At 40.5% G+C, this 125,156-nt stretch overlaps 1 protein-coding gene across 11 annotated transcripts; it reads left to right on the top strand.

Moving 5' to 3' along the window:
- Nucleotides 1-3,494: 3,494 nt before the first annotated feature.
- On the top strand, nt 3,495-58,823 carry gab1 (GRB2-associated binding protein 1). 11 transcript variants are annotated; one of them, XM_085162158.1, is made up of 14 exons: nt 3,522-4,031; nt 4,163-4,318; nt 39,783-39,911; nt 40,338-40,503; nt 44,646-44,847; nt 45,026-45,118; nt 45,562-46,244; nt 47,457-47,551; nt 47,642-47,942; nt 50,119-50,202; nt 54,324-54,417; nt 54,956-55,082; nt 56,723-56,851; nt 56,947-58,823. In XM_085162158.1, exons 2-14 carry the CDS (start codon nt 4,247-4,249, stop codon nt 57,103-57,105), a joined length of 2,334 nt encoding a protein of 777 aa, XP_085018284.1. In that variant the 5' UTR covers nt 3,522-4,031; nt 4,163-4,246; the 3' UTR covers nt 57,106-58,823. The 11 variants fall into 11 exon arrangements, 10 of the variants coding, with proteins under 10 accessions (XP_085018276.1, XP_085018284.1, XP_085018277.1 ...); XM_085162150.1 differs by lacking the exon at nt 45,026-45,118 and having other exon boundaries at nt 3,495-3,605; XM_085162151.1 differs by lacking the exons at nt 45,026-45,118; nt 54,956-55,082 and adding an exon at nt 55,908-55,983 and having other exon boundaries at nt 3,523-4,031.
- The last annotated feature ends 66,333 nt before the right edge of the window (nt 58,824-125,156 follow it).

Below are 125,156 nucleotides of genomic sequence, written 5' to 3'. Positions count from 1 at the left end.
AAAAAACAAAACAAACACATACAGTGGGGCAAAAAAGTATTTAGTCAGCCACCGATTGTGCAAGTTCCCCCACTTAAAATGATGACAGAGGTCAGTAATTTGCACCAGAGGTACACTTCAACTGTGAGAGACAGAATGTGAAAAAAAAAAAAAAATCCATGAATTCACATGGTAGGATTTGTAAAGAATTTATTCGTAAATCAGGGTGGAAAATAAGTATTTGGTCAATAACAAAAATACAACTCAATACTTTGTAACATAACCTTTGTTGGCAATAACAGAGGTCAAACGTTTACTATAGGTCTTTAACAGGTTTGCACACACAGTAGCTGGTATTTTGGCCCATTCCTCCATGCAGATCTTCTCAAGAGCAGTGATGTTTTGGGGCTGTCGCCGAACAACACGGACTTTCAACTCCCGCCACAGATTTTCTATGGGGTTGAGGTCTGGAGACTGGCTAGGCCACTCCAGGACTTTTAAATGCTTCTTACGGAGCCACTCCTTTGTTGCCCGGGCGGTGTGTTTTGGATCATTGTCATGTTGGAAGACCCAGCCTCGTTTCATCTTCAAAGTTCTCACTGATGGAAGGAGGTTTTGGCTCAAAATCTCACGATACTTGGCCCCATTCATTCTGTCCTTAACACGGATCAGTCGTCCTGTCCCCTTGGCAGAAAAACAGCCCCATAGCATGATGTTTCCACCCCAATGCTTCACAGTAGGTATGGTGTTCTTGGGATGCAACTCAGTATTCTTCTTCCTCCAAACACGACGAGTTGAGTTTATACCAAAAAGTTCTACTTTGGTTTCATCTGACCACATGACATTCTCCCAATCCTCTGCTGTATCATCCATGTGCTCTCTGGCAAACTTCAGACGGGCCTGGACATGCACTGGCTTCAGCAGCGGAACACGTCTGGCACTGCGGGATTTGATTCCCTGCCGTTGTAGTGTGTTACTGATGGTGACCTTTGTTACTTTGGTCCCAGCTCTCTGCAGGTCATTCACCAGGTCCCCCCGTGTGGTTCTGGGATCTTTGCTCACCGTTCTCATGATCATTTTGACCCCGCGGGATGAGATCTTGCGTGGAGCCCCAGATCGAGGGAGATTATCAGTGGTCTTGTATGTCTTCCATTTTCTGATGATTGCTCCCACAGTTGATTTTTTCACACCAAGCTGCTTGCCTATTGTAGATTCACTCTTCCCAGTCTGGTGCAGGTCTACAATTCTTTTCCTGGTGTCCTTCGAAAGCTCTTTGGTCTTGGCCATGGCGGAGTTCGGAGTCTGACTGGTTGAGGCTGTGGACAGGTGTCTTTTATACAGATGATGAGGTCAAACAGGTGCCATTCATACAGGTAACGAGTGGGGGACAGAAACGCTTCTTACAGAAGACGTTACAGGTCTGTGAGAGCCAGGGATTTTCCTTGTTTGAGGTGACCAAATACTTATTTTCCACCCTGATTTACAAATAAATTCTTTACAAATCCTACCATGTGAATTCATGGATTTTTTTTTCACATTTTGTCTCTCACAGTTGAAGTGTACCTCTGGTGCAAATTACTGACCTCTGTCATCATTTTAAGTGGGGGAACTTGCACAATCGGTGGCTGACTAAATACTTTTTTGCCCCACTGTATGTGTGTGTGTTCGGTTTTATTTTTTTAAGTTGAATAAACTAATCAAAGAGCTCTATGTTGTTGCATAATTGGTCAAAAGATGTGATGATTCCTCTTTTTCGTGCTTCGATTGCAAAATCACTTTGTCAAATGGAGTCTACTCAAACCAGTATTGGAAAAGGGAACTTCAGAGTCACATGCCATCACATACTGTTCCCACAGGCAAATTATAGTTGTCTTTTTTTATGCAGAAACACAAAATCATTAGCAAATGTTTACTTTTTTACACATTTTTAATTGATGTGGTAAATACACAGTGGCATGTGAGGCTTCAAAGGACATTTGGAAAAGAAAAAATCTCAAGACTCCTTTTTTAAGCAAGCAAACCATAGCATTTTCTCCTCCTGTTTGGTGGAATTTTTGCTTTTTGTGGATGTATTTTCAATATTCTGTATCCATTCAGTAGCCTGTTACTATGTTAGATAATCTGCAGACAATCTAGAGCTCATCTGGAATATACTGACACCATATCTTAGGTCTGTCTTTCTAGGTAATACTGAAAAGCTGGAAACAGGTAACATAATACCCACACAAACCTTTAAATCTTAACTCTGGAGACTCTGGGCCTTTGCTGTTTGATGATGTGCACATATGGCTCTCAAAGAGAATTAATTGAGGTTGCTGTGTTGTGTCTACAGCCTTTAATTGCTCCCTGTTTCTTCATCAGGACTAATGCTGTGGAAACAGGGCATGTGTCAATAGAATGGCAAAGTCATTAATCACAGAATAACAGGGAAACATCCTTTCGGAGAAGCATAACCATACCAATAGGATTCCTCAAATTCCACTTGGATTCCATAGGAAACACGCCTTTGCCAGTATAGAGGACCAGTTATAGATGGTCTTTTTGGTCCCCTGGGATATTGACATATTTCTAGTGAACCACATCCAGGCTTACAGGAAAAAACATTTTCTAACAGCTTTGGTGCTGGACTGTAGCCTGTGAGGAGATTGCTGGTAGCTTTAGGCTCTGTGGATTTTTAGATTCAAATAAATGGTATAGGAAGTAGATTTAAATTTAGCAGTGACAGCGTTGATATAGCTTTGTAAATAAATAGAGACACGGATTCATAGATAAAAACGTTAAAAAAAACTATCATGTAAATAGACTACTGAGTCTATTTTAACATGATTGTATACAGATTCCTCTCTGGGGACTCCAGCAGCATTGTGGATAGTGTAGTCTAGACATGCAGTGATTTGTTGGGACCCTAGGGGTTGAGGCGGGTCTTTTCATTGTCGCTTTTTTTAAGCTCATTGTCTTCACCAAGAGGTGCATGCTTCTGTATTAACGTTATGCGTCATCTACAAAAAAGCTAAACAACACTTCACTCGTGTTGTTATTTTTTTAGGAACGGGACACAGAGAACTGTTTGAACTACATGTCCCATGGTGGAAGCTCTACAGCTTTCCCTGCACGCCGCCGCCTCTCCAGTTTGTCCTCTGAAGAACCGCATCAAGCAGTCGGAACAAACATCAACTTCCGACTTTGAATTTCAAAATAACATTCTAGAAATTAAACCACGTTGAGTCGTGCCTCGTATGTGCGAATATTACCATGAAGAAATATTCTGGAGTGTAAGAATGAAAATATATTCTATGTTCTTTATAACAATGTAGCCTTTATCAATTTACAGAACTAGCCATAGTACTACAGTATTGCTTAGATGAGAAAAGGTAGATGTCAATGTCAACCTGTCAATCGAGACTAAAAATAGCGACTTACACTTACTTTAAAACTACTACGTTTCTAAACTAAAGGCAGCTTCTATATTGGCGTGCTAATATTATTTTGAAAACAAACCAATAACTTCCGGTCCTCTCGCCTCTGCGGCTGTTAACTCCATTCTGTAGTGTTCCAAAGGAGGGTGAGTTTAGGGAAAGACGGAGCCACCCTGTCAATCACAATTAAGGAACCATGGGAGTAAACTGGTAGGAAAGCTAGGCGAAACCACCATGTTTACGGTCGAGCTTGTTTTAATTTGCGTTCAGACGACAACTATGCACCGGTACAGTGTGGGACATACACACCCGACCTCTCCAGATGGGAATCGCTTCACTTTGACGGGAATTAGCATGAGACGTTAAATATAACAACAACAAAAAAACTTGCCGACTTTCATTTGTCTGCGCCTGTTTTTTCTTTTCTTTTTTTCTCTTTTTTTTTGACCCCACAGCCTTCCAGTTTGAACAAAATACAAAAGTCACCGTTGATATTTGTTCGAAAGGCGGTGCCGCCGGGGTTTATGTTTACTCCAAGCTAAGGAGACACGTTTATTTGAGTACAACTCGTGGAAATCTGGTCTGTGCATTTCACAGAACTGCCGTGTCGGCGAGTCCACTTTCGGAGGAGTGACGGTTGGTTATTGCGCTTTTAAAAACACACATACGCGCACAGCATTTTTGAAACAAACTTTATATTCGAAGTATGTTTTGACTTCACCGTCTTAGCCTCATATTAACTGTTTTATTGTTATTTTTCCCCCCAGGTACAAGAAGATACTCCCGAAAACAACCAGCGCCAAGCGTCAATCCGGGCTCAAACTCCAGAGAGAGCAAGAAAAGGAGCAGAAATGAGCGGGGGAGAGGTGGTGTGCTCGGGGTGGCTGAGAAAGTCTCCTCCTGAAAAAAAGTTGAGACGTTACGTAAGTGCGCTTTATATCCTCTTTGTTATGTTGTAATAAAGTAACCTGTTAGACCAAAGGGAGGAAAAAAACGTGCATGCTTTTCCCTGGAGGCTCTCCCCGGGTGCAGACGCAGACGATGTGTAGGCCTCATCTTGTGTGCATTGCAACAATCAGCTTTTGTCTCCCCCCCTTTTTTACCCTTTTTGTTGGTGAACCTGAAAGTGTGCGTTACTTATATAAAGTAAAGTTACTTAAGCGTGACTTAACAGGCTTTGCTCAAGGGCACGTCAGCGGGGCGCATGGCCGTTGTTTGGGAAGCAAACATGAGACTCTGGCAAGCATTATCTCGGGAGAATTTGATTGTCTTTGACCAGTAACGCAGTGCTTTGATTACCTTTTGAAGTCATGCAGTCAAGAGTATCAAAGGTGGTCGCTGAGGGTTAAATGATTTACAAATCAACTGCAAAATCAGAGCTAGTTGTGGCTGTCATTACATCTACTATATCTGCCATTGTTTACATCCCTGTGTTGTCTTATCTGCAGCTCTGTCAGTCTCTACTCACACCTGCTATTCAGTCTTACATACTTTTAAAACGATATGCAATCAGTTATGACATGCCATTGATTTTTTTCCCCCCACACTTGAAGTGTAACTGACACAGTTTTATGTTCCTGTTCTCTCTGTTTAATTAGTGTGCTATTGGAAGAACCTCTCATATGCCGCTAAAGCAAATAACGTGATTAGCTGCTTTGTTAGCTGTCAAGCCCATTTGATTTCCTTGTGCATGGCATCTTTATTGATACAAGAGCTGTAAGATCAGAGAAGGGATGTTTTTGCAGAAACGAGAAGTTCAAGAGAGCATAAAATATACACTTAGAAGCAGGGTTCATTGAGTGCCTGTATCACATCTATTACAGAATAGTGTTTTATTTGATGACAGAGGTCACCTTGTTGTACAGTACTTTGTGAGAACAGTTTCCAGCTGATTTTTTTAAAACCAGGACCTTGTTCATATCTGGAGTTGGCCAGGATTTGATCAGGAATGGACAATCCTTCTCCAAGTGAGATCAGGTGCCTTTACTGACCACTCATAATTAAGTGTCACCCACTCATTGCATATGCATGCTCTGACGCAGCATGAGAAAACATGGGGATAGATGCAGAGAAGACAAGAATCCTGTTCGTGCACAAAAAACAGCTAAAGAATGAGGCAATCAAGAAAAACTGGACTTTCCAATGCTTCCAGTGTTTGTTATCTTAACTGTCTGCGGATATCTCGCAAAACTGTGTGAAAAATGTAGTTTATTGACCAGATTCTGGTGCGTAAACTGCAAATAAGCAAGGCAGACATGGAAACTATTTTGCCATGGGTACTCATCCAGGAAACCTCTCAGCTGCGAGGGGGAAAAACCCCTGGTCGTTGCAGCTACTCGTGCCGAATAGTCATTGACGAATGCTTTCTTGTAAAACTAGCATAGATTTAATCAGAAGTTGAATCATTTATGAATGCGCTCGAAGCGAATATTTAACCATTTCCTTTTTTTTTTTTTTTCTCAACTAAACCACAGAAATTCAAAGAATGCATACAGTTTGACATCATCAAGTTAAAAATTCATAGGAAAAACCAAAGATTGATGAATGAAATCTGTGTTTTGCTTATTAATGTAGAAGTTTAGAAATTTTGATTGCAAAGTTTGCATTAAATGGAAGGGTCCAGTTCTGTAAACCTGCATCTTGCCTGTAGCGGCAGGCTTCGGTATCACTGTTGTGTTACCTGCAGTCAGCATCTCATAGTTGCAGGACCTACTCAAAGTTGAGTTGCACTATTTCCCAACAGCCTTGTGCACAACTAATGGCTAATAAATGAATCATGAAGCAACAGCAATATAACTCCTCATATTGATTCCTGACTTACTTTAATCAAACAGAGTCATGGTGTGAGGGAATAATACAATATGGGACGCTTAAAAATATCAATGACTAAAACATGCTATTTCTTTCTTATTTTGAAATGATTTGAAATAAGAATAATGTTTGCATCCACAATACAAAAGTTAATATGACCCAAAATGTTAGTTTCTCAGGAGAAAAAAAGAAGTAGGCTACCGGAGGACCTAGTTATTTTCAAATGGTTATGACAACTTGTTGCTCAAGTTGTGTAACTGTTTTAGTGTTTTAAGAACTCTGGGGAAACTCGTGATTTTGTGAGGTAGAAGTTAAGCTGTTTAAAGCTGCGAAATTATAGTTGTTGTTTTTTTATATCTGCATAAACTGCATCTTTGTTTCCCTGTTTAATGTTAAGAAAACATTTTTGAGTTAAATGTTGGCCATTGCTTTTATACAAACAAGGAACAAACTGCAAGCTGGTTTCCTTCGTTTTGGGGGTTATATCAACGAAAATGCCACGTTTTAGTCTTTCTGTCACAGGTAGCGACATAATCCTGTTTAAAAATATATTTCTACACTTTAGATTTCTGTTTGACTTATTGAGGCCATAAGAGTGTAACAGCAGAGTTCAGCTAAATCTTTAGAGAATACAGCTTCAGATTGTGGGTCGTGATTCTTCCTCTTCATTGCTCGCTCTTATTAGATTTTCTACGGCTGCTACAGACTGAACTCCTGTGGATAAACTGTTCATATCAGAGTTGTTTTTCAGTGACTAATACTCTGATCTAACTTTCAACAATGCCCTCTATAGTAGTGCAGCAATCTAAAATCTAAAAATACTGGGAAACACAGCAGGGTGGTTTGAGCCAGCTTGGTCACATGAAGCTGTGTAATTAGTGGAAGTACTTACAAGTTGTTCAGATTATACTAACTCAAATAAATAGAGAAGTTGATTCTCTCTTGTTTTTCTTTTTTAAATTGAAACAATTCAGCTGGTTATGAAGCATGAGAGCTTTTGTGGGATTAGATGAGACATTCTTGAATTTTTTTACTTCCTTGCTGCTTCTTCTTCCTTTTCTTCTTCTCCTTCTCGGTTACTGCCTTAATGGGTCATCGCAGCGAATCATCACCTTCCCTCTAACCCTATTCGGAGCGTCCTTTGATGTCACACTAGACTTCTGCATGTCCTCCTTCGGGACATCCACAAATCGTCTCTGTGCCTTTCCTCTTTTCCTCCTGCCTGGCAGCTCCATCTTCAACATCCTTTATCTAATATATCCACTATCCTTACTCCTCAGCAAACATCCAAACCATCTCATCCTATCTCTCTTTAACTTTGTCTCCAAACCACCCAGATTTAGCTGTCCCTCTGATGTACTCCTATCTAATCCTGTTCAGCCCCAACAAAAACTTTAGTGTCTTTTAACATTGCTGCTTGCAGCTACACCAGCTCTTTTTCTTTCAGTGCCACCGTCTCCATATCATCACATCCTGTAAAAGTTCCCTTTTAACACTAGCTGCTATCCTTCTGACACAGCATTTAATGTAATCGACACAAAGGTCAGCGTATGTTTCGAGCTGCAATGGTGCAGGCGAACCTGCAGCTCTCCCCGGGGCTTTTGTAGTTTTTTTTTTTTCCGAAGGTGGACGAGTTTGCTGACTCTATCTGCAGTCCCCCAAGCCACTTTTGTTTTTGTTTTTTTTAGGTAATTATCTGGTTTTCAGCTGGACTAGGGCTGTTTGATATAACAATATATATCGGATGACGATATAAAAACGTCTATTGTTTCATTTTACGCGGTCCTTTGTTTCATGGTGTCGCAAAATAAACAGTTTACAGCAGTATTTTTTCACTGTTTTGATGGTCAATGTAGTGGCTATATTAATTTCTTAAAGTTCTCTCTTTCTCTTATATTTAATATAACCACACTATGGACGGACAAGCGCCTGTTTTTATGCGTTGTCGTTAGCAACAACTACGCTAACACCATCGCGTGTCCGCTTGTTTATGTTCCACATAAACCTTTCACAATAAAGCTCAAGATCCTGTTGAGACTTTTCAAAATAAACTGAATCACGTGAAAGAGCAGATTATTTACAGATGAGAAGTAAAAAAAAGCCGGCAGCTGCTAAAAAATAAACCTTAGACTCAAACGCTAGAACAGGCTTTTCCCCGCAGCACGCCGTGTAATAAATACAAAGAAAACGGCGGCCATTACAACTTATGTCTAAAAATGTATCGTTTCATGCATCTGTTAAAACACTCGACTCCAGCTACATGACGCGCAGCTGGAAACACTTCCCGCAAGACGAGCTGCCCGAGATTCACAGAATTTACAGAAAATGTTACATCTTTGTGATTTATATCGTTATCAGGACGATAGAATTCTTATATCGGGATATGAGATTTTGGTCATATCGCACAGCTGGACTGATGTTGGTCTCACTATTTGGCACAATTGAGCAGTCCTAGATTAAATGTGAGTTTGGTGGCACATGCTACATGAGGTTTGCTGGCAAAGTAAGCTAGTGATTACTGACTTTGTTTTTTTGTGGTAAAATCACATTACAGCTACATTGGTGCAAGCATTTTAGTTTGTCAATGTCCTTTGAGAACAGGGACCAGAATAAACTGCTGTCTGTACGCTATTTAGTACCAAACCGATGTGGGCATTTTGTTTTTTGTATCTAAAACTACTCACCTCAGCTTTAAAAAATACAAAATATACCATAGGGTCAGTGCAGCCTTGCTCCCTGGGGTTTTCCATTTCATTGGCACTGCATTTTTCCATCCACTTCTCCTTTTTCTCTTTCATTTCTCTTAACTAATGTGCATATTTGTCTCAGTGTCCACTAGTGTAAGCATCCTTAAAGGAACAGCTTTCGAGATTGATGTCTTCAGAACATCTGTTGTGTTGTCACATGGACCCAAGGAGATGCAGAGATCGAGTTACAAGGTTGCTGTCGTCACTGCTCGGTTAAATGGTGTATCTCAGTTAATTCTGCCACCACATCATGGAGGTGTAGGTGAAAACGGATAAAGGAAATGAATAAGGATAGTTACTGGTAACATTTTATTGATACCGATGCCATTATTTATTCTAGGTCTGTTTTTATGGATTCTCTCATTGATCGGTGATCAATATTTTGCATTGGGGAAACATGTAGGTCTACAAAGGTTTTCAGCATCAATGCTGCTGGTTATCATCAGGGTCTGATGTAGGATGTAGAAACCAGATTTAAACAAACAAAAAAACCCCTCAACAGGTATGTATTTCAGGTGTGGAAAAAAGTCCACTGCCGGGGGTTTGACGTCATGCTTTGTTATGCGAAACTGCAAGAAACAAGATGCCAGCACTGATGAAAGTAATTGATAAGCTCGGAGACAGACAATTAATATAAACTAGACAGTTTGGAACCGGTTCTCTGTGGAGAATCTTTAGTTCTCAATCAGCCTCTCTATCTAATCTAGAGTTGATAGAGAGATATGTATATAACTGCTTCAAACGGCTGTTTATGCGTGCCATTTTGAAGCCGCCATGTTTCAATTAAACGTCATTGTTCGGCTTGTTCATATTGCAGTAATACTGGCTGTGTAGGTCACGTATTGAAAGGAATCCTTAATTTTAGTTCAAAACATTAAACAGCAGCAGTTTTGAAAATGTATAAAATAACTCTCTCCTTGATTTTTAATAATTTTGCTTAGCTCTTAGTTTCTCAGTTCTTGCCTTCCATTGCACATAGCTTCATAGACCATTGTAGTCCCTGTAGTTTATTGGCATGCACTTTCTGAAAACAGATTAGGATTTTGCTGAACACTTTGTGCAGCCCTTACAAGGGCCTCAGAGCAAGAGCACAGGGCGGCAGGGTAGACCGGATGAAGGAAAATATTGAACCCTGAAGGTCCTCCTCTGGCTCTAAAGGGAGACTGAGGACCTACTCCGTGCTGGTCTTATGGCCTTTTAGCTGGAAAACAAAAAAGCATTTATAGTGTACATCAAAGTGGCTGTTAGCTTTGTCTGTGGCTGACTGTAAAAAGTTGTCATTTACACACAGTTAAAGAAAACTGTATGCCACCAGTGTGACAACGTGGTCGAACGAAAACAAAGGCATAGCTCTTTGATTAAGTAGAGGATTCATTAAATCTGCTTAGCAAGTGGAACAGAGAACAAACGCGCACTTTCTGTTAACCCTCCCCCCCCCCCGCCCCTCCCTACGTGCTTGAAGAAACAAACAAACAAGCTACCCAAACGGGATGCAACAGAGGGGTACTTGTGCAGCATTAGCCTCTTAGGCTAACAAAGAAAAATTACTGGACTGTGTCCTCATCGCAGCAGCACCAGCAGCACAGCTCTCCATTTGGAGCAAGCAGACTACTGTTGTGTGATCTGCCACAGCTTGGAAATGGGTTGAATATGCCATTAATTATTCAATGCCCATTACGAACAAATAAGCATTAATTATTAATATATGTGCTACTACAGTAGTTGTCTCTTTTATCCCTGACACAGACTATCGTCACTGTGTTATACATAGGCGGTGTCATTTTCATCGTAGCCTAACTGTTGGTACAGCAGTTTAAAGGACAAAAAAAAAAACAGCTGTGGGAATGAGGGTGGGGGGAAATGTGTAGAATCTGTAATATTCACAACCATTTCCCCCCCAAATAACTGAAAGCTGTTCTGAGTCCTGTACTGGTGTTTTGGTCTTTTGTTTTAAAACACAATCGAAGTAAACATGAGTGTGGTTGTTCTGCATTTTCTTCTGGGTATTTATAGTCTTAAGCATGAAATCAAGTCATTGCCTCACAAAGAGAAACACAGCCATAAAAACAAAACATTCAGTTGGAGCCAGCCCTCGGGGAAGTTGGCAGCACAGAGCAATTTTTTTTTTTTTTTGGGGGGGGCATAGTAAATCACTATCAAACCTGTCACAGCATTACTCAAGTGGTAATGTATACAAAAATATGACACTTTTTATTTTCTTCATTTTTTTTCATCGGTGCTTCATGTGACATTAGTTTTGAGAGTGATGATAACACACATGGCGCATGTCAGTCACCTAATACCTAGTCTGTGTTTTTGATCGTCTCAGTGGGATCTTAAAAGCAGCGTTTGGTGCTGTCGATCTTTGTGAGCGCATGCTTCATTGTCGATACAGAAGGTCTCTCATCTCTTATGCAGGCGTTTGTAAGCAGCGTCTGATATTGTGTGCATGATGTTGAAAAAAAATGGGTTTAACGCAACAAACGTGAACTTGAGCTAACCTCGAAATCACGTTCTCATATGTATACTATTATGTCCTGTTATGTAAACTAGACACTTGCATGCATAACCTTTCATGCAAATTCTTGAGCGATGCAGCTGCTTTTCAGAGCACAGTAAACCTTTGTTTATACCAGCACGCCACTGCTTCAAAAGAAAGCTGAAGTTTAAGATGATTGTGTACGCGTTACAGACTAAACTTTAGTGTGTGCGCTTCAAAAACGGTGAGAGGTTACAGTGAGTATGTTGCTTGTAAATTTATTTTTAGCTGACAGTAGATGGAGGATGTAATCGCTTAGGAGTCATTAAGAAAAAGATTTAAGAAGTTCTGCTTTTGAGTGCACGTCAGTGCATAGTTGCTTAGATTTCAGAAAAAAATGTCATTTCTGTACAAGAACAAAGGAAATGGAGCAGCGTCATTGTGATCATGTCTGTGTTGGGCTTGTTTTTGATTCATAGGTGGCGCTGTGTGCTGATAATACTTGCAGTTACCTCCCAAAGTCTTAACTTTCACTTGTATTATCATTTGTGTATGCCCCTTTAAACTTAATTTGTTACCTTAGTGCAGAAATGACACCATTGATTTAATTGGTAGGTCAAGGCTAACATGGAGCATTTTGTAAACAGATGTCTCTTTTTGCCTGGCGCAGCTGTTTACTGTGTCGTGTGCCAAGTCCGCAAAGCAACTTGTGGAGTGGCTGCAGAAAAGCGGTTCTCATGCAGGCTTGGATTTGCTGTGCGAAACCTGGGAACAGATTCTGAGTTTTGTTTTCTGCTGTAAAATTATCCTTTTATTCCTTTTTTTTGTCACTGCGCCAAGTCGAAGAGTTTCAAGAGAAGCTATTATTAAATGCAGATGACAGAACCCTCAGAGCTTTGCTGCTGGGCTAATTGCACACGTCATCATGCGTCTTATTTTCTGATGACTGACAGTTGTCTCATATGCAAGGAAGTGACACAGGCCGAGGTTAAAGAAAGCTGAACGTTTTTTAGATCACAATTCTCATTCCTGGTTTTCATGTTGCGACTTGCCAGCTAATGACACGAGGCGGTAAAAATAGGACGTGTCATAAGGCTGCTTCTATTTCCAGGGTGTAGTTGTAGTCTTGTGTGGAAATAAAACAGTGCTAGTAGGGAGAACACAGAAGGCCCATAGATGGTTTACAGTAAACCAAACACAAAGGCCGAAGGGGTCCCTCTTCCCACCAGATTGGCGCACGTCATTTGAGAGAACGAAAGCTATCACGAGTTGGGCCGAATGTCTGATTATTTGCAAAGCGAGCGAACATTCTCCAAGATTAAAGGTGAAGGACCATAAATACGTGTGCAGGAAACGACAGGCGGGCAGGCAATAATTTTATTGTCAATGCGGAGGAGAGCAAAGCTTAAAAAAATAAAAGCAATCAAGATGAAAAAGACTGGAGTGCTTCTCAAAGCCCCACCATTAGGCAGCCTCGAGTGAGAGCAGCTCTCTGTTCTCTCCCTCTTTCTTTCCGTTCCCAGTGCTTCTTGGCAGGCTCAGAGAGCAGGAATGCGAGGTTGCTCTGTGCTCCTCTTTGCTGGTCTGCAGGGGTGTGAGCGCCTTGTCCCTTGCTGCTGCTGGTGGTGGTGGTGCTGCTGGCTCCTCAGCTGAGGATTGAATGGGCTGGACTACACTACAGTGCACTGCACTGCTCTGCAATGCAATGCGCTGGCTGATTGTTGTTTCTCCAGCACCATGAGGGAAGAGGAGCCGCTCCCTGGCGCCCCAGCAAGGCATGGCCGCTACTTCCTGTGTGTGGTGTGATGGCTACCAGATGGCGAGTGAAGACAGAGGAGGGGTCCCCTGCTCTCTTCTTTTTCTTTCCTTGGCTATTATATTGTTAATTCCTGCATATGTCCTCTGCTGCTCTCTAATATGTTTTATATATATATATATATAATATAGCTGCAAATGTTTTTGTTAATAACAGATAATGAGATGATGAATTTGGAACCTAATGTTACTGGCTATACCGGGCTGTTTATGTACCTCCGAATTATACTCACGAAAGACTTCACTGTGACTCACTAGTGATCTGTGACTCACTGAAGAGTTGTATACTTTGAAAAGCCATTCTTGACACACTCTCTCTTTTAAAAGTCACTGCAGTGTTTTTTTTGTTTTATTTTCTTGCACCGTAGAAGCACTCACTGCTGGTGTCTTTGGACACACCGGGAGTACGACAGCACATATTTTCATGGTGGTACATTGAATAGGTAAAACAGTGAAAGCGGGGTGCTTTTTTAAAATGTCAGTAATATCCTAATTAATTGGCTGCCAAATGCTAAATTATTTTGGCATAATGTTACCTTCAGATATGTCCTTTTTGCAAGCAACAACTAGTTGTAGTTCTGGTGTTTTGAGGTTGTTTTTGGTACTACTACTACTACTTCATACGGAACAGATTATTATTGAATTTGACTGAATTTTAAATCAGCAGTTGACCCATATATGCAGCCTGAGGCCTGTAAATACCATACAGGAAACAGTATCTGCTAATGTGATGTTTATCGTCACGTTAGCTCGACAAAGAGAAGCTTTTGCTGCCACGTCTTGTGATCTAAGCCTTAAAGAAAAAAAAGGCAACTTCCTCTTCTGTTTTTTTTTCTTTTCCTTTCACAAATGCCAAAGATAAACAAGAAATTTTCCATTGTGTCAAAACTTGTGGTTGCACATCAGATATTCAAACGACTTACACAAGTGTATCAAATAAGTCCCAGAGGTTCCCGTAGATAATTGGACATGTGCTGTGTGTTTGCAGAATCTCCGAGCTTGTTCCTAAGACTTTTGTTTTATTCCAGAGTTTGCACTAGATAAGATGCTCTGTACTGCAGCTGTGGTTGGTCTGTAGGCTACAGCAGTGAGAGTGAGAGCACAAAAATCATGGTTAACCTTGTTCACATTCAACAATGAATGATTTAGTCTACCGCAGCCTGTGTAAATAGGAGGATGGAGAAGAAGATAAAACGGTCATAACAAGTCATAACAACCAATTTTGAGCTGTTTTATTTGTATAATAATTGTATTTAGCTTAAAAAATATGCCCAATACAAAGTCCCCCTGGATGGTGAACTTAGGCACCGCTGGGCTTGCAGTATACTCTGTATTGCTCTTCCTGAATTGAGCCCATGGATGAATTTAATACTTGAATATGTTGGATGGTTTGAGGGTTGCTTTGGAAGGTAGAAGTATGTGTGACTGTATCTGTTCCCATTTAACGCTTCACCTGTTGCACACACATACACAGCTGGCACTCGAGTTATGCGGTGCTGTGTGATCTGACCCTAGCCGCTGTGTCTGCAGCCCCTTAATATAGCCCGCTGCTGTCATGGTACTTTTTTTTTTTTCCTTTGCCCCTCTTCCCTCGCTCTGCGCTGCGAGCACCAATTTTTGTGCATGTTTGTCCCACTCTTTAGACAGGCTGAGTTAGACATGTGGGTGTTGACAAGTCAGCTTTGAGACCAGATGCGAAATATTCCTACTGACCTGTGTAATTTCCTAACTTACTGTGACTCACAGGACGCTCTTACAGTGAATCTTATCAACTAATAGTCTCGTTCTTCATTTGGTCTTAAACATCTTATTTAATAAGAAACCAAAACACCAATAAAAGGATCTCTTTGGTATTTACTACTGCTGCTGTTTCTTCTACTGTCCATAATTGCGTTAGTTATGATGGTACTACCTAGTATCTTTGCCCTGGCCTCCAGCCAAAGGACGTTGTTAAACCTGTAGTCATGTACACACACCCACCTACACACACACAAATGCCTACACACACATGCGCGTTTAGAGAGACAGAAAAACTCCTGCTCTCGTAGACGATTCACTCGTAGCCTGATTGGAAGCTGAGAGTCTGGAAGTCCTACCTTTCTTGTTTAGCTGTGTGTAAAGTTTCCTGGGCACTCTTCTCTTCCTTTTACTTTTTTTTTTTTTTTTTTTTAAAACAAACTTGTGGAATACCTTGACTTTTTTGCCTCCACTCTAAAACGATGGCATTTGGATAACCCAGTCACATTTGATATTCAAGGTTGGTGTATAAGATAAGTTGTTTTCCTTTGAATATAAGCAACTAATGCTTGTAAGCGTTTGAGGCGAGCGAAAATGAAAGTGTTTAAATCCATAAAACTTGATTTGGTGTTGCATTTCTATTTTAAACAGTGTATTTGAAGTTTAATTTTGAGCTTTTAAGTCCCGTGTGAAACAAGCACAGTTTTAGTTTCTATTAGTTTTAAATGATGATAAAAAGAAACATCTGTGTTCCTTATTTTGCTGTTACTGTCAGATTCCCGTTTGCTTGCACTGCGTTGTTTATTTTCGGTCCAGCGAGGGCTGAAAGCTGAATTGTTTGAGCCCGTCTCGTCAGCGGTTAAGGAACGGTATGCTCATGTGAACAGTCTGCTATGCCAAAAGAATGTGTTGAATTCTAACCATGCGGCTTTGACAAGTGCATGTGACTCTGAAGGAGAGATCGGATTGGTCAGATTTGGAGACACAAAGGCAGATGGGGTGAAATGGGACACAGAATGTGCAGGTAATCAAAAATAATGAATGTAATGGGTAACCATCTTAAAGTGTCAAGGTTGTGGAGTGGCAAAGTGTGCATACTTTTGACTTTCTGCTTATCTGGGAGGAAAAAGTGAAAAACTGAAAGCCAACATGCCAAGGAGATATGGCAGGAATATGATAAACTTCTGTTTTAGGGAGTAATGTGTCCTGAAGTGAGAAGCAAACATTATCTGTGCTACAGCTTTAGTTCTCATGGCCGAGAATGCTGCCTGCATTCACAAACCACCCTCCCTGTATGAGCAAGGTTATTTCAACACTGAGTCTGGGAATAATTTTCAGCTACCATTCTGATTGGTTATATTTCAGTTGTATTTGGTATCTGTTAGTGACTCAGCAACCATAACCTTTATTAGAGGAACAATTCATCAATTTATTTGGCAATCATGAAAATGATTGGAAGTTATTTTGTCATTTTCAGGCATGATTGTGAAGAACATTTCTGTGATGTGTCGGCGTGCAGAGTGGGAAAGAAATTAGTTTGAAAAGCTCTGATAATGTTTAAAATAATAACAAAAACCTGGCCTAAAGTGCAATAGATGCACAGTCTGTCTTTCTCATGTCATTAGCTGTTTTCCTGCTCAGTCAGTAATAGGCATTGATTGCTAACCTGAATTTTGCCCTTTCTACCACAAGCCAATGTTGATGCTCGTTTACCATGGCAGAGAAGCAATAGTATGAATTACAAGAAAGTGAGAAGGATATTAAAGTAATAGTGAAGATGTATTTTAATGATTTGGTGAATGCATTTCAAATGCGCCTCCATTTTCATTTTGAATTTCACGATGGCATATGTAGGTGATACATGTATCTTGAATTTTTGACTTTGCATTGTTTGTATACAGGCTTTATTTTTTATGTTACAATTAGTTTATAAAAATGCATTAGGGACAACTATGGGTTTAGCCTTTCCCAATGATACTTCTGCATGTGGACTGGAGGAGTCGGGGATCAATCCACCAACCTTACACTTATCAAAGGACCCCACTCTACCACCTGAGCCACAGTTGCCCTGTTGGACTATTTAAGAAAGACTATAATTTTGCATTAAGAACTTTTTTTCTTTTCTAAGAAGTAATTAGTATTTCCCCAGTGGTTGTGAGTGGTTGCTGGAGATTGAAATAAACTACCAAAACCATGAGTCACACAGTCCTAGAGACTAGTCAGTGACATCCCCCTGTGTATTCCCCAAATAGCTGGCAAGTGACTGCTTGAGGTTGCTTGCTGTCAATGAGTGCAATTGTTTGAGATTTAGGGCGCTGCACTGAAAACCTCCGTGCAATTACTTTAATCGGTAATAACCGGTTCTTAGTTGAATTCCTTGGAATTGTTTGTCTGCTTGCCTGTCTATCCCGCTTATCAGTTCTTGTACTTGCGCTACAATCAGCTGATTTCAGTTGTTGGAGGAGGAAATTAGTAGGCACGTTTACAGCGTGGATATGGACATAATTTTTATTTGCATTGCACAAAAGGACAAGAGTGTGATGGTAGAGTGCAAACTGCATCCAGGACAGAAATGGCTGCATCATGCTGGTAACACAACTTCAGCTCTTTGCAAGTACCTGCACAGACAGCATGCTAACGCTAAGCTAGCCACTGAACCTTATCAGGTAACAAACAGATAAGAAGTAAGGCTGAAGCCTGTTTCTACCTGTGTTTTTTTGTTGTTGTTGTTTAAAAAAAAAAAAAAATTGTGTCCAGTTTCACCTAGTGACAGAAAGCAGCCTTGAGTGATTGCCAACTGGTCAGGGAATACATGTTTTTTCCCCCAACAACTGGTCGTTACCAGGTGGTCAGCACCCTGTCTCTAGGTTTGTGTGACTGAAGCTTTAGCTCATTCAGCTGGATGAGCTGATGAGCTTATGCAATGTAGAGGCATCTGTCCGTCTGACCACAAGTCACAAAATCACTACTCCTCTTAGAGCATTGGAGATTTTAATAAAACAAGATTATTTTGTCCTGACTATTAGGGATCGTTTTTACAAGGGCGATTTATTTGTTTATTTGCTCATGAGTACGCTTGCTAATAATGATGGAGCTAATAGAAGCAGTCAACATAAAAAAATAATAGCGCTGTTTTAACAGCAGCCTCTTTTATCTGTGATCAAATGCACAAATGCTCATGCAAGTTAGTTGTGTTTGAGCCCTTTGCTCGCACTATAGGTCTGCACAGGCACCACACCGCTTTGGTTACATCCTTAGGTTTACCTCTTTCATCCAGTTTAAAGCCAAAGAAATCCAGAATTGGCGACTCTTTTTTTGGCAATTATTTCGTCCATGTTTGGACTCGTTCTGTGTTGTAAACGCGTGAGCCTCCTTCAATTTAATTCTCATTACTTTGTACAATAGAGCCAACCAGTTCTGACAACTTAATTTTCTTTATGTACTTCACACAATTCAGTAACCTGTGAATGGTGATGAATCAGATGGATCACTGTGTCATTAAAATTCAGGTTTTAAAACTCCCCCCCCCCCCACCCCCCCAAAATGTTTGAGATCACTGGTCTAAATTAGAATTATCTTTACATGAATAAATATTTTACAACGTGGAATATTTGGAATTTCTGTGAAATCTTAGCTATATTGTGGGAGTGGGAACGTCTCAGGATACTTCATAAGTTAGTCTTACTAATCAGAAACTGTTGACAGCTGTCGGCAAACAGTTGAGATAAATAAATGGAAATTAATGGCACTTCAGTCACTTTACTCAGCCAGACATCCTTATATCCGCTCTCAGACACAGGTTTCCCTCGATCTATGACCATGTTCTTGTCAGTCTCATGAATCTTGATCTCATAGAGTCAGGCCTTGTTGGAGAATCTTCACCATAAGCTGTAAACAGTCACGTTCTCTGAGGATCAAAATATGCAGCATCGTTGTTCTGATTTTTATAGCCTAGTCGGTCAGATTTGTGACCTTGCCAGATCTGGAGTCAATCTTTTCATGCACTTTTAAGTACACTTCGGAGATGTGTTCATAATTGTTAGGATGACTGCATTTTTCTATTATTATTATTATTATTCTCCTCGTCCCTGAAGTGAAGGTTGTGGAGCTGGTAATAGGCAGCTATCAGTTCTGCTTATGCATCCAATCCACTCCCCTGATTATTCTTCCTTCACACGAAGATGCGACCATAATTGTCACTAGTATATCTTAAAGTGTAGGTTACTCTGATTGTACTTTTTAAATACCGTGTAATCTTGCAGAGTTGCATTAAACATATGAATTTGTAGGAGGGTCATTCTGTCGCCTCACAGCAAAAAAGTGTGTTTCTGCGTGGAACTTCCACGTTCTGTCTGTGCTTTGGATTCCCACAGTCCAAAGACATGTTTGTTAGGTTAACTGCTGATTCTAAGTTGTTGTCTACCCGTTTGCGTTTAACACAGGACTAACAGGGTAGATCCTGCCTCTTGTCTGAGTGACAGCTAGGATAGCCTCCTGATAAATTGGGCATCTTTTTGTAACCATCATCAGAAGCAGCAAAAATGTTATAGTTTATGAATAATCCTCATTGTCCTGCAATTTTTATATTTTTTCATATAAAAAGAGAGACAGTCTGTGGTCAGGACTATTGAGGTGAATGGTAAATTGTTTATTAAAGGGTATGGGACACCACTTTGTTTTTAATGGAGACAGCTCTTACAAAGGAGTTAATGCATAATTGCGGTTTAAGTGGTGGATCAAACTCTGGCTTTCTCGCTACAGCATGCATTAGATGGCCATAAAACCTTGAAATGCACAAATGCATGGATTTTTTTTTTTCCGTTCCACATTACAGAGCAAGATCTTTATATATAGACTATACGTTTTAGGAAGTTAAACCTTTTGTATAAAAGGTTTAATTTGTAGGTAAGTGTCCCATAAGTGAGAATAAGTCAGCAAACATGTAAACGCTTAAAAAAAAGCCAAATTGTTTTGTGTAATAATTTAGTTGGAAAAATCGTTGGCATTGTTGTCTTTGCCGCTTGTAGTGTGTACAAGAAATTCCACACATTCTTTGGTAAAGGCGAACCAGTGTGTGGGAAGCACACAGCCACTGATGCAGCACACAACCTCTCAGGTATGTGTTTACAACATACAAATTTGCTTTCAGCTGAAAGTAAAGTAGTATCATCTGAATGTGACAACAGAGAGCAGAGGTGTGTACCAGTTTCAGGGGACTGGTGAATAAAGGAGGTGTGTCTTTACCGTGGCTGAGAAACAAGCCCAGGCATGCTCATCAGCTCTAAGAACAGGACACCAAACACGTTAATGAAAATAAGAATCAACAAGGTGCGCTTCAGATCTGTGAAAGGCAGCTTAGTGAATTATCTTTTGCAGCAGAGTCATAAACTCGTAACTCTGATCTTTATAACACCGAGCTTTTTTAAAAAAAAAAAGGTTTTTCCTTCTTCTGTAACCAGGCACCACTTTTTTGAAAGCAACACCACTAGCCACACAGAATTACATATCAGACTCCATTTCCTTATCTCTGCGTTCGGCATCTCAAGCCATTTCCTAGTGGACAGACTCTTCCAAGGGAGCGACTAATTAGATCACGTCTAAGGCAACCTCTCACTGGCCACTAAATCTGATTTGGAATAATTTTCATTGGACTGATTGGATTAGACTGCTACATGGATAAGAACTGGGTTAGATGCACACATGCAGTGGAGTAACACAGTGTCTGTTACCCAGCTTTTCTTTTTTTATACCATTTTTTAAATAGTAATATAAATATCTTTATTTTTATAGATATCTTGCCGGGGGTTCATTGGTGTATACTTCATTTGAGGGCAAGGATTATTAACATAACAAATAAGCCTAACATTTACACACATACACCCACACAGACACTCGCAGATGCTTTTTAGTCCTCACTGTGGAGAGGTCATTCATCTCACTGTGCAGTGGGGGTGCAGTGGGATCATCATGAGTCTGCAGCACAACCTGCTGTAGTGTGAAACTGAAGACTTGATGTATAAATATACCAGAATATCCACGATATTAATATATAATATCATTGATGGCTCTCTTTGTACTGCAGGAGTGAATTTAAAAAAAGGGAAAAAAAAGAAGTCATGCTTGGAATGCAAAGTGGGACGGTGCACTTTGTGGCGTGTGGGCACAGCTTGTTGAGTAGTGGCTGATATTTTTGGTTCTACCCACCTATCTTGAGCCAGCCTGTTGTAGGTGTTCTGCAGTGTAGAAATGGTGTGCAGTGGGGGGTTTGCGGTGGGCAGTTGTTGCCAGGGGAGGTGGTGTGTTATTTTCAGTCCATTGTGTCTACTTCCTGTGGGTCAGGGGTTATTGGAGCAGGGTGTTGGAGACTTGACGGAGTGAGAGGAGGGGAGGGAAGTCAGTAGGGTAGGCAGGAAAGTGACCAGACTCACTCGACAACAGTGGCTGGTCAGCGGCTTGGTTACCTTGCTTCTCTTGCACCGTTTTTTCTTTTTTATCTGAGCTAAGCTTGGACTCGTCAGAACCAGGTAAAGATATATTAATTGCTCTTTAGTAACCAGCCAGCTTCTCATTCAGGATTCTGTTTTGTGTCATTGTAGATTTGCTGATTTGCTTATTTAACAAACAGCGGTAGCTTTGTAACCCTCTGCAGTAGGTCAGAAATAGAGTCAAGTATTTATCAGACATTCAAATTGAAATTTGTACTTGGGGCAAAGTACGCAGGAAATATAGAAGACAGGAAGTGGGTGGACGTTTTGACGACTCTTAGGTAGCCTAAATCCCACTTTATGGTTGTGTATTTGGACCATATGGTTGTGACTATCACTGATGGCTACACTTTTTAAAAAATGTGTTGTTACAGCACAATTAATCTTTAAATAAACCATATGTAAACAACTGAGTGTAAATGAACAACCTCAAATGCCTTGTTGAAAGGTTATGAATGAGTATCACAAAAAAAGTGCTCCCAAATGAACACAAGCCATTTTCTTTTTTTGTTTTGTTTATCACAGACAGGGCCAGGTGTTCAAAATGTCCACAGTTGTGTTGGAAATTCTTTAAACATAAGCGTGAGCTTTGCCTATGCAAAAGGAAATGGCCATCATTGACTGCAGCAACTTCCAGCGAGTGCTGTGACAGCTCTTGTGTGAGAAGAAACTGTCTTTAAGAGCAGTATTGAATGCATTAGAGACACTTTAAAGCCACCTGAAATGGCAAGCACCGTTTATTGGGAAGTAAAAATCCATGACCATGCTGCCATACAATTCACCTGCCATGTCTTTAACTCTAAAATGGTTATTAAACAATTATTTTTTTCCTTGCTTGTGCTTTGGTTCTGGCTGCACACAAGGACATTTTGGTTGTTTTGATTAACAACTAGAGTAATACTATATGTATACTAAATACAATCTCTCACCCACACATTGGTATCAGGTAACACTGGCTGTGCAACGTGAGCAAATCCTTGAATTCTCTTATAAAGTTTTCACAGTGCAGATGTGTTACCGTCTCTGCTTCCTCTACCCGCTGGATAGACGTTAATAGCATTTATAGCACACCGTGCACAGGAATCCCCTCAGTGAGTCATTAGCTTCCAAAGAAGACAGTCATCACTGTCAAATTGCATCATTTGGGCCATGTAGTTTTAATAGAGAAGCCGACACATTACCTGTTGCGGTAACAGGTAAATTTTTAGCCGAGGTTCTAAAGTTAGCACCCGACAAAACACCCCCCAAACACAGCCACGGTGACAAAAGAAGGCAAAACAGGAAATCTTTTTGCCCGGCTTGTGTGTTGGGAACAGATGACCAGGAAGATAAAAAGCGCTTACAAAGTGGAAACTTCCACAAAGGGATGTTATTTTGCTTTGTGTGTGTTTTTTCTCTCCTTTTTGCTGTTTCACAAAGACTTGTGCTTCCTGGAAAACCTAGCAAGAGGTATTTGGTTTAGGTATGATGAAAAAAAATGTATATCTATGTATATGTAGTTTCCTACATTATAGGAAACTACTGACACTTCTGTGTTCCTTGAGTCATACGGGATGTGAGACTGTGTTAATATTTAAACCCGCTCCACTGGAGTTAATGCTTTACCTCGTGAGTACGGTTTAAGTCTGAGCCTGTCTGAAAGTGAGGCCGGGGTGACCCACCATTCTCTCAGCTACTCTTCAGAGCTGCTTATCGGTTCTTCTCCTCCTCGTGCTCTCATCTGTTTCATCTCCCCACCTTCTCCCTCTCACTTTCTCTCTCTCTCGGTCTTTCCCTCCTGCTGTCGGAGCACACTCTAATGAATGATATGGGATGATTGCTTGGCTGAGAGTTCCTGTCTCCGCCCTGCGAGGAAGAGTTAGTGCAGAAACGACAGCAAATGCACAGCTGCCTGTCCAAGCCAAAGAAGTAACAGGGATACTGTGGTCCTGGGCTGTATGGACACGAGACGAAGGCCATGCAGTTGGTTTAGGGCACATCCTCAACAAAGCTTCAGAGAACAAACTGCCTGCTGTTGCAAACCTGGGTAAGCTGTACCGTTTCATTTGTAGATCTTTTTTTTTCCTTCACCCTCGAAGTTCAAGGTCACGCCACACTTTAAAAAATTACCACTTTTTAGTTGTTTCAGATTGTCCTACTGTGTATTTGAAGTTATGGCTAGGTGGTTGTGGTCTTTGCTTTAAGTTGTAGTAGTTTTTGAGGTAATAGAGTTTGAAGAATCATGATGTTATCCTGCTATTAGGTCACCTGTGAAAGCCCATAAATGAAGAACACCTGTTTGCCCTTCAGATGGTCTTTCATCTTTGTGTGCGCTATTTGCAAAGATAGCAGTATGACTACCGGGGTCTGTGTTCTTTGGACCGCTACCGTAGATTGTTGGGGCTGGGGTCAGATGGCGCCTGGCTGGGTGAGAATTTCACAGCTGCACATGAAAGCAAAGTGACCGAAGGATGGTGGATCGAGGGAGGGAATGACTGATTGTGTTGATGGGGAAGGAAGCGAACTGGCATGTTTTGATCCTGCAGTAGATGTTCCTAATGGGTCAGCGCACTGCTGAAGAGCGCACGTTCTGTTTTTACTGTACACAGCAGATGTCTGTTCACCGGTTTATTTCTGGCAAAGCTGGAATGCACAAGTGGTAGCTCCATCATATATGCCCAGTTGCATAAAGCAACTGCCATGTCGCCATGTTTGTTTGGTCTTAACAGCCTCTACCCAGGCTGGCTCTAGCTGCTGCACAAGTTTCTACACAGATCCCCATTGACTTGATATTTGGTTGTGCAATAATGAGATATTATCATTTGTAATTAAGCATTTTAAAACTGTTTCTTAAGGACATTCTTATATTAAAATATTGAGCTTCAGAATAATTACATGTCTCCAGCCTGTTCTAGTGTGAAATCTCAACTTATAAAGCTTTATAAATCTCAAAAAGCCATGAAAATTAGTCAACCATTAGTCTTACCATGTGAAATATATAGCATGATAACATCTTTAATAATCTCCATATTGATATTTGAATATTGCAGATCATTCATTCATTGTTGTTTACATTTAGAAAAACTAAAATATACCAGCTATGCAAGACCTGCACAGTTAAAAGAAAATAATTAATCTACATTGTTTAATATAGGCCCCACATCTTTTGACTTTAATAGATATGCTACTTAGATAGGTTATTGTTTTATGTTTCGGGCCTATCCCCACCAAATGAAGAAATAACAGGAAATTTTGAATGGGCTTTGTTGAGTAATGTTGAATTTTTTGGCACGACATTCGTGACTCGGATGACGTTTCTGATTCTCTGCATTTCAGGCAACATTTTGCCTGAAATGGCACACACAGAATGAGCAAGCACAAAATTCATCAATATTACTGCTTTATACCCATCCAGTTTTGTGTCTGCTGTTCGTCAGAAAACGTTGCTGAAATATATTAAAAAATGTCTGAAAATGAACACAGGATTTAAAATAAATAAATAACACAGAGAACTTTAATGCAAGGTTAGTCATTTGCAGTCAATTAAAAGTGAAATGTCTGTTTTCTTGTGAATTGTTGGTCTTGAACTTTGGCTCTTCTGAAAGAATTGAGACTTGGGATTTTCACTGTTGTGTTTTTTGACCTGTGTGGGAAGATGGGGTAGTTGCATACAAAGGAACGATGTGATGGTTCTTGTTTTCTCTTGGAGAAGAGAGAAATGAAGAGGTTGACTCTGAGATGGGAGCATGGCTATGCTGTGGTAACGGTTCATAATTGAGAAGTTAAGAACCAGTTGGGATTTTTTTTTGTTTTTTTGTGGGTGTTTCTAAGATGAACATTTAAAGGTTCAGTAGGACACACACATAAGCTGGTATTGTAGTTACTTCGGTTTGTTTGCCTGGGTGGTCCTATCTTTAGCTCTGTTTTCTATTTCTCTTTGTTAATTTTCTCTCCCATCTTTGGCCTCTCAGCACTGCAGGTCATTGAATTGTGCATTTCTTATGATATAATTTATTTGGACAATTGAATCTCTCCTGATTGTAATACCTAAAATGACTAGTTAAATACATGATAACTTCAATCACTAGTTAATCATTTTTCCAGTGAAAATGCTAAACACTCTCCAGCGTCTTCCTTCTCCGTCATGGCAGCTTGCTTCTTGGGAGTACATTATATATCAACCTGTTTCGGGCTGTTGGCTGAACTGAATGCACTTAAATGAAAATATATAAAATATGGTAACGCTAAAACAACTTTTGTCAGTTAAAGAAAAACATAAACTCAACTCTTCTCATGTATTTTCAGTTCACACCGGATTAAAATTGGGTCAGACTAGCATGCTTTACAACCAGCTTTTACGCTCGCAGACATTAGCTCCATATGACTACGAAAGCAGGAGAATCAGCAGCACACGGCTAATTAACATTACATATCCACTTTACCAAAGAGCGATCAGTCAATCAAATAAAGAAAAACTGGCTAAACAGATGCTCAGATAAATTTTACCAAAAATCTCAGCCGACTCTCGTCCCTGCTCATCCCATCTCAAAATATATTAATTGTTATTATTTTAACAAAATAGTGTTTCTGGTGCAGTCTAATGAGAGTGACAGCTTTTATCCATCTAGTGTACTGCTCGCATACTAATGCCTAATGCACTGTGCCGTTGCACTTCGTGTAACCTGCGTAACTTGGCTGTAACCCTTTGGATCAGTCACAGTTGTTTAACAGGTGACTCTTAATCTGTTAAGCTACTCATGTACACTCTCACTGTTGCACTGCTTAGAGCTATGTTATTGTAAAGCACAAAAACCACAGCTAAGCATGAGCAAACCTCTCTCACCGTCTGATATCTACAGTAAGGTAATGCTTTTCCTACTGTTGCCTAGCTACCAAGGATGCTTTTACTATTTTTTTTTAAAGTTGCTTTAATTATCATTCATCTTAATATAATTACACTCAGCCTGTTCCACATAGAAAACACATTGAAGTGAGACATCACCCCTTGTTGTCTCTTGACCTCCAGTCACCGACAAGGTATGTTGGCAGCACTGGGAGAAGCATTTGGGGTCTGCCTTCTACTGTGGTAGTGGTTTTGTCAAGGAGGCGAGTACAGAAAGCTATGCACACTGTGGCATCTCTGACCTCTTTTTATTGAGAGTGCAGATGGGAAACCAAATCATAAAATCTCCACAGGAAGCAGGGGGGAGGCTCAGATCCAGGGAAGAGGACGCAGTCTTCAGATTCTGCCGCAGAAAAAGAAATGCAAAGACTGCAATGCCCGTAGAATTGTGAGTTACGGATAGACATTTGATTAGGAATGGAAATTAAGAAATTAATATTTCACTGCTGTAACCTGGGGGAAGAGCTTTATGTGTGAAATCTATCCCAAAAAACAACATGAATCATTGGCAAACATATTTTCATAAATTTATTTAAGCAAGATCCTGGTTAGGAAAAAATTATCCTGAATATCCATCATCACACAGGCGGATAGTCTGGGTAAATGTGCCGTTAAAACTGGCTATAAATCACGTTTTGAAACGTAAAAATATATATATAAATAAACATTTAAATACAGCATTATACTTTGACTTTAAGGCACACAGTGTGGTGATTGCAGGTAGATGGAACTCTCACTGTGTCGAACAACTTTTCAGGAGGAAATCGTGCTTTGTGTGTTGCTCAGAAGAGCTGCAGCTACTACAATATTTTTTCATAACTGTCACCATCAAGTGTCTTTATTTTTTAATTAAATATTCAAGTAGATCTAAAAGATATCCTTCGAGTGCTCCCTTTTTTCCCAACGGGTTGCGACAACGGGTTGATTGGGCACAGATTTTACACAGGATGCTCTTCCTGACGGCAATCTTTCTATTTATCCCGGTTTGCAATAGGCACTACGACTGCGCTGCCGTGTGACCACAGAGGCGGGGCTTGTGTGTCCTCCCAGTCTTGGGCTGGGAATCTTCCACATGGAGGGTGAACGCGTTAAACACCGAACCATGGAGTCACTTTACATATTTCTTTCTTAATATTTGTGTATATAATCAACTTTACGATGTTGATATTGACATCCCTGTTAGATAATTATTGACAGTTTGTCTTAATTATCACTTAACGGGTTTCATGCAGACACTGAACATATGCAGTGTGTTGCAGCTGAATAACAATAAACTGTAAAAGTAAAAATAGTTACACTGAGATTTATTTATTTATTTGAATATCAAGTGGAATACGTTGTAGTACTTCCATATTTCTGTACGCGTAGCGCATACTGCAGCTCTCCTGGTCCCACCCCCACTGATTTAGAAGTGGCAACTATGAAGGTCTGGGACAACCTGATTACACTGAAAAGGAAGTCGGAGGAGGGAGAGGTTACAAACTGCAGACCCTCAAACACACTGCACCACATGATAAAGGCAAAAGGCGCAAACAACAACAAAAACAGCGCCACACACACTTCACCATCAAGTGCCAATTCACCATCAAGAAATACTGCTGAATACTGCTAAGAAACTTTTGTACTACAGATGTGCAGCTTCCAAGGTAGGGGCACTGTTTTTAGCCAGTCATGGACAATCTGTACTTCAAGCTCTGTAATTCTGTATTTTTTTTAATCTTTTTTTTTTTCCAGTCTTGATGATGATATTTGGGCTAGAAGGTTTGCCATACAGCGTAACTGGAATACCTGAAAATCATCTTTTTCCTTCATATAGCAGTGCTACAGGAAAATGAGTTTTCATTAGTTCATCAAAGCTTATTTGTAATGCGCAATAACAATCCCTGCTCATTTTATGGATCCATGTATGAAATTGAAGTCACGAAGGAAAAAGAGCTTTCTTTGTGCCGCCTTTTATGCACGCAGTCTGTATAAATTAGAATGAAATACAAAGAAAGAGCTGGTTTTAAAACATTAATGACATCCTTCTTTGGGCTGTCTTTAAAAACAATTTCTCAAGAAGACATTTAGAGAAAATCTCATCATCTGTAATTCACCAAGATCCAACTTGAATGCTGATTTAATCAGAATTTCAGTCCAAACTTAATGTCCTGTCATTCGGTGCTTGTGCTCTGTCAGGTTTAACTGAAATGGCAGCAGATTTTTCATCAAATAAGATTAAATATTAAGACCGAGGCAAAGATGTATTGGTAGATCCTTTGTTAGAAGCTCAACATTAAAGCTAAGAATGTTTTTTAAAATCTTAGTGAAGCAGCTGTGAAACACAAAGAAAGTCTTCTTTAGAATCCAAACTTTTCCTAATCCTAACTTTTCTACTCTCCACTGTCTCTTTGCTATCTGCTAACAGGTGTCATGTTTGAGTGAAGTGAATGTTAAAGAAAAATCTTGATAAAGTTGGCAATGCTACTTATTTGATGCTTGAAAAGAATTAAAGAGGCTCCTTTGCGTGTCAGTAATAATTAGAAGAAAACACCTATGTACTCGATCTTTCTGCTCTTTGTGTAGGAAATTGTCTTTTTTTGTATGGTTTTTATGCTTATGGAGGACTCGCTGTTGCACTGGCCATCTGCTGTGCCAGCTGTTCACTTTGGGTCATTGCATTAGATTGGTCTAACAATACTCCAGCTTGCATGACCATGATTCACCAGCGTAATCACGAGTGTTTACAGTGGAAGTCCGACACTGGTCATAACGTTAGCTGGCTATTAGCAACCGCTCACTGACTGTGGACCTCGGTCATGCACAGCTTTCCAGGAGGTCCCCTCTCTTTCCAGCAGGCGGAGGGGCAGATGACGTTGGCTGAACGGCCTCACTTAGCCAAAGGCCATGCACTCTTACTGGTACGTTAGCTGCCCTCTGCAGTGCTCAGGGATGTAAAAATAGCTGTTTAGCAAGAATCTCAGTCATGTCTCACTAACAAAGACTGATTTATACAAGTTGCAGCACCAAGCATAGAGAAGCTTTTGTCCCTCCCCTCCTACTCCTTTTGCAGACCTCGTCACCAAGGCCGTGAGTGCCAAAATCTCTGACGCTCTTGACACTCTTCTCTTAAAACAGCCTTTGTTCAGCAAAGTATAAAGGACGTGATAGCGAGACTCAGGGAAGCAGTGTGGTCTCTAAAAATTTGCGCATTTGTTTACCGCATTTCAGTAAGATCGCAGTGTCATGGAGATTTTTGTAGTAGTTTGTTTGCCTTTCTGCGTCAGCGAATAATCAGGCATTTAACCCAAATAGCTGAAAATGTCACAGGGACTCTGTGAAATTCGCTCCTTCAGTTTTTGTTTTACCCCCAAACTTGATTTGAAAATTGATAACTATTAAAATAAAACTGGCCAGCATTTGGCAGCACAAATGAAACAGTGTTACTGTTTTGGGGTTGCTGTAGTGTGACCTTTCTCTGACTCCACTTAATCACAAGAATTTCCATATTAGTTATGCATATCAACAGTGGAAGAAATACTCGTTCAGATACGCGACATGCTTAAGTGTTTACACAGGAGCGGCTTTAATTGTTTGGATTGAAGCTAGAATTTGATTAGATCGACGTATCCTCTTTTACAGCACTAAGGATTGAATTTCATGTATAATTTTCCTCATGAACACCAAGTAAGATTAGAGCATCTAATACATCTTATTTTTTTTCCTCACCTCCCTCCAGGCACCCTTATAATGAGACAACTCTGAAAAGTACACAAATCAATACAGACACACTGGTTACGGCAGTACATTTAATTTCCTGCTGTGGAAAGATTTATCGTGTGAGTGTGAGGCTAATACAAGGATTTTTTTTATATTATATGAAATAACCAATAAGAGATGTGTTTTCTATGAGGTCATAAAAATTGAGTCTGGTGGTGATTTTTGGCAGATAAACGAGCATCATTTACTTTTTTTGGGGTTTTTTTGTTTTGTTTTTTTCATATTATCACTAAAATCTTGACCTTCTCTCTTTCTCCCTCAGCTTCACCTCGTGCGTATCCCGTGCCCCGTCTCTCCTTCAGCTCTAAACCTCACACTGTGGTTTTTTTTCTCCTTCTTCTTTTTTCTGAACAAACAGAGAAGCTGTCCTAGACAAGTTGAGTCAGTGCAGCTGGGGTGCAGGTCATTTACCCGCAGCCCACTCAGATGGGACAGATGGCTCAGCCAGTCGCATGCTGCTTGGTGTTAACTGTGCACCCAGAGCTAAGCTAAAGCTAACACTGAGTGCAAAGAGTTCAGCTAATCACAGATCTATAGGTAAAAGTGAAAAATGCACAGGTGATGACTCAATAGCTCAAGACAGGAGTTCGGTATAATGATAGAAACTACGTTTACTTGTTTACTTGACTGTAGGTTAGTGAGGTACTGAGTTTTCTTTTTACAGCAAAGGTCATGTGTGAAATCTTGACACAGCACGGCTCAGCTATGGTTACATGTTTGAGGCTGAGGCTTAAAATTGACAGAGGGCCAAAAAAAGACCAGGATATAGCTGAATACAAATGTGGCACGGTTTGTGCACAGAACAACCAGGAAGCTGACTTTCAGATTGCATGTGCCACTTTTTTTTCTTGTTTATTTTACCGTGTCCCTTGTTCTCCAATGTGGTTTGGATCATGACGATGACAAAACAGACACACGCCAGGACTGAAAGGTTCGGCTTTGCATTGTGATATTAAGGTTAAAGGATATTTCTGGTGTTTCCTGTAAATGTCGCCGCTGTGACTCTGAGTCTTGACTTGACATTCTCTGCCTGCGATTCAGAGATTTTGGGGGGGGGGGGTCAAGAATTTCTGCAAAACACATGATTTTTAACATCACCTTTTTTCCTGCCACTTGTCTAATGAGTCTGACCTAAAGTAAACACAGTAAGTAGCCACCCTGGAAGACGCGTTACTGTGAACTGTGTTAGAGATTCAATTTAAAGGCAGCGTCTTATAATAACTGTTCTTAGGATGACATATTAATACTTACTAACATTTGTGCTGTTTTTCAGCACAGCACAAATACATTTCCTGGATTCTCACAGTCATAATTTATTTAAAACTAGAGTATTCTCCAGCAGCCCCCCTTTTCCTTCAAAACAGGAAAGTGAATGGGATTTGTTTGCATGCTGTCTGTGCAGATGTTTTGATTGTGTGCATATGCAGCACTTTTTATTTTTTCTTCTTCTTTTGACTAGTTGGCAGTTCAACTTTAATGTTACTGGTTGGAGAGCTGCTAATGCTCTGACCCAAAGTTTCTGATGTTTGGGGTCGACGTTTTTCAATTTGTAGTTTTAGGAGTTTGTTTAATTCACAGCAAGTTAATGAAATGTTAACTGTTCTTTCCCTGTGTTCTGTCTTTGGCTGTTTCACTGAGTCTTTGCAACACTGTTTTTTTTTTTTTTTTTTAAATAAATCAGCAGTTTGAGGCTTAGGTATGTTATGAGTCAGTTGGACTGAAACTTGTCGTTGGTCTGTTGCTCGACTTTAGTAATGTTGCCAATCCTGAGGATTAACATTACCTTTACTTGGATTGCTTTTTGCGCTGGTACTTTCAGTTTCTGGTATTTTATTTGTCTTTTGACACCACATACATTCAAGTTTATTTTTCTGCTGGCACTCCAGATTTACATGCCCTCAGGTTCACAACTTTGGAACCATTAAGCAGTAGCAGTAGTAGCAGTAGTAGTAGTAAGGTGTGTTTTGGTCTTTTTTTTCTCTGATTTGAGCGTTTGGCTGCTCTCACTAAAGTAGTGGTAATAAAAGCACTGCTTATTTGTTTCAGTCAGAGGGTGCAGCCCTTCAGCATAGTGTTGTAATCAGTTATTGTAAGTGTCCTGTTGGCCTCCTGACAATTGACTTTGGTACACTGCATTTAATATGCATAGTCACGACTTGTGCTTGCATTACCACTGATCGGCACACATTAAACACTGACAAACTCTCCCTGAAGCAGAAATAACTCTTCACATGTTGTCCAACAGATTTATTAGTGAGACGGCACACCTGACTGTGTCCTGAACAAACGACGTTATGTAATATCCCGACTGCCTATGTGCAACTGTAGATTCACATAGGCCTTCCTCTCTGTCATTTACCATTAGACATATGGAGGAGTTTAAGTATGCAGCTTAACAGCCTGTGATGAGAGTACATTTGCATTAGCAATTAGGGCACTTAAAGGCCTTTAAAGCTACATTAAGCTATCTAAACCATGAAGCGCAATTAGCCTTTTAAGCGTAGTAAAGCTGGAGTTGCTGGAGCTTGAGTGTCGTTGGCAGGGTGCTTCTCTAGCAGCCAGTTTCACAAATTCAGAGTAATAAATTACATCAAATTCGAGTACTATTTCAGCATTTAGTCAAGTTTGGCAGCAGCAGCATGGAAAAGCACATAGCTCAGAAGTGTGTATTTATTTAAATCATACTGCATTTGGGAGCTTAGTCTTTAATCAACACACTGTGGTATCATTTTGGTTCAGTCATTTCTTCCTCTGTTATGGACTTTGGCATAACTTGGTAACTAGCAATACTTTCCCCAACTAGCTTATTTCATGTGTTGGCATAGAAGTAAGATACTGAAATATTACACAAGCAAATGCCAACAAGCTGGAACAGGGGATAATCAATGCCTAAAAGGCATAGTTTGTCTAATTGACTTCCAGTGCAGTGGGAATGTTTCCAGACTCCTTCAAGTTGTTTCACTTTCCACATCAACAAGCTCAAACTGCCTGTGTTGGGTTAGAATACTAAAAAATAAGAGACTGACATTTCTGAAAAAACAAAAAACGGATGAATAAAGCAAAGCTACAGTTTGTCGTAGGCTGCAGCCTCCACCATCAGAGGTCTGCAGGTGCAGGCTGGTTTCATATATGCTCTCAAAAGACCAGCATGGAGATACAGGTTGAGAGGAAGAATCCTGGTCCCTCCACAGACCCATCTAACGAATTCCGATTATAGCTTCCTCTAGGTAAATCATGTAGCTCTCTTTCTTGATTAAAATTACGTGTTTAGCTAGGCGCTGCACAATAAATAAAATCTAGGGTAGGCCTACCCTCTGTTGTGATTGATGCTAGAAGATACAGCTAATTTGTCTTTCACCATTTCTCTCTTTGTGGAATTAAATAGGACTGTAACATTTGCAGATTTCCCCCACTTTATGCCCTTTCCTCACTTCTCTCCCCCACCCTTGCCTCCGTCATTCTCAGTGATGTTGGGTCAGGAGGGCTCTGATGGCAGCGTGACTCAACTCAGTTGGCATCTCTTTTCAAACTTCCCACCCTCCCTTCCTGTGTCATCATCTTAGTGAGCCCCTCAATGCCCCCTCTGTCTGCTCCTAGTAGGCTCCAGGCCCTGGGTGGGCAAATAGAGGGTCTCTTCCTGTGTCCCATCCCATCCTATCAGAAGGCTTACTTGGAGAAAACAGGCTGAGGGATGAACCACGGCTGGCAGGCACAGCTGCCATACCAAGGGAGCCCTCCCCATCCGGATCCAGCATCGTCCCATGCTGTCCCATTCCCAGCCCTGGAGCCACGAACACTAGACTTCTACAGGCTGAAGCGGGCTCTGTGGGTGAACTTAACAGTTCAGACTAGGACAGTGATTTAGAGAATGCTGGAATAGACATGCGTAGACCATGTAGTCATTAGGCACTGCAAGCAGTCTTAGATCAACTTGGATTTAGCCATGAATTGAACACAGCAGCAGCTACAATGGACTATACAAACCACAAAGCAGGACTAAAGACCCCATCATAGTCTTCATCAGCATCCACAGGAGGTGGGTAATAGTAAGCAATCAATTGGCCTTGCACTCTTGTGTTGTTGTGCTTGTGTTGACAATTTTGTCTGTGTACTGTACATGCACTAACGACAAGGATGTGCAGATTTTTATATATTTTGTTTTCTTTTTCATCTCATATTTTATTGGAGGTAACATAACCCATCCTTTCTCAATTACTTTGGGGCTTAAAAGATTTTTAATTGATCAAAAAGAGGCCCAGTTAAATCTCTGCATCACCAAAAGTTAAAAAAAACAAACAAAAAATGGACCATGCCTTTGAAAGGATGAAAGGCAAGATGATTACTTGTAGCATTGTTCTATTCAATTTATATAAAGGTAAATCCAAAGGAAACTCACGGCTAGTGCCTGACTACACTGTTGCTCCCCATGCACTTTTAAAAAAGGAACACTTAATGTTTTTAACACACTTAAATCTTAAATCGTTTCAGTCTGGTAGGAGGTAAATGAGAAATGTGATTACGGACCACTGCATGGTTTTTAACTTCTTTGTTGCAGTTCCTGCCAATATATTCCACAGTTCATTGCACTGATTTGATTTCTACTTCTTTCATGTTGTCTTGTGTGCATAAACATGATTATGCATCCATGCCAGTGACATGAGGTGCGATTTAGGAGCTGTGTGAGGAGCTGGCCATCAGGGATGCTAAGACCCTGGGTGGCGTTTTCATTTGTGTGTTATTAACTATGTAGGTGTTAATTTTTATTCATATGCCTAGGGCTGGCTGGGCAATGCAGATCTTTGGTAAAAAACAGTGCGAGTGTGTATAATTGTGCATAAGAAAAACTGTGTGAAATCCCACAGATGGGAGGAGAGATGCTCTAGTTACCACACAGCTTGTCCTCCTAGAACCACTTCAGTCTGTGACCATGCTAATGTGGCAGTGCAGAAACACTGCGCACGGATTCATGGCAACACTAACTACTGCTTTTAACTGTGGCTGGCCCATAACACAGTATTGCATGTAGGTTTAAAACTGGCTTTTGTGTTTTCATCTGTTGTTATACTGTAAATACATAGTTTGAAATGATTATATTTTAACAATCTGTCCCAGGACTGAATCATAAATATTTTAACTGATATAATAACTCATTATTACATTTTCAGTACTTTTCTCTGGACAGGTGCTTTAACATATTTATTATCATTTATTATAATGAATGACTTCAAGTGTGTTTTTCAAACAGAAGGCACATTTTTGTTAAGATTGGTTATCAGTGACATCTCATGCTGTTGTTGTGTATTCAGTTTCAGTCGTCATTGTGCAGGAATTGCAGATTTTGTCTGCTTGTGTGACCTATTAGTCTCTTGTTATTATTATATATTTTTTTCATGACGTAAATTATCAGTCCTGTGTATATCTTCACCGGGAGGAGGCCCCAGGGCAGACCCAAGACACGCTGGAGAAATGATATCTCTCAGCTGGCCTGGGAACGCCCTGGTGTTCCCCTGGACAAGCTGGAGGAGGTGGCTGGGGAGAGGGAGGTCTGGGCTTCTCTGCTTAGGCTGCTGCCCCCACGACCCGGTCCCGGATACACGGAAGAAGATGGATGGATGGATGGATGGATGGTGTATATTTTTAAAAAGAACTTTGCTCTGTGGCTGTGAAGCAGTTTTGTGGAGCAGGTTTCACTTGCCCGTGTCTTGAGTGTATATGACTTACTCAGTTGTCAACACTCTCTCCCTAGGCGGGCCTGACCTCGCTGTAACCCAAGCTCTTGGTCCTTCTGTTCCCTGCAGGGTAACCTGACCCAGGATTGCTTTGTCATATGGAAGAGAGAGAGAGGTTCCTTTTCCACACCCACCATCTCGGTCAAACCAGCACGGGCACATGAGCCTTGTGTTTTTTGTTTGTGTTTTTTTTCCCTTTCTTTTTTTCCACCACCCAAGCTTTTGTACTTTGATATTTGAAATTTGATATTTGGGTGGGCCTACCTCAAAGGATGTAGGTTTAATAGGTTTAAGCCTCAGTTCGGATTGTGTGGGTGTGTTTGTGATTATATAATGCAGGCCTTTTGAACTAGAGTGTGTGAAACATGGGCTGCATGCATGAGTGCACTATGCAAGTGTGTGATGTGAACGTTCTTTGTTAAACGTTTCAGTCTGATTCTTGTATATCTGTGTGCTTGTAATTGAAAATCCAAGAGCTCTGCAGGTCTGCTTGTTTGCTCATCCTGTTGGTGGAGGGAAAGGTCTGATGCTCTTCATGCCGTCTCAGTGTGGCGCTTGGCCCACTAACAAAGGACACCCTGTGGATGGAAAAACAACAGAGGGATGAAAAAACAAGGCCAGAGCATTGTTAATAGGGTCAAAATCTTTAGTTTAGTTTGCATTCCGCACACTCTGCTGGTATGCTTCCTTATCTGTTTGATCTTAGTGGTGGTTGTTTGTCTACTAGATCTCCATCCATCCATCCATTCGCTTCCGTTTATCCTTTTCAGGGTCGCGGGGGGCACTGGAGCCTATCTCAGCTGTCATAGGGCGAGAGGCGGGGTACATCCTGGACAGGTCGCCAGTCTGTCGCAGGGTCAACAAACAGGGACAGACAAGCATTCGCACTCTCATTCACTCGCACATTCACACCTAGTGGCAATTTGGATTATCCAATTAACCTATCCCCACAAGCTGCATGTCTTTGGACGGTGGGAGGAAGCCGGAGTACCCGGAGGGAACCCACGCAAACACGGGGAGAACATGCAAACTCCACACAGAAAGACCCCGGCCTGATGGTGGAATTGAACTCAGGACCTTCTTGCTGTGCGGCAACAGTGCTAACCACCATGCCACCGTGCTGCCATAGATCTCGTGTGCCATTTTAAACTCACATTTCAAATATTGCTCAGAGGGGTTCTGTTGTTGGGTTGGCCGTTTCCATTTGGTGTTACAGCACATTTGATAAATCTTTGAAAAAAGAAAAGAAAATCCCTTTTTCCTTGGCCCCTGGCTTCAGCAGTAAAAGGAAGTGAAACATTTTTTGGACAAATCCTCTGTCCTCTACAAAATCGCCTTTTCTGTCTTAGGCAATTCTCACTAATAATTTCACAGAGAGCTTATTTTGAGCTCTAAAACAAACATTAATTTCAGCTGCCATGACTCAACAAAAGCAAGAGAGCTTGACTTCTTTGACTCAGCATTTATGTGTGTCTGTGTGTTTATTTTAGTAAAACTAAATAGAGTTGAATGCAGTGACAAAGCAATCCTTCCTTTGGCTTTGTACACCCAAGTGGGCCCCTGACTCTTAGGCTACGTTCACACTGCAGGCGAAAGCGCATCAAATCTGACTTTTTTTTAACCTTTGCGACCCATATCCGATCATGGTGTGACAGTATGAACAGCACAAATTCAATATTTTCACATCCGGTCTGGGTCACTTTCATATGTGGTACTGAATCCGATACATATGTCGCATTAAATCCGTCTTTTACGTCACTGACACAAGACAGTTATCAGCGCCCGGGAAGACATCACGAAAGCTTCCTGGCGATCCAGTAAAACTGTTGGGAAGACAACATTGGAGAAACTTAAACATTTTATTTGTACTGTATAATCTGCAGATTCTGACAGAAATCTGCAACTATCCTTTGAAGCGCCGCTCCTCTCTAAAACAGCAATAAGAATAATTATTAGGCCATTTGTAAATAACAAAATAACTTTATAACTTAAAGCAAAATTGGGAAACGTTAAGTCAGAAACAAGTCTTTATATTAAGGGCCATCAGTCAAACAATACTGTTTGGTCTGGGTCTAAGCTGAGCGCGTTGTGTGTGACGTCTTCTTTTGCGCATGTGGGCCGCTTTGAGGGTTCACACTAGAGCGCGTTTGCTGTCACATTTTATTTGTAGTGTGAACATGTGAACAAGTTCAGAATCTGCAGTAAGAAGAAATATAAAGAAGTAAAACAAAAAGTTTAAAAAACGGCCCTGCTCCTGCAGCTCTCACCTCTCTGCACTGAAAGGATTCAGCCTCAGATGAGAGCCTTTAACCCGTGTTCTGATTATTATTATGGAACTTTTTTTGTCCAGTTACCCCAAATACTGTTGCTTATCCACCTGAACTTACTATTGGCTTTTCCCATAAGGTGCTCTTATGCATCTAAACCTGTTGTCTTGTTGTCTTGATAAGGGATCCTCTGATACTGGTATCTGCTGATACTGATCCAAACATAGTTTTAAGTTAATAAGCTGAAATCCAAATTTGCTAATTCCTCATGTTTGATGTAAACTGCTTACCCACTTAAAAATAAAATGTAAATAAATAAAATATTTTTATTTTACATTTTTTTCTCTTCACAAACACAAGTCATGTGTGGAGCTGCCAAAGAGCCGGAGTGAAATATTATTTAACTGAGTTTAGGACAACATGTTGGGAGTGAAAGTGGGCGAGAGAGAAAGAAAGCATAGTCGTATTCTGATCTTTTCAGTCATGCCGCTTCACTTTGACGACACTTTGAAAATGTTGTTTTTAATTAACTGCAGACATACAAATAAGAGCTGTCGGTGTACCAGGTGTGGAATACCTCCTAACTGCTGCTGCTATGCTTACCTTAGGTAATCTGATCCGGGCTTTTGGGGTCAGTTTCAGAGCAACACCCTGTCCAAATATCCGTCCTAGTCTTAGTGATTCTGGTGTGAATGAGCACCCTTGGAGTTTGAATGCATGTTGTCACACTAAAGCAGGGGTTAAACTTCCTGTGCCTGATAATGCTGTACTTTGCTCCACTTGGGTATGAATGGCACTGAGTTTTGTCATCAATGAGTGAACGTGAGGCTCCGAGTGGACAGGCGCACACACACACAAACAGAGAAAGTCCAGGATGAATGACCCAATCAAAATGTTTGCTGCCACAAGTGTAACAACTCTTGCACGTATTCCAAATATTACAGATATACTATGGCTCGAAGAATAATGTTATAAAAGGCAACCTAGCAGTGAATCACAGTAACTGTCACTTTAACATAGTGATGAAGCTGGCAGTCTTACATATCCTATATCTGAAGAGCTAATCATGATTACAGATGAACTGTACGTGGAATTAGTGGCACAAAGGAATGTTTTCATCACAATTTATTACTGATGCATTAAATTATGGTAGATAGCCTCCCATGGTCCCATTCCATTGTTTCATTAATGTCCTTTATATATTCAAGGATTATATTACTAGATTGCTTGCTCAACCCTTTATTTACAGTGCTGAGCTCTCGTCTGCTTATGTCCCCCCCCCGTGTCTGAGTTTGAATTCTTTTGTCTGCTATGTGATGTCTTTTTCTCACAGACAATAAATTGGATTTGAAAGAGAGGACCCAATTGCTCGTTTCTTATTATAGATTTGGTTGTTCACTGCAGCCAGGGTGCTAGACCAAACTATGTGGCTTTTGTTCTGGTTATCCCAGACATATTTCTGGTTGCGGGCCTCTTCCCTCTGGCTCTCACTGTTCTTTTAGCAAGGGCAGTGCAGCTGGTGGAGAATGCACACAAAGACACAAGCTATGATAGGACACAGTGGCTAAACTGAAAAAAGTACAGCATTTGGCCAGCCTGTGGTCATCTGGGAACGGAGAAGTCATTGTGAGAACACACATGTAACCTTTGGCCTCATTTCTGTGCTCACCCTGCAGGCATGGAAGAAGCGGTGGTTTGTTCTTCGCAGCGGCCGTCTGACAGGCGACCCAGACGTGTTGGAGTACTACAAGAATGACCATGCCAAGAAGCCCATTCGTGTGATTGACCTCAACTTATGTGAACAGGTATGCTCCCCTTTTACTTCTGCCCTGTAGTTTTATTGAACAAGTTATATAAATGATTACCATCTTGAATAGATCCAGGTTTGCATGATGCCACTTGGATGTATTTGGCGTATTTGCATGAATATCCAAGATGAATTTAATTGTCCTTAAAAATCTGTGTAAAATAATGAAAATGGCCTTTATGTGACTGCGGTGTACAAATGTTTTAGCATAATGGTTTAAGTGCTGGGTTCTAGCGCTCCAAATTTCATTTGTTGCTTAAAGAGCAGTTACCTTTTAGATTATTTTTGCAAATTCTCTTAATTAAGAATTATCATTTTAATACATTTTCCCTTTTTTTCGTTTCTTTGGTTAGCTCTATTAGTGATCAGTCTTTCCTTGGCTGATGCCACATTAAGCTAAGCCGTGTCGGTTGCTCTCCCTCAGGTGGACGCCGGTCTGACCTTCAGCAAAAAAGATTTGGAGAACAGCTACATATTCGACATCAAAACCTTTGACCGCATCTTTTATCTGGTGGCTGACACCGAAGACGAGATGAATAAGTGGGTCCGCCACATCTGCGACATTTGTGGTTTTAACCCCACCGATGACGGTAATTACAATTAGCCACACATCACTCTGTTTGGGCACTATTGACACTGATGTTTTGCTTCACTGGCGAGGTTACATGGTGATATTTATGTTTATATGTACTTATATTCTGTATCTTTCGAGTAGAAAGTTTACTTTGAACTGTTGATATTTGAAATAGGGTGATTTTGTTACATTTGTGGCACAGGCTGTGATTTATTTAAGAACATCAGTAGATCAGAAATAATAACCTGGTTATATGTTTCACCATAATACACAAAATCTCGGTTTGCATGTTTGTGTGTTTCTTTTCCCCCAAACTTCCCCTAGACCATCAGGAATTGAGCCACCAAAAGTGGTACACAGGCACATGTTAGGCTGTCTTATCTGCAGCGGATATTTTCACATCATCATGTTGGTTTGCAGCCGCCTAGTATTGGGCTAAAGCAACCCATTTTTAGCGTTAATGCACCTGCAACACCTTAGAAAAGCATCCTAATCTCATTATAACCACAGAATGCACAATGTAACTAGAAGTAGTAACTAGTAACTAGAAGCGTAGTAGCAGTGGACTGCAATGAATAATTTTTAGTGTATGAACAACATCTGCCATCTCTCCGTTTTTTTTTTCTTTTCTTTAAGTGAGATTCAGTATATCATGGCAACAGCATGAACAGGCAAAACGATCCTATAGCATGGCCATGTAAGTTTCTCCAGGTAAGAACCGCAGCTTTAAGCGATCCAAGGATTCCCCTGTTAGAAGATGACTACAGGAAATCACTATTTGTCCACGCTGGTGTCTCTCAACAAAGCGCCTGGACATGGTGAAGATGCCATGGAGCATCAGGGGATTCTTTTTAGCCATGACACCAGTTTATCACCACAGCTGAGCAATACAGGATAAAAGTAGAGGATAAATGATATACATTTGATGGGTCTCTTTTGGATATCACTGTTGTACCTCACAGATGTCGGGATCTTTCTTTCTGAAGGAACTAAGGGAACCAGTTAAATGTGTCAAGAGGTCTCTATTCAGCATAGTTCTCAGCCAAGGTCTAATGATCCATGTGTTGAACTTTGTGCAGTATTGAGGCTCACGTTACTCTTTTTTTCCCCAGTACTGGATAATAAAAGCATTGTACGCCTGTCACTCTCACTGGCCTTCTTTCGTTCGTTTCCTCTTATCTGGTTTTAATTTCCTCTCCCTTGAACACTCCTCTTTCCCTCTCTTGTCGCTGTCTTTGAGACTAATTGTCTAAATGTCTTCTATAGTTTCTTGACATCATCAGCGAAGCACTGAGCATTTTTAGTGTGGTGAGAACTGGCACAGACGTTGCACATGGTTACTGTTTCACTGTCAGGGCTGGGCTATATCATCCCGTTCACGGTAATACCGGTGTAATTTTGGGCAACAATAGGAAAATGAAATATCGCGATAGAATATGGGTAAAATGCGCATGCGCAGTGCCTATGTTTACTCACACACATGGCGGTGACGCAGAATGAGTAGAGCGAAAGTGGATCGTTGAATGAAACAGATGAACCAGAATTGGTTTGTAAAAATGCTACAACTTCAGTGGTGTGGAACTGGTTTAGCTTTCGTCCGTCAAATACACAACAAAGCACTATTTTTGGTAGAGCATGGTAGCGGTCCGTCGTTATTACCGTGTTGTTTGGAAAATACGGCACACTTAAAATCAATCCTTTGATTTTTCTGAAAATCGACAATGCCCCTTATAATCTCGTGTGCCTTATGTATGAATTCTGGTTGTGTTTACTGACCTCGAAACGATTTTATGTCGTACACGGCGCTAGAAAATCGGTCAAATGTTTTAGTACGACTTTACTAAGCTACGAAGCCGCACCGCTTGATGGATTGTCGGAGCATTACGGCTATCGCAGGCAGGAGCCTCGCGGACTGATACGTACTAAGCTTCAACATAATATTACCGTATTGTGTGTGTTTAACCTCTTTTTAGGTTTTGTTGATATTATACATGGTTATGCTCAGGATATGTCGGACAGTTTCCACTGGAAATGCCTTTTGGTTAAACTGTCAGCAAGGAATTTGCACTGTTACATTTTTATATAACTTTAATGCACATAAAAAATATACCCATCAATGTATTTTCACTTGTTTAAGTGAAAATACATTGATGGGTTTTTTTTTTTTTTGCACTAACAAAGTTGTGGAGTTGTGAAGCATTTTGTCTAGTGTCAATTATATCGTCAGTTATATCGTTATCGCAAATTTTCAAATGTATATCGTGATAGATCTTTTTGGTCATATCGCCCTGCTCTATGCTACACAACTCTGATTCTTGTTGGAGACAAAGGTGCTTTTCAAACCTGGCAACTGAGTCACTGATACTCCTCCAAGGTCATTCTCTCCAAAGTGTGACTATGCCTCCAGCTCTGTTAAATAGCTAGTATTGCAGGGTAACCATGATAACAACACTGATGGCACCTTTTCTGTAGATGTCGGAGCTGGCTTTTAAAACCCCGATGTACGAACTCATAGTAAGACAGTTAAAGGAGATCCTGGGTGTAAAAACGGATATCTTTGCAGATACCCTTCACTGCTCAGTACAAAAGAATGTCCCTGGCTCTCTGTTTTGTGCTTGCTTGCACTTCTCTGCATGTGAGACAGAACTCTCACTCCTCTGTCGCGTGTGGGTGTGGCCACAGTAGAGTGCTTCATAGCTGGGCAGGGAACATTAGTAGGGCTAGGGGAATGAAGGCTCTCAGAGCGAGTGTAGGAGGTATAGATTAGTACACGCAGAGGGGATTTTCCCTTTTCCTGTATGAATCAGCACTTAAAGCTTCAACAAACAAATGTCAAAAAAAAAGACAAGGACATAGCGGAGGAGATGAGAGGAGCAAATGACCACGTAAAAGAGAGACACTGACTTTTAAAAGAAGAGAACTCGGGGACCTTGCATGAGATAAAACCACATCAGTTATAGAAGAGTGTGGGAGGAGAGCTGTGAAAAAGGAGAAAAAAGTAGAGAAATGTGGAATGAAAACACATATACGCATCAGCTATCTTGGCTCTGAGTGCAGTAGAACAATCAGCTTGAGCAGCAGGTTTGTTTAGTAGCTCATCATGTGGGAAAGCAGAGAGACCTTTAAAAATGATGTCTGAGGAGTAGCTTATTGGAAGGCAAAAAACAGAAAGTAACTGTCGACACAAAGCTTTTATTCGGGTGACATGTGTTGTACATGAAATGATGTGGGCTAACGCAGAGTCGCGATATCGGTGACATCCGTCTGCTTTAATTTGACATGAGTTGTTTGTGCCAGTGTTCCTGGCCTCATGCTGGGCAGTGTGCTGCATTTGTATTTATTTCCTGTGGGATTTCTGCCCAAGAAGGAAGTGAGGTTATCGTAATTGTAGTAGGTTGTTGTGGCTTGTTGGGTCAGTCAGTAACAGTGTTTTAGCTGCAGGCTAACGACCTTAATTTGAGGTTTGGTTTGATATACAGAGTAGAGGGACGCACATCTGTTCGTCAGAATGTGCGTATATACATCAGCTGCTCAAGTTCACACATACAGGCGCAAAGTTGACGTAGTGTCAGCGTGAATGGAAACAATTGAGCGTTACATTGGAATTGAGTTGCTAGGAAACAGCTTGGGTCCAAGTTTACTTTGCTAGAGTTGACATTGGCACATACAGTTTACTTTTTACTTTGTGCTTAATACCATCTCTGGCCCCTTTCATTTTCAGTGGGTTTCACAGGGCCACAATAGGTGCAGCTCCTTGCTCTTCGTCAGTGACTGCCAATGCATGTGGAGTCAAAGTTGAATAAACAGCTGGAAATGTAGCAGAAATGCTAATGTGCTCTGCTGGTGTTGCACTTAAAACTGTGAAGCAGGCATTTACTGACATCTGCTGAGCCACATGTGACAGGTCTTATTGGCATTATTTGTGGCTATTTTTTAGTTGTGTGATCAGTGTAAGAAATTAATCTTATTCATTCATTAAATTGTCCCTTTTTTAAAAAATGTTTTGCTGCTTAGACATTAATTCACTGGCAGTGGCCTGAAACCTCTGTGGTCAGTTATGGAGACACTTTTACTGTATTTCATTCTTTAGTTCTACTCACTAAATAACATTAAGTTTTGACAGGAGTTATCCTCAGCTTTCACTTCTTTGTCCTCCAGATGCAGCAAAAGCTGCTCACCAGTCTGCCATGGGACTGGTGGTGGAAAATGCTCCACACCCAGGTCCAGGAGTGTTTACCAATGTGCCGGCCCCTTACCAGCCAGTCAGCGTGCGACACCTGGACTCACAGTCCAGTTCAGAGGAGCCCCAGGATTACCTGTGGCTTGCTAACTGTGAGAGCAAAAAGCCTGAACCCAGCAGGTGAGACCATGTCCGAATATGCTTCTTTTATAGGTTCAAGTCTCCACATTCTCTGTGTTTGAGTGTTGCATGGTGAGCTAAGCATTTTTCAGCGTGGTTTCCAAGCCATTTATTCTTTTTGTATACTTTCATCTGTACTGCCACTCCTGTCCTTGTCTCTGCCGTATGCTGTGTGTAGCTCAGTGGAGCATCACTCTCTCTTGGAGGGGGACCAGGAGTATTTGCTCCTGGAGGAGTGTGAGAGCAAGACTGTTCCTCCACAGGCTAGCCTGTGAGTGGCCAGCCAATCCAGCTGGAACTGCCTGCTTGTGTGGAGTGTTGCACACACATAAAAGACAGATCTCCAAACACTTGTAAATGTTGTAAATGTAAATAGCAGTTATTAAATCTAGGTTGCATTTGTTTAGCAAAAGGCCTTCCTTCTAAACAGAAAAAGACGTGGGTGTTTTGCCCAACAGTGTAATAATTGTGTTATTTCCTGCATGGTTACAAACAGTTACCAAGAACCTCAGTCTTCCACTTTATCCACAAAAGCATGCTGACATGGCAAGAGTTGGAAAAGTTTAATGATAAAAGCTGTCTGGATATGACTTAGTTACTAACATAGCCTTTGTATACTAGTGTTTTTGGCTTGGTGTGACTGTGTGATCTGCAAATCAACGTATTTTACTTTTTGTATTAATTATCTGGTGTTTATGTGTATTGTGTTATCAGAGCTCATGCTGAGTGCTCCAAGTCTACCTCTTCAGAGACAGACCTGAATGACAACCTTCCATCTCACCGCACGCCTACATCCTCCACTTCCTCGGCTAAACACACCTCACACAATGGCTTCTTCCCACCGCACCAGACTCCTGTGTCCGCCCCTTCCATCTATGACTCGCCTCCATCACGCGGTGCCTCACTCTCAACTGACAGCGGCTTTTATCATCTTCCTCGCAGCTACTCCCAGGACACTGTGCTGCTCCCCAAGTCAGCCTCCTCCCCTCCGGCTCATCCAGACGGCGCGGATGCCTCTGACCTTTATGTCTTCAACACGCCGACACGGAAGCCCTCAGTAGAGACACAGATGCGCAACGTTTCTATCAGTTACGACATCCCGCCCACACCCGGTGCAAACAGCACCTACCAAGTGCCCCGCACAGTATCGAACACAGGGGTAGGAGGCTCAGAAAGCGGGGGAGATGTAGTGCCCCCTCCCAGACCACCCAAGCCTTCCCTCAGTTCCAGCTCAGGACTCCCGCCGCCTCCTGCTGAGCGCTCACCTACAGACACCTATAGTGTGCCTCGATCAGCCTCAGAGACAGATGGAAACTACTGTGTGCCCACAAGCGCTGGGAGTAAGGCTTTACGCAGCAACACTATTGGCACTGTGGACTGTTCACGCCTCCGCAAAGGTTTGTATTGTAGAGGTTTATTTGTTTGTGGTGCCCTTTTCACTTTATTTTCATTTCAAAACCTATTCTCACCTTTACCTTTTGGACAATACGGCACATATATGTGGTGGGCAGGATATTCTATTATTTAATCTTATGAAGATTTGTTGGACCAAAATCTAACAAAAACAGATAAAAATGTTCTGAGTTTCCTTTTTAATAACAGTTCTTTAATCCATGGCCAACATCCTTTTTACAGAGCCTTAAAATAGTCTGGCAAGAGAAGAGAAACTCATGGTGTAGATTCTTCTTGCTTCTCCCTCTTGTGGTGACAATCGGAATTGCAAAATAGGTCTTGCTTTATTGTTTTAGATGAGCAGTGGTTATTCCCCCAATAAATTTGGGGCATTTGTGAATTTTTTCCCTTTTATGCATTGTGTCTTGGTGACAGAGCAGATTATTGTGCCTAGGGCAGGGCTGCACTGTTATGGAAAAAAACACTTTTTTAAAAATTTGAGCAAATATTATAATTTTTTTATAATTTATTTACTTAAGAAACCTCATAAAAGAGTTTTTTTTTTTTTACACAGGATGTCCTTATTTAGAAAGAACTCCATGGAAAAACAAATAACTGAGTAACAAAAACAAGGTGAACGTGCTGTTCACCTACCACACCACGCCAGTCTCTGGAGCACCGGTCTCTGCTGGCCTGCAGCCTCTGCTGTGAGATGGCTTCGGCACAGATTGAGCGAGTTGCAGCAAACTCGAGCAACTTGGGAGACTTGCATGGTAGCCACAGGGGGAGTGATGGAGAGCCAAAACAGTCTCATGTCTCCTTGTAATGTTCCCCCCCTCCCTCTTACTCTTCCCCAGAAGAGACTCTCATTTGTCTTCAAAGCTTTTTCTCGCACTGTTGTGGTTCTTGTGGTCATAAGTGGAATGCATTAGCAACTACATGAGTACCTGATGACAATAAAATAAAAAAATACAGTAATTACATGCTGCAAAGTAGAGTGCTTACATGGTGCCTTTGAGCTTTGTCTCACAGACTAAATCTGCAAAGTCATGAAAACACTTAACACACAATAGAGGACAACTGTTATGTGGGAATTGTCCTGTAGCATAAATGGGCCTGAAAGAAGGCTAATAATGTACAGTGCACATCATTTGCTGCTCTCTGTGTAGAGGGGCTGTTTATAAACTGCATTGTAATCATGGTTTTGCTTTTTGTAGACTTTGGATCCCAGGACTGCTATGACATTCCTAGATCATTCCCTTCTGACAAAAGCTGCTCGTTTGACTTCAATGAAAGCTTCAACACCTATTTTGTGAGTATTTCAAGTGTAACTGCTGGATAATTGTTCTGTGGCTTTAGGGGGAAATGTGTATGTTAATCAGTTTTCCCTTGTCACCCTCAGAAAAGCAAAGGAATGATGCCAGTGGGTAGCCATTCTACAGAAGAGGTTGACCAAAACTACGTGCCCATGAGTGCCAACTCACCGTCACATCATCACTCGGGCAGTTTGCCAGAGCCAATGCACGAAACCAACTACGTCCCCATGACCCCAGGTACTATGGAGTTCTCATCCCTGGGTAAACAGGTTCCTCCACCCGCCCACATGGGATTTCGCTCAAGCCCGAAGACCCCTCCCCGCAGGCCGTTGCTTAGTGAGTGCCAGCCCCCACCTGTGGACCGAAATCTCAAACCCGATCGCAAAGGTGAGCGGACAGTAGGTGTGCTTGCATGCATAGCTGTGACTTCATAAAGTGATGTGTGTGAGTGTGTGTGTGGAGTTCTTGCTTCAGGGGGGTTTGTGTGTGAGTTTGTTGCTGCTGTGAGCTTAGTTTAGTATGCTCAGCGTTCACTAATGCACCAACTGTACGTGCTTTGTCTCACACTCTGCTGCTATTCCCACAGTGGATGGCTCATGGTCATAAAGCCATCTGTACAAAATTTCATTCTCAGAGCGGTGTAATTTTTCATCCTGCTTTAGTTGTTGTCATAATTAATGTGGAAAAATGTTTCTCTCATTTTGTCTTCTTCGGTCTGTCTGGTGTATTAAATACCGCCGTCTTCCTCTGCGCCCGTCCTTGACCAGCTTATGTCACCTCTTGATGAATTAGTTTACTTCCCTACATCTGATTACATCCAACACAGTTAGTTCCTTGTCAAAACCGCGTCTGCCTCGAGCTCCCATGAGGCTCTGCTAGCCATTTCGGAGGGGTCTGCTGTCTGTGCCACGGAGTCATTGAGGCCTTAATTGGTCACCTCCATCCCGTTTGTTCCCAGCATCTGAATGGAGCCTTTTGATTGGGGACCTCATAGACTGAAAGAGAGTTGAAGAATGATGGGAAATGATCACAGAGGCACACCAAAAGCCGGTACTGTTACTGTCACTGTCGAAAACAGAGCAGTTTTCTGGAGTTTTACGTTTCCCGATTGGGAATTCTCCCTTTCACATGGCCCTTGAGTCAGTCAGCTCCAAGTTTGGCTTTGGTCATTGCTGAACTGCTGTGTCTAAATAAAAAAAAATCAAATCAAGTAGCTGCTTTTCAAGCAACCGCTTTGAAGTGATTATTATTTCTCTCTCTCACACACACACACACACTCTCTCTCACACACTCTCTCTCACACACACACACACACACACACACACACACACACACACACACACACACACACACACACACACACACACACACACAAAAGTCCTAATCCTCACTGCTAATAAAACTTGGTTTTACACTTTTGAATATCTTTGGCAGCAGACGAATAAAAATGCTAATTGTAAATGTTTGTAGTCTAGTTTGAGTTTTGTATTATTGTTTAAGCCCAAATCTTTTTGATTTTTTTTTTTTTTTTTTAAAATATCGCTTTATCTCATACACTTTTTTTTAATATTAAAATTATCATTAAAATATATTTATCCAGTGTTCAATCCCATTGCTCCTGGCATAAATTTACTCTACTTGGATCACAGGTTTTAGATATTTGGATCTGTGCACACCTGCTTTTTGTGTTAGAAAATGTCACATAGACATGAATAAGAATATAAACTCGTATCTTTTAACTGATATCCTTAAATGGTATTATATTGATGTTAGTGATGTTGCTTTTTAGTAGCATCATTATGTGCTGATTGTCTTTTGGACCTTAGCTTTTTAAAGTAGAGACCATTGGTGTATTCATTGTTATGCATTGGTAGGGTGTCTCATCACCTTTAAACAGCCCTATATTTAAAATGAGCCATCCACTTCTTCCATTTTCTAGACTAATCTGAATCTCTGCAACCTCTTTTCATCTTCCGTGCACTTTCCTCTCCGCTTTGGATGTCTGAGCCGTATGTTGCAAACGCTTTGACAAGTGTATTCAAAGCAAACGGCATCTTATTTCCGCTATACGTGGATCCATTAAAATTAATTATCTTCGTCTGCAATTGCAGCGCATTTCTGACAGCACTGCAGAAAAATGTTGTGATCAGTGTGCAAAGGAGCAGTGCGTGTCGTCCTCAAGTTGCTCTGTTCTGCAGATTGGTCCGAGCTCTCGTCAACATGACATGATTTCTCAGTGTTCTCTCAGCGCTTATACACAGCTCGTCGTGCATGCACAGCTGTGATGTCAGTCTTTGTGTGGGAAGCCGTGGTGCATGGAGTGAGGTGCATGTTGGGCAGTATGGGTCTGCTGTTGTCATGACAATCATCCTCTTGAAGTGTGCTGTGCAAAAAAAAAAAAAAAAAAAGGTAAATTGGTGTACGTGAGGTTGCAGTTTTGCTCTTCTTCATCAAAGTCTCGTCTCTTTCGCTTTGCATGGCAGAGCAGTTGTTACAGTAGGGCTGAACTGTTGTGATCACCAAAAAGATGTTGTAATCAGCAAAGTCTTCTTTCACCAATCAGGTCACAGTCCTAAAATAATAAGAGCGGGTTTAGAGCGAACTGACTCTCAAACCGTAGGTGAATTCCCAAGTCGACGACGCAAGGGTAGGTACACCACACTGAACTGCTGTGCATCTGAATACTTTTCATTCTGTGACCTTTTCACACTCTACTTCATCTTGATTCTCTGCATGCTGTAAGTAAGTGTACTGTGGGGATTTTTAAAAGTTTTGTTCTTCAGGGATGTGTGTGTGTGTGTGTGTTCTAAAAATATGAAATGTCAGAGGTGTTGCATTAATCCAGTCTAATCATTTTAAATCCCAGCAGGGGATGGATGAGTGTGTACCTCACGCATGGTGGATTACACTTGTTACATCTTTGAAGCTCGTTAAGAGTCATAACACGCCTTTCAAAATAAACCATTTCTACCATCTTAACCTAAATATTTCCTCACTTTCAATGTGATGTTTTTTTTCTTCCGTGGAGCCAAATGACTCACTAACGTTTCTCTTCTCAAACATTTGTGTCTGTGTTTTTGTTTGCAGTTCAACACATTTTACTTTCATAGCACATTGGGATGTAACAGCCAGAACACACTTATTGTCAGTGAAGCATTCGCACAGGGCTTTGGAAAAGAGTAGACTTCTCTTCAGGAGGAAATTGAACAACGATATTATCTAATAAAAGCGATATCGCTTGCTTCCGTACATACAGATGATGTTTGGGGAAAATCCCAAAGCTCTTGACCATCTGCAGTGAAGGGATCATGCAACTCTTTTGTACTGTGCAGGGCATTATGCATAGGTTTAGTGCACGTGTAACTTTGACTCTTCTTGCACAGTTTCTGTCCTGAAGTGTTATCTTATAGGAGGACAGCATCTTACCCTTAGGGCATGAGGGGACTGATACAATCACCAAGTAATTCCAGAGTCCATTTTAATGTCTATGGGAGGCTCAGGCTGGCTTCTTAGACAGCACTCCCTGTAAACACCATCAAGACACCAGATGAGAAAAAAAAATAAGTTCATCTCATCAGAAGACTTCCAGAAACTGAGAACCAGTGCTATAGTGCAAGGTTGCCCACTACCATCATAAGACACTTTATATAGTTTTTTCCTCACGTTTCTCACCCACTGCCTGCTTAAAGCCTTTAGTCCAGTCCCTTTATAAGAAGCTTTGGGAAATCATCCATCCCTAGCTAACATCTAAACAGAGTTGCACATTGGGCACTTATCACAATGCAAGCAGCACATGGCTCATCCTTCTCAGGTTTACATCTGAAATATTCCAACACCGTTTCATAAAAGCAAAAAATAGGTTCTGGTTTGGTTAAGGATAGTTTCGAGTGCAATCACATGAAGAAATATGAATGAGATGTTAAATAACACTAACTTATGTTTGTGTTATTGATCATTTTACAATCCAAACTTTTAATTTTTTAACGTTTTTAGTTCTAATGTTGGTTTGATTAGATTTGAATATGGTTGTGTCATTTAAAAGTAGGGATGGGTATCGTTTAGGTTTTATCCAATACCAGTATCAAACCGGTACTTTTGAAACGGTGCCGGTGCTTAAACGGTGCTCGAACCGGTGCTCGAACCGGTGCTTAAAGAATGAAGAACACAAACTTTGTCCAAAAACCTCTCATGTTTAGCTGTTTTTTTTTTGTAAAAAGATAACAATGTTAGCCTTTTCTGCAGCTAGAGGGCATATATGGTATCATTCTTGGCTGGAAGCAGTGCTTAAGCAATGGAAAAAAACACAAACTTTGTTCAAAAACCTCTCATGTTTAACTTTTTTCCACCTTTTCTTTGGTCATTTTAACTTTTTTGGCCAGGGTGAAGGGAGTATCTGCCATCAAACAAGAAGACAGCCGCATGTAACTACGACGGTGTTTGCTAGTTCACCTTACATGTATTAATTTAATAACGTGGTTAGCTTACTCAACGTAAATTACACACGAGCAATATTAAGCGACTCACCCAGAGAAGAACGGCTGCTGCTGCCATCATCATCCGTCATCATTTTTGCTACACTGGCAGGGCTAGGGGCCAGGACTCTACACTTCGGGTTTTTGGGGGATGTTGCTAACTCCGGGTCAGATAACAGGCACCACACCCACAGTAGATGTGCACGGTGTGAAGTCTCGCAGCAAGCTATCAAATACGGTGCATTTCTCGGCTTTTAAAAAAAACGCTATGCGTCGCCAGGTGTTTCATCAGATTTGAGGTGTTACCTCCTTTGCACAGTATCAGCTTAAAGCACTTGTTGCAGGCTGCTGAGTTTGCATCTTTTGCTGTGAAGTACAGCCAGACTTTTGACCGCGTCGCCTTGGGCGTTTTTAATCTGTACCTACGTACCTGGGCCCGCCTACTACGCTTGCAAAGGTAAAATGATTGGCTGGAATCCAAAGTGTATGACATCTCAGGGAAAAAAAAGCACCGAAATAAAGCACCGAAATGTGCGCTGCTTTTTGATCTGGTTACTACCGTTTATGTCAGAACCGGATACCGGTACCCATCCCTATTTAAAAGTGCAGTTTAATACACACACAGATCTCCAAAATATAAACATTTATGCTGCTCTTGACCTCTGTCAGTCTTTATGTACAGGGTGGGCCATTTATATGGATACACCGTAATAAAATGGGAATGGTTGGTGATATTAAAAAGTCCTGTTTGTTGCACATTAGTATATGTGAGGGGACACACTCCTCAAGATGGGTGGTGACCATGGTGGCCATTTAGAAGTCGGCCATCTTGGATACAACTTTTGTTTTTTCAATAGGAAGAGGGCCATGTGACACATCAAACATATTGTTATTGCCACAAGAAAAACAATGGTGTGCTTGGTTTCAACGTAACTTTATTCTTTCATGAGTTATTTACAAGTTACTGACCACTTATAAAATGTGTTCAATGTGCTGCCCATTGTGTTGGATTGTCAATGCAACCCTCTTCTCCCACTCTTCACACACTGATAGAAACACGGCAGGAGAAATTCCAGCACAGGCATCCAGGTGCTGCACATCTCGTATCTTCACACCATAGACAATTGCATTCAGATGACTCCAAAGATAAAAGTCTAAGGGGGTCAGATCGGGAGACCTTGGGGGCCATTCAACTGGCCCACGACGACCAATCCACTTTCCAGGAAACTGTTCATCTAGGAATGCTCGGACCTGGCACCCATAATGTGGTGGTGCACCATCTTGCTGGAAAAACTCAGGGAACGTGCCAGCTTCAGTGCATAAAGAGGGAAACACATCATAGCAATTTCAAATATCCAGTGGCCTTGAGGTTTCCATTGATGAAGAATGGACCCACTATCGTTGTACCCCATATACCACACCAAACCATCACTTTTGTTGTTCCAACAGTCTTGGAGGGATCCATCCAATGTGGGTTAGTGTCAGACCAATAGTGGTGGTTTTGTTTGTTAACTTCACCATTCACATAAAAGTTTGCCTCATCACTGAAAAAAATCTTCTGCGTGAACTGAGGGTCCTGTTCCAGTTTTTGTTTTGCCCATTCTGCAATTTCTGTGCGCCGATCTGGGTCATCCTCGTTGAGATACTGCAGTAGCTGGAGTTTGTAAGGGTGCCATTTGTGAGTAGCTAATGTCCACCGAAGGGATGTTCGACTAATGCCACTCTCCAGTGACATGCGGCGAGTGCTACGCTGTGGGCTCTTGCTGAATGAAGCTAGAACAGCCACTGATGTTTCTTCATCAGTGAAAGTTTTCTTGCATCCACATTTTGGCAAATCCAACACTGAACCAGTTTCACGAAACGTAGCAAGCAGTTTGCTAACTGTAGCATGGGAGATGGGTGGTCTCGTAGGGTGTCTTGCATTGAAATCTGCTGCAATGACCCGATTACTGCGTTTACGTGTTAACCTCTTCGACATGTCAATGGCTGTGAACAAAGAGAAACTTGTAAATAACTCATGAAAGAATAAAGTTACGTTGAAACCAAGCACACCATTGTTTTTCTTGTGACATTACCAATAAGTTTGATGTGTCACATGGCACTCTTCATATTGAAAAAACAAAAGTTGTATCCAAGATGGCCGACTTCTAAATGGCCACCATGGTCACCACCCATCTTGAGGAGTTTGCCCCCTCACACAGGACTTTAATATCACCATCCATATAAATGGCCCACCCTGTACAGTTTAAGGATGCTTCTCGAGCAGTGGGTGACTGCTGTGTGTTCCTTCCTGCAGTAAAACCTGCTCCACTAGAGATCAAACCAGTGCCAGAATGGGATGAGCCAAGCACACCTGTCCGCTCACCTGTGACACGGTCGTTCGCTCGAGAGTAAGTACCTAAGACGTTTCTCAGCTTTTCTATAGTTCAGTGTTTGGCTAACAAATAAGGGCATGTTCACACAGCTCTTTGCAGCAAGATCATTGTCCCAGAAGACACACCGTCCTCACTCCCTGTTCAGAACCTTAAACATACTGCATGTGTATAGCAGCTAATGTTAAGTCTGGATTGTCCTGTTTTTTTTTTTTTACTCTCTGCCACAACATGCAGTGAAAGTTTATTTTTCTTTTGGTGTGAACGTGCCCTTTTGTAGTAGATCCAGTTAACTAAAGATGTAGGCACTAATACTTCATGCTTTACTATAGTCACTCTGTGACCAAAGTAGCACTGCTCATAAAACAGGATTCTGTATTATACTGAAGGAAGTTTGTTGGCTTATCTGAGATGAGGTTTATTTGTGTGCTTTCGTGCTGTAGGGACTCTTCTGGCTGCAGTGGGTTTGGGCTGTTATGTCTGTATTATATTTTGTGCTCACCAGAGACTGTAATTTCTGGGAAGTCAGTGTGTAAACATTGTGAATGCTGCTTAGTCCTTCTAGGTTTCCAATGCCAACGAGACCCCCGTCAGTGCATAGCACGGCCTCCAGCACTGACTCCGAGGACTCTACTGAACCGAATTACGTAGCCATGAACCCTAATATGTCCACAGATGAAGCAGTATGTAACACACAACTATACTCTGATACAGAGATTACTTTTCTCCTTCCTTTTTCTATTCACAGATAATCAAAGCTGATAATCTGATAAATGTCTTTTTTTTGTGGTGTCTGCAATCAGTTTCATCTCGTTTAAATTAAATCTGCAAACACACAAATAAACACAGCAGAAGCTTTAGTTTGAGGCAGACAGTTTGGAGGATCATACACCATGCAACTTGCAATTTTGAGCTGTAATTGCTTACTGAAACTATTAAGAAATCCCATTTCCAGTGCTCTTCTCCCTAAGCCACACATTAGTGCGGACAAATTACTGGCTGCTGCAGATGGACTCCTCGCCACTTCAACCCGTTTCTTTGCAGTTCTGCTTTCGTCCTGCTGCTCTGCTTTCTTTATGCTCCTTCTTTCTCTTCATTTACTTTTCAGGTGTTGTCTTAAATCGGAATATTGGCTATTAAGAAATGAAGTTAATGGGTCTCATTTAAAATTGACTGCTCTCTCTGAAGAATGATACTATTATATGAGCTGACTTTTCTACCTACGGGGATACTTTCTCTTACACTTTGGGTAATCGGTTCACAGTTTTCCTTTTTTTTTCCTTTCTTTTTTTTGCTGTTAATTTTTTTTTACTTTCTTCCAACGTTTGCTTTACTATCGTCTGCTGACCTCCTGACCTTTTATCAGTCTTGTTAATTTCTTGCTTTCTCCCTAGTTTCTCATTTCTCTACCATCGCCATCCTTATTCCTGCATTTTGTTCTTAACCACCTGCTGTTTTCTCCTCCTTTTTTCTTTCATCCTTTGCAACTTTCTTCTTACTCTGTGTAGAGAGGAGTCCTTCTACTGCACAGTCCCCATCACCCCTGTAAAGAGGGAGGTGGAGGAACTTGACACCATAGAGGAGGTGAGCAGGGTTGCCAGGTTAGATGTGCATAGCCCGCCCTGTCATTTTTGGGTGCTATTGAGAAAGTACGAAGACTTTGCTGTGCAAAAACCACCTACAAGCTGTGGCTTGAATATAAAGGTTGCAGTGAATTTTCAGACGTTATCTACCATCACTTTCCTTACAGTTAGAATTTCTTAGTTTTGTGTCACCATCCTAATTTGAATTAATCTCTCCATCGTACCTGTATTTCATAATTAACACTAATTACAGGCCCAAGTTGTTGTCACTATGCCTAAAGTAGAAATTTTCTTTGTTTTAAAGATTTGAAACTATTATTAGTAATGGGACAAATTACGTGAAAAGATGGTCACTGATTGAATATGTTCATTCCTCTACAATTGCAGTCTTTTTAAAAAATGCATATATTTTGGGGGCTTTTTTTTGCCTCTATTTTGACAGCCTTGCAGGAAAGAGTAAATAGTAAATTGAGGGAGAGTAAGCGGCCGCAAGGCATATGAGCACCTGCTCACCCAGTGAGGTAAACTGGTGCCCAACAGTTGCACTTTTTATGACGAGTTTTTGTAACCCTACATGCACAAACACCCTCTAACGATAGATTAGGGCTCTCAGACCTGAACCCATTTGCATAAATATTTTAGACATTGTGACAACACATTGGTGCATTTGAGTATGAGCTGTGTTTCTCGGTGACTCTGCTATCAATTAAAAAAAAAAATCCCTTTTCTGACTTACGCAGATCACGAAGCTCGCTCCGCCCATGAATGCTGACGGTGGGAGTAGCCCTGTGGTAAAACCAAAGGGAGACAAGCAGGTAGAATACCTGGACTTGGATCTCGATTCCGGCAAGTCTACCCCACCTAGGAAGGTAGGAATTTACCAGCGCCCATACTCCAAACCACACGTTCTAAATCAGCGGTAATTTATGGCCAAACTTTTAAGACTGACCTCATCTCTCCTCAGATGAAAAGCAACGGAACTGGCATCACAGCGTCAGACGAGCGTGTCGACTATGTAGTTGTGGACCAGCAACGAACACAGGCCCTTAAGAGCACCCGGGAGGCCTGGAGCGATGGCCGCCAATTGACAGAGACAGACACCCCCTCCAAAGGACCCAAGTGACCCTGTTGTCCCAACAACACAACCCCACCACCCAACCCACTCTAAACTACCAAAACACCACAGCTTCCACACTAATGCTGGTTCTGGTTTTCGCTTTGGGACGATCCAGCTGTCTCATTCCAACCTAACAAGATCCCTAGTGTGTAAGAGCCGGTGGAGCGTCATAGCCACTCAACGTTGTTTAGTTTACACTGCTGTCGGGCTTAAAGGAGCACTGTGTGTACAGCTGTAGAAAGGGGCGTGGTCCAGGAATAAGCTGTATGCAGTTTGAGAGCATGAGGAAAGACTGGACTTGTTTGCAGGATTTGACCTGAGCAGACTCACCAACTTTGAACATTCACTGCCTTCTTTCCGGATTAGTTATGTCGTCGTTCACCTTTCAGCAGCCTGTGGGCTGATCCAGAGTTAACATTTCCTAAAAATTGTAATGCTGTTTGATGTCGTTTTGGAGTGCAAGTGAGAACACTTTATAACATGATCACAGCTCTGTCAGCGCAACACTAAACGTTAGCATAGCACGTTAACGGTGTTGTGTTTTGGTTTTTTTGTTTTCCTGCTGTTTGAGCAGGGTGAAGTTACCATGGACACTGTTAGCAGCTCAGGAAACTGACCCCGAACTGTGTCTAAGGCGAACTTCAAACCGGAAAGCCAGTACGACAAAATTTCAGAGAAGCATTACTTTAGATTTTTCTTCCACTTGCGTAGGCACCTGTACTAAAATTCAAGCTTCGGATTCACTTGAGGTTTTTAATCCACTGAACATGATTCGATTTCCATTTATTCAGTAAGTGGAGATGCTTCGATCTGTTGTAATGGAAGTGCAAAGACTGTACAATAGTGTTATGTATATAAACAGGAAAAGTGTCCTTTATTTGTATGGAATATCCAGCATGTTTGACTCTAAGGTATATGGATTCTGCAGGGTAGAATCCCGTACCTGACTCGATGGTATCAGCACTTGTGATAAATGAATGAATTACTGTGAGTTTTTAAAAGAACGTGACAGGTTTTCTCTAAGTTATGCAAAGGTATCAAAGCGAGAGAGAAAGAGAGAGAAAAATCAGGTACTCTTTATGAATGCATATTAATGCAACTTTCCATTTCTAATTTATTTCTCGAGTTAATGTATCAGGTGGATGTCTTGTCCATTTTTTTCCCTTTTTTTTTTTTTAGCTCAGTATTGATTGATATGGAGGAACATTTGCTAAAGTCTGCTAAAATGCTTCGTTTGACAAGCGGTCAATTAGTTTCACAGGTTCATTTCTCCTTTCTCTTCCTCATTTCTCTCTCCACTTAGGTTTAATTTATTTTAAATTGAACTGGCATACAGTTTTGGGAAATTGACTGCCTCGTGCAGTCAACTTGATGCATATTTTAGAGACGGAAAGTCCTTGCCTACATACATCCCTGCTTTACTTGACTTGACTATCGGCTCTCCCGCAGAAATCCCAAGCATGTGCTACCACGTGATTTTAAAAAAACAAAAAAAACAACTCATAGCTGTACATATTTTGCCATCAATTAGATTTAACATGTATCGTTTGAAAGATGTGCCTACTAAGTCATCTTCCTCCTACTTCACTCTTTCCTTTATTGCAGTCTTTTCGTGAAATGGACTGCAAAGCTGATAATGCTTTATCTTTTTTAATGAATCTCAAGAGAAATGTACATTTTAAAAGTGGACTAAATAAAATCCAGCCTCAAACCCATCTACAAGTCACCCGCTTGTTTTCTGGAGTTTCTTTTTATGTTCTTTGCACTTCTTTCTGTAATTTTTCCAGTCGTAGAACAATTAAAGAAATCATTTCTCTTACACTTAACCCGTGACCTACATATATTCTCTCCAGTTATGCCCTCCAAGTATGTTAAATCATCGGGATTTTTGATAAGGAAACAACACCATCGAGGCAGTCCTCGGTCATCTGAAACAGACACATCTCAAAACTGTCAAAACAATTTCTATCCAGTTGTGACAGTTGAAGACTTTTGAACTACTTTGAAACATAAGTAAAGCTAATCGTACATGGCAGCTGTAAAACATTTGGACTAATAAAAATTACATTCAAAGCAGAGCACTACAACTTCCTTAATTCTTTGTGGCATAAATCCAACAAAGTGCTAGAATCACTCCTCAGTGATTTTTGTGACATCGTCGTGATGTCAATCTCCCGTTCCACCACGAGGTGCTCTACTGGATTGACATCTGATGACTGTGGAGGCCGTTTGAGTACAGAGAGCTCGCTGTCGTCTTCAAGAACCAGTTGTAACGCTTCTTGTGACCAACAAGGCGTTTCCGAGAACTGCAGCTCACTGGGTATTGTCTCCTTTTCAGACCATTCTCTTTAAACCAAAAAAATGGCTGTGTGGGGAAAATCTGTCTGACACCAACATCTGTGGCATCCTTAAATGACCTAAACTATATATAGATATAATAATTGTATGACAGAGTCAAGTTTCATATCACTTGTGCATCTTTGATTTGTGGACTGCTAAAACATTTAAACCACAACTGAGAGACTTAGTGACAGTAACTGAGAGATTCTGTTTATTCATGGCAAACCTTGGTTTAAAACTCATAAAGATGTTTAACTAAGACAGGGAACCGGCATCCTAATTGTAATCCAGGTTTTATAATCTGCTTTAAAGGATAATTAAGTCCATTTGCACTCTCGTTCTTACTATTCTCACTATTCACTGCAGTGTTTTTAAGCCACAGAGCTTTGACAGTATTATAAGATATAGCCTCAAATCAAGTTCTTACACAAGCTCCTACAAAGGGAGCGGGACGTAATTAAGAGCAAGAGTCACCGCTAAACCAAAATTTAAGGAATACTCCTGTTTTTATTTTATCTGTGCTGACCACTAGATGGAGCTGTTGTTTGAAAGACTGCATGGCGGCTCTTCTTTGCCTTCATGCTTTCCCTCAGTCCACACCCCTCCAGTGCAGTCTCTTCCCCTGATCTCCTGTTTGAGGCTCTGCAGTGCTGTGGCAGCCAAAATTACATAAACAGCTGCTTCACCGTGAGCTTCACAGGCTGTGCTGCTGCTCCCCTGTGCTCCTACAGAGGCCCCCAACAGACCCCATGTAATAACAATGATCATTTTAAATATACACTACAGTGTATATACAAAGCAAATTCACTGTTGTTTACCCAAAACGTTCTGCCTACTGAGGTGCATCTTTAGCAGGATTTCAAAAACATAAAAATAAACCTTTTACCTTGTCATTTGTTGTACTAACCAAGATTTGAAGCACTACATTTCTGCTAAACTGTGTGCAGCAACTACAATCCTTAAAATGAATAAAAAGAGGGTGATTAGGCTTTGAAATGTAGGCTCTCATAAAAAGGTCCAGAGACGACCACAGATTCCTGTTGATTTCAGGTATTGTTCCCTCCTTCTTTTATTTGGGGAATAAATGTGGGTAGCAACAGCGCCTTGAATTAAGGCAGCTTACTAAATCAACAAGAGCGATGTGATCATAAATTACAAAAAAAGCAAACAGCTCGTTTGCATCAGAGCAGGTGTGCGTGAGCGTCCATGCATTTGGAGTTTAAAGTGTTATCCGTGCGAGATCAGCCCCCATGTTAGCTTTGATACTGATATATGTACCTGTTTTCTCTCTCTACTTAATAAGACATGTACCAGCTCTGACAACTACTTCTGTTGGCTAATTATTTAGATTTATAGATTCAGTGCAGGGCTCCAGTTTATTAAAATCCAGCATATGGGCTGATTGGCATCACGGTCACGCCTAATCCCATAAATCTGTAGTAGACATTGTGAAATATAATTCACCATATAGAAATCTGTCCTTCATGATCCATTTTAATCACTGTGCAAATAACCCAATTAAAGCAAATGTCACTGTCACGTTGGCATATATTATAAATGTTTGTAAGACGTGCAGCAGATTGTCTAATGTTGCCATCAGGTAGCGTCACACACTGTGGATTTTTTTTCTTCCCATCCTGAATTTCCACGTCACGCTGTCAGATGCGGCTCGTGGGATGACGGGTTAGCGTATAACATTTGACAGGTTTCTGGCTCATTTTCTCTTTAATGATTGCTACTTTTTCAGTGCTCGTGTGAGTGGTTGGCTCGCATCCTTGATGAGTGAGAACTAGATTACCGATAATGTCATCATCTAGGCTCAAGTTTATTTTCACCTTATGCTCGGTCGCAGGAACCTGAGAAAACGCCACACCCTCCGAGATTCCCCACAAGCACACAAATTACCTATTTAAAAGCTGTAATTTGTTGCTTTGTCACTTCTCCTTCTGAACCAACCATTGCACACGTGCAAGTAATACGGCTGCTCTCCCGGTCTGTGGTAATGAATGAAATCCCAGGCAGCAAAGTGGCATGTCTAAACCCAAAAGCCATATCAGCATCCCCCTCCCAAAAAAACAACTTAGATCTCGTTACACAAACACAGGAGTGATTGAATCTGAGAGCACATCGAGGATTTTTATCCTTTATCCAGCTAAAAGCTTCAAGCTGTTTCTCTGTGAGAAAAGCATCTTAATCACTTTGTGTGGGTGATAGTGACGGAATGTTTAACATTAAAATACAACTTGAGCCCGAGCGTTTGTTTGCACATACGCCTCTACCTACCTACACCGCTGTGGCTGTGTGATAGTGCAGCCTGGGGAGCCTCTATGCAGCATCTTTGGCTCTCTGTGTGAGTAATGGGGCAAGGAAAGAGTCTCTGGCTTCTTAACGGGGCCCAAAGAATAATTATGAGGCGAGCTGAGCGGCTGCTCCCAGGCAGCGGGGAGCTCTGTGAGCTTTATTGGGTCGGGCCTGTTGACTTGGACCTCTGCCTGAACTGATGTGAGCAGTCTCTGAGGTGGCCTGAGGTGCCGCCTCGTGGGGCTTGTTACAGAGGTACGCAGGGACAGCTGCGGTGTGCTTTTGGTCTAAACGTGGGTGAGAGCGATGGCAGAGTAACACGATCATTCCCAGACCAATCCGGGGAACTGTGTAGTTGCTTGTGAACATGCCGTAAGGGTGGAGATTTTAATGAGAAAGTGCGGTGATGCTCTTGTCAACAAAAACCAAAGAACTCGCGTGGCTAATTAACACCATTAGTATGAGTGAAAAGTCAGCACTCCAGACTTCAGTAGATTATGCAGATGCAGGTCATATTAATGGGGAACACACTACAAGCCTTGAAAATAAACATTCCTCTAGAGACATGTTTAACCTAGTAGCTGTTATTGGGCTGCAGTGCAATTAACTGATGGCACAGTGGCAGCTGCACATGTCCTCTGCTGGTTAATCATAGAGCTAGAGAGCAGCCATTACCAGAACTGTGCAAGCAATGCAGGACAGACACAGATGCTATAGATCACGAGGTATTGTGCAAAAGTCTTGAGCCACTATTTATTTCTTTATATGTTGCTTGGAAAATGGGAAATTGGTATGACCAACTTTATTCTTCAACACAGCCTGAACTCTTTTAGGCTTACTTTCTTCTTAATTCTTTAAGTAGTCTTCAGGAATAGTTCTCAAAGCTCTTCTTTGGATGTTGGCTGTCTTTCGTTCTGTTTTCTCAAGATGATCCCACACCCCTTCCATTATGTTGAAGTCCCTGGGGACGCTGATCCATGACTGATGGTGTTCCATTGTATGTTTTTCTATCCAGGTATGCTTTTACTGCATTGTCTTGCTGAAAAATGAAGCGACTGCCAATCACATGCTTAGCAGATAGTATGTGATGGTGGATCAAAATCTGATGGTACTTTTCCATGTTCATAACTCCATCCTGAAGTTTGGATTAATCACTTTACAAGACCTGCTGCTGCCACTGATTTTCAGTGAGGTTCTTGTTATTTTGGCAAAACTCAGCCTTTTCTCTCTGTTTCCAGTCCTTAAGAGTGGCTTCTTGACAGCCACCCTTCCACTGAGAACAATTCTGATGAGGCTTCAGTGAACAGTAGATCAATTGAAGGGCTATGTCTCAGCTCCTGTGTCAGATCTTTGCTGTTTTTCTATTTCTTAAGATCATGACTTTCAAATACTGTTCATCTGCTGCAGATTTTTAGGCCTGCCACATTTGTCCTCCACTTGTCCAGTTTCCCACTGTACACTATGCTGACATGTGCCAAGATTTCAGCTAATAGCTCCTTGGGAATCACATTGTTGGTAAAAAAAAAAAAAAAAAAAAAAAAGAGAGAGAGAGAGAAAGACAGAAAGAAAGAAATACAATGCTATGCTTGTCGAACTGTGTTATCTTTAATATTTTTCATAGACTCAACTAAAGAAATTTGAACACATGATGTGTTTTAGTGAAAGGATGCTAGTAACAAAGTGCTGGGAGACAATTTAAAATAGGTTCTTTCCTAAGTTGCCTGTTATGCATATACTAGACAGCACAGGTTCATCCCTTGAGTAAGGAGCCTTTTTTATGTTAGAATGATTCAGAGGTCACTCTGAAAATGATGATGCAGGACATGGGGGTATCAGACACACTGCACCGACTACACATGCATCCTTCTTGCAGACAATAAGTGGAGCTAAAAAACAGAATAACTGGGACAACTGCTCATACATGGCATCCACAGCTGTTTGTGCCCACAAGCTGATAAAGTCATGGCCTGCAACTTACAATTACACAAATGTCGTAAGCTATTATACTGCATTAGATTGAACCAGTCTGTAATTTACTAGTCTGTATTCCATGACCAGTAATTGTATTGGCCTTATACTGGCTCACACAGCTGGATCAGGTCTGTGTTACAATGTGTCAATCTTCTCAATTCTCAAATATGTAACTGAATTGCAGCTGCAATTCAATAAATAAGGCAAATAACATGGTGTTACCCTGACACCCCAGTACAACTTTCATGTTATAGTGAGTGTAGCTTACTTGACTAATCAACAAGATCAATTTACTGAATGGATGAGGCTAAGGAGATTCATCCACCTGCTAACTGTCTTCTCCCCAAAGCATCCCCTGCTACCTTTTCATAAGCACCCCTACTGGCCCACCCCAGGAATACCTATGAAAACGCTTTGGTTCACAGCAGCTTCCTTATTATTGTAACAGCTCTTTGTTGCTGGATAGTTTTTAAGTATGCTTTTATACTGAGGAAATTTTAATGCCTCCATTTACAGGTTAAAGACTTCGATTAAGGATCTGATGTAGGTGCTCATTATCTGAGGTTTTAAATCGCTGAGAAGAGGCTACTGCCATTTTAAGGATTTTAAGGCTTTACTCAACAGGATATATGCTTTCTTTAATGCCTGCAGAAGCAATAAGAAGTAAAAATTCAATCAAAACACCACTTATAAATGCAATCTGAAAAGACTGAATCAACCATTAATTTTATCTCAACCTAATCATGACACCCAGGGGTTTTGTGAAGCACGGCTGGATAAAAAACGAGCTCAAAGGCAGTTGCCCTCTGCTTCAGCTGGTCTACTGTGGAGGAGGAAAAAGGATTTTGTCGCAGGTTGTGGCTCTGTGGGGGCCCCGCAGATCAGCGAGCAGAAGCCTCCAAGCCTACCCTACCTCTGCGGCTACAGGAACAAAGCCTTTGCTGCAGGCAGGGGGAGTCTTTCGTCGTCCTTGTTTACATTTCTTGGAACCAGCGATGAGGTGTCCTCGTGCCTTTGAAGGAGCTCCGAAAATCCAGGACTCGTGCACCACCCTCACCATCCCCAACTGCACATCTTTCCAGTCCGTCATTTGCGGTGAGAAGCATGACAATTCATGATTTGGTTTGAAATGCATGCCTAAGTATTATGACCAGATGATAGTCTGTCGGTCTGTCCCACATATTGAGACAATGTCCCACATTTTGACTGGCTCTGCAGGATGTGTGCTTTTCTAAAGTCAACCTCATGTGAAGAAAACAGGGACGGCTTTTTGCTATATTCAAGTGGAGGTTATTTTGGTGAACATGATGGAAACTACCGCAAAGAAAACAAAGTCGCACTTCATCCTGAGAAATGCAGGTTTCGTCTCCTTGCATAGAATTATTCACACGAATGAAAATATAGGGTGAATTTGAAGGGATGATAAAATTGCTAGATATTACTATGGCCTATGGATGCATCTCTGCTGAACTCCAAACAGACAGCTAAAATAACAGTGACATAAAAGAGAACACAGGAGCGTATGAAGATGATCACATGAGACCATAAGAACAAACTTCAGCTTCCCCCTCATCCTTATTGTATTTACTTAGCCACAGTGCAGGAAAAGTTGCTTTCAAAGATCATTCATTTGACCTTAACGTGCTAAATGTAAATCTGGTAACCTGCACAGTTTATTATATTTTATTTTTAAGTTGGATATGAAAATATCTTCTACTTAAAAATACTTATACTTCTCATACTACCTCCCAGCATTGCTAACATGTCTAAGAGAACATAGTAACTGCCCACAGTTATAGTGCATTATAAATCAAACCTTCAATATGTGATTCGAATGCAGTATAACGATTTTTATGCACGTTCCTCATTTTCAGATTAATGGGACAGCTGACTCACATCCAGTTTTAATTTCAGGTGAGGCCTGCTCGCTTTGTTATCAAACGTATCGTGTTAAATTTGTATTTTATACCTTTTCCACTGTCATTTTAAAGTAGTTTTGAATATGAGATGTTAGTGCAAGTGAGGGAGGTGATTATAAAGCTCAGAGAGACAACAAAAGCTTTAGAAGTGGCCAAAACAACAACCTGCTAAATAATGAATGCACTGACCAGCTCAGCAACACCAAACAGTTAGAAAGACCACAGAAGACAACTGAAGTTCACGATGACACAATTATTTCCACAGTTCACGACGTCTGACCAAGTCAAGGACACTCTCAAGGACACTCTGTATCACTGTCAAAGTCAGCAATTAAGTCTTGGGTAGACGTCATAATAAAGACAGTTCTGCAAATAAAACTTTCCACTTAATAGAGTCAAACAATTCATTATTATTCATTATTCACCATTGATAAGCATTTTTTTTGTGTGTCTACATTTTGTTAGATTTTTTTGCTTTACAAAGTTAGGAAATTAATGCTGAGCTCAAACCTGATGTTGCAAATAAATGACTGATTCCCAGTCTCTGGTATCAGATTGTGGTGGCTCTGTATTGGCCGTTACCCAAAGCCATCATATCTGTGCTGGTATTGTGAACAAAAGCAAAAAACCCAAACAAAACAAAACCAAATGTTGGATCAGCGCATCCCTCTTAGTAACAGTAGGCATGTTCTCAACATGGTTTTCATTTCTTTTGGCAAATTTTACACTGTTGGCAGTTTGTTTACTTCACTTTCTACTCTGCCAGTATTTCTGTGTGACTGTTGGGTGAACTCAACTCCAGCTTACCTGTCTCCCAGAATGAAAATCCCGAATCTTGGATGTACTTTTAATTAAATGCATCTCATTACAGTGCTTCCTGGCAGGCCTGTATTTAGCCATCTATAGCCCTGCTTATCACACGTGTCATACTCCCTCATCTTCCAGTCCTGGCAGCCGATCCGTCTTTCCCCTTACCCTCAGCCCGCTCCCTCCACATCTATGTGTCCACTTTTCTTTGTCTCAGTGTCTCCCCAGCTTTTCCTCTTTTGTCTCCGATTCAAACCTCTAATCACATTATGGCTCGAGCCAATGCTGGAGTGAATCTAAAACAAGCCACAACATACCATCAGTGCTCGCCGAGCCCAGCTACACTACTCTTTTGTGTTATGCCCAGACAAAATCAATTTCTTCTCCTTGTCCAACTCTTAAGTCAGCCATCCAGCAATATCCTCTTGACACTTCCTTTCCAAAAGCACCATTGTAGAATTTATAGAGGCGGATAGGTGCTATAAAAAAAAATACCAGCAGTTTAACAAAATAAAGAACAAGACAGACAATCTGAAACCTACAAAAAAAAAAAAGAAAGTTTAGTAGAGGTTATTTTTTTTGTACATCTGCCTTCAGCTTGGTGCTGCAGCCTCGTTAGTGCGTATAAAGATTGCACTGCACATGTAGAAGGAAGCATGTTTTCTATTTATGTCCTCTTTATTTCTCCAGATCAAAGCAGCCCTCTCCTCCCCTGTCGAGTTCCAATCACTCAGCAACAACTTGGCCTCACCTGCCTACCCGTGCCCCGTCTTTGGCATTATACTCTGGATCCTACTTCCTGGCCAGAGGCCAGAAGATTTAAAAAAAAGAAAAATTGAGTGATTTTCTTCCCTTTTGTTTTTTCTAACGCTCGCTTCTTTTCTCCTTGCTCTCGCACTCTCGCCAAAGCTGGCTCTTATCAGATTTAGCAAAGGCTTGAGGATTGGAGTTTTTGTGTTTGTCTGCAATGTCATGAGCACAGATGTGGAGCGGTAAGACTATTACAGTATTGGAAAGAGTGATAATTGTATTTAGGGAGCAGTATTCGATGGGGAGTCATAGTTTCACGTGTGATTTGTGTTTCACTTCATTTATTGCACATTGGCAGTGCTCCATTAACTAAGCTGATGATTATTATATTAGCAAGGATATAACTGCACATTTCTATTTTCCACATACTAACTTTGCGCTGCATAATGAGGTACTATTAATTTTTAATAGCTTAAGGAGTTTGCCTGAAGACGATGCTAAATTTATCCCTTCTGATAATGTACTGTTGTGCTGAGGCTAACAACCCTCCCTCCAGCACCACAGGACTGACTGTTGCCCAACAGTTGAGTGATTTATGAAAAAGATTTTGTTACCCTTCCCCTCCAACTCCCGTAAAAGGGTATTCAGCTCTGCATACCAAAATATCAATCTTTGATTACACAGATGACTGATGATGGCATTTTTTATTTATTTATTTTTGCCTGCAGAGGACTTGCTGTTGGAGTTGCATTGACTCAAATATAGATCGGCTCCCTGAGTCTGGTCTTGGAAATATCTGGTCATGTTTCTGTCTCTGTCTTCACTTTTTGTTTTGTGGTGTGTCAGCTGTTCATCTGCGGGGTGGTTGTCTTACACAGCATCTTGGAGCTCGCCAGTTTGACAGGGTGTCAGCGGGGTTTGTTTCCCACAATTGTCAGGAAATATCTAAGTCGGGGGGAAATATTAAGTGCAAAGCCATTTCCGAAATATATTTTAACTCAAAGTATCGTAAGACCTTGTTGTGAATGACACTCCAACCTTGATGTGCCCTAACTCTTTTTATTTTTTGGGAAACATAATGCGATTCATCATCGCTGAGGACACTGTTATGTCTTAATACCTTTTATCCTACTTATGCAGGTAATATCAGTTATTGTGAGAAGGCTGTAAGAAGCTTAGCTCCTTGAAAGATGTGATCTGTAATGGGCTGGATGCTATGCTGTGTGGCAGCATCCCACCATTTTTTTATTTCATACATTGAACCATCAGTGCTGTGATTAGGTAACAGCATTTTGTATCATAGCAGGTCCTGTTGAAAAGCGGGCGCCTTATCAGATATGTGCCGCCCAGAGTATTTTTAACATGGCTGTGCTGGTGAGGGACACTGAGACAGGAAACACAGCTCAGTGCGCCTGGCCTCTGTTTTCCTGCTGAAAACAGCTATCCATCTGTGTAATAGGCCTTGTCAAAAGTTTACCGAGAATCAGCAATTCACTTTGAGACCATCCTGCATTTGCCATGGAAGGCGACTCTGATAAGCTGTGAAAGCCCATTGAAGCAGTGAGCAGGCTTTGATGCCGTGTGATATCTTGGCAGTTGCTGTCCTCTTCTCATTCACCTTCCATTGTAAAGCCTTTAAATCCTTCACTGTGCACCGTTTGTGTGGTATCAGTGCACATTCTTCTTTGTAAGCGCCTTATTTGATATTTACAAGTCAGAGATGCAGTAATAGCTTAATTATTAGCTCACCTCTGCTCACAGTCGAAATAAGTTGCTACCTCATTGAGCAGCATCACGTATCCAGTTTCAGTCATTATTTTGCCCCCCATAAGAGTATTATTATCCGCCTTTTTGAATTCAGATATTGATCTTGTTCACAGCTGAGTTGCCAAGATATTCACAGAATTTCAGCTTTCTCTTGCTTTTATACTAGCACCAACACAATCCACTGTTTTATTAAGAGTAACACTTAAGATCAATTTTGGAGTAGATTCGATTTCCTCCTGTAGATCCAGACCCTTTGTCTATAAAACAAACACTACTTTATACACCTGAACATCACCTTAGCTAACGTATTAGTTAGATAGTAGATACACTACTATCCTACTGTACAGTCAAGAGGACATCCTGGGCTTTATAGCTTTCATCTGCTTTCTTTTCTTTTCATGGTCATTGCAATGTCCACAAGGAAGCTGAAAATCAAATTATTTCTTTAATGTGACATTCTTAAATTAATCTTATTAGAATTTCACAGTTTTAACCCTTTTAAAAACAAAAGTTTCATTCAGTGTCCTTCGTAGTGGATGGCAGGACTTACTAACTCCCTTTTTCAACCAGTGGCTCCACTCTAAAGCAGAGGGCCGAGTGAGGCAAAAAGGATTTTACTCCAAATTGTAGAAGGGGAGTCAGACTTTATCTGTCAGGGAATGAGGTGGAGGAAGGACAGATGCGAGAGCTCAGAGGAGGACATACCAGCTTTCGACTGTCCATTATGGGTAAAAAAAAAAAAAGGTGTAACCTAGGGTTAGGCATTACAATGTGCAGAGGGAGAAATAAGGGCCTTAATTGCAATTAAAAATAATTGCAATTTGGTTGAAAGAGTTTTTGACATGAAACACGAAAGCAGGCAACATTAAAACATTAATCAGGCAACCGTGTTTTTGAAAATGTCAAAGCATACGGACTGCAGGGAGGTGCTCGTCTCTGAAGACATGCTTAAAACTGAAATGTTTTTCAGTACATTTGTGTACACGGCATGACTCGGATACACGAGGATCCACATTTACTGGGTGCTTAATTCAATAAGCTGAGAGAGATACTTCAATACTAGGCAGTCTATCAAAGAAACAAATGATCTTGATCTTGTCTCTGGTAAGGGGAGAAGGATAATGCCCTCTGGAATATGCAGAATTGTCCAAGGTGGTGTCAGACTTATTGCTATCAGGGGATTATGTGGAGGGCGGCCAGACATTAGAGGAGCAGGAGGGTGAAAGCTCAGAGGATGCTAGACCAGCTTTTGATGAGCCTGAGCTGGGACAAAATGACAGCACCCACCGTCCATTATGGATAAGAAGAAATGTGTAGTGTGGCACTCTGAGGGTTTTTCATTACATCGTGTAAGGTAGGCCTCTTTAGTACACAGCAGAAAGTTCGATAACTATTTACTCAGTTGATTTATTTAGTTAATATTTGCTAAAAGTGCATTAAGCTGGATCTCTTCTTTCTTCTTTTATTCACTTTCAACCCCACTGAAACAAGGCTAAAAGAGTTTTTAACATGAAACACAAAACAGGACCTTGCTGATCACAAACACCAAGACTGGTTACATTAAATTTCAACCAGGTTGAAGTCTGGACTGACTGTTGCAGCAGGCTATTGCAGCACCTTGATTATTTTAGTTTTTCAGGCTTTCTGTTGCAGATTTACTGTTTGAGATCATGGTGCTGTTGCATGACACACTTTTGGCCAAGCTTTAGCTGTAGGACAGATGGCCTCTTGAGTCGCTGTATGAGATCCATGTGTTGATATGCTGTGTTTGGTTTTCTCCTAATTGGTACTGTACATTATGGGCAAGCATGTAAACTTTGGTCTTGTCTGTCCAAAGGACATTGTTCCAGACGTCTCGTGGTTTGGTCAAATGCTGCTTTGCAAGGCTAGGCTGTGCTGACATGTTTATTTTAGAGAGATAAGACTTTCTTCTACTAACCCTTCTAAACAAGCCAGTCTTTTTCTAATTTTACTGTTATGAATTTTAACATTTAATCTTAACATTAGCATGCTAACTGAGAGCTGTAGAGTCTGAGATGTACCACTTGGGTTTCTAGTAGTTTCTCTGAACATTGCACGCTCTGACCTTGGGGTGACTTTGCCAGAATGTCCACTTTTGGCAAATTGTGGCTTTTTTTTAAACACACACCTGAACGCACCAGACTAGCATCTGACAAAATTTCTGCTTTTATAGAGATGCTCACACACTGATGAGCACTAAATCAAGTATATTTGATTAGAGCACCTGGCTGCTACCTGCCCTCCTAATAATCCTGTGGGAGCAGTAACGGTGTACTTGGTACTTCTGAAAAGGACATATTTTCCTTCATGATGCTGCTGCTGCAGCCTTTGAATTCTTGAAAATTGTCTCATACAAGTCTATTTATAAAACGCCTCAAAAATGTATTAAGCTGTCATAAATTCAGCTCAGATTGGTCAAAAATTTGTTTTTCATGCCTCTTTAAGGGTGTGTTGTGTTTGGAACAAGCTGAACTCTGATCTTTACAAGTTCACTGCTAGTTCATATGAAGCAATAAATAATTTAGCTAACGTCGACTAATATCAGCTGTGCTGCTACTAATCTTTCAGACTGTTTTACCAGCAGAGAAGAAGTTTATGTCTGACATCTTGGACAGTCTTCAGTTTGTAAACCAATGGAAACTGGAAAATGCAAGTTTAATGGTTTGAATAGAGATGATTGTTCTTGGTAATTGGAGCTTGTGCCTGGAAATGCTCGAGAAGCAAACAGCCCCGTGCGTGAAAGCAAATATATATGTATATGTGTATATATGTGTATATATATATATATATATATGTATATGTATATGTGTATATGTGTATATATGTATATGTGTATATATGTGTATATATATATATATATATATATGTATATGTGTATATATGTGTGTATATATATATATATGTATATGTGTATATATGTGTATATATATATATATATATGTATATGTGTATATATGTATATGTGTATATATGTGTATATATATATATATATATATATGTATATGTGTATATATGTGTGTATATATATATATATGTATATGTGTATATATGTGTGTATATATATATATATGTATATGTGTATATATGTGTATATATATATATATACTCCGCGTCAGGTGTTGAGGAACCAGGGCACCCTGACGAGAAGTGGGCTACTGGAACAAGAAGGCATCGGTGGGCAAGAGATGAAAACAGGGCGTTGTTGGAATGCTACTACGCAAGTAACCCCGGCGGAAGGGGCTACATGAATAGGATGAGGGACCTATGGATTCTTTGATAACCAACATCCACAATGACGGCGAAACAACTAGTAGCTCAGTGTTCCAACATTCGAAAGAAGGGACTGCTTTCACAGCTAGAGATTGACGAGGTACAACATAAATGCTACGGCAAGGAGGAGTCAGGACGCCAGGGGGGAGATATCATCACCCCCACCCGATATTGGGTACATAGCCCCAAGTGCGACAGGAGAAGGATCGTTGAGTGCGAGAGGAACTGACCTGAAATATAGGATCATGGCCAAGCTTGAAACCTGGATCCCCCGAAGCCGGTTACCAAGATTACGTGAAGTACCCTCAGAAGGTCTGCTAGAGGATGTTAATGCAGCACTACAGACAATACCTACAACCACGATTACCGACACTAACAAGCTGATCTACAATACGGCAGCAGTGATCAGTGAGATGCTTGGCTACAAGTTGAACAGCCACAAGGGGCAGTACCCTCCATGGAGAAGGAGGCTAGAGGGCAAGATCAAAGTAGCACGGAGGGAGGTTAGCCAACTAACGGAGTTGCAGAAAGGTGCGACAAAGAAGGTGCATAAGAAATACAGCAAGCTGTCCATACCTGAGGCCTTGGAAACTGCCAAGCAAAGACTCACAGCCTTGGCCAGCCGCTTGAGGAGGTACACCAGAGAGATAGAAGGCAGGAGAATAAACCAGCTGTTCTCCAGTATGAAGAGTTGGACAGCACCAGGGCCCGACTGGCTAAAGAAGCTGACTGCACATGGAAGCTCCTGTCAGGCATCATATCGGCTAAGATGAACAGGCACATGGGTCAATACATGAGCGGGACACAGAAAGGAATTGGCAAGAATACCAGAGGCGCAAAACACCAGCTACTGGTAGACAGAACAGTCAGCCGAGACTGCAAGACCAGACTGACCAACTTGTGCACTGCCTGGATTGATTACAAGAAGGCCTATGACTCAATGCCGCACAGCTGGATACTGGAATGCCTAGAATTGTACAAGATCAATGGGACCCTAACAGCCTTCATCAGGAACTCAATGGGGATGTGGCGTACAACACTAGAGGCCAATTCCAAGCCCATAGCACAAGTCACCATCAAGTGCGGGATCTACCAAGGAGATGCTCTGTCCCCACTGCTGTTCTGCATAGGCCTGAACCCCCTCAGTGAGATCATTAACAAGACTGGCTACGGATACCGACTATGGAACGGAGCACTTGTCAGCCCCCACTGTACATGGATGACATCAAGCTGTATGCCAAGAGTGAACGAGACATCGATTCACTGATCCACACTACCAGGCTATACAGCAATGACATTGGAATGTCGTTCGGGCTGGAGAAGTGTAGTCGGATGGTAACAAAGAGAGGGAAGGTAGTCAGAACTGAGGGTATTGAACTACCAGAAGGCAACATTGCAGACATAAAGGACAGTTACAAGTACCTGGGGATCCCGCAGGCGAATGGGAACCACGAAGAGGCCGCTAGGAAAGCTGCAACCACCAAGTACCTGCAGAGGGTCAGGCAAGTCCTGAGGAGTCAGTTGAACGGTAAGAACAAGATCCGGGCCATCAACACGTACGCCCTGCCCGTGATCAGGTACCCTGCTGGGGTAATAGGCTGGCCAAAGGAGGAGATAGAAGCCACTGACATAAAGACAAGAAAACTCCTTACCATGCATGGAGGGTTTCACCCCAAGTCCAGCACCCTGAGGCTGTACGCTAAGCGGAAGGAAGGGGGCCGGGGACTGGTGAGTGTCAGCACCACAGTCCAGGATGAGACAACAAACATCCAAGAATAGATCACGAAGATGGCCCCAACTGACAGCGTGCTCAGTGAATACCTCAGGCAGCAGAAACCCAAGAAAGAGGAGGGAGACGAGGAACCATCATGGAAGGACAGGCCCCTGCACGGTATGTACCACCGGCAGATAGAGGAGGTGGCTGATATCCAGAAATCCTACCAGTGGCTGGACAAAGCTGGACTGAAAGATAGCACAGAGGCACTAATCATGGCAGCACAAGAACAAGCTCTGAGTACAAGATCCATAGAGGCTGGGGTCTATCACACCAGGCAAGACCCCAGGTGCAGGCTGTGTAAAGATGCCCCAGAGACAATCCAGCACATAACAGCAGGTTGCAAGATGCTAGCAGGCAAGGCATACATGGAACGCCATAACCAAGTGGCCAGCATAGTGTACAGGAACATCTGTGCCGAGTATAACCTGGAAGTCCCGAGGTCAAAATGGGAAATGCCCCCAAGGGTGGTGGAGAATGACCGAGCTAAGATCCTGTGGGACTTCCAGATACAGACGGACAAAATGGTGGTGGCTAACCAACCGGACATAGTGGTGGTAGACAAACAGAAGAAGACGGCCGTAGTGATCGATGTAGCGGTCCCGAATGACAGCAACATTAGGAAGAAGGAACACGAGAAGCTGGAGAAATACCAAGGGCTCAGAGAAGAGCTCGAGAGGATGTGGAGGGTGAAGGTAACGGTGGTCCCCGTGGTAATCGGAGCACTAGGTGCGGTGACTCCCAAGCTAGGCGAGTGGCTCCAGCAGATCCTGGGAATAACATCGGAGATCTCTGTCCAGAAGAGCGCAGTCCTGGGAACAGCTAAGATACTGCGCAGGACCCTCGAGCTCCCAGGCCTCTGGTAGAGGACCCGAGCTTGAAGGATAAACCGCCTGCAGGGGCATGCTGGGTGTTTTATATATATATATATATATATATATATATATATATATATATATACATATAAATATATATATATATATATATATATATATATATATATATATATACATATACATATACATTACAATAACATTATGTACTCGCTAACCAATTAACTTATGGAAACAAATTAGCTTACATGCTTAGTTAGCGCGGCTATTGTAAGGTCCATTGACTGTAGAAAACATGGACGACGCGACAGGTCCCCAAAAATGAAGCCAAAACGTCTCTATCGCCCCCTGGTGTCTGGCTGCAGTATAGGTCATAAACCCCGCCTCCTCCATGTTAGCGGATGGGACTGGGGTCAGACTAAAATAAATTAATTCTCCTTAGATAATTTTTTTCCAAAGATTCTTTCTTTTGTTTTCAATAGTTCTCATCACGCTGATTGATGTTCAAGGGGTCTCCTTTCCCATAAGTTTGATTCTAATTCCTACTGCGGTGATGTTAAATTGGGCTGTTCGCGAATAGCAGATAGAGCGTAGGCTCTGAGAGGAGGACCAGCGTTTACGCTACGAAAACATGACCGAGTGTTTTAACCTGACAGCCTGAGGTGTTCTTCAGTAAACTGGACTACCCGACAGAAGGACCCGAGGCCCCGCTGCACTTTTTCGGTAAGTTAAACGTGTTTGTAAACTAATCCTTAACTACCGTCCTTAGCTAGCTCCTGAGACCTAGCTAGCTAAGATGAGCACTCGGCTGTCAGGGTTCGTTTAGCTAATCTGTGCAGGTGAATGAATTTACTAAAGAAATCAAGAGAAACGCCCCAATATAGTTCAGTCACTAATTACTGTTACTGTACTTTTATTACAAGTATTATACTGTAAAAGCAACAGGCTGCACCCTGCTTCAGCTCCTGTGCAGAGCTGAATATTAAATATGTGCAAACAACAGCATGTTTTCAGTCTCTTGCCACATCTGTAAAGACAGTAACCATTTTTTTTTAAGCTTGTACTTCAGTAACTCATCATTAATCAGGAACTATGGATTAAAGTACTATAGTGTACTGTAATACTGAAAAAAAATGTAAGAGAAGAACTTCAGATCCTGAGTGTGTGAGGACAGAAGAATCAGCTTTATTTCAATATTGAGGGATAAAATTTATATCTGAGTTTGATGGTTCTGTTGTCTTTGTGATTACAGGAGCTGCCCTCCGATTCAGTCCTCAGCACCACCCAGTGACAGCAGACAAATCATCAACATGTTCACATGTTAACTGCAAAATGAACTGATGGAAACAGTACAAAGGTTAAAGTACCACACGTGCTGTAGTGAAAGCTGCAGCTGTTTTATTGATAAAGTTAAAGACAAAAAAACAAAAGGATTAATCACTCATGTAACTGTGTCACTATATATCAGCATTAACAGGACCTCAGTTTGGTGTTTCACAACGCTGCTGATCTCAAACCTGCACAGCTTCCGTTTTAAACACTTGATGTACTCAGCTGCACGAAGAGCATATGAGATTTTCTCTAACACAATTAAATAAAACCTGATGAAGGTCAAAGGTCGTCACTTTTATGTTGAACTACAAACTTGTCATCTGGAATTCTTTCACAGTTTTTTGCAGATAGTGTGTTATTTACCATGAAGTGATTCAGAGTTATTCATACCAGAGTAACCAGAGAGGATCACATATTTTTAAAAATACAACTTTCTACAGGACTGAATATAATATCTTTATGTAAAAGTCCGGAGCCTCTGGGGAGTATCTGATTATTTATTACATTACACAAACCAAAGGTCTCATCACAGTGTTGATGAAATGCTGGGTTTATCCATCTCCTAGGGCGGGCCTACGGAGGAGTGTTGAAGATTTCCCTGTGAGGGAGCTGCTGGTGAAGATCATGAGTCCTGCTTGATCAATGCCATGAGCTTCAGTCTTCCTGTTGTTTCTTAAATGATGCCTCTTACAGCAGGTTAACAGAACTTATGGCACAGGACAGCTGTGATGAAAGAAAGGGAAGAAGTTTCTCCAAACCTCAGGAAACCCAGCTTGGTCCTGATGGTCTCCCTCACTAGTTTCTCTCCAGGGTGAATGTAGCTGTTGATATAATATGGACTCTATTATTAAATGAAAAGAACAAATTAGACTAAACTACTGAAACGTTCTGCTGATGTTTTTAAAGTCTCCATGTTACCAGGCTGTAGAGATTTAAACAGTTTTAGATCCATTACACTCAGTCTTATGTTAAAATCTCAAAGGACAGCATTATATTTTTGATATTAACAGTAACTCTGGGCCTCTGTAGAGTGTGCAGCTGATCTCGTCGCTGTCTAAAAATGGATTAAAAAAAACACAAGAAGTGCTGAATCCTTCAATAACACAGACTATTAGAGTAGCAGGTGTGTAGCATCGCTAACTAGCTAGCAACAAGCCTCTAACACAGTGCTAGCGGCTAATCTAGCTAACGAATTAACAACAGAGCGATTTTAGAACTATAAGATGATAAGCTGTGTCTTTTTTATAACAGTGACATGGTTGTATTTACCTTAAATAAACGAGTCGTCAGTCGCGGTAAACCAGCAAAAAAACTCGAGCAGCCGGGCTACATAAAAAGTGAAGGGGGGGGCGTGTTTGCGGTCACGTCCAGCGGGTGTGTGGGCGGGAGCGTTACACAGTCGCTCCACCTCAAGTCACTACTGCGCAGACTCTGGCTCCAAATTTGCAAGATGGCAGCCTCCACAAGCGGGGTATTTTGGCTTCATTTTTGCACAATGGTAGGAGGCGGGGTCGCGTCGTCCATCTTTTCTACAGTCAATGGTAAGGTCACTCTACCTGCTAGCGACAAGACCAATAGCCTAGCATGAACACGTTGGTGCTATGATGTTAATTTAAACTCATTACTTTGAAATATCTCAGACTGGACACCTCAGTTTGCATGTTAAACATTAAAGTTCATGACTGTACAATTAGAAAGACACTGAACAAAGTCTCTTTTTTTTCACAAGATGCACAACATAGCTTAAGTTTACTAAGTTGCATTTCGTGAAATCACAAGATGTCTCATGCCAACACCCCATACCAACTTTCAAGGACAGAGGTGAATTCGTTTTGTTTTGCAGCCACAGGATCTGGACACCTTGCAGTCATTAAGATCACCATAAACTCATCGATATACAAAAATATCCTAGAGTCAAATGTGAGGCCATCGCTCTGATAATTAAAGCTTGGCCCAAACTGGATCAAGCAACAGATCAATGATCCAAAACATAGCAGCAAATCTACAACAGAATGGCTGAAAAATTAAAGAGTCCAGGTGCTGCAAATGCCCAATCAAAGTCCAGATGTCAGCAACAGGGGAAGCTTTATGTTAACATATTATCAAAATGCACATATGAATATGAAATGTGACGTTTATAGAGACAGCTGGCACCATACTCGATAGAAAATGTGAAATGGCTAAGGCAGCCTTGTTAGGCTAAAATAACTATACCTAGTTATTGTCAATCTTAGTTAGTCAAAATATAAAACTATCAAAAATACAATCTAATTATAATTATATTCAAATTCATTATTTTATTATCATCATTTCTTTGTGTTGTTATTGAATTCCAGTAAGTAAGTAAAAATTATATAAAATTTAATGTCTCTTTTACATCCCCAACATAACTAATGTATATTAACAAGTTAAGCGTTTTGTAAATATTGTCATATAACCTTAAATTGTTTAAAAGAATACTAACTTTTTTACATTTTGAGAGTGCAGCACTCAGAAAGTTAGTTGTTAAGGTCATAACATGAGCGGTTGTGTGGTGAATGTACATTCACAGTAAAATGCATTAAAAAAAACAAACTGTAATTGACTCTATTGATTTTTCTACCCTTGGCAAAGTAAGAAAAAACACTTGTGTGTATGTTGTATTCAACCTAAGTTTAAAACGTCTTCTTTTACTTCACACTTTCCAGCTTTTCAGCACAGATAAGCAAACAGAGCTAATACACTGTGGCTTTCAGTTGGATCTATTGTTGAGGAATACAGGCCTGAGTTAATAGGTGCATTGGATCTCCTGCTGTGCACTTTGAACTGTCAACTAGAGAGTGCAGGTCAGAGCACGGTGAAATTAAGGCACTACATGTGTGATAGGGGCTTAATGGTCTGTTGATAAATGGTCCTTCAGCTGCAGTACGGATCTTGGTGGCATATTTTACAGATAATAAAGAGGTTTGACCTTAAACCCTCTGCAAAGTCTCTATGCTGATTGGATATGCCACACTTTGACACAATAAATTACAATATATGAACTGACTCAATAGTTTTTCTTTCAAAAGAGCTTTGCGACCTAAGATATTTCTCCACAAAAAAGGGCCAGGTATAAAAGCAATTATTATGTTTTCATCAACATGAGCACCCAAATGGAAGATACAAGGGACTAACAGGAAGATGAATACAACAAAGGGAACACATTTTGCAGATCCAGAATAAAACACAAAAGCTCTTGAAGGTGTTCCAAACATTTAAAGGAAGTAAAAAGAAGACGTGGAGAAAAGGCAAGCTGAAGACTGAGGGTTGGAGAGGACTATAAATACACTAATAGACTAACAGAATATAAAGACAAGTAATTAGGTCTGGATTAAAGAACTCACTAGGGGTGACACAAGAGTAGCCCACAGTCAAAAAAGGAGACGGATAAGTAAATACAGAAGACACAGCGAAAATTAAAAAGAACAACACCAAAAAAAAAAAGAGGGGGAGATATTTGACATAGTGTGAGATACTAACATGGTGCTCACATATTAATGTCCTTTAAAGACCACAGTGTTGGGGAGTAACATGTGCCGGCGTTACATAATTAAAATACCAAATATGAGTAACTGTATTCTGTTACAGTTACCATTTAAAAAAGTGATAATTAGAATACAGTTACTTTGTTGAAATAAATTACACAGCGGTCTTTTCCTTTTTCACATATTAGGCTATCCTCTCTATCCCCTCTCTAATTTTTGCAATTCCACGCATTGCCAGAAACCCAATTTGTTATTTTTGTCCCATGACAGAACTGAAATAAAGAACATTTCATGTCCTGTTAAGAGGGTATAAAAAAAATTCAGACTAGGTTAGATTTCAATGAATCTATTTTTTTTTCTTCCTCTTGAATATCATGTTAAGAAAAGGTACACAGAAGCTGAAAGTTAAGAGTTTCACAACCACTTGAACCATAACCTTTAATATGCTCAAAAATACCCCTGAAAGCGTCACAATATGAACAAGTCTCTCGTGGTCAACATGCATTCACACGCAATGTTTAATGATCCCCAAGGGCCATTTCTGAGGTTCCTGCTTGAAAATGACATACAAATGAATAGAGTATTTTTCTGCAATTATAAACTCTGTGTAAACAATTTTGGTATCAAAGTAAAGCTATTTCATCAGAGGTGTAAATATTACAGCAGATGTTATTGTGTCAAAGTAACTGAGGATGGAACACAGAGAAATAAGGATATTTTTTCCTCAACTACCTTGAAAATATGCTGCGGGAGACAATAAACTCCAGAAAATTATTAATTAACATATGGACATTATTTGTGCAACAGAGCAAAGTTACAGCTGTTTTAGTGAAGACAGAGCATTTGGCACATGTTGGCAGAATCTGTGAGAGGTGACATTTCTTAGGTGTTGAACAGCAGAACTGATTTAACTTTATTTAAATGCATAAAAATAGTTGTTTTTTAAATATCTTTTTTAAGGATTACCCACGCACATGCACAATTGGTCTTGTTTTTGCACAATTCAATTCAATTCAATTCAATTCAATTCAATTTTATTTATATAGCGCCAAATCACAACAAAAGTCGCCTCAAGGCGCTTCATAGATACAGAGAAAAACCCAACAATCATATGACCCCCTATGAGCAAGCACGTTGGCGACAGTGGGAAGGAAAAACTTTTAACAGGAAGAACCCTCCGGCAGAACCAGGTTCAGGGAGGGGCGGCCATCTGCTGCAACCGGTTGGGGTGAGAGAAGGAAGACAGGATAAAGACATGCTGTGGAAGAGAGACAGAGGTTAATAACAGATATGATTCAATGCAGAGAGGTCTGTTAATACATAGTGAGTGAGAAAGGTGACTGGAAAGGAAAAACTCAATGCATCATGGGAATCCCCGGCAGCCTACGTCTATTGCAGCATAACTAAGGCCTAACTATATGCTTTAGCAAAATGGAAAGTTTTAAGCCTAATCGTGAAAGTAGAGATAGTGTCTGTCTCCCGAATCCAAACTGGAAGCTGGTTCCACAGAAGAGGGGCCTGAAAACTGAAGGCTCTCCCTCCCATTCTACTTTTAAATACTCTAGGAACAACAAGTAGGCCTGCAGAGCGAGAGCGAAGTGCTCTAATAGGGTGATATGGTACTACAAGGTCATTAAGATAAGATGGGGCCTGATTATCTAAGACCTTGTATGTGAGGAGCAGGATTTTGAATTCAATTCTGGATTTAACAGGAAGCCAATGAAGGGAAGCCAAAACAGGAGAAATCTGCTCTCTCTTTCTAGTCCCTGTCAGTACTCTTGCTGCAGCATTTTGGATTAGCTGAAGGCTTTTCAGCGAGTTTTTTGGACATCCTGATAATAATGAATTGCAGTAGTCCAGCCTGGAAGTAATAAATGCATGAACTAGTTTTTCAGCGTCACTCTGAGACAGGATATTTCTAACTTTAGAGATGTTGCGCAAATGGAAGAACGCAGTCTTACATATTTGTTTAATATGTGCGTTGAAGGACATGTCCTGGTCAAAAATGATTCCAAGGTTCCTCACAGTGTTACTGGAGGCCAAGGTAATGCCATCCAGAGTAAGAATCTGGTTAGATACCATATTTCTAAGATTTTCAGAGCCGAGTACAATAACCTCAGTTTTATCTGAATTAAGAAGCAGAAAGTTAGCGGCCATCCAAGTCTTTATGTCTTTAAGACATTCCTGCAGTTTAACTAATTGGTGTGTGTTATCTGGCTTCATGGATAGATAGAGCTGGGTGTCATCTGCATGGCAGTGAAAATGTATGCTATGTCTTCTAATGATGCTGCCAAGGGGAAGCATGTATAATGTAAACAGAATTGGTCCTAGCACCGAACTCCATAATTAACCTCAGTGTGTGAAGAGGACTCTCCATTTACATGAACAAATTGGAGTCTATTAGATAGATATGATACAAACCACTGCAGCACAGTACCTGTAATACCTACAGCATGTTCTAATCGCTCTAACAGGATATTATGGTCACCAGTATCGAATGCTGCACTAAGGTCTAGCAGGACAAGCACAGAGATGAGTCCACTGTCAGAGGCCATAAGAAGATCATTTGTAACCTTCACTAAAGCTGTTTCTGTGCTGTGATGAACTCTGAAACCTGACTGAAACTCTTCAAATAAACCATTCCTCTGCAGATGGTCTGTTAGCTGTTTGACAACTACTCTTTCAAGGATTTTTGATATGAAAGGAAGGTTGGAGATTGGCCTATAATTAGCTAAGACTGCTGGGTCTCGATATGGCTTTTTGAGTAAAGGTTTAACTACAGCCAGCTTGAAGGCCTGTGGTACATAGCTGATTATTAGACACACTGGACCCACTACAGTTCGCTTACCGTCCAAATCGTTCCACAGACGATGCCATCTCTCATCTCCTCCACACATCACTCACTCACTTGGACACTAGAAGGGGGAATTATGTTAAAATGCTCTTCATAGACTACAGCTCTGCATTTAATACCATAATTCCCTCCACACTCACCACCAAGCTGGAGCATCTGGGACTCAGCTCATGTATGTGTCAGTGGATCTCCAACTTCCTAACTGGCAGACCACAGGCAGTAAGGATGGGCGGACATGTCTCAGCCTCCACCACTCTCAGCACTGGAGCCCCCCAGGGGTGTGTTCTGAGCCCTCTGCTGTACTCCTTGTACACATATGACTGTGTGGCCACTACCAGCTCCACCACCATCATCAAGTTTGCTGACGACACCGTCGTAGTGGGTCTGATCTCTGACAACAACGAGACGCCCTACCTGAAGGAGATTAGGAATCTGGAGAACTGGTGCCAGAGGAACAACCTCCTTCTAAACGTCAGTAAGACAAAGGAGATGATAGTGGACTTCAGCACTAAGCAGGAGAGGAACTACCAGACCCCTGTCATCAACGAGTGCCCAGTGGAGAGAGTGGACAGCTTCAAATACCTCGGAGTTCACATCACGCAGAACCTGTCATGGTCCTGTCACATATTTAAGATCGAAGAATTAATTAATGGCAGGACTTCTTTGAGCAGTTTTGTAGGAATGGGGTCTAAAAGACACGTTGATGGTTTGGAGGAAGTAATTATTGAAGTTAACTCAGAAAGATCAATTGGAGAAAAAGAGTCTAACTTAACATCAAGGGTACTAAGAGTAGCTGTAGATAATATTACATCTGTAGGATGATTATTGGTAATTTTTTCTCTAATGATAAAAATTTTATTTGTGAAGAAGTTCATGAAGTCATTACTAGTTAACGTTAAAGGGATGGTTGGCTCAAAAGAGCTCTGACTTTTTGTCAGCCTGGCACAGTGAAATCAGTCTGTGCAGCTTCTCTCTGCAGAGCAATACCTCCAGCTTCTATTGGTGTATTTGCATGATTGACCCCGCCTTTTAATTATTTGCACCAATAGAATCACGGTAACGCTGTTGGGATTTAAGAGGTTAAAAAATCTCACAAAGAATTCACCATACCGTAATAAAACTCATATGGTAAAACATTCATGCATCACATGCTTTTATTCAAAGCTGATAGATGCAAAAAGTGGTCTTGGAATTTGAAATGTGCACAACAGTAACAAATACTTAAGAGCTGCATATACATATATGTTTTGTACCTGTATCACGACAACAGAATGACATCAGTGCGGGTAATTTCACAGTATGGAGTACGGAGTTTGGTCAATCCTGTTATGTGAATGGTGTGATGGAGAAATAAGTTGTATATAAGAGACCAAAATAGCTGCCTGTTCAAGCAGTGTAGCAGTGTGGAAGTGCTTTAAGCTCACATTCTCTTAAGTGCCCAGCAAGCAGGTCACTTGACACCTTTCCTGATTTGATTGTGGTATAATTACTAGCTTCAAGTTGTATTTAATAGAACATGAAGTTGATTTTGTAAATGTACTTTCCATTCACACAGAAGGGAAAATCAGGGAATGCCCATTAGCTAACGATGTGTGATTGACAAGTTTCATTACCCAGTGAGCCTGCATCAGTCTTAATTGGTAAAATTGACTTTATGACTTCTGCCTCAGCTTCATCATTTACTTCTGGAATGCCTGTTATTGCTGATCCCTCAAGATTTGACGGATTGAAAATCCTTGGAGGCATTTAAAGAAAACAATGACAACACAGGAGGCAAATATTAGGTAGTCAGAAGACAGATGTCAGATGTTTGCAAGAAACTCTGGAAGCCTTTATTGAAGGCAATCAAGGTCAAAAGATGCTATTATTATGCTTGGTTGTAAATGAGTTTATTTGCGCGTGTGCAGGCCAATTTGCATGGGCATTTCATCCAGGCTTGCATCCAGCCATTTGAAGTTCAGAAAAAAAGCCGAAAGGGCCACATTATACATTTATAGTGTGCAAATAAATTACATCATACAATACTGGCTGCACTCTGAAGTTATAGGCTCTCACAACAAAAGCAGTTTAACACTTGGCCAATATGAATAGCAGTGAAGCATAAAGACAGGAATATGTTTAGGGATACATTTTATGTGTCCCAGAGTTGGCACGCTGAGATGCCTTTTAAAAACTGGAGTCTGTCCAGTTGTCAGTGACAATGACCCTGATTTATATGAGCAGAGGGGAGAGAAGCAGGACACGGGATATGTTTCTCTCGAAAGCTTTCCATTTGGTAAATGATGCTCAAGGGTTCGCTTTTCTCTGTTGACATGAGCCCAAAGCACAGTGGCATCTGCAGTAATGCGGAGTGGATAATACAACGCATAACATATAATTGTGCAATTCTTCTAAAACAGCCAATATAATAATTATTTATAAAATTAAATCATTATTAAGATATAAAAGCAGGGATTGATGAGGAGGCTGTCACTAGATTTAAGAGAGTTGAGTCTTCTCCTCAGCTCAGCACCTCTGTTTAATGCTGTATCAACTTTGGTTAAATGTAGTGTTGCAGGAGTTTAGTTTTAGAAAAATGGGTTTACATTAACATTTAAATGTTATTTACTCCTTATTCAGATGTCTCAGGAAAAGTGTATTTTGTCCTTTTTTCTTAATTGTGTTTTATGATTTTCATTTGCTGCAGAGGCAAATTCTCCAGTAACAAGAAGCCAGCCTCCATTGTTTTGTTTCAAATGTAACCTTTTTTTTAAAAAGACTGTTCCCAAAGTGCAAAAAGACAAACTTTGCAAAGTCTAATTGCCTTTTCAACCATGTTAGAGTTTGGTGTGATTCACTTAATGTATGCTGCTATAGTAATCATTTCTAATAGGGGCAAAGGGGAAAGTGAAAAGATTAACCATAAATTGTTAACACTCGCTTAGAGCAAAGTCAATATTTCAGTTGTGTTTTTTTCCATATACTATATGTAATTTTGTGCTTGTTTTAGCTCAAAGCCATGGTGTCTTTTGAGAATAGTTTCTCCTCCCACAGCAAGGATAGTTAGATCATTTTCCCGAGGTCGCACATGAGAAATTGTGATTGCTGTCAAGGGCAACACCAATAAGGTGAATTCAGTTCTACTCAATACTAATTCTAATTCTTTAAGCATAGTGGTGTGGCCCCTTTGGAGAATTAACTGGCCACCCTTGTGTTGGTTGGTGTCCTTGCACACAATGATCACATGATAATGTGTCTTCACCCAAACAGTGCTCCAGCTCAAAGCCACATTTGTCATTTTACTCTACATCCTGAAAGCATTCACAGCGCTTCACTTGTTCCACATTTTGTCATGTTACAGCGTTATTCCAAAATGGATTCAATTACATTTTCACCTTACAGTTCTACACACAAAACTCCATAATGACAAAGTGAAAAAAGTCTTGAAGTTCTTGCAAATTTATTAAACAGAAGAGCACTCAGAGAGCACAACTTATTGAGAAAAAAAAAATTAAAAGTGTGTGGTGTACAGCTCTCATTATGCCCTTTTATATGATATGTTACTGAATGTGGTTGAAGTAAATGTGGTTTGAGGTGTAAAACTGTGTAAACTGGTGATGTTTCCCCCTGGTTTAATCTTTACTGACATCTTAGCAAAAAATAATTTCTGATTTAGAAAAAAAATCAACAAAAATGAGCTGCCTATTAAAAGAACCCACCACTTTCCATTATCAGCCTTTTTTAAATGTCTGCATGCATTTAGAGTAGAACAAGCAGCCGAGTGACATTAAAATGCTCACAGCTGTTTCCCAATGCCTGGTTAATGCTATTTTTCTCCTTGCTGCCAAACATCTGTAAATCATGCAGACTCCAGCAACATCTAATAACCCTGAAATTTTGCATGTGGAAATTAATAAAGTAATAGAGGCAAGGGCAAAATGCCATGAGAAATGCCCCTGTGATGCTGACAAAAAACAACACTCTTGTTCACATCATATAAGAAGGTAATCTTGCAGAGGATAGACAGTCCTGTACCTCTGCTGATACTGGCTGCTGTGATGGAATGGTACCTCATTAGAAAAGCTCCAACTATTACCAAAGATGCCCAAATGCTTGGCCTTCACCTACGTTACCCCAGCAAATAAAACAGCAAAGGCAGCTGCAGCTTCTACTGCTGAAAAGTGGAAAACTGACCGGCTTAGTGTTGAAGGCGTGAATAAGATGACTCCTCTTATGTGAAGCACGCAAGAGTCACCCACCTATGGCTAACCTTGGTCAGCTAAAAGCAAACCAGTGATAAAGTATGCTGTTGGTAATAACACTAAATCTACAGACTTTACAGTTTTTTGTCTGGCATCTTTAGCTAAAAGTGTATTAAGAGCAATAAATGTTAACATTTATGTAGTCTTGTGTAGCCAGACTTGTCTCTGCACTTGTTTTAATGCAGTGGCAGTGCTGGGAAATCTCAGTGTTAAGCCTCCAGTATGGTTCTGTGTTTGAGTGTATAATTTTTTATCTCATCTAAAACATCAGAGGGATGATTAAAGAAAAAAAGTAACTGTATTTGTCCCCAGAACTACCTTTCTAAGCATGTTGTATCCATTACATTCTAATATAATCTAGGCTGATTTCGCATTAAACAATAAGTCAATTTAAAAAAGATTTCCTGCAGTGCTTTTACATATGATAAACATACAAGTAGTAATCAAAACTGGTCTTTATCTTTTAACCCTTTAATCAGTTTGGTTTGCAGGTAAGATCAAAATAAATCCCTCAAATTGTTTTTCATACTGCAGTATTACTATGAGTCCAGTATCCTTTGGGACCTTTTCAGGAATTTCCCACCCAGGTTGACCAGCCATGATGACTGCTCCCCACAGCTCAGAGCATTTCAAACTCGCTCCACGGCTTCCTCTTGTTGTCCAGTGATGTCTCCCTGCCTTCACCTTCTCTAAATTCGCCTTTTCTAAAGGTTTTTTTTTTCTTACATGTCAAGCAGTGAGCCTCCTTCAGGCTGCCATGTTGCAGTGACTGCAGCTGTTCACAGAATTGCTTTCTAAAGCTCCGGGAAACAGAACAGAGAGGCTGCATTGAAGATTTTCTCGCTGTTTCTGAGTGTGCTGTTGTCGCTTTACGTCTCTCTTCTTTCCTTCCTCACACGTCCAGACAAATATCGAAGATGGACTCGGATGCTGTCGGACGTGACTAAGGCTTTGTCACGACAACTTTCTACCTACAAATTGTATGCTGTTGCAGCTTTTGTCTGCCAATATTATTGACTCTATACCATAGTTATTATTACAGAAGACACAAGGAAATGTATTTAAACACACATAGATAATTATGATACAACTGAAAAAATAACGAAGTACAGCTGAGAAATATTTTACATTTTTATATTTTTGTATTTGATCGTATAGCCTAGAAACTCATTAAAGCTCACAAGTTAATGTATTGATTAGCTTGATCAATTCTTTTCTGTTTTGAATTTTAAAATCTGTGAATAACAGTGATAACCATGATTTTCATTTTAATCTTTATTAAATGGATGAAAGTCTAGATTTAAGAAAAGCTGTTTGATGGAAAAAAACAAAACAATTTAAGTCAGTGTTTAGGTTAATTTAGCTGTGTAGTGGCCAATATCAAAAAGCTCTCAAGAATACATATATACATACACATGTTCCCCTCTTACAGTGGCAACAAAAATGCTGCACACAGATTCTATTAACCTACTCACACATATGCAGTTTTATTTCCTTTAGTCTGCTGATGTAAATTGGGTCAGGTAGCCTTAACTAAAGCTCACATGGCATGCAGCTCAGGGCTGAGTCACCACTGACATGCTTTGTGCAGACGAGACTTTCTAGGCATAGGCAAACCCAGATATGTGCAGTTTTACAATTGCTATCCGATTTAGAGCCCTGTTTTTTTTTTAAGTCTAATGCTTCCAAATGGTTGTCCAACTGAGATGAACTGCTCCTTCTAGATGAGATAAAGCACAGTGAGTGTTCCCCAGTAAGATGGATGGGCACATTTGCATGCTGGGCTGTCACTTCCACCACTGCAAGACCTCCGTCTTCCTTAATTTCTTTTTAGTCTTTTCTACATCCTTTGCCTTTTTCTGAAAGGAAACTGTACATAAATTACTAGTAGTTAGAGAAATGCCGTGATGTCTAATGTATTATTCACAGTATATTGACAGTGGTTCTTTAATTTTTTTTCCACTTTTCACTAAATGGCAAGTGGAGTGGTAAGAGGATAAGTAGCCAATTTAAATAAAACAATGGATTGTGGTTAATGAGCAGGTCACGGTATTAGGTTTTCCAGGCAGTTAAGCCAGATTTTTGTTCAGACAGAAATTGAATATGTTGTATCATGTTCAGGGTTGCAGTAATTACTAGAAATGAAAATCGAGATTATCAGCGTACAAACAGAACTAGTATTAATGACCAACATTATTAGTGACACATGAATTTCGGAGGATTTTACTGGACAACTACAATTATGAGCATTGTGTGATTTGCCAGGGTGGATGGGATACATTTCAGAAAACTGACACTGCCAGCGACACTTGATCCTAATTAGTTTCAACTTTCCTTAAGCCAATGAGCACTGCTGTTTCAGAGTAAAAACTACAATGAACTAAATAAAAGAAAAATGAAACAGATTGACAGCGTCAGGAGACACACCACTTGCATAATTGTTGACGTCAGAATTTCCTACAAAGGTATGTTGTACAGCTCCTTCTTTCAAATTGTTCAATTGCAGCCATGCACCAGCACTGCTATTTGCCATCTACTGGAGATATGAGTTGCGCCTTTGAAGAAGTGACTACCCTCTCCCAACACGGCCGTACGACATCATTCACAAATTAGAACCTACAGTCCATGAAGTTGTAAAGCATGCTACAAAGCTGAGTCATTTTCAAATATTTATCAACTCAAGCTTAAAATTTTGCTGCTGATCTCGGTAAATATAACAGAGTTGCCTTCTTTCCCAGTTTGGAGATTTGTAAATACAGGTAAAAAAAAGGGCACCACCACACTGCAGATGAAAGCAGAAAAAAAATTGTCATCAAAGCAGACTGCTTTCCAAGGGATATCGAAGAGTATAGTCCATCAATAACTTTCTGCTGAACACTGGGGGGGGGGGGGGGGGGGGGGTGTCAAGATCTCTGTCTAAATAAATAAATAAATCTGGGTAAATTCCCGGATGATTGAACATGCAACTATTTTGCTGGTAATAACTGAAATGAGTAAAGAAAATCAACAGCTTACTTATGCAAGATAATTCATAATATTATTGGGGGGGTTATATTGGTTGGGTCTGATTATTGCTATGATAAAAGGAAGGCGTTAAACTCGATGAAGGAAAACTTTTGTATTTTTCTAGCTATATGAGAGGATTAATCACCTTCCTTGTAAATGTTGCTGAAATGTGAGATAATTATACGACATCGCAAAAACACATATTGTCAGATTAGTTGTGCTAAGTGCAATTTAGCTAACCTCAGCACTGTTAGCATCAGTGGCCTTGGTTTTTTCCAAGCTAGCATTTGTGCTTTCGGTTGCTTGGCTAAGTTCAAATGTTTTTCTAATGCAACTTTTTATTTTTAAAAATCAAAGTACTGAACCATGCTGCTGGTTCCCTCTTGGGTATCTACAACATCCATTACCAGACAGAGTTTAGACAGCCATCCTTGGATAGTGGCTAGCAATGATGTAGCATAAATAAAATAAGAACAATATGTTTCATTTTGGTACCCTCCACAATATGCTACCTAATGCAAATATGAAAGAGGTTTAGATTTCCTGCAAAGAATAGCTACTCCGGTGGGTGAGGTTGGGAAAAATTATGAGAAAATTGGTTATAACAACACTGTTACTGCATTTTTTTTAACCTTAAGGGGAAAATTGGAGATGGAATTGGAGTATTACTTTTTGCCCTCACAAAAAACTAAAGTTGCATGAAATTGTTAGAGATAAAATGATGTCTTAACTTTCAACATGCATGAACATCTGCGGGTTTCCAGCCTCTTCTGTTTGTTCTCCACATGCTTTGGCTCTTTTGAGGCGAGCTGTTGGAGTCTAACTGTAAGTATTGTGTTGTAACGCAAAGTTAACAATGTCCCATGAGTTCTCCGCTCACACTGACAATGACTGACAGTTTCTGTTGATCACACACTTCAATCCCATTGGAGAGTACTACCTATTCCAGCTCATGAATACAAGAAGCCTCAGTGCAAAAAAAAAAAAAAAAAAAAACCCTCACAAGAACTAGTTCTCTGGTTCCTAGACCCTCAAGTGCATCTTGGAGGAATATTTTAAAATAGCTCAGACATGAAGAGGAAATATGCTTTAGAGGGTATTTAAATATTCAGTGTCATTCCGTGTCTACAGTGCAAAAACATTTTTCTGAGACTATAGTCTGTTGGCTTCACAGAAGATCAGATAATAAATGAATTTGGAGCCATATAATGGTAAGTTAAGACAATGCGAAGCATATTATGAGCTGGTTTTGCGACATGCTGTGCAGGTACTGTTACACCTCCACAGATAGATAGTGAATGGAAAATGTAGAGTGATTAGCTTCATACTGAAAGACCTGCAAAACCTCTCATTATTCATTCTTCCACCTGTCAAAGTGAAGTATTACTGTCTCTTCCAGTCTTGACATGCTCTTACCAAATCCACAAGGGGCCTTTCGTTAAACTGCTGTTCCCTTCACTGTGATGTTAAATGGCTCATTAGTAAGGCTAAGGTGTCATGTACTGAAGGACAAATGTATTAGCTCTGCAGCTTTACCTGTGCTGTCATATACATAAAGTAAGGAGTGGAGATTAGTGCTGTCTGTGTAGCTCTTAAAGCAAGTTGGCTCGCAAACCTCGAAGTGATGAACTGAGATTTTAATTCTCTTTTGGCATTAATTTAATAATTGCATTTGACAGTGATGTCACATGCTTCTTACTGGATGCCGTTATGAGCTTGCAGTGCTTTGATCCCAGAATAAACAGCCAGTGTTCATCCCCACTCAAAGCTTTCGCAGCTTTGAAACTTCAGGCACTTTCAGTGCAGAGCCAGGTAGGTCGGAACATCTTTTTGCTCTAATAAATGAAATCATCGCCTAAAAACTACAATTTGTATTTACTCAAGATATCTTTGTCTTTGTGGGGCGATCGTGGCTCAAGAGTTGGCAGTTTGCCTTGTAATTGGAAGGTTGCCGGTTCGAGCCCTGGCTTGGACAGTCTCGGTCGTTGTGTCCTTGGGCAAGACACTTCACCCGTTGCCTACTGCTAGTGGTCAGAGGGCCCGGTGGCGCCAGTGTCCGGCAGCCTCGCCTCTGTCAGTGCGCCCCAGGGTGGCTGTGGCTATAATGTAGCTCGCCATCACCAGTGTGTGAATGTGTGCGTGAATGGGTGGATGACAGGTTGTGTAAAGCGGTTTGGGGTCCTTAGGGACTAGAAAAGCACTATACAAATACAGGCCATTTAGTACTAAAAGTTGTTTGATGAGCTGAAACATGTAAATGTAACAAATATGCCCCACAAAAAAATCAAGAAACGGGCAATTGTTTTTTCACAGCAATGTACAAATGCATTGCTGTATAGTGTATAATGTATGTGTATATATGTATATATACACATACATATATGTATATATACATATATGTATGTATACATATATGTATGTATGTGCATGTATGTATGCAGGTGTATATATGTATACATATATGCATCTGTACACACACACACACACACACACACACACACACACACACACACACACACATATTTCCACTTACACGCTTACATCTATATACATACACATACATGTTATAATAAATAAGGTTATAATAAATACAGTTTAAAGAGGTAGGGGTGTTGGTTTCATTGAAGTATAAATAAAAATACGATTTATAAATAAGGTGTAATGTCCATGAGTGTTGGCAGTGCAGTTATTCTCCAATCAGGGTGGAGGTAGGACATGTTAGACAGCCTGTGGGTAAAAACTTCTGTTGAGTCTGTTTGTCTTTGACCTGATGGACCTGTAATGTTTACCAGAGGGAAGGGGGGGAAAAAAGTGATTGTCCAGGGTGCGAGGGGTCTTTGATGATGATGCTGGCTTTCTGCTGAAGTCTGCCAGTATAGATGTCTCTGAGGGGGGTTAGTGAAGTGCCGATATATAAGGCACATGTGCAAAAAATGTTATTTAACAACGTTATTTAACAACTTTAAGGAATGAAACTTTGCAGAATACAAAATAAGGTTGTTTCATTAACTTAGACCAGAGAAAATCTAATGTATAATGTATGTATCTGGTAAATAATGCATAATGGATTATAATGAAAAATAATGGTAATACACATTTTCTTGGTATTTTTTGGGCTATTTTATGGAACTTTTTTTTTTTAACAAATAACATCATAGCTTTGTCCCTTACCTTCATGCCAACCACTAAATGGCACGCTAAAAGATGAAATCGTGTAAATATGACACACAAAATGTGACAGAGCAGGGTTGTTGTTGATAAACATTACTCGGATATATTCTTCCAAATTGGCTGTTGCATGTGAGTGTGAGATTGTGTGGATACATGTTTATTTTTAAGACTACAAAACTGGAAATCTGTCCCGGACTTAAACCTCTTTTCACCCTCATGTCAGTCAGGATAGACTCCAGTTCGTCTCTACCCAACTTCACAGCAACATCGTGGTTCTCATGTCCAGATGACAGGATGACTGATCCATCACTAACCACTAAAATCCAGAGTCAGTGGTGTTCACAAATTCCACGAAAGCCAAACCTAAACGTCTCACTGACGACCTGCAATGTTTCTGATGTTTTGAACATAGTCAGAACATGAAACGTCAGCATTATCATTTGTATCATTCATATCATGACTTCCTGTTTCATGTTGGCTTTCATCAGAAGTAGTCTTGTTGAGCTAGACGACTACACGCCTATTTTCGTTGATTCTGTAACTTGATGGTTTTGGGACACGGTCATTTTCATTGGGACTCTACCCTTCTCAGCTTAATTAGATCTTCCATGGGCTTAAGCTCCCGCTGATAAAGGTCGCTTTACCACCTGGCTTTAGTTCAGGAGGTAGAGCGGGTGATCCAGTAATCAGAAGGTTGGTGGTCCAATCGTCGGTTGCTCCAGTTTGTAACAGTTTAGCAAGATATTGCTCTCTGATGTGTCACATCAGAGTGTGAATGTTAGATAGAAAAAAATGCTTGTATGAATGGGTGAATGAGTGATGAGCAGAAAAAAGCTATATGAGAACCAGTCCAGTCCATTCACTGAGGCACACAAGCTATGCTACTATGCAGCAACTGGAATATTAAATATACATTAGACTTTTATTGTTAGGTGAGAAAACACAAGGTCTGAAAATGTTTTGTATGCTTAACTATGGTTCCTTGTAAGCCATTTGTAGGTTATGCATGATACAATAATAAAGCTTTCATGACATTGTGTCATTTATTTTGTTGTGAATATTGATTCATTTTACAGCCATGAAAAGTGACTCCTGCTAAGAACAAGAAAGCAGAATAGGCCTTGCCCGTAGAGCTAATAAACTTGCGCTATCAGTTTTATAAACAGCAAAGTGTGGAAATGTGTTTATCATTGAAATTCTGTCAGGTACAGCACTATCACCGGATGGATCTGCAATGCAAAACACTTTCATTGGCATGTTTGTCTTTGAAAATGGGAATTTGTTGCAAAACTTTGTGCCACATCCTTTCTCTCACTTCTAATTTCCCATCCCATTATTTCTTTCCCTCAGCCTCTTTCTCTCTCGCATGCTCTTCGTCTATGTCCATGCCCGTGTTTTTCATCCCGTCCTTCTTTGCTATCAGTTCAGAGGAAGAAACAGATTGTCTACTCGCTCCCATAATCAATTTGTGTCAGTGTACCAGGTTTCTCTCTGAAAGTGCCAGTGCTGGGAGAACGCTTGGTATTCACAAAAAGGAATAACAGGCCACCATAAATTCTGTGGAAAGGCGCTGTCTGTTTCACTTATGTTTAGGGAGATCACCACCAGATAACGCTTGATAACATCTTCTGTACCGGTACCAGTCGCCCCATGGGACTCCCCTTCTCTCACATCTCAGTTTTCAAGTGCCTTGGTTGTCAAGAGTAAACAACCACTTTCAATTACTAGGAGGCTGTTTGAAGCTGTTTGTTTAAAAAAAACAAAAAACCAAAACCCAACAGAAAATCCCAGGGAAAAAAAGTGTGTATTTTTATTTATTTATCTTTCATTACTAGTTGAGTTTCTTTTGATAATTTGCATTTTTCACCTGGGGTTCAGTGAGCATTTCCTTCTACACTACGAACTGTCATCACAACGTCCCATGATAGTCTGTCAGATTTTAACAAACTACCACAAGCTGCGATATTTCCGAGCTTTTCTAAATAAAGCAGTTTTTCATTTTTACCCCAAGGCAGAAAACTGCATTTAGCTAGATGCATAGCTGTACATTCAGTTATTCATTGAAATTCATGAGGTGATGGGTAAAAAGAAACAAGCCTAATTTTTCATAAGCATGTTCACAAGCACGAGGCCATTTGTAAAACCTGTTCAGATGAATACACATGAAATAAATGTTAACTCTCCTGACAGGCTATTAATAAAAGACCCCGGTGTTTGATTTAGAGGCAAGGCGAAGGTATGTAGCAGAGGAGTTAGGGATGTTATAAGTGCTGTATCTTAACTTAGCTGATGTCTTTTAGGACCCTTGACTCCCTCAGGCTTGATCCTCTTATTGGGACTTCTCCTTATCCAGAGTGATACATGCCAGACAGATTTCCCAGCCAGTGTCGGATTGGTGAAACAACACTGTCTGGTGATATTCAGATTTATTCTGGCCAGTGTGGCTGGTTGGGGACTAAACTAGATTATCCCAGTCACACAGGCCTAGAGACCAGTGGGCGACCATCCACAAGTAAAATGCGGATTCCCCAACTGGTTGGCTAATGGTTGCCAGGGATTTCTGTCTTTTGCCAGGCGAAATCAATCAAAAAGAAAAGTGTTGAACCAAAAACCTTGCGATTGCTTTAATCATAAGATTGCTGCAGTCACCTGTACTTTGCATTGAAGTTACTAACTACATGCGAAGTACAGGTGAAGAATGGAAGAGGTTTGCCTTCAAAGTAAACGTTGGCTCTAACTGCTTAAAGCAACACATTTCAAAATCTGCAAATGCAGATGTTCTCCGTGCCCAGTTTCCATTATTCTTTTCACAGTTTCCTGCCACTTAGCGAGTAATTGCTGAGTGTTGGCGTCTTCCATCCAACCAAGTAATCTATCAAGGTGATCAAAGGAATCACAAGGAGGTTTTAAGCACAACATCATACACATCTGTACAACCGCTATCTCTGAGTGACAGCAAGCAGTCTCCCATAAACACTCACCAACTGGCCAGAGAATATACATTTTAACCTAGCCACCGGTGATTACCAGAGTGTCACTGATTGTTGTTGTGAGGCAGCTGGCGGCCTGAAAGCCTCTTTTTGTTTTTGTCAATATTTTCCTTGTTTTGAAGCTTAAGGTGAAATTAATGGGCTGGCTCCTTTCTTATGCTCCCCTCCATAAACCTCCAGTGCTACTCGCCAGCTCTCTGTAATCTTCAAAGGAAGAACGTGCCCGCTCACCTGCCTGCTCTTGACTCACCTTCTCAGCCAACTTGCAAGTTGCCTCCTCACTCCTCCCACGGCACTGCTCACTCCTTATTCAAGTAAAACTGTTAACCCATACCGAAGGCTCACTCTTATGTTCCCGTTCTTCCTTTTGGACTTACTCTCTTGCCTCCTCTCTTACAGAGTTCCTGTGTACCAGCCCATATTGCCACTGAATTCCTCCACCAACTGCCTTCAAACAATTAAATCCCCCAGCCGTTCTCCAGGCTTTCATGATTGGGGCTTTAGCATTTGGATTCACAGTGACTGTCAGCAACCGCCAACAACTTGCCAGGCCGTTGCCAACTAGTCTCTTGGCCTGTGTGAGTAGGGGTTTAACTGTAAGAGTAAAAACAAGTGTCCAGATTCTCACCATCGTGGGATCTGATTTAACCACATGATGGTGAGAATCTGGACACTTTGAAGTGAGTTCAGTTTCTTGGATTGCTTTCATGGTTCAGTTGCACTTTTTGTCAAACAGCCATTTTGATTCATCCAGCTGGAAAAGCTATGCTGCAAACAATATTAACACTAATTTTTGTGTTATTTAAGTATTCCAGCAAGACGTGACATTGAACCAGCATGCACAATAACAGGAAGCTGAAAGAGATGCAATGAAGAGAATTCAGCAGTCATTCTTGCTTTGATGTGCCAAAATATCTTCAGTAAAAGAAAAAAAAAGTCTCAGAGGGAAAGTAAGGTGACCGATCACATGGTTTTTCTTTTATTCAGGTCCATTTTTGACTTCAGTAGTGATGCCAAGGACATGGCATGGCAGTACAGCGTGTCCACAGCCATTGCTCGCTTCATCCAACACTCAGAGACATATTTTGTGTTTGGTCATGTGCCAGGATGTAGTGCGATATTCATATATTAATAGTGTGGAGGTGGAAACTAGTCGAACCAAAGGCTGATTTTTCAGCGGTGGACAAAGTTCACACATACTTTGGGCGAGCACTTACTCATTCAGTGTGCAGCCTTCATAAAGCTATTTCCAGAAAATTGTTTTTCATATTTATTTACAAAAATGTCCTAATTTCTCTTCTTGAACTGATTTTCAACTCTGGGTGATAGAACTGACTGAATGCTCAAAGCATAAGTAGGAAATATAATAAATAGAAAAATAAATGATCTATTGAACAGAGCCCGTGGTGGTGGATGCAATCAGCAGGTCTCAAACACAGGCTACTGAGGCAGTGTTGACGCTCAGAGCTGTTAGTTTACTAAGCAGGAAAAGGGGCTGATGTTTACCTCTTGCTGCCCCCAAACCCTGCTCTGTGCAACCTGCTGTGTCCACTGTTTCCCCACCGAGCTAAAAAAACACAGAGCTGCCTGTCTGCTGGTCAGCTGGCTCGTAGTGCAGCCCAGTATATGAGATTAGGAGATCAAGGGAGCACAAGTCTTTCTTCAATGTGCCTGTAAGCCTCAGTAAAGTGTGTATACCTGTGTGACATGAGAGTACTAGGTCACTGCAAATGTGTTCGGTAGTTTGCCACAAGGACCACGAGGGCAAATGAAACATGTCCTGGAACTAAAACCAAATCCATACTTAATGAGATCTATGCAGCAACTGATGTGATAATGATCCTCATTTCATTGTGTTATTTCAGAGTAAACATCATTTAAACGTCAAAAACTAAAATGAATCTTTAACATTGCTGTATATAGCTCGAAGGAACAAGCGATTGTGGTGAAGTAATGTTTTGTACCGCATTTCAATTCAGTGAGAGGTGGGAGGCAACTAAGAATTTGGTTGGGGGTGGTGGTGGGGTAAAGATAAGTTCAAAGCCATATGGAATGTGCATAGCAATGCATTACACTGTCATGGTGGGGATAGAGATTGCAGGCCCATTCTCACCAGGGGAAACGGTCCAATTATTAGATAATGTTCAGAACAAGTCATGGATTAAGGCTTTGCAAGAGTCAGGATGCTCTTCAAATGAAGATGGTTTGATTAGCATGCACTCAGCCTTTCCTGCTGCCACATGAAGTTTGAGGCTGAATGAAGCATTTCATCTCTCTTCTAACCATTGTTTGCAAATCCTTTGCAAGAAATACGCTGTCAAAATCAGCATTACTCTATCTCCTCGATGTTCAGTGCCAAGAGTCTCACTGTGCATGTGAACAAATACTGTTACTATGACGGGACTATAGTAACAGTATTTGTTCATGCTAATGACATATATATTTAGAATACCAGCATTGCACATTGGCCAAATGTGTCTCAATTTTTTGTAGGTATGATTATAGTTATCGGTTAATTAGTTCAACTGGTCCAAAATATACCAAGATGGACCTATTTTACTTTCTGTTGATATATTTTGTCCTTGAGACTCTACTACAGTAGCTTTACATGCTTTATGCTTCCAAATAAACCTTTCTATTCTGCTACTTAAGTCTTGGTGCAGTACTTCTGATCAACCACTGTCTGAAACAAGCTGTTGCAGCTGCTATAATACAACTTTTTTTCTGATTGGCTGTTTTAATTTTTAATTAAAGTTTTAATTGGCATGCCATGTGGGTTATGCAGATACCAAAATCTTTTCCAAACAATGACCACTTAAAGACATCATACAGAGCAGACTAATGCCTGATTAATGGCAGCTCAAAGGGATTATCTGACATATGCTGACCACTTTATCAAACTCTTTGACTGATTGATCAGCTGTTATATAGAGCAGAACAGCCTATACAACAATATTTATGATTTCTGAAAATAGAGCTACATCAGCTGGTTATCCCAGCACAAAAACGAATGAGGAATAGCAGTAACAAGCCTCATATCCTCAGCTATGACGCTGAGTCCCACTGTGAGATAATTTTTGGGTTTTAACAAGAGTGGAGGCTTCACATCTGTCTTGGTCTGAGCGTAGCTGCTGGTACTGACAGACGCTGAAGTCGTCACAGCTGTTGCTGGATGTGCCTGCTGTTGCAAAACATATTGAAATATATCAGTTCACTCTCAAAGCCTCAAGAATTTCACAGCAAGTTGGCAGAACAGTTTTACTGTTTATACACAGCATCCTAAGTAGAGCCTGACCGATATTTGGTGATGCACAAATCCAACATTTTTGGTGGATATATTATTCTTTCAGACAAACAAAACATAAACAGAGTTCTCTGGCATTTGCTATGTATTTATTTACTTACTCATGTACACCGACTGTGTTTTTGGCGTTCCAAACAGAATTTGCCAACATGGAAGTTGCAGAGCGCCCTCTGGTGGGCCAACTATGCAGCATCAACAATCAGAGCATAATTGAAGGGTGTCTCTCCCGTTCGATACTATCTGAAAGGTTTCACTGGACTTACTAAACTCAACTAAAACTTTAAACTGCAATTATTTGGGACCATCATTATAAAAGTTCAAAATATTATTCCCCTTAGTTTAAGACTATTCATGTGGAACTTCGTATAAATTATATGTTTTTATTCATAAGTATTGAATAAGAATTGAGCCACTAAACTGAGCTTGTTCCTCTCACAAAAAAATTGTACTCTAATTGTGCTTAATGCCACCATTCTCAAAGCCGCATTAATAATTAATCAGTGCATCCAAACATTATTGGAAGACTCATTGTTTGTGAGCTGAGACCCACACATCCGCTCTACTTGTAAAGAATGACCCACGGCTGCACCTGTGTGCTACAATTGTTTATTACTTATAGCAAAAACAAAATTTTCTTGGGGCTATTTAATATGTTTGGATTTAATATTTCATTTTGTGCTGTATACGTGTGGTAACTTGCACTGAATTTCTGAATAGGTAACAGTTGAAGCATCACAATCAGCAGGAGCAGGGAATGGAGTAAATTTTACTCTGATCGCAACGTATTCTTATTTAGGCTTCATGCAGCCATATGGCATTTCCATTTTTTTTTAAAAAGTATAATCGTTTGAGGTGAATTAGTATGTGACTCGAGCAATGGAAAGACATTGTGCTCCTTCTTAGTTTCTCTGATTATTGATTATTTTATGTAGCTCAAATCTGAGCACGGTCGTTGTCATAGTAAAACTAGCATTGCAACACTGGAGAGAAACAGCTTGAGATTGCTGCTGGTTAACATGTAGTTTTAATGAGCCACGAGTCAGTCTCCATTTCATTCTTGTTCAGTTGTCGGGAAACAAAACACAAAAAGAATGTAAATCAGAACACTTTTAATAGGAATGGCGGCATCAATGAGAGTCACCAAAAGTAAGAAAGAAAACACCTACAGCATGCAGGCCTAAATCATGCCATTGTTTATTTTGTTTTAACAAGTGTTAAACCCCATACATGTGCAATTGCTCCTTTTGATTACATAGAGTGTCATCAAGTATAATTCTGTCTTTATTTTTCCCCCTTTTTGTACGCAAGTCAAAACTGTTCCAATAGAAATGGATGAACTAAACTAAACACATCCTTACTGCCACTATAGGAGCTGAGAGGGAAAGTAGCAGCCATGTACTGCTAATCAAGTGCAGCTGATTAACTGATCATTAGCAAGTGTGAGAGTCTCAATACAAGCAGAAGTTTTGGCAGTTTGCCTGTCTCGAGCGTTCAGCTGTATGTTAATACAATACCACAGTCTTCCCAGGAAATTCACCTCAAGGTCAGACTGTGCTCAGAACAAAACCCCAGGCGCTACATCTCAGACTCCACTGACCTCAGTTGGCATGTTAAATATTAAAGTTCATGACAGAACAATTAGAAAAAGGCTGAACAAGTATGGCTTGTTTTAAACGGATACCAGGCTTGTTCTTCAGCCACAGGATCTTGGCACTTTGCACTCATCGAGTCAACCATGAACTTTTCTGTATACTAAAGGATTATAGGGTCATGTGGGAGGCTATCTGTTTGAAATTAGGTCATGGAACAGGTCAATGATCCCATCGGCGTAACTTTGTGCTGAACATTGGGGCGTTCAAGAGCTCTGTCTAAATAAATAAATAAATCTGGGTAAATTCCCAGATGATTAAACATGCAACTATTTTGTGGTAATACCTGAAATGAGTAAAGAAAATTAACAGTCTATTTATGCAAAATAATTCATAATTTTATTTGGGGGGTTATATTGGTTGGGTCTGATTATTGGGGGGGTCATAACCAGTGTTGGGACTAACGCGTTATTAAGTAATGCGTTACAGTAACTACGTTATGATTGTGGTAACGAGCACGGTAACTAGTTATTATGCCAAAACCAGGAACGCGTTACTCGTTACTGGGATTTAGATAGGGTCGTTATTTGTCACTTCGTGTGGTGGCTATCGCGGAGCTTCCACAGATTCAATAACAATAGCAAGTGGTGGAGGCCAGCAGGTGGATGGGAGGGGAGGCAAGAGGAGAGACCTGAAGCGGCCGCCGGTCCGAGTGTCAGGTGAACTGAACTTCAGTTAAGAAGTTATGACCTGCAGTCAGTGTTGGGTGTAAGGCGTTACTAAGTAATGTGTTACTGTAATTAAATTACTTTTCCACTGAAAAAGTAGAGTAACTAATTACTGTTCATTTTTAGGTATTTTAATTACAGTTACTTACAATGTACTTGCGTTACATTGTAAATTAATTAAACTCGCTGAATATCATTGTTTAATTTCAATAATTTATCTTCTAAACGTAGAAGTAAACTCTGCCGCTTTAACATCGCTGTAGTGCAGGTGCACGTCATTTTGCGCCAGTTTGCTGCATAGTCGTATTCTATGTAGTAACTAGTAACTAGTAACTTTGAAAGTAACGAGTAACTTGAAGTAACTGAGTTACTTTTGATAGAAGTAACTAGTAATGTAACTAAGTTACTAATTTAAAGTAACTTACCCAACACTGGTCATAACCCCCCTGGAAATTACGCCCCTGAATGATCCTAAGCCCAAAGAATTCTCAACAATCATATGAATTACTAAAAATGTCAAACAGAAAAGGATTACTGCAGCTATTGATATAATCTCCCATCACATCCTCCTCCATACATTTTGCGCTACAGTGTTTTGAAAAAATTGTGTGCCCCTGTGTGCTAATTTAAATATTAGACAAAGATAACACAAGTAAACACAAAAGGCAGTTTCTAAATTAACGTATTTATTTTTAAGGGGAAAAAAACCTTTATGGCCGTTTGTGAAAAAGTGATCCCCAAGATATTTGGAAAATAGTCTGTTGACTGACAAGATGAAAGTTGAATGTTTTGGAAGGTGTGTGTCCCATTGCATCTGGCTTGAAACTAACTCAGCGTTTCAGAAATGGACATCATAACAACAGGTAAAATATGGTATTGGTAGTGTGATGGTCTGGGACTGCTGTGCTGCCTTGGTACCTGGAGGTTTGCTGGGATAAATGGAACCATGAATTCTGCCATCTACCAAAACATCCTGAAGGAGAATATCTGGCCATCTGTTCTTGACCTCAAGCTGAAACACACTTGAGTTCTGCAGCAGGACAGTGAACCAAAACACACCAGCAAATCCACTTTGAATGGCTTAAGAAAAACAAAAAGAAGTCTCTGGAATGGTCTAGTCAAAGTCCTGACCTGAATCCGATTGAGATGCTGTGGCATGGCCTTAAAAAGGCTGTTCATTCTCAAAAACCCTCCACAATTCTGCAAAGATGAGTGGGCCAAAATTCCTCCACAGCGCTGTAAAAGACTCATTGGCAGTTATTGCAAACGCTATCCATACTCACAGATAGCAATCCATTTCGGTTAATTACGGTGTGCCCCAGGGCACCGTCTTGCCCATTTTCAGCTTTTTTTTGTCTATTCAATCTACTCGCCCTACTACTATGAGCCTTTAGTTGCTCTGCTCCAAGACTTTTGAATGTTCTTCCACCAGAAATTCTATTTCTATTTTAAAATCACGTCTAAATACCCATTTGCTCAGAACTGCATACCTGTCATTATAACATGGTCTTAGTCTATTGCTACTTTGATCTTGACTGTTTGGCTGTATCTGTCTTGCAAGTTTTTCCTCCTGTGGCTAGGCATTCAGTATTGTCACACTCCCATAAAATGCCATTTTACTAAATGAGATATATTAACCTATGAGGAAACATACTCCTCATCAGCTCTCTCTTAAAAACAAAAAAGAGTGATTAACACATCTTCTTTATTAGTGCTTTTTGGAGGGGCTGCTTTCAATTTGGCTTTCATTCAATTGCTCTCTTGAAAGACAATCTTTTATATCTTTAAGCAGTAAATGGTGACTATAATGAAAAGGACATTAACAATTCTTAAAAAGAAAATGTTTTAGGCTCATGATGAGGCATCACATTGTGCATTACACTGGAATATAATGTTAAAATAGAAAGAGTGTCGCCTCTCTGTCTATACTGTAAAACTTAGTGCACTATAGACATCTGCATCCAACAATGGTCCAGATTTTTATTTTGTTTAATATTGATATATTTTTGGTAAATAATAACACATGTTGACCCTGTCAATAAGATCTGAGTCTCGTACCACATTTTATGACAGATTCCACTGTTTACTTGGGATTTTGTCTGCATCAAAGTGATGGTGCTGTTAAGGTCTTCTTCCTCATTACTACAGCCACACCATCTAACTTTACTAAAATGTGACTAAAAGTTATCCAGATGATGAATTATTCACATCTTAGCAACCCTTGTTAGTTACATTTTTATTTTACACAGTAAGTTAAATATTGATTTAAGTTAAATTGTTGCTTCAGAAAAAAGAAAAGAAAAGTTTCTGGATTTGTAATATAATTTTATATCGAGGGTTAGCAAATTCAGCACAAGGTCAGATGAGGTTGTGCAATGCTCAGATAAACTGCAAAAAATCAAGGAGCTACAGCTCAGACTCTACAGGCCTCAGTATGGTTTGTTTGAAGGACTGGCAGAAGAAAGCATCTTCTCTCTAAAAAGAATATGACAAAGCTTAAGTGTGCATCTGGCCAAACTACAAGACTTCTTGAACTATGTATTTTGGACAAGACAAGACTGAAGTGAAGATATCTGAACATAATGCACAGCAGTACGTTCGATGAAAATCAAACACAGCATATCAACACAAACACCTCATACGGGTGGTAGAGGAGTGGTAATTTTGGCTTGTTTAACAGCCATGGGACCTGTTATTGAGTCATGAGTGAACTGTGAATGGCTTTGTATACTAAAGGATTTTATAGTCAAACGTGAGGCCATCTGCCCGACAGCTAAAGCTTGGTGCAAACTGGGTCATGCAACAGGGCAATAATCTCAAGTACAACAGAGAGTCGACCACAGAATGGCTGAAAAAGAAAAGAATGCTCTGGTGGGACCTTAGGAGAGCTGGGCATGACCAAATGCATGGAAACCTCAGTGAACTGAGGCAAAGTGGTAAAGAAGAGTGGGCCAAAATTCCTCCAAAATCATGTGAGAGATTAGAAAGTTATGGACAAAAGGATTAATTCAAGTTATTGTTGCCAAATATGGTTCTACGAGCTACTGATTAATGGGTTGTCCTCAGTTTTTCACAGCACAAAAGCTTTCTTTTACACATATTATGTATAGAAAAAAATGCTCTCATAGTCTGAGTCAGCCATCTAAATATACAAAGACTGAATCTACAAGAGTGATGTGATTTGTCTTGACTGCTGCAGTGCTTGTCGCATCAAGCCTAGTCCCTCCAAAGCCCTTTAATAAATAGAAAATGAGATATGACAAAGCAGTATCTAGATATTCAGAAAATTCACTATTGACTGTCTTAACATCTGTCACAGTTATACATGTTATCAAATCCCAGATGACAGATAAGCCTGGGCTTCGGATTTGATTATGATCAGATGTACTGCATGTATAAAGTGCAATCTTCAGCTTTTTTTTGGAAAAAAAACCCATTCATTATAGTCATTTTATTTCAGTAAACCAACCAAACCTGTAAGCAAACAGTGATGAAGCAATGCCTTTAATAGAGGTGACAGCCAGCAGCATGTCAGCATATTATAATGGCACCTTCAAGAACAACCATGCTTTATGAACAAAAAACAGATGCAGGCAAAAGCGCTCCAAACCCATAAACAGTGCAATTATCAAAGCACTTTCTCGAGCAAAAAAACAAACACTAAGAGGTGTCTGTCAATATAGAGACACTGCTCATATTAAATCAGACACACAGGGGGACACAGATGTGACAGTGGAAATGGACTGAAAGCAAAGTGATATTAAGGACAGAAAAACACAAGCAAAAAGGAAAAATCTGGTCAAATGAGTTCCCGATTGCCATGGGAGAGTAATGGTATGAAACAGCTCTTCTCTTTGACTTTTGAAAGGAGCAGACACGCATGGGTGTCTCAAGAGACCAATAAATGGTGCAGTAAATAGAAACTGCAAGCAGATCAAAGAAACGGTATTCACATCAACCTAAAAAATCCAAAACAAACTCCCAAACACCTGAGCACATATGGGAGGGAAAAAAAGACAGAGGAAACCTCAGGAGAGGGAATATGAAAGCGATACACCCCGATTTAAAAGAGGTACAACCCATTTGAAAATGGCTGGGCATGCATCCACTGGCATATTAAATAAAACTAGATAATGCAAAAACTACTAAAAGTACTTTGCTAAACCATCACAAACAAATGCAATGTTTGTCAGCTTGTTCAGAAAATAGAATAAAGCTATTTTACAGACCAGCCACTAACTAAAGAGGCACCTGAGAGTCACAGTGCAGGGCACAATAAGCCAGGTTAACAGTGCAGCCGGCAGCAGTCTGTGCACGGAGCAGCAGAGAAGGAGGGAAAAACGACAGGAGAGACAGCAGATTGTTGCTAAATTAGGTCCTCAACAGTTCTCCAATCTCCAGTGGCTAAATGCACCTGTGTATGTGACTTTGTGTGACTTGTGAGAAGTTACTGTCGTCTGATGTGTGAGAGAAGTAGCAACGGCTGACAAAGCCAGAGAAGAGTGAATCCTTTAGTCGCTTAACTTTAGTCAGCCCTGAAGTGAGCAGATAAGCTCAGAGTGCAGAATATGGTAGTAGTTACTGACAAGTATGAGAGCTCTCCTCTACCACTGCTCATATTTTCAGTAATATTCCACAGAAAACCTCTAATATTTTCAAATTATTTTCTAAAGTGGAAGTCTTCTGACCGTGTAAGTACACCAGATCACAACGTTCAGCCCAATAGCTGCAGGTCGAGTGGTATTCAGTGGTACTCAACTACACACACCAGTGTATGCACACCCTGCTACACAATTCCTAACGTTAACAAGATTCCCAACAGGGGATTAGGAGGTAGAGTAGGTCAACTACTAATCAGATGGTTGATAGCTCAATCCCCAGGGCCCAGTCCGCATTGTGACGTGTTCTTGGGCAAGCTGTATCTGTGTGTGTGTCTCAAAGGCACAGAATAAAAGTGCTGCTAAATATGTGTGTGCAAATGGGTGATTGCATTATGTAGTGCTTTGAGTCCTCAGTGTAGAAAAGCAGTAGCATAAGTACCAGTCCATTTTTCATTTTGCCCAAATTACGTAAGTGATCGCTTTTTGATATGGTTGGCAACACAGCATGTTGTGTTATATCCACCACTGAATTGCTAAAACGTGTCTTTAAATATCGACCGAGTAGATGATAAAGCTTTTTGATATAACAACACGACTTAACCCTGTTTCACATCATGGCTCTAGCGTGCTGTTCAGCTGTAGCAATAAATGGAAACTGTCCCTCTTTTATCAACGTTTATTTGATCAGCTTGTGACGGTTTAAATAAGATGTTTACTACTTGGAGAATATTCGAACTGACTCTGGATAAGTTCATACTCTTCTAATGGAATAATAAACACAAGTCCTATTATTAGACGCCTGGTTCGTCTCTGCAATAAAGCGTTGTTGCGCAGAAACACTTTGCAATGAGAATGAAAGGCAGAAATTATAATTGCTTTTCTTTCAATAAACACAAGGCGTTTTCTTTTTTTTTTTTCATTTAGAGAAAGCACAAGATGTTGCTTAAATTATTAACTCAGGAGCTGAAGCTTCAGCAAAGCAAAAGCTTGATGTCAGCGTGCTGGAATTTTCTTAGATGTGTCACGTCAGGCAAATTTCCTAACGCATGATTATTTCCTGATGCATGGCTGTACATCACTGTACCTTTTTAGCACATTCATCATTACTATGAAAAAGTAATCATTGCTGGCCACATGCATCCTGTTTTGCCACATTTGTTGTGATGATTATTCATTAAAATCAAAACTTCAAAGACTCCCTAGAAGCTGTAAAAGACTGTAGTGATATTTCCACCTCGATTGTTCCAATGTACTGATACACACTGAGTGGGATGTATTAGGGAGAAGTTGAACATTTTGTCTTCAGAGGTGATGTGTTAGCAGCAGAAAAGAGCAAGAATTTGAGTTAATTTGACAAACTGTGACAAAATTGTGACGACTGGTCGGAGCATCTCCTAAACAGTAGATCTTGTGAGGTGTTCCCAGTCTGCAGTGGTCAGTATCTATCAAAAGTGGTCCAAGGAAAGAACAGCGGTGAACCAGTGAAGGTGGGCATGGGCGCCCACGGCTGGCCCGTGTGGTAGATCCAATGGACAAACTACTGTAGCTCAAGCTGTAAAAGTTGATGCTGGGACCAGATTTAAAGGAAATCTTTTGCATTCGGCCCAGAGACTCGTCTTCAGGCCCACAGACTGGTTAAACGGGCTAAAGATGTTATTTTGAGGTTAAATCTCTGCAAATTAACATACACAGTCCTCAGTTTTTCAAAAAAATAAATAAATCCTGAATGTTTTGTCCAAATATTCAGAGCACCACAAGTATATGATGTACTGCTCATATGTTTTTTCATCCATTTAGCTGTGTTAGAGTATGTAAGGACAATGATGGTGCGTTGCTGAGACCAGGAAGCTCTCTGTAATTAGTAAAACACAGATAAAAATGCTGAATCTTAAAGGAATGGACTTTAAATTCTACATCCTTTGGGGCTTGTTAGTTCCACACTTCTGACCAGTTTGGGTAGAGCCAGTACTCTGTATCCATCTGTAGTGTTTTCAAGGAGGCAAATGAAATGAATGCAATTATAGCCGATTTTAAGCTATTTATAATGGCTCATAGCTTGTTCCCAGTGGCTGCATCATTCATTATTTTTGAACACTCCAAAAGTCCTTAAAATATAGAGCAGCAGCTCACAGACATATATATATATATATATATATATATATATATATATATGTGTATATATATATGTGTGTGTGTGTGTGTGTGTGTGTGTGTGTGTGTGTGTGTGTAGAGCAGCACATGGTAGATAGAAAGATGTTTGAACTGTATGAGTGCAGGATGTGTCTGATACAGGAGACAGCTCATAACACGCTGACACGTTGCTGTCTTATCACAACATGCCGTAAAAACAGCAGCCAGGCAGGAGGGGTCTACCACTGGCTACTTTTAAAATGTCAGCCACACCATAGCAGGGCTGTGCAGACAACAGACAACATTCGGGGCTCTTGGAAGACTTTATTTGACTTTGTTTAACTGTTTTTGATTGCTGTATTTTTGTTTGTTTTTGTTTTTACAAGACATTAACATGTAAAATATTAATGTGTAAAGCAGTAAAGTCGGGCTCAGTGGGTTCAATGAACATCTGGTCCTCAATAAGAATGGAGAATTTAAAAATCTGTATTTCTATTGTGAAAAACATTTTACATAATCTTAGCATCGTCCTCTATCACACCAACCCTCTGCATGTCCTCGTGTCTTCCTTTTTTCCCTCCTGCCTCGCAGCTCCCTCTACAACATCCTTTGTTGAACATATCCACTAACCCTCCCCTGCACTATCCAGACCGTCTCAACCTTACGTCTCTGTCTTTGTCTCCAAACAGCTCAACCTTGGCCCAGCAAAGTTTCATTTCAATAATACATGTGACTGATTTTCATTGACAAACCTGCTCTTCGGTGAGGTTCTTTGTTTTGTTTTAGTGTCCTTGTCCCGATCTCTCGAGTCTACTGTACTGCACGGCCTAAACTTTCTAAATTTTGTTGTTTTGTATTCTGTGTGTGTGACTTTGCCTGCAATTACAGAATAGAGTTTCCAACCAGGGGGAAAGGTGAGTAGAAGTGCAGTCATCTGCCACTGAAGTGACCTTTCAAGTTGATGTACGGATTCACATTTAGAAGCTGCGCTCTCGTCTTTCAAATGCATGATCTGGTTTGAAGAAGACAGCTCAGCAGGCTATTTTTAGCATCTTACACCACAAAAAAACAGCGGACACAATATCTGCCACATTCGTTACTGAGAATAGGTGCATTTGTCCTCCCATTAAAAATAAGCATCGACATTCACGTAGAATAACAGGGAAAGGTCTTTTTTAATGCAAAAATATCCACGTGAGTTTAACATATTAATATATATATTTTACATATTTATCCTCTAAACACACACACACACACCTCTGGATAGCTTTTCAACATCTAGTGAGCCGTAAAGCAGGTGACATTGTTTGAGTTTAACCGTGTTATTTGCTACTTTGGTAACTAAACGTACTGAAATGCTGCTTGAGTAACATAACAGAAGTCCCACATGATTCATAAAAATGCATCTTATAAACATCAGAAACGGTTTAACTCATTAGCAAGCAAACGTAAGGAGGCTGCTTACCCAAATAGAAGATGCAAACGAGAATAGAAGACTGAATGGTTCCTGTGTATGAGCTGACTCAGCAGGGATGATATTAAATCAGAAAAGTTGACTTTTGAGAGAATAAATATTTGGAAAGTAAGACAGAATTCCTTAGAGGCTGACTCCATTATGTTTATTTATTGCAGTATTATATTTATTTGTTTCTGCCTTTACATAAAGAGAGATATTTCCCCAATAATCTGAAAATGAAGTGACTGACACTGCTTCCATTTTCAATCTTCAATTTGCTCCTGCATTCAGTTGTCCAACTCTATTTAGTCACCATCAAAAATTTTTATTTCAAAATAAAAAGGTCATTTGTGACCTTCAAATGTCTCACAGAATAAAATATATCTAAATAAAGTGATAACATTTTATATCACAAAAAGCCAAATGTCAACTGTGGACATGTGTGTATCCGAGATGCTTCAGTAATGTGGGAAAAAATAGCCTGTCCTGTCTCCTTTGATCTCTGTGACCTTTGTGTTCTTTCTACTTTCATAAAAGTTATTGTTCGAATGCACAGATGCACTCTTCCCACTGATCCGTTAACTAAATAAATAAATAACTGAACAATATATTCAGCTGTGAGTCAGTTGAGTCTCTTGTCCTGCGGTGTTAGTGTTGGACAGTCATAGACTGCGACTGATCAATGACTGATCAATCATCGGACGTTATGGTACTCTTTTTTTGCAATGAAGTGAGTTTGGTGAATTGGCACACGTACCAATAACAGCTCTTGGTTAGAGTGGCTCTCCTGCTCATAGCTCATCTTCTGGAGGCCAGAACAGGGACTATCACCACCAACAGCTGCAGTCCAGGATGATGGAGATTAATGTCACTGGTGAGGCAGCTTAATGACATCAGGGATCGCCACAACTGCAACTGGAAAGTATGGAAAAATGTAAAGGCATCATCTGGTTAGCTATGAGTGATCTTTCACAGCAGATTTTATTATATCACCTATTACTGTATGTTTTAGAAACAGTGAAATATACTGCTAACAAGATATGCTGTAAGATCAGATACTTTATTGTTCCCAAGGAAACTAGACTGAACAGTCAAGCAAGGACATGGATCCTATAAAAATAAAAAGTACAAAAAAAAAGGGCAGACATCAACAGGTTCACACTGAGCACATGTGACGGATGCAAAATAGTCACTGCGGTGAACATTATGCTTTCTGCACCATCATCAGTGAAGAGAGTGCCAGCGGCAGACTTCGTGGTAATGGCTTCGTGGTGCTGGCTTGGGAACACGGGTCCCACTAAAGGATGCTGAACCGTCACGCCACCCTCACGGAGTCTGAATGTGACAATTTTGAAAGCCTTGTAGGACTCTGGCAGCGCCCATCCTGTTCTTCCTCACACAAAGGAACAAATACTGTTCATGCATGCTCTCCTCCTGTAATTGCCGTCGTCTGGTATGTGCTGGGACACATATAGTAGCAAAACCTTGTAATGCTGCTTACGGATGTGCCATCCTGGAGTAGCTGGACCCTGCATGGCCTGCGAGTACCTTCTCATGGCGCTCACAGTGACAAGAACACTAAAAAATGGCAAAAAAACACAAAAAATAAGTCTGGAGGAAAAAGGAGATATGGATGTGGCCACCACCCGTAAACACTCGCACCAAAGCAGGTGAAGCTGATTCATAATGCTTTATCCTTCCTAACCGAACAGAATGATATCCTCGAAGTTTACCTTACTGTGTGTTAGATTGCGATGACCAAGTGCTCCCCTAATTTTCTTTGAGCAGCGTATATTTACTATACTTAATACAAACAGTCTGCCTGATTAAAGTGTGATGTTCTTGAGTGTTTGGACTGTGATTGTTTTCATTCCTCATTCCTGTTATTTTCTGTTAATGCTTCGTGGCTCCATATTTGCGTGGACCCTAAAGCTAGGAACTGTATAAACCTCTGCAGAGAATCACTGCCGCTATGAGGACTTGTCGTTCGGCACCTTAACGTCAAAAAGTAATTTATCCCATGTCTGTGCTGTGCTGAAACCACGCATGTAAAGTTAGTGAGCTGTCATACTGTCCCATTAAATATCTGGCACTTCACCTGTAACTTATGATTTGTAGAGATTTCACAGACATGCACATAAGACACAAACACATTCCTGTCTCATACACTTTCGTTTAATTGCTTTTCTTATGTTTTCTTTTTAGCTGCAGAGCTCTGAATACCAGAAGTCCAGTCTGTGTTTGTAGCACTGTGGATTTTATTGTAAGGTAATATATAAAAATACAAAACAAATGTGACCAGATAAATGTTTCAAACTGAGCATTTAAATATTTCATTTTGCTTCACCGTGTAAGGTTTTAAGAGGGTGGGCTGCCTTTTTTACTCTTTATTTAGCAAGCCAAAGTTCAGTCCAGAGCAAAAGCCCATATTACTTGCTGTCTGTGCTCACAGCCATATACTTTGCTCTCTGGTTTCTGTGATAGTCTCAGAAACTCGATCATTTTGATGTGGGTTCTTGAAATGTGAAAGAGAAATGCAGGCCATCAGCTGTACATTACAGTTGCCACCCACGCAGCATCAGTTTGGGGCTGACAAAAAGGCTCGCTGGGTTAAAAAAAAATTTTAAGGAGATAATTTTAGCATCAGTGTCTTCAGCCCTAGATGCAGTATCTGTAAAAGATCATGTGGGAATGAAAAAGAGAGGACAGTATGCATGAATGACTGAAACGCTATGCTTGTTTATTGGAGGGTTATAGCTACAGTACTGTGCAAAAGTCTTTAGCCACCTCTCAATTTTATATATTTGATGTTGGCTGCTTTTTCCCTCATTTTCAGGCCAGTCCTTGTACCTATCGGTCATGGACTGGCCTCCCCAGGCCTCTACGTTACTGAAGCAATGTGGGATCATCTTTACAGAAAACAGAACAATTTTTTTTTTCACATAACCAAAGACAACCAGGAATCAGTGGCTGATGATAGAATCTGTCTTTGTAACATCGGGGTCAAAGCTCAGTGGAAAGGTCTTTACTGGAACTTTATTTGAACTGGAATTGAGTCCTATTCACCCTATATTGGTAGATCTTTTCAATGTGCAGTACATTCAGACATAGGAAACCTCAGTAAAAGTTGCTCATGCAAAGGTGCCCTAAAACAGCTGGATTTTGGGATGTGGAGGCAGATTAGGAACTCTCGTGGACACTGTGAAAATGGTGCACTAAAATTATGGTTTCCAAAAATATGCTGATTGCCTTGTCATTCATAGTAAAGGAGGCCCAACCAAGTACCAAATGTATAAATGAACATGGTTTTCAAATGTGCTGTATTGTATATATATATATATATATATATATATATATATATATATATATATATATATGACATATTCTAATCATTTCAGATCCTACATGTTGAATTTTCATGCGCTATGAGCCATAATCATCATAAAATAAAATGAGCCCTGAAATATTTCACTTCACATCCAATGAATATAAAACATGTGAAAGCCTTTCTTTTTAAATTAAATCATAAAAAGAAATACACCTTTTGAGATGCACTAGTACAGTTGCTATATGTAAATGCAAATCCTCAAAGGTCAAGTTAGGCTCTCAGTAGTTCTTATTGTTTTTCTTTGTACTAACTTTGTTTTTCTTCAGCTTCCTTTTCTGCTCTTATTTCAGGAGCAAATATGAAGGTTAGACTGCAGCATGTGTCACCCGATGCCATGTCCTCACCTCTCAGGCTGTCTCGCTTTCCCTCTTTTTCTTTTCATGTCACTCTCCGCGACTCGCTCTTTCTTTTTCAGATGTCTGGAGCATAAAACGCCTACATAGACTTGCCCACCTGTCATCACAAACAGGCATCTGAAACATGTTATTCCAGCAGCTCCCATATTTCACTTTCAAAGCCAGGATTAATTAATTTTTTCCCCTGGTACTGCTGCGAGCCACCTCTCTGCTCCCATCACTGCTCCACCAGACCCTTCACCAGGCCTTTTGTTGTTCAGCTGCTGACTCTCTGTTTCCCTCTGCAGCCTCGGGCACATACATAGGAGACCTGTTTCCAGGGGAATGCGACAGAATTTGTTGCAGTTGCCTCAGTCCATCCCAGACTCTGTCCTCACCTCGATGCATGGCGCTCAATGGGCTTTTACCCTCTTTTTCAACTCACTAGGTGGTCTCCAGCGCTGACATGTCTAAGTCAGTGGAAATCATTCTTCAAGGGCTGAGAGAGCCCTTAGAGATGATTCAGTTTTCTTTCATGAGAAATCCTCCTGTAAGTGTCAAAGACAGTCAGTCAGAGAGTAAAGGTGGGCAAAGGTTTGGAGCACTCAGAGCTTTCACCTTCAAAGAAAAAAAAGTTGGAGAGTTCTTGGTGGTTCGCTTCATTGAAAGTACACTGACCACCCTCACATGAAAGGAGGGCCCAAGATGACCTGTGTTGAGATTGTTTCCCCAAAATCCCAGCATTAGAAGTAGATCCTCTTCAACTTCAAAACCATGGGATTTGTTTTGTTACATTTCATTTCATTTATTTGTTTCACACATGGTTCAACAGTATTTCATTTCCTACATACAAATCCTCTTTCCCATTTATATAACACTGCACCCATGGGTGAAAAGGAGCAGGAAGAAGAATAAATTCTTATTAGCACCTGCCCCCTATCTGAATTCCAAATAATCTTACAAGAGGGTGTCAACAACCCAAAAAAAGCACTCTAACATTTATCAATATGTAACAATGCAAAACAAAACAACAAACCAGTATAATCAACAATAGACAGCACTACTAGATGGCAAAGAAAAAATGTTCCTTCCACATTTAGCCCAAATTACTTTCATGTTCTTCATATTGATTTATCGTTTTAAGCATGAAACACAATTTAAAACAGTGCATATTTGTACAACTCTTGAGATTATCTTGAAGTGAATTCCATATTCTTATACCTCTAACTGTCGGACACATTTGTCTTTGTGTGGTCCTACTGATGCTTAAAATAAGACTACCTTCTACTGTCCCCACTTCCTGAACACAATACAAACAAACTTTGTAACTTAAGAGGTAATGTATTCATTTCCATCACAACTCTGATCTAAGAAGAGGACTGCAGGTTTGTGGACTTTTTGTTCAATGTCATTGTCATAAAGATAAAATCAGTCTTAATTATTCAAGCTAATACACTACTTCAGATTATTTTCAGTACTCCAGACTTCAGCTTTGATCATAAGAGATCTGAAGTTAAGTCAGTTTGCCAGCTCATTGCAGTCACAAGCTGCTCTGCTATGTTGCAGACTGGTGATTATCCTGCAGACTTCTCCACGTCTCAGGTTGCCACAAGCTCTTTATTTAGTCTGGGAGTGATGACAGAGTATATGGAGCAGGTAGAGATTTGATTTTAGCTCGTCAGGTAAACACAATTTGTCAGAAAGAAAAACATAATGTTTGCTCTTAGTCTGCTGATGTGCTGATGTTATTTTCGTTATCCAGACTGGGTCTCAGAATCTGTGTGGTAACATAGCAATGGGACTTTTAACTTGTTTAACGATAACCAAAATTCTACCAAAACTCACAGTCACGTTGAAGAAATTTAAGCTGAGCTCTTTTTATGCAAAATAAAAGGATTTTTCTCCCAAAAAACTAAAACTCCAAACTCTCCAAAAACTTTAGAAGTGAAGAGGATGAGAAGCAGGACTGGACGAGAGGCAGAAAGAGCAGAATGATCTCTCTGGACTTACTCTGTGGTGTTGTTAAGATTATTTGGACTGATCTGAACTCCTCACTCAGATACTCTGCTTAAATAAATAATCTTAACTGTAGGTTTAATTCTATTGAGAATAAGCACCATTTTTTCTTTGAGCATGACCAAATAATAGAAAATCAAATAAACTCTAAAGTAGATTAAAAAGTAAACCACACTGAAATGTACATGGAAAGTTAAAAACAGAGTTTGAACAATTCTAACAAGCTTCAACGTCAATATTTGGTATGACCACCTTTATTCTTCAACACAGCCCAATCACTTTTAGGCTAACTTTCTTCTAATTCCTTTAAGTAGTCTTCAGGAATAGTTCTCCAGGCTTCTTGAAGGACATTCAAAACTCTTCTTTGGATGTTAGCTGCCTTTTGTTCTGTACTCTGTAAAGAAGAGTCCCACACTGCTTCAGTAATGTTGAGGTCCAGGCTCCAGTGAGGCCAATCCATGACTGATAGTTGCTTTTTTATCTAAGTACACTTTTACCTTGTTGACAGTGTGTTCAGGATCATTGTCATGCTAAAAACTGCAGCAAATCAGAAGCTTTCCACTTGGTATTACAATGTGCATCAAAGCCAGCTCCAGCTGACATTTCTGAGTTCATAATTTCATCAGTGCTGATAAGATCCCCAACACCACTGAACGAAATGCCACAAACATGACAGAGCCTCCACCGTGTTTTGAAGATGGCTCTACACACTCACTCTTGTACCTCTCTCCTGATCTTCTCTGTACTTACTGATGACAATTTGAAACCAAAATTTCAAATCTGGATTCATCAATTAACAGTTCTAGCCATTTCTGATGCGGCATCAGTAAACAGTAGATGGATCAACTTAAGGGCCAGATACATCTTTTGGGTCCAGGTTCAAGCCTTTGACACTGGACTATTCATCTGCTGCAGATAGTTAAAAGAAGTGGCCTGCCACAAAAATCCCTCAATTTTTTTAAGGGATACAATTCAAAGCAGGAAATGCCAAGTTTTGACTAATAGTTCTTTGGGAATCCCCTTGTTGGTGCAAAAATTTCATTTTATGCCTGTCAAACCGTGTTAAGTTTGGAATTTTTCACAGATTCAAATAAAGAAATGAGAGCAAATGATGGGTTTTCTGCTACAGTGCCTAAAGCTACAATTTAAAATTGGTTCTTTGCTAAGTTGTTTGTTATGTGTAGACACATCTCTGAACCATTCTTTGAGTTAGGTGTGTTTTTTTATGCTTGAGTGACTTATAGTTTATCCATTATCCAAAGAGAAACTTTGAAAGACCTTCAGAACTGGTGAACTGTTGCTCAAGACCACTCGACAAGAAAGTCTGGCTTGGAAGCAAAATATAAAGAAATGAGGGGTGCTAAAGAGATGAGTACTGCAGATGTGTAGCTATCATACTTTCAAGATGGAATACTGATTTAATAATTAACCCAATAGTAATTAAAATATTGTCATATCTTCATGACAATGGCTTGTTTAAAGCTTAAACCATTGTTGGTTATGATTTAATAGAGGTAAGGGTTTAATTTTAGCACATGGTGAACAAACTTATTAGGATTAAAGACACCATATTAACCTCCTTATGTTTTGGACATAACAACAGACGAGGGTGTCATGTTCATGAAGTGTCCAGCCTTACACACGGTAATAGTCTCCAAAAGAAGTTTTCTTGGTTCATTTTGTGTCTTGCAATTAAATCTCAGTCTCATTATTCAACTTTCTTATTGTGGGTGTTCTGCAATCCTTCCAAGTTCTGTCATAATTCAACAAGACACTTAGCTTTCTGAGCAGAGGCAGAGATTCTGCTTCTGCATGGCTAATGTCCAGGCCCTGCTCCAGAAAGCAGGCTTAACAATTACTCTAACCCTGAACTTTCAGATGGTGTGAGTTTTCAGAGTTAGTTGAGAAAAACCCCCTCTAATTATGCTCACCCCAAGTTAAGTGTGTGCAAGGGTAGGGAAAGAAATCCACTGTCAATGGAGCTCTGATACCAGGATTCACCATAGTAACGGGTAAATAAAGAGCTGAGCCTCTATTTCAACCCAGTGAAGCTGAAATATGAACAGTATGTGTCAGTGCAGACAAAATTCAGCACTATACTACTGTCCATTCAGTCAGCATTTATAGTATTTAACTCTAATTTTCCATAATGTCTAAAGCTGGAGTTTTAAAGTCATTTTGTTGCTCTCATCCTCATTTAAATATTCACATCATCTCCAACCTGATACCAGTTATGACGTCAGCGTGGCTCATCGTTCATTGACCAGGGTTTTGTCTGTCTAAAGCAGGGGTCTCCAACTCCAGGCCTCGAGGGTCGGTGTCCTGCAGGTTTTAGATGTGTCCTAACCCCAACACAGCTGATTTAAATGGCTAAACAAAGTCCTTGGGGGCTGTGTCCCAATTCAGGGTCTGCACGCTTGAAGTACGCATTTTAAGTGCGATTACGTCACCGCCACGCGGCGACGGCTGTCCCAATTTGAAGTGTACTTCAAATGCGTACTCGAAATGCGCCATCGATTTCCCCAAATATCAATCGTGGTCCCATATATCCCACAATTCATAGCGCGGCGGTGGGTGTGGATAATTTTGCCGCAAAATACGGCAGAAGAGAGCGGCCGAAGAGTGAACTGTCAAAAGTAAGTACTGAATATGATGTCACTTATTTATGTGCGACTGTTTAATAATGAAGAACATTAAAACATTACTGTTGGCCACATGTCGGAATTGTGTGACATTAGTGATGTTTGTACTTTCAGCGTTAACTTGGTTTTAAAGGCATATATATATATATATATATATATATATATATGTATCATAATAATCTGACAATACTATGATATTGGCCACATTATATTTACAGTACCACAGTGAGATGATTTTAGTCTCATGAACAACGTTAGCTAATTGTTATTTACTAACTAATCTTGAAATGACTGTTCAGCACAGAAATGAAGCCCAACTATCAGGTTTTACAGTCCTGTGGTTTCAGCCTCAGATACTCAACTAATCAAAGTGATGTCATGACAAAAATGAATGACCAACAAAACATTTTTTCTCCTTCATTTACGTCACACAAAGCTGTATGAGACGTTTCTCGCGGTTAGTATCATGGTTGCTAGGCAACCTGAACAGCGCGACAAAGGCCCATTTCACAAGCCTCTCACTTCCGCACTTCTCGTACTTATAGTACGCACCGTACGTAGTGCGCGTAGTGCGCGTACTTCAAGCGTGCAGACCCTGAATTGGGACACAGCCAACATGTCCTGAAGTTCTCCAGAGGCCTGGTAACGAACTAATCATGTGACTCAGGTGTGACCCACGGTTATATCTACAACCTGCAGGACACCGGCCTTCGAGGCCTGGAGTTGGAGACCCCTGGTCTAAAGCCTCATCCAGGTTTGTTGGTATCTAAACTGATACAGTAACACTGTGAATAAAATAATTGCAATTAAATTAATATATATGGATTAATACTTACAGATCAGCGGGGCTCTATAAAAGCACAAAACCTTCGACTCCAGACTATTTCCAACAAAACACCAGTATTTCTCACTGTACCTTCTTATCATTTAATGATCTCATCAAGATCAGCCAATCAATTCTGCTAGTAATTTGTATCCAAGTAAAAGTTGAATTTTTAGGATGTGGTTTAAACAGTGTCCTCCGGGAAGGCTGGTTAATTAATTCCATAATTAGTTGCCAACAGGTCTGGTTCATTGGTGGCAAAAGGAGGATCTGCAGAATATCATTAATATAACTATATATAATGATATTGTTTGTTCTTTATGCAAACATGCATTTTTATGTCCATTATTTTAACAAGTCATTCCACGCCATCCATACAGAAATCATTTCTCTCTTCTGTTTGTCACCCGTTAAGCACATTGATCACCTCACTCCTTTCTTCCACTTGTGTCGATGGAGCAATAATTCCCATAACATAATGTTTATAAAACCTACAGCTCAGCTTATACAACACTGCAAAGACCACTAAAGTCCGAAGAAGAACACACTGCAAACACCACACTACACACAAATACATACCACAGTTAACCTAATGTGTGCAGTCTCCTTGCAGTAAAGCAAAGGTCTTTTAGGAAAGTCCATATAGACTCAGGTTTGGGCTGTTTCTAACTTGGTTGACCATCTGTATATGAATTATGCATTATACAGTCTGAAAGCACTGTTTGAGTAAAAACTAATCAGGAGACTGTGGATCAGTTAAACCATCTGCAGCCCTGTATTATTTATAACAGTTCAAGCTGTCATTGGTTGAAAAGAGAGGTGTTTGTGTTGTTTGTAGGAAAGACTGTTCATACAGCGATCTAATGGGAGTCATTCCTGATTATTGAGCACTTTTTTTTTACATTTTCCACAAAATCCCGTCTATCCTTTAAAATCCCCAACACTGCAAGCAAGCAACTCTGTAAGTGAATTTAATACACACAGAGACAAAGGTCACAAGTGCTTTACCAAAACCACTGTGCAGCATGGATAAAGGAAAGCAAAGGAAAAACAAAGCAACACAAAAATTACAAACAGATTTTAAAAGCAATGCAGTAAAGCAGGTGAGGGTTTGAACGTCAAGAGAAAAAAAATCCAATCCCTGACCAATGTGCAGGGAATACCTGCCTTGTTTAAGTATTTGATTGGACAATTCATAAACATTGACACATTTAACATCGCAGCACAGGTAGTGTTGTCTTGAAGATGAAGAACAGCTCTTTAGCTAGCTCTTGAATGAGGATGGCGTCTTCAAGTGTTGCTGAAACAGTAAAGTTAAATTCAGTTGTTTATTTAAAGCAACATCAATTTCTGAAGCTGTCGGTCAAAGAAAAGAAAGGAATTAAAGCGCTTGGACCCAACTGTCAAGAATTAAACATTCAGCAGCAATCCACTGATCATACACACAGACATCTCCAGCGCACTACATCAAGGTTTAGGAAATATTAAAGCCAGTGTGTTGATTTTAGATTTGTGTTATTTTTTCCTGACCTTTAAGATGCTTTACATTGTTTGATCCTTCCACTGCTTTGAGCACTAAGTTTGGTTCATAAATCCCCAAGCTCACTTACACACAAACATACGCCAATAGCCCAGCGAGCATTTTGCTATGGGAGTGCAGCAAAAAACTGTTACCGGCGAGTTTCTCTCAGCACAGATACAGCTTCTCAAGTACACACATTTTTTTATTTACAACCACACACATGTAATTCACTGGCACCCGCCGCCCTGCTGTTCTGGCTGGCTCAGGGTGCGCTCTCTCTCAGCTCTCACTCCGGCTTCTTGCCAACAGACGTGTCACTGACACTGCGTCTTTCTCTGCGTGTGTGTGTGTGCATGTCTCCTGCATGTGAAATAGCGAGAATCTCATTAACCAGTGCATGACAGGTGTGCCAATTAGTGATAGGTGGATCAATCCAGATATAGATGGTAGTAACACCAACACTGTTAAAGCTATAAAAATGATACTATAGGAAACTGTAGCTCTGTATACTTATATACTTATATCCTCTGAATTGTGTTAATGTTTTCTTACCTCTTACATTTATACTCCAGGTCTCCAATAAACACAGTTTGAAAATACATGAAAAGCTGAAAGCTGTGCTTTGTTGTGTTATACTAATTATTGTGAACAATAAAAATCTCAGTGATTCAGTGCTCATTAGAATCTACTCATCATCAACACTGCTCTCCTTTACATTAGCTACCTTTACCAGTTAAAAGTATCCGAATTGGTATTGGCAGTACTGTATTTGCAGCATCACACGACACTAATGCCAATCACCTCATCCGCTGCTGCTCCTTGAACTCCCTCAGCAAAGAGCACGACCCAGTGCAACAGGGATCATACCCCACCAGATGCTAGTGGTGACATAAAAAAGGACACCGTCGCACCAGATTGCAACAGTTAATAACACACTTGCATATTTGATCCTTTTTGATTGGCACTGAATAAGCAAGAAAATCTGCCTCTGGCTGGATGTTAATGTTACTCTGAATCTGCTGGATGAAAAAAAGGGAAGTTTGAAGACACACAGCAGCCACACACACACTCCATCAGTCGGTCCTCTCGGTGTTTGAACAGTGTCTGTAAATCAGCTTCATTCGTGTCACAGTCACTTGTAATGTTTCACTTTTCACATCTGTGATGTTTTTGGACAAAAAGTGTAGCAGCAGCTTTGCTGTTCATTAAACACGACCTCATGCCGTAGCTTGGCTTGCATTTCAACTGATATAAAGGCTCACGTTAGGATTTCAGTGAAAGGTAATTTTCCCATTATCTCTCTGTTCCTACCTCTTTGGTTCCTTTTATTTTTTACTACCATCGTGTCAACTTTAACACACGACAGACTGCCTTATTTGTGCTTAAATTTCTTGTGTGATAAGGGAAGCTTTTAGATTAGAATACTCGTATCCTTGGGATGTTTTCATGCAGTGTGGCTTAATTAGTGCCATCTTTTTGTGCATGTTATCATGATAAATCGTGTCCTGATATTGAGTTACAAGTGAAGATATTTTCTTTTCTATTAATCGTAGTCATTTATAAGAAAATTGTTAAGGAAATAACAGAGGAGTGTAGTTTTAAAGCACCATTGCGTCTCACCAGCGTGCTCCGTAATCTAGGGGATAAAACCTCATATTATGCTATCTGAATTTGGTGTGTGCAGTCTGCCGAGGCAGCTGGTGACTTGCAAACAATCACGTAAAAACATGTGGCCAGCAATGTGCCATGAAAAACTAGCCAGCCACCTCATGAAGGCAAAAAAGGATCAGTGAACCTGGAGACTCACCCACTGGGTGAAAACCCATTATTCTTAGTCTGCAGTGCAATATTTCCTTATTACCATGCAGCATTCATATCTTCCACAAGTGCTCTCACAGTAATGGTTTTACAAATCTTGCCAATATTGTTTTCCATCTGCCATCGATTGAAGTGCAATATGAGACGATACACTGGGCATTTCTTTTGCAATATACACTCATATTTAGCATGCTGTGCATGTTTTATGTAGTGGTGAAAGAAAGTGTGGGCTTATTCCTAGTCCCGTCTACTCTCTGTGTAATTATCAATTACAACTTTATTTCCCAGTGGAACAATAAGTCACTGTGTGCGGTGGAAAACGTTGATCCAGCTGCTGTGCATTAGCGAAACATTGTCTGTGTACCGTTGCTACGGTGAGACAATGACAGGGAGAAATAAGGAGCTTATGTGTTATACTGTATATCAAGTTAAATGTTCACGCTCAGCGAACAATCGACGTATGCGATACAGTGTGAAGCACATAATCTGCCCTCCTCGGGGAATAGCCGTGACTGTAAAGTCTGCATTGTGTGAATTCAAACCTTGTTGAGATCCTTGACTGAACTGATCTTTGAAAATAGTGGTGCTTAATCAGATGACATCATTTGTACTTTTACCCTGGCTGCACTGCACTTCCTGCCTTTTTGTCATCACTGTGAGACTCAAATCTTTTAAAGGAGTGACTGAGATCCCTGTCAGTGGTTTGAATTGGTACCTGAAACACAAATAAAGCTCAAACATCAAACCAGGACAAACAGATTCAGGGATAGCTTCTTTCCCAGAGCTATCACCGTAGTAAATAAGCACAAAACAATTAAACCTGCTTAACCATACTTGCCATTGTCACTATACTATGCTGCTATTCATACTATCATTATATTATGCTGCTATCCTGTATATATTGTACTTATTTATTGTCTGAGCACTACAGTTGTTTTATTGTACTTTTTATATTTTACATTTAAATTTATTTTGCTTTTTGCGCCAAGGGAGTGGCACTCCAATTTCGTTGTACTTTGTACAATGACAATAAAGGCTATTCTATTCTATTCTATTCTATTCTTCTAAACATCTCACTTCGTTTTCAGTGAAAATGTCCAACTCGCTGTCAGCTATTTTGCTGTTTTAGAGTGCAGTGAGCATGTACTTGATGTGGAAAAAACAAGAAAAAAACACAACACCAAATTTTTAGGTTCATTGGGTTTCTTTATGTAATTTAGTGTTCTTTGCCAAAAGGTTGCTCTTCATCTGCTGGCACATCATCGTTTTGCATGAGCACAAGTTTCTCTTGTTGCCTCTTTCAGCAGTTTCAAATGATGATGTGAATTCATTAGTTAGTGCTTATCTCCAGGCTGACATGTTTGTATAAACAAATAGAACCAAACCCTGTAGTGGTAGCGCTTTAGAGTTTGGATTCCTGCTTTAAGTATAGCACCACAGGCACCCAGATTTCTGCTAGCACATAAAGAAGCACAGATAAGCCTGTTTATTATTAGAAAACTGCACTGCCCAGTGAAAGCAGCAAAAGCTTTAGCCCCTGACTCACTTTGTTGCTTTCTCTCAGTGGTGACTCATGTAAGCTCACTTAGACGTGCTGGTGTAATTCCCTAGTGACACTTTTAAAAGTGCCTTTTATTTAATTAAAGGTGGATTTCCAGCATAATATTTAAAGTAATGCCTGCTTTTTCTTTACATTGTGAGGAGAAAAAGAAATTAACTTCTATTCCAGCTCTTTCACCGTATACCTTTGTCAGAAAGACAGTAGAGCAAACCTGAGAAAAATAACATGAAAATGAGCCTGACAATCGCAGAAGTGCTCATTAACCCACAGCTATAGATATGAAAAAGTATAAAAACTCACTATTTTTGCTTTAGCACAGCTGATGAGCTGCACTAGAAGGAGTATGTTTTAATAGAGATAGATAGTAGGTGAGGTGTTCTCTCTTTCACCTCACCAAGGTGAGGGAGGGGTATGCCTTGTATCTGGGTAATGATTTTTGCAGCCTACACTGCAATAGGTCTAGGCTGCTAGGGGATTCCCATGATGCAGTGCGTGTTTCTTCTTCAGTCACCTTTCTTACTCACTATATGCTTATACACCTCCTGCATTTAACCATTACTTTTTATGAATATCTCCCTCAGCATGTCTTTGTCCTGTCTTTATCCATTAACTGGCAACTGGTCAGATGGGCACCTCTCGCCTGGTTCTGCTGTTTCTTCCTGTTACAATGGAGTTTCTCCTTCCCACTGTCGCCAAAGTGCTTGTATGGGAGGTAATATGATTTTTGGTGTTTTCTCTCTTTTCTTTGTATTATTCTAGGGTCTACCTTACAATATAAAGCATATAAATAAAATTGAATTGAATTGACGAGCAGCTGGGAGGATCAGGAGTGTTGCCATATATAAACTCCTCTCAGCTAATGTTTACAATTACAGTGGTAGCAAATTAGAGATTGGTGGTCAGTTTGCATATCAAACAGCGCTGAGGAGGTGCTGGTGTGCTGGGAAGTGTTTATTCAGCAAACAGCAGTTTAATTGGGAAAATAATTTTCCAGCTGCTGCAGATATGGGACAGAGCGTGTCTGTGCTATTCTGTATGCGTGCATTTACAGTACTTAGTGTGAGGCTTATGAATAATTAAAACCAGCCAATGGGAAATAATAGCACTAGCTTTTTTTCACTGGCCTCCATCATGATAAGATGACCAGCCACACACTGTTTTTAATAGACCTGTCAGGATTCACTGAATGTGACAGCTGCCATTCTGTGTCCCAACGTCTAATTGATCCTCAGAGAGATTGTGCGCAGAGAGAACTTCTCATAAAGTGTGGGAACCCACAAGCATTGGCAAA

The sequence above is a fragment of the Neolamprologus multifasciatus genome, chromosome 6 (assembly GCF_963576455.1).
Source record: "Neolamprologus multifasciatus chromosome 6, fNeoMul1.2, whole genome shotgun sequence".
Taxonomy (NCBI): domain Eukaryota; kingdom Metazoa; phylum Chordata; class Actinopteri; order Cichliformes; family Cichlidae; genus Neolamprologus; species Neolamprologus multifasciatus.
Note: the sequence above shows the minus strand (reverse complement) of the source record. Positions and strands in the feature narration are given on the sequence as shown.

Bases quoted from the DNA above. Each gene is read 5' to 3' on its own strand.
- gab1 (XM_085162158.1), top strand. From the start codon at position 4,247: ATGAGCGGGGGAGAGGTGGTGTGCTCGGGGTGGCTGAGAAAGTCTCCT. The intron at 54,418-54,955 runs GTAAGTACCTAA...AATGCTGCTTAG, and splicing joins ACACGGTCGTTCGCTCGAGA to TCCTTCTAGGTTTCCAATGC. The intron at 55,083-56,722 runs GTATGTAACACA...TGACTTACGCAG, and splicing joins ATATGTCCACAGATGAAGCA to ATCACGAAGCTCGCTCCGCC.